This window comes from Pecten maximus, chromosome 5 (assembly GCF_902652985.1).
Source record: "Pecten maximus chromosome 5, xPecMax1.1, whole genome shotgun sequence".
Classification (NCBI taxonomy): domain Eukaryota; kingdom Metazoa; phylum Mollusca; class Bivalvia; order Pectinida; family Pectinidae; genus Pecten; species Pecten maximus.
Genome location: NC_047019.1, coordinates 8,055,245 through 8,199,423, shown reverse-complemented (window position 1 = coordinate 8,199,423; position 144,179 = coordinate 8,055,245). Strand labels below are relative to the sequence as shown.

The window sequence follows — 144,179 nt, the reverse complement described above, 5'->3', positions numbered from 1 at the left end:
CGTATGTGTGTTTTGGGAGGCTGTGGTATGTTCGTGTTAAGTCTCCTTGTGATAGGCCGGAACTTTTGCCGATTTATAGTGCTACCTCACTGAAGCATACTGCCGAAGACGTCTAGCAGGACACCCCACTCGGTCACATTATACTAACAATGGGCCAAACAGTCGTCCAAAATACGTCTAAAATACGGTGTGTGTATTTTAGGTGGCTGCGGTACGTTTATCTCATTTGAGCGCGAAAATAATGCCGACTTTATAGTGCCACCTCCCTGAAGCATACTACCGAAGTCCACAAGTAGGACATGCCACCTGGTCATATTATACTGACAATGAACGAACCAGTCGTCCCACTCCCATAAGACTGATCGCTTATCAAGAGTAGAAACTGCCATTATTATAGACTCTTGCACATGTATGTCTCGGCCAGGGGTGAGGATCCGAACCCTTCCTCACAGGGGGAAACGTTCAACTTAAGCCCAAAAGTGAGGCAATGTCAATGCGATAGGGATAGTAGGTACAATTCTTACGCCGCATATGCAGGGCAGACATATGAAAAACAGTCTACGAGTGCAGATTCTGCTCTTTTTCATTTACATATGGAACATTTTAACATACACTGCCAGCTTAAGGATGTATAAAAGTCTGAGGTCAAAATTTTCGAAAATTTAACTTTTGTTCTACCATAGTTATTTTGAAAGAACAGTATGTCGCTGTGCTTGTTTAAGCACTAAAGCTCTTTGTAAATGACAAGTGATGCAACACCATTTTCAAAACTGTATCCCATGAAAAATACATGTTTAATTTAAATGTCATTACAAAATAAAATACAGCGCAATTTTTGTTCAAATTTTGATTTATTCTCATTATCCATTTCAAGAATATAAACAAAAATTTTCAGCATTTTGAATATTTCTTTTTCAAAACTTTAAAATGTAGATTAAAATATAAAATAAAAATATTTCTAAAATTTAACTTTTTCTTAAACGTTGTCACATGATAGAACCAACCCTAACTTATGAAAATTTAAAAAGAAAATGATAGGTTGGGGATTTGGTTTATTTTGTTTAACGTCCTATTAACAGCTAAGGTTGGTGATGAATATTTTGAGATATTGCAATTTTGCTTACACACCCCTTCCCCTTTAATAGTTTAATTTGTCTTTGTTAACTATGATATTGGAAAAATATAAAATGAAAAAAATGACAGCTTAAACCAAAACAGTTTTATTTGACTTGAGTTAATCCAAACAAATGCCCACATACAAATGGATATTTCAATATTTCAGAAACATTTATTTTAATTATAATTTTATACTTTAAAAAAGGGACAATATTAAAAGGAAACTATATATATACTTAATCTACTGTAATGCTTTATTTACAAGACTGTTGACAGATTACCATGGAATTGATAAGGGCTTAGAATTCAACTGAAAAAAATGTGTCCTATATGATTTTTATATGGCTAAAGTGTAAATTACCTAATATTTTGATAATACATGTGACATATGTTGTATCTATTTTGCTGTTTTGCTACAATTATGATGTTTCCAGCATAAAGAAAGTACATGTATTGATATTGACACAAAGTTATTTAAAAGACATAATACAACATATTCGTCACTTGTCAACAGTGTATATTTGGCATGCATAGAGGGTAGTCTATCTTTTCAAAGTATGTACATGTGGGGTACATAATATAACTACGTCATGGAATTCAAAGCTAGTCTACACATGGTAGATGTTGGATCCAATGATAGGATTTCGAGCCCATGATTCATCTTTAATTAAGATCAGCATTTCAAGTTATCGAATTTGAAGTTGAAATATGTATTAGTTTCTCTCAAGGACTGGTTCCAACAGGAAATGTGTTGTAATTCTATTCACTCTGTAAAATACAAGGAAATGAAATGCTTGAGTTATGTTGTATTTAAATAATACACATGTATTTAAAACAACTAAACAAAATATAGTAATACAAAAAAAATATTATACAAACTTAGCTTAATACAGCTAAAATCCCGTTCAGGTCCACTCGATCCCATTCAGGTCTGCCGTGTTTGTCGGTTCGAATACCTACTCATTTATCGAGCTTTAAAAAGCATCATTCAATTTTTGTTCAAGTGGAATTGGTGTTTTGACATGTAATAACATCCCTTCTTGCATAAAACACTGAGAAATAACACATTTATAAGCAACAAAACACCTTTAAAACCCATTCAGGGCCAGAATTAGGTCCTTTCAGGTCCATTCCTGACTTTAGGAGGACCCATCAGTAATGTATACAATGAGTACATGTAACAGTATACTATCTATAGCAGCTGGCTATATATTGGACACACGGGAGGCCGTCCTTAAATGACCTTAGATGTTAATAGGACGTTAAACTAAATAAACCAAACCAAACTATATATTGGACAAGGGTGTGTGTGTGTTTTTTTTTTGTTTGGGGGGGGGGGGGGGGGGGAGATAAAAGCAGGATATAAATGAATATATGAATTATAAATGTAAATTCAGTAAACTGTTTAATACTGAATTCGTCTAAGGTTATTATTACCTTAATGATCGCTGACAGTCCTAAGGTCCCAATATAGATCAGCATATGTCGTTGTGATGGAATTTGAAGAGACAATGAACCATGATCAGCTAATTTTATATATAAACAAGTCAGTTCAGCAATTCACTTGCTCTGCAGCCACTCCTTGTTAATGTATATCCACTTATGTTGTTAACGTTGTTGCATGTCGTCTGCTGCTACCTACACAGTAGCTCTGAACGACGGACCGCGGACGGTTCATGGTACGTCGTTCGCAGAGATTGTCGACAGGGTAAATGTGATAAGATTTAACACCGCTGTTGATATTTTTCAGTCTTCTAAGATGCTTCGGACTCTTGAATCCATATTCGTAGGATGGGAGTTTTTTTCCGTGTTTAATACAAATAATGGCAGTGAGAAGCTTAAAAAAGTATCGATGTTCACAAAACACTGCAGATCCTTGTTTACGTTTGACAACGACGCCGATTTGCGGCATGTCGTAAATAATGACGGAAAAAGATAATAAACAACAAAAATCTTTTATTTTTCATTAGTTATCTAAGCTGAGATAAAAGTTTTGCTGTTATTAATATAAAATAGTGCTCGTTACGCTACTTTTTTTTATTACGACGGCATCTTTTGACTAACGCCAAATATTGACTTTCATACATCCTTAAAGCATAATAGCCTTACATTTCTATAGTTTGATTGGTACACATTGCCTTTTATTTTGAATTTTGTGAAACTTTATTTGTAGAGCGAATCATATTGCCGACTCTGGACTATGGAATGGTATGATCAGTCCTTTACTGAGGAACACCATATATGGAACTATTTGGTACCAAGGTTTGTCCATTTGGTGTTTTATGACTTAACCCTGAAGTCAGGTATGGTGAATGCATGTTTCCTGCTTTTACTCATGTCACAGAAGGTAACACATGTAAAATCTAAAACCTTTTATTTGGCCTCATTAAGTAGGCATTGCCTTAATAATATCAAGGTTTTAGGACATTCACTCGTCGCAAGCATCCGCCTTTGTCTAGGGGACAGAACAACAAGCCTTCGTCACAGGAGCGAACGCTCAACTAAAGGTCAAAAGTGAGGCATTTTCAGGGGATATATTAGGAAGAAGAAAGTTGGTAAGCGAGAAGAGAATAGATAAGATCCCAAATTTAGTCGCCTCCTACGATATCATGCAATCGGGGCAGCAGGTTCAATTCTTACGCCCTACCTGATTGGCTGTCTGTGGACACATACCATCCCTAACGAGGTGGACACAGTATACCTAACGTTAAATCCAAATAAATGTCACTAAACACATGTGTATCACTGTCAGCACCAATGGAGGCCCTAAAATGAGCGGCCAACGATGATGTTGGGTTCGCCAAAATCCACAATATGTCACTCACAGCTGAATTGATAAGACTAAAGCATTTTGTTTCTCCCTTGACACCGTCTTCATTTGACCATAGCGAGTTCGATGGCGGGAAACCATGATACAAATAGAATTACCATAACGCTTATATAAGCTAGAGGGCGTTAACATTTTTTAACAGTTAAAGATTATTTTTCTTATTCTTGTTTTTACATGTATGGATTCCACGATGTCTTCTTTTAAATAGACATAGGATAACACAAGATTATGATCTGATGTATCCAACTGCATTATAAACTTTGAATGGAAGCGACTAATGTTTTATTCTAATTTACACATAATATCCGCCACTGAAACTGAAAGGAAATTATAAACCTGTCTGATGTGAAAATTTCTCAATAAATTTCGTGTTGTCATAGTAACATTTACTATCGATATAATTTCCGGTATATATTTGTCTACAGGCGAGTCTAATACTCCAAACCCGGGTAAATACGCTTGTCAATTCCCCGCCATGATCAGTGACTGGAGGCAGAAGTTTAGCGCCGCATCTCTCCAAACGACCTCTCCACACTTCCCGTTCGGATTCGTACAGGTATATATGCCAAGCACAATTTAAACAAATATAACTGTAGATTTCATACTCGATAAACTGTGCTTTCTTTATTGTGAAACTGATTTGGGATAAAGCAATGCACGAGCTTATACCATCAACATGTTCTAAAGATAAATGTTTACGGGTTTTACAAACTTTTTACCTCGATTGATGTTTACTGACAATTCTTAACGGAGAATGTCGATTGGAGTCACGCGGCAATCTCTCCCAGAGTGCATTGCGGTTCCCTTTATAACATGTTAAAAAGGGAACCGCAATGCATACTTGGAGAGATTGGTCACGTGGCTGTAAGTGAGTGCTGAAGCGTTCTACTTGCGAGCGTTAACTATGCATTGTTGAAGGACCTACCGAAGCTACAAACAAACCATGATTGCGGACACTTTTAATTCTCGAAATAAATGTCTTATGATACTACACTTAAACATAATGTTTTCCAACTAATTTGTTTACAGTTATGATAACTTTTAAAACTTGAAGAGGAGGGGGGGGTAATGTTTTTTAATTTGCATTACAGTATATTCACTTCACTATGAAATGTGGTAAATGTATATTCATGGTAGGCATTTTAGCTGATGCCTTTTTATTGTACATTCCTTTTTGAGGCGACTGAATTCCGAATATTTTTCTCATATTTCCCCGAGCACATTTCACTGTTAATGACTCCTTTGACACTGACTCACGTAAGGTCATTAACTACGTGGCTGCCCCTATGGGAACGGTTAATGGTTCCTTTCAAGGCCGTGACACACTTCAGTCCTGAAAATGGTACTTGATTTCCCCAGCTAAACATTCAATGGTACTTTATTTCCCAAGCTTAGCATTTAGCACTATTAGGAATGAGAATATGTACAGAGAAATATGATTAAAATCAATAGACCTTTACTGATTTAATGTACAGACGTTAAAACTTCATTAAAACCCGTTCCATACAGCTTCGCTGTCATTAATAATTGAAAAATAAATACAAAACGCCTATCCGTATTTTTCAATCGATCGTAATTACTCTTTTTCGGCGATATAGCATCTTTTACTTACTTTTCCATGTTTCTGAGTAAATCACCATCGCAATTTCAGCTTGCAGGAAATCACAACGGTACCAACGGTACGTATTTTGCATGGATGAGATGGACTCAGACTGCTGCGTACGGTAAAGTTCCAAACGCCAAGATGCCAAACACATTTATGGCAGTAGCTATGGATTTGCCGGACTTTGAATCCCCTTACGGAACGTAAGGATTTTAGACACTACATCATTTGTTGTGAATTTATGCTCATATTTTGATTCAGATGATACAACATTTGAGTTCATCACTCTTTATATGGTAATGACGATTTTAAATGAAGAAACAATTTATGGATGGTTTGGTTTGGTTTTATTTTGTTTAACGTCCTATTAACATCTAAGGTCATTTAAGGACGGCCTCCCGTGCGTGCGACATGCATGCGTGTGGTGAGTGCGTATGTGTGTTTTGGGAGGCTGCGGTGTGTTCGTGTTAAGTCTCCTTGTGATAGGCCGGAACTTTTTCCGATTTATAGTGCTACCTTACTGAAGCATACTGCCGAAGACACCCAGCATCACACCCCACCCGGTCACATTATACTGATAACGGGCGAACCAGTCGTCACACTCCTTGTATGCTGAGCACTAAGCAGAAGCAGCAACTACCATTTTTAAAGACTCTGGTATGTCTCGGCCAGGGGACAGAACCCAAAGCCTTCCTCACAGGGGCGAACGCTAAACTAAAGGCCAAAAGTGAGGCAGTGTCAAGGGAGACGTTAGGAAGAAGAAAGTTGTTAAGAAAGAGAAACGATCAGATCCCAAATTTAGTCGCCTCTTACGATCATGCAATGGGGGCAGCAGGTACAATTCTTACGCCCTACCTGCAGGGCAGATTTTATGGAATTATTCTTAACATGACTCAAATTGTCTATGGGCCGTAAAACAATATAATACGATACAGTACAACGCAATGCAATATAAAACAATAAAACATAAAACAAAACAATAAAATAAAACAATATAATAAAACAACACAATACTATTGACCTTAGCTGTAAATAAGACGTAAAACAAAATAAACCAAACCAAACCAACACAATATAAATACAATAAAATACAACAAAAACATAACAATACAACACAGTATGATAAGCCAACAAAATACAATTTAATACAACATAATACAATGTAATGGAAATATTTATTCAACACAATCCAATGTAATAAAACAATGCAATACAACACAATGAAATACAATAAAACACAACACACTTTAATAAAATGCCATACCTGTAGGTGTACAAATGCGAACCTGAAGGAATATTGGAAATGTAACCTTTCAATATCTGTAAGTTAAAACTAAGTATTTTCTTTCAAAACATACCACAAGTTTTATATTGGCGGCACACTCGTTGACCCCGACATACTTAAATTGAACACATATGAAGTAACATGTATGGTGACAAACGCTCATCGACACGTATATTTGTTAATAAAGACTCATACTCATGCCAATTCACATTCATTTGTACGTCAAGAACAAATAAATATTTATGCATATATCCCAGCATGATTGAAATAAACCATCCACTGTTATCGTGTACTGCTGCAAAAAGACTTTCCCCGATACAAATACTAATATTGTGTCCGATGGGTATAGATTTTCTATATAATTCAGCGTTTATATATTCCAGGATACATCCGAGGTACAAACATGACGTGGCTTCCCGTCTGGCCCTTTCTGCTCTCGGCGTGGCATACCACAAATCAGGACTGGAGTACCAGGGGCCGTATCCATCTAATTATCACGTGACTGGTCATTCCCTTAATATAGAATATGACAATGGAAGAACGCCTATCAGAGTGAATATTAACGCAAGTAACTTCGAGGTAAAGTTTTTTTTTATCAGACTTAATCTTTTAAAATGAATGTAAATCCAATTTAAACACTAAATCTGTATTTTGATTCATTTCATATGATCACTATCGAGATTATGCGTATTGGTTCTATTGTAAACATCTCAGGGGTCAGTAAAATTCAATCAGCTGAGTTGACATGTGAACGTGTTAAGGTCGAAGTAGAGGATTTTACTATAATGGCGTCCGTCACTGGTCTCGCAATACAATCGATGTACTTTAGTGTTACTTTGACGTGAAAAATGTCAATTATTCAGGAGAGGCTCATCCTTTTAGAACACATTGTCCTGCTATATATGGCGTGTTTGCACCTAGATTCGTCTAAACACATACGTAAGTGTGTACGTGTAACAAGGAAAAACATTCCCAAAATACATACTGATATATGTATATTGAACATAATCTACAGGCGGTTAATGGCGGTTTGAAATTGATATATACTGTACTTACATTCAAAGCGCTGTAAGTGTACATTTCTCCCCCGATTAACGGTTCAATCGGAATATAGAAATGTTGATTCATCACCTTCCATAGTTTGCCCTCTCTATCAATATCAAGGTAGAATTATCATTTTCGTTTACCTGTAGAAAACCCTACGCATTCCGTTATTTTGGACGCTATAACATGCAGCTTTAATGAGTTAATTCACATTTCAAAATGCAATTCACTGGTCAGGACCAGAAATATTCTGCTTGAAATTAAAATCCTTACCTATTTCCGTGAATATATATATTCCTTCACCAATCCAATAACAAGTGATCTCCTATATACTGTAAACGTGCATGTTTTAGCGAACTCAAAAATAAGCGGATAACCGAATTTAAAAACATTGGCGCAATGCTGAATTAAGGCACTAATAGTGATTGCCATAGAAAACAGTGTTCAGAAATTTCAATCATCGCAGTAATTCAGCGGAAGGTTTTCAACGCGAAAATCGCTTAAATAAGATAACCACTAATATATGTACTTTTACAATAGACCATTCTTGTAAATTCCCTGTATCTCTTTAATTACGACTTCTTTACATTACAGGTATGCTGTTCGTATCGTGAATGCAATGTGAATTACGGTGTATGGTTACCAGCTCCTGTTACGTCACATGACATATCGTCCGTCACGCTTGGTACAACTCCATGTGGTCCCGTGCCATTGTCCGCCGTACGATACGCATGGAGGGAGAGTCCATGTCCTTTTAAGGAATGTGCCGTCTATGGTAGGGACACCGACCTTCCGGGACCACCGTTCTACCACAGTTTTCATTAATTGTTTGATAAAATAAATACTGTATATTCCCACCTATTTAGTCTACTAAAATCGTTCGCTTTATCTTCTCTGAATTCTACAAATCGATCCCTATTTCTTCTCTGACTTCTACCTATTTTTCTTATTGATGCTACAAATAAATCGCTATTTCTCCTTTGACTTCTCCTTAACTCGTTCCATATTTTTTTTCCTGATTTATGCTACAAATTTTTAGTTATTTCTTCTCAGACGAATCGTTCGCGTTTTTCCTCTTATTTATACTACAAATCGTTCGCTGTTTTCCCTTTAATTTATACTATAAATCGTTCGTTATTTCTCCACTGAATAAGCCATAATTATCATAGCGCATTTATAAGCTTGCACTGATAACCCGTCTCTGCCATTGGATTGCCATGGTTATAACCTTAGCTGTTGTTAGAACTTCATCCTGAAACAAAAGCCTTTCTTCCAAGTCGACGCATACAAGTCGACGCTGCTGTTATACACTATTTAAATCACATATTTTAAATTAGTTTATATTCCAATACTTTTTCATTATCGCGCATAAGCTTTAAGAGGTGTAACTTGCGATATCCTTTCGGGAGACATTTGTAAGCCGCTCCAGCATATCTGTCAGTGATACACATTTTCAATAGCAAGGAAATAAAATTCAGTTCTCCACACATTTGAATTGACAAAACTTGCCCTATATTCTTTTAAATTGTGAACGTATTCATCAACATGCATATTCTGTCACCTCCTGTACGGGTGATTTACAAATTGACGCTGGTGACCAGTCGAAGTCTAGAATTTTTTGTTTTTGTTTATTGAATTCTGTCTGTAAACACGAACTAGTCTGACACTCATTGATCTTCTAATTTGCACTATATTCGAACGATCGCGTACTCAGTTTTTGGTGCGTTGTGCGATCAGGCAGCTCTAACCCGCATCGTAAATGAGTTTTCCCGTGATGTCCATTGTTTGAACCATTTTACTACATGTCAACCACAAGGCATTTGTCGCAAATAAAAGGAAGCAGGCTTAGCGTGGGGTCTGCTGCTGGGTGTCTTCGGCAGTATGCTTCAGTGAGGTAGCACTACAAATCGGCAAAAGTTCCGGCCTATCACAAGGAAACTTAACACGAACATACCACAGCCTCCCACAACACACATACGCACTCACCACAGGCATGCATGTCGCACGCACGGAAGGCCGTCTTTAAATGACCTTAGCTGTTAATAGGAAGTTAAACAAAATAAACCAAACAATCCCAAGCATTGTGTGTGCCTGTATTATGGAGGAATATGTAATGAGGGTGAGAAAACGTGGGAAAATATGAAGACCGCTTTGTACTTGAAAAGGCTAATTGGTTTAACACAAGCTACACACAGATCTCGTGATTGCATTTGCAATTTGTATTGTCTAAAAAAAAATAGTAATAAATAAAAACAACTTCAAAATGCATCTGGTGGTTCAGACGAGTGTTATATTTCGGAACCACCGTTACTTTTATTAGTGGCGCCATGTATACATGTACGTACCAATAGGTGGGTCATCTGCATTTGACGTGGAGTCTCTTAGTGGACATGAACATATCAGTTTATCGAAGTCGGCATGGTCAACTAAGGTATCAATGACCCACGGATGTATGTTTAACATGGCATATTGTCCAGCCAGGGTAAGGTGAGTTTAAATGTGGTCGTATATTTCCTCAGCGTATGCATGCACGATGAAAGGTTCATCTGCATTGCACATTCGAAATTTGCCTCGTCCTCATCTTTCCCCAGAAAAGAAGTTTAAATATGATCTGGGATTTTCCCAAAAATCTTCTTGGGATGATGGATCTCAGTGGGCCACAAGGGGAACTTATCACATTGTGGTGTACGTAGTCGGCATAGACAAGGTCTGTAATAACAAAACTTGTATTCCACATTTCGGATTTTGTGTGTGTTCGACCTTTTAAAGTTCAAAATAAGTATTTGGCATGCGCTAATCCGACAAGTCGTTGTGTGTAAATTATTATATAATTCACAGATAATATCGTCGTAGAAACTGCAAAACCTCGTAAGTTGTTTCAGCTAAGTTTTCAGGAGACACAAAAAACTGTTTTATTATAGTTGTGTAAAGCGAATGTTCATCTTTTTTTGTAACAAAGTATATCCTTGTGTACTTAAAGGAATTGTTAACTTCACTCTAACTAAAGGATTACCTGTTGACCTATATTCGACTTACGAGGATTTGTTTCAGTTTTCATGAAAAATATAGGGAAAAACGAGATTTTGTGAGAATATTCCATTCTTTAATAGTAAACTTAACTTAAAAAAACATTAGGTATTGTTCAAGTAAATTGTTTGCTGCCATTGCAACCATAAAACGTAGGTGAGTATTTACCAAATTGACTAGAAAATTAACCATGTACATGTATAATTGGCAAATAGTAAAAATAATACCAAAAAATATATCTTGCTGATATTTGAAAACAAAATGTTTTGAAGTCTTTTGTGTGAAACATGCAAAACCTTTCAAATTTCATTTTGTACCAGTCACTCGCTCTAAAAGTTATATATGTCCACAAGATGTTATTATTTAATTTATCTGGCATCCATATGATGGTACAAAACAATCACTAAGTCAAGCAATCATTTGTCTGAATGAGGTAAATTGTCATAGAAGCCATGATAATCGGACGGGATCACTTGCTTCAGCTCCTGTAGATGCTGGAATTTCCTCTTTGGAATGTTGACTTTGGATGTATACAGAGGTTGTATGTCCTGATCCGTGTAATTGTGACAATCACTTCTCCTTGCTTTCCGGGGAAGGTCCTGCAGATCTTCCATCATACAGAAGCTTGTACTGAATCTTACCATCCGGCGTGTAATTGATTAACCTTAAATCAGTTACACAGTTGTCGCCAATCTTTGTTGCGGGGCGTATGGAGTTGTAGTAGGACAAAGTGGAAAACTTTCTGAAGAAAGTGTGCGACAAATATTTCACTTTGTATGGTTTTTTAACTCTGGCGCCTTCGATGTATTGTACGTAATTGGCTGGACAGTAAACGGGTCTGTTTCGCAGAGCTCGCTCAATCGTGCTGTGAATGCTGTCGCACTCCATCTGTGTGTGCCCTTTCTCGAGGATTTTTTGGGTAATTGTCATGTGTTTTGTAATTGACAGATGGAGTAAGGTATTGGCCAAGGTACTGTTTCGATTTTGATAAGTACACCCATCGCTGAATATTGTGAGTTTGTCAGTATCCTCCATTTCATTGGTTACATAGTCATACACACATGACGCGAAGCTATTTGCACCCAATTCGCCTTCCCCTTCATGCCAAAAATAACAAATTACCTCAGTTGTAGCAAGGTCAAATATAGTAAAATTATGGCACGCTAGCTTTGTTTTATAGTACATGGCACTCGCTTTTAAACACGGGGCTAGTAGTACTGCCTGTAGGTCAAGAGTGATCACCTTTCCATCCCCTGAAAGCGCATTCTGTTTGTCTTTCGTTTTTTCGGCCCTTGCCTGGTTTTTCTTCTGAATATGTAAACGGTAAACCTCCTCATCAAGATTGCCATTTTCAAATGCACAACATAGGTCACACTGGTCCTTTTTTGGTTGGAATATTGAAATGTTATTTTCATCAACTACTTCCCGGAAGAGCGTTATCGAGACATGTTTACTTGAGTCGGTGCTAGCCACCTGCTCCTCATAGATCTTGTACAGTTGTGTTACTGATTGGATACCAGGCTCCAGATACAACTTGGAGGTTGAAGCTCTATAATAATGCGATGGTAATTTTGCCAGCGATTGAAGAAAATCTGAAACTGCATCCTTTTTCATTGTGTTTGATGGTTTTGGTGGAGTAACTGATGCTGACGAGCTAGGACCCATACCAGCAGATGAACAAGTCCTCATCCAACCCAGAACTGTCCACTCTCCCAATCCTAAGGTTGAAAGAAACATGGTCTTGCATACGCGCACACGACATACCATCTTTTTTAAGTGATACTTAAGGCTTTGCTTCCTTCGAGAAGAGTTTGTGTTCTGTGACCTTTTTTTTTTTTTGGCTCTGTAGAATCGATCATACTTCTAACGTAGACTTTCTTCTGATCCCAGTCCATATCCCAAAAATCTTTGAATATTGTTCGTCTCTCTTCTTCGCTAAAATCTTTACACTTACATACTGAAAGCGCCTTGGAACATTTTTTGCCACTGCACCTTTCTCGCGGAGGTTTAGCAACCTCTTGTACATATTTTCCATCTAAATTTTTCTTCACACCTTGATACCTTTTACCTAACATTCTCAAAGTTTTGGATTTATTTCTCTTCCATTTAGTTGGGTCTGATTTTTTCTTTCTTTTATTCACCCGTGTACTCTCTATATCAGATTCAGAATCTGTTCTTTCCGACTTGTCCTCACCTCTAGTTAGATCCCCCTCCACATCTGTTCTTTCCTCAAAACTACTGTCCATCGGTTCATTGTCTGTTTTCTTTTTTGTAGGAATCCAATCTGGATCTTTCACGTCACCATCAAGATCCTCCACATATTGATCTTCTGAATCATAACCTTTACTTTTTGAGCTTGTTTCATTTTCGCTGTCTAAGTCATGGTCTAGTTCGCGACATGAAAGATCAATGTTGTTAAGTGAATGCTCAGATTCCTTGGAATTACCGTTACAAGGGGATTCTGCAATGTTAGATACAGGTAACTGTTCTGAAAGTTCTTTACTTTTTGACAGCGAAAGATTTAGGCAAATTTGTCCCCTTGATAAGGTGTATTGTGTGAATATTTTAGCATCCATTCTGGCAGTTCGGATACAATTTGAATTCAGCTGTTTTGTACACACCGTTTTTATTTTCAATAACTATATACCTAGGAGTTGTTTGGGGATACAAACTGAGATAAACATCTTTTATAAAATTGTAACATTTCCCTTTTTGTGTATATTCACCAAGTTGTCTTTTTTTAAGCAAATTAACAATACTGTCCTGTGGGGACTCACACCTTGCCATGTCCTTGACCCACTGATGAGACATCCCTGCTACTTAAAAACCATCCACAGATAGAACAATAATAGTAGTCATTCTCCATCTCTAGATCTGTTGCTTCGGCTGGAATATTATCCACGCATGCTAAATGGTAATGGCGATCACAAGCATAACATCTCACCCATTCTGTACCATCAGAATCATAGAGAATGGTGCGCTCATTCAATATTGCCTGACCTTCTAATGATATTGGGTCGTTTGCCTGTTTTTCACAGGTAAAGCATGTCCAGCATTCTTCAATACTGGGGTCAGGTCCCTCTGAGCCAGATTCAGACATGTAGACTGAAAAAAATAATAATAATTTGTGACTGCAAAGCAAACACTATGCTGATACAAAAATTGAATATACACTTGTTAGAAACTCTCTTTTTACATTGGCACAACAAGACATACTGCAGATGTGAAGGTTTACAGATATTGGGTGACAATTTTGAGTAAATAGTTTGGAATACAAAATAAAAAAGGAATAATCAGTAATAACAAAAACTCGTATATCAGATATTGCCCCCAAACTGATAATTTAGTTTTTGTCAAAACCTCGTATTTCGCAAAAATGACTTCAATCAACTACTATAAACATGGGAAACAATACCTGAACATTTTGTTAGCGTTAAGACTATGGTTGTGTAATATTACTTATTAAAACTTATGGCTGCAATGGATTTTTACACAATATAGCATCATGAAAATTGAAACCATCTAACTACAGCAAATAAAACTTGCATCGCAACAATTGTAAGGGTCAGTATTCTTAAAATAAGCTAACACATATCATAAATACAGTTTTTACTAAACAGAAATACTCACAGTGTGCAGATTTCAGCAGTAAACAGCGAAGCCCTTCAGTCAACAATGGGGATGATCTGAGTTACGAGATTTTGCAATTCCAAACACAGCTCCAATCAGATACGAGATAACAATCATGTGATGAAAACGCATTTTCTGATTGGAGCAGATCTACGTGCTTTTGACACAAGATGTAATAGAGCGGAAATCTTGTACCAATAAATAATCAAATATCTGCCAAAATTCGAGTTACGAGGTTTTGCAGTTTCTCCGACGATATGGTCTTCACAATTTACTTTTATCGGTAACATATACATTTATTTCATACGTTAGTCATTCAAGGTGACAGACATTCAATAGAATGTCACTGAAATATGTAGCTTCACAAAATGACAAGAAAAAATATGATAACCTATTAATTTACTTTGAAGTCATAAAAACATTGAATTGTCAATATCATCGAATTGTAATAACATACCTTCCCTCACCCTCTGGTATTCTGCTGAGGTAAGGCGCACTTTGTTTTCACTATTTCCTTCCCCGTGCAGCTCGTACTCAATTTCCTGGCTTTTAGTCGCCGCAGAATTCAAATCAAGTTTGTATTTTCCGTCTGAAATTATGTTTACATTTAGGCTATAATACGGTGTGTGTAATATTAAACTAAATATACATGGTAGGCATTATGTATATGTAGCAGTTGGTTATTTTGTTTTACTGTAATAAATGTATTATTGTATATATATATTTATATATATTAATTGCCAAAGTGGCATATATATTTGAAAAGATGGTGTGAGTGTTGTAGTTGTGAATTTTAATTGTGTTTGTCATATTAGGTACACTTACCTAATCGGCATCAGGTCTGGTTTGTAAAAGTTTTGTATTCCCGCGTCCTGTGCATACATTTACGTAATGTTCAGATTCCCGCGTCTTGTACATGTACCTTGTGTTGTCCGTGTATGTCATGTATATGTTGTCACGTGACTGAGTGTACCCGACCTGTAGGACCGCGCCACCCGTGGACTATCACATCAGCGACACACGGGTGAGGACGTATATACGGCTCGACTATTGACTATATGCCAGCTTATTGTTAAAGGATAAAGTAAGTTTAAAGTATAAATTTCTAATTATAATAGAGAAGTTGTATAACTGTATTTCTATTTTCTATTATTGTTGAATATAAATATATATCTAGTGGGGTCCTCCGTTGTGCTTTTTACAATGAGAGGCCGTATTCTATCTTTAAAGTTAAGTAAGTTCTGGTAATTTTAAATGGTTTTATTTAGTATACTTAGTAAAATGGATAACGTTAACTTGAAGCGGGTTAAATATTTTTGGCTTTCTTTTTCTTAACAGAACGCATGTGTGCTCGTAATTTATCATACTTTGTGTCTACAAGTCCCGTAATACTATCGGGAGAGGAACCCCTGTCCAAGGGATAGGGTATGTATGTTATTTCTAGTGTAGGGTAATTGTAATGTAATATGTATAATATAGCCGTTATGGACTATTATGTAGTTTAATCGTCTAGAATTGTATATCCTCTGAAAATATGTATAAATTGTAAAAAGGGTTGTAAATGTATCGTAATGTAAAGCGCATTAGGTATTGTGAATTGTAGTTTTGAAATTGTCTATTTGTATGTTTTTACAGGGTTTTTCCTGGAGAATAAAGTATTAACCAAACTATGGCTTTTGGATTATCTATAACCTGTGACAGGCATGAGCACCCTGTTACATATATGTATCACATAACTGGCCTGTTCTGCCATGTAATACGGCCTTGTCATAAATATCGTATTACACATGTGTAATAACACTATTGTCTGATTATAATATACAAACATATCATGGGTGTCTGTGCAATAGTTCAGAATATTTGACACGAGGTACTGGTAATTGACCGATCTTCTATTGTACGAAGCCGCAGGCCGAGTGCAATAGAAGATCGGTAAAAAAAGATTACCAGTACCGAGGGTTAAATATTCTGAACTATTGCACAAACACCCATGATATACTTGTTTTATAACATACTTTTAATCACTGATTCTTTTTATTTATCTTACATTTTTTGTTAATGATAGATCAAATTTATCACGTGAATTCCGTGAATTAAAAAAAATACTTAAAGGGTGCAAATCTGATAATTAAAAAGCTAAACAACATTAACAAATCCTAACCTGCTTCGATCTACTTTAAAAGTAAAAGTCGCGCCATACCTGACGTCACGGGTGTTCAATAGTCCGCACGTGACCGTTCAAAAGTCATTTTAGCCGTGCATTAGTTCATTTCACCAGTAAATGATTCAAAATATAGCTTATGCGTATAGTTAAGGAAAATCAAACGCATTTTGGTATAATAAGGCCTATTTGAGAGTCGGTTATGCCTCAGACGACGATAGGCCTATCATATGAGGCCTTACATATTATGCGACATCATTGTCTAGACGGCCCGTCAATCACATAGGCTTATTTATAACAAATAACGAATGGATGATTTGTATATTGAGTTGGTGTGAGAGCTTGATACTCGGTTGAGGGACGGGGGAATATTGTACAGTTACAGTGACTTCCCAAACAGCGAGAATATATCACTGCTTAGCTCCGCCCCTCGGGAAGCTAGCTCGCCAACATCGTTAGCAGACCGTGTGTATCTTGTGACCTTACAGACGAGGTGAGTAATTATATAGTATTACATCATGTAATGGTATGGGTCAACTTAATTATGTCGTGATTTCTTTACTTCTCACCTTCATTTGCCATCTTGGCATCATTTGCATTGAGGTAAACTATAAAAGTTCCTCGATCACCCCCTAGTTCCATCTCAACCATTTTTTGCATGTCCGCCATTTTACAGAAAAAAAAGCCGTTTGTTTATATATCCGCGCGAAAGAACTTTATTTCCGGTCGACTTTCATTGCTTAACCAAGGTATTTTTGTGGTTAAAGATTTCCTCAGCCAATAACCACATTTTCTTAACCATAAAATAAAAAGTGGTTGAGACCTCAAACATGTTTGAGAATAAAAAACGCGCCCCTAGTAGGGAGTAAGAATAGCAGGGTTCCGAGTTCTTCCTGAAACCGTATTATTTTCGAATTCTAGTCACTCCTGTCACGTGATTTAGCAAAAATTTAGGCCCCAGGTACTTCCGTTTGGCATTGTTTGGTTACGCGGAAATTTTAAATGTCATGTAGGCCAAACAAACGCGGTATTATTGTGCCGCAGAGGGATGTTTCAGTGATAATAAGAAGCTAGGAACATATGGATATATGCGGGACATTCAGTTCTTTCCTTTTCCGACCAAAAAAAAAAGACCCAAAAGGTAGGAGACGGTGGCTGGAGCTACTCCGTCGCCAGGATTATGATCCACCAGCTTACCAGCGCCTTTAAATTTGTTCTAGGCATTTCATCGATGGCCAACCCACAGAAAGTAACCCCTATCCATCACTGTTTCATTATAACAATTTTAAACAGCCTGTTCACGAAAGATCTACCAGTGCCGCCGATAAAAGACGAATATAAAGCGAGGCTAGCAGTGATGCTGACGATAACCGATAGGGAACAGAAACGGCGACGTCATGGTCATCCGTTCTTACTCCACATACGGCAAGTCATATGTAAACAAAATATACAATATAAACAAAAACGGAAAACATTTTGCAATGAAATTATCCACTGGACCAACGAATTATTTTATATGTGGTACCGTATACAGTATCCACCTACACCTTTGTTTTGTACATATATAATGTCTACCTGTGTTCACACCTGGATCTGATGTACTAAACTCCATTGGTAGTAGACTCATATATGTATTACAGTCATGTATTGTATTTAAAATATCAGTTAATTTGAACATTAGTTCCTCCATTTGTTTACTATATCTACAGATATACTTGACAAGTCATCACCAACACTAAAGTACTGGTCTATTCAAGATTCTGCAGCAGAGACAACATACCAGAGAGATCCTTACTTGATGAAACCTGGCCCAAAAAGAAAACTATCCCGCTTAGGGCGCTATGAGGAAATTATATTAACTTTAGTGCGGTTACGATTAGCAATATTAACATTTTTGTGGCAGATATCTTTGGAGTGTCAAATAGTAGAGTTATGAGGTGGTAATGTTTCTGAGAGATACATCAATTCATCAAGGATAGTGGTTTTCTGGACCATATCAGACCAGGAGATGAGGTTGTGGCAGACTGCCGCTTCCTGATTCGTGACTTGTTACTGGAAAGAGGTGCTAAACTTGTTATCCCCCTTTTACTAGGAAATGTAAGTGGGGGAAATGAAAAGGATTAAATAATAATGACATAATTAAGACTTAACAAATTGCTCACCTTCGTATACATGTAGAGCAAGCTATTGAAAGGTTGAAGACTTTTCATTTGCTGTCGAATACAATGCCACTCAGTTTAAAAACAGTAGCAAATCAAATTGCGATAAAGTGTGTGTTATCTTGCGCAATTTACGGTAACCACTTATTAATTGATAACCAGACTTTTCTCCATTATAGTGTTGGTATATTTGACATCATGGCATTAAGAATATGTATGTCAGAATTTTACTTAAATTACATGATGTATAACTGTCACCGATATAAAATACTCAGTCAGTTTAATGTCTACACTACTGTATTGTTCTTCAACATTTCTTTCACGAAATAGATACAAACAAAGAAATCAATTTCATAGTTTAATGTTTTTCTTAGTTCTCTGTTTGATCACATGTAAACTAAGTCTGATTAATAACGTATATATTCAATACATTAACTAGCATTTACAAAGACAGTTTCACATAATTGTAATCATGTGTCTTGTTGAAAAAATGTATGGCCTGTGTGTCTTAATAACGTGGCGCAATTAAGAATCATATTAAACACTGTAGCAATCCTATCGATGAATTGTTATCATTCATTCTGTAAAGCAAAAAGACAATGATTTATATCATATTATATCTTACTGCTTAAACTTAAAGTACATGTACAAAGTACTGTACATACACATTTTACTACACCTGTCTGTGTCACATAGTACATACCATATGTACTTTACTTTTGTTAATGTACTTTAACATAGCAATACTCCAATAGGCAAACCATGTCCTAAGTGTCCTTCATAACAGTCCACGCGAAATGTATTTTTTTACAGGACATTCGGTCTGGTAAAAGCTGAAGTATTACCAGACCAAACCAATCTTTACCAGACATTTTGGTCGGGTAAAATAAAAATATTACCAGACCAAATTATTTCACTTGATAAGCTATATTTTTACACTAAAATGAATAAAATGAAGACATGATATGCCATAGAATCAATTTTACTCAAGTTAACAAGCTCTCGAAATCATCATGATCTTGTTCCAGTTATCATCTTCTGTTTGAAAATCTTCGCAAAAATCATCAAGGTCCCTGTCATCATCTTTGCCAAAAACACCATTTAACTGGGCAATTAAGTCCTCATCAATGTCACCAATTTCCTCCAAACTATCACCGACAGTCTGCTCCAAAACACCACCGACAGTCTCCTCCAAAACACCACTGACAGTCTCCTCCAAAACGAAGATAAATCATCCGGTGCCTAGTTGCCTGTTTCAATGATAACAACACTTTAACAGCCGGAACATTCACAGGGGGTTCCGGTGCTCGGATATTTTCATTTGCCTTTGATACATCCATTGCCCTTTTGTGAGCAGAACTGAACTCGTGGTCTGTTACGGCGGACACACGGGCATTAAAACAGCCAGAAATAAAAGTATTTGTTCCTCTCCCGGGAGCTTTCCCTGTCCCGTATACACTCGCACACACAGAACACAACATAGTGTTTTCATCAATATTGAAGTCTAACCACTTCCTACCTTCTTTCCAATAAAACTTCTCATCAAAATGTATCCTGTCCACTGCATAGCCCTTCTCGGTGAAGAAAATGAAATCACACCATTTCCTACCACATACTCTTAACTGTCCCTGAATTTGAGCATACCAAGGTGAAGAAGGCTTTAGGCATACATCACAATTTTCATCTAAGTATACATGATAGTGTGCATCTGAGCAAACCTCCTTTGGGATGTAGAAAAGAGCATTTAATTTCAAAAAGTCCCTTTCCACATCACTTACAACTGATAAGTCCATCTGATGATGCTCCTAAAAATGGATAGTCCTCATCAATGAACAGACCTGAGACCACAGAGATCAAGGGTTGTTTTTGAATGTTTCTTCTGGTATTGATCAAAATACTCGCTCAACACATTCATTTTCTCTTCCGAAAGAAATGGCAGGAAGATGAGAGTTGTCTGGTGTCCTCCCCATGGTATTCTTGGAAATGTAGTTTGCATCACTGTCAGTGTTCTTACAGTGCAGAACAGAGAAGAAATTAGAAGCTGTCACTCTACCTTTCCTATGAACAAACCATTCAGGATTCAAATTCTGCCTTCAGTTTTATGAATAGTATCAAAATCAAACACCTTCAGTAATTCACTTCATCTTCATCACCTGATGACTTAATGGTATCGGTAAGTGTAGGTTAAACTTCAATATCAACACCATCTCCTTCAGAATACAATGTTTGAAGAATGAGTGCACTTGTATCTTTACACAGAGATTTAAACTCATTTTCAATGTTCCCTTGGCCCTGAACAACACTTACAGATGGAGTATATGATACATGAGTTGGAGTGGTGGGAGCGGGTTGTGATGGAGCCACATGGTGTCAAGATCAGCATAGGTGCTGTCTCTCTCCTTGGCTTGTCCCAAGCACAAGCAACATCTGTACCTCGATTCTTGTGTCGCTCACAAAAGCTTGCAAGGGCAAACAGCAGAGCCACACAGTGTTTACAAGTTCCGTTGTCACTGAAAGATAAAAAAATAAATATAAATTTGTTTTACTTATGTATAATAAGATTTAATAAAGCTCTCGTCCTAATGATCATCAATGTATATGAAGAAGATATCATAATTAGCAGTAGAGTATTGGTGATGATTAAATTTACTGAATTACAATATAAGTATTGCGATATATATAACCATGACATTTTATCGGATGGACAATAAGTAAAGCAGGACATTATGATTTCTATTAAAAAATCTCTATGTTCTACCATACATATCTACTTACACAACACATGTGCAGCCTCCGGAATAGATATCTCCTGCATCAATAAGGATAAGCCATACTTCGTAGGGTTGTACTGTCTAGCTGCCCTGCAGGTAGGGCGTTAGAATTTGTACCTGCTGCCCCCATTGCATGATCGTAAGAGGCGACTAAATTTGGGATCTTATCTTTTCTCTTCTTTCTTGACAACTTTCTTCTTCCTAATGTCTCCCTTGACAAGGCCTCATTTTTGGCCTTTAGTTGAGCGTTCGCCCCTGTGAGGAAGGCTTTGTTATCTGTCCCCTGGCCGAGACATACCAGAGTCTTTAAAAATGGTAGTTGCTGCTTCTGCTTGGCGCTCAGCATATTAGGAGTGGGACGACTGGTTCGCCCGTTGTCAGTATAATGTGACCGGGTGGGGTGTGCTGCTGGGTGTCTTCGGTAGTATGCTTCAGTGAGGTAGCACTTTAAATCGGCAAAAGTTCCGGCCTATCACAAGGAGACTTAACACGAACATACCGCAGCCTCCCAAAACACACATACGCACTCACCACACGCATGCATGTCGCACACATGGGAGGCCGTCCTTAAATTACCTTAACTGTTAATAGGACGTTAAACAAAATAAACCAAACCAAACCAAATATAGCTGTCTTGTCTTTTGCAAACATGTCCCTTTGACATACCGATACATATTCATCTTATTAGAAATGATAGCATTGTCTTTCTGGTTGGCGAGATGTAGTCTGAAGCCATTGTCCTGTTTGTAGTCACGCAGTCTCTCTCCGTTCCGTTACACAAATCCGTCTTTACCTGAGGTAAAACTAACGTCTCATCAGTGGATATCCCTCTGTTCGTAATCATTCGTAGTCGAGATACCAAGTTCACTTGCGAGACCACACAACCTAAGTGTTCTTTTCTTGAAAAAAGAGCAAACAAGAGGCCCATGGGCCTTAACGGTCATCTGACAAACACTTACACTTACAGCAGGGACACACCCCTCAATCCAGCATTATTACCATAAATCATTTATCGCAGCCAGTTATGTTTTAGATCAAATTTGGTTTTTATCCATTTAGCTTGTCCAGGAAGAGCAGCATCATAAAGCAAAATTTTAGCCAAGTTCCCATTTTTGGGGCATGCCCCTCTGTGTCCCAATGGGTCAGACAAGACTCATTTATATCAATTAGGATTGCCTTTCCCCAATGATGTTTCATGCTAAATATAGTTGTAATCAATTAAGGCATTAAGGAGGAATTGCATTTTAAAGAAATGTTTAACCTAAGCGCTCCTTTTGCCCCATCTTTTTTTCCCCAGGGGTCAAACCTGTCTCATTAAAAAATATGATTGCCGTCACCTTATATTTCACATCAAATTAGGTTGTAATCCACCAAAAAGGTTAGGGAGGATTAGGATTTAACAGAAAATATTCACCAAAGTTCCCCTTTTGGGGCCCTGCCCCTAAGGCCCCAGGGGTCTCACTAGCCTCGTTTATATAAAATATGACCACCCTTCCCAAAGGATGTTTCACACCATATTTCGTATTAATCCACCAAAGGGTTAGAGAGAAGTAGGATTTATAGCAAAAATTCACCAAAGTTCCCCTTTTGGGGCCCCGCCCCTCTGGCCCTAGGGGTCAAACCAGCCTCATTTATATAAAATATGATTGTCCTCCTCCAATGATGTTTCACACCAAATTTGGTAATAATTCACTATGGGGGTTAGGAGGAGTAGTATTGTAAAGCAAAATTTCATCAAAGTTCCCCTTTTGGGGCCCTGCCCTTCTGGCCCCAGTGGCCACACCAGCCTAATTTATATAAAATATGACCACCCTCCCCCAATGATGTTTCACACAATATCTGGTTGAAATCCACCAAAGGGTTGAGGAGGAGTAGGATTTTATAGCAAAATTTCATAAAAGTTCCCCATTTGGGGCCCCGCCCCTCAGGCCCCAGGGGCCACACCAGCCTCATTTATATAAAATATGACCACCCTCCCCCAATGATGTTTCACACAATATCTGGTTGAAATCCACCAAAGGGTTAAGGAGGAGTAGGATTTTATAGCAAAATTTCATCAAAGTTCCCCATTTGGGGCCCCGCCCCTCAGGCCCCAGGGGTCACACTAGCCTCATTTATATAAAATATGACCGCCCTCCCCAAATGATGTTTCACAACATATCTGGTTGAAATCCACTAAAGGGTTAAGGAGGAGTAGGATTTTATAGCAAAATTTCATCAAAGTTCCCCATTTGGGGCCCCGCCCCTCAGGCCCTAGGGGTCACACCAGCCTCATTTATATAAAATATGATCACCCTCCCCAAATGATGTTTCACACAATATCTGGTTGAAATCCACCAAAGGGTTAAGGAGGAGTAGGATTTTATAGCAAAATTTCATCAAAGTTCCCCTTTTGGGGCCCCGCCCCTCAGGCCCCAGGGGTCACACCAACTTCATTTATATAAAATATGACCGCCCTCCCCCAATGATGTTTCCAACCAAATTTAGTTGTATTCCACCCAAGGGTAAAGGAGGAGTAGGATTTTATAGCAATATTCACCTAAGTTCCCTTTTCGGCGCCCCGCCCTTCTGGCCCCAGGGGTCAGACCAGCCTCATTTATATAAAATATGATTGCCCTCCCCCAATGATGCTTCAAACCAAATTTGGAAGTAATCCACCCAAGCGTTAAGGAGGAGTAGCGTTTTGAAAGAAAAAGTTTACGGACGGCGCACGGCGCACGGCGGACGACGACGGACGAAGCACGATGACTATAGGTCATCCTGACCCTTTGGGTCAGATGACCTAAAAACGCGTCTGTCCTGTAGAAACTGCTTCAAATCAGGTACCAACCAATGTTGAAAATCCAGTTGATCAGCCATAGTGAAGGCAGTTGAGACGAAAATGTAGATAATCAGATAAAACGTACGAATGAGTGTTCTTGGCAATGTAAACATTGAAAACCGAGCTCTGTTCCGGTGGAACTCGGAACTCTGCTATTGTACCTGCTGCCCCCATTGCATAATCGTAAGAGGCGACTAAATTTGGGATCTTATATTTTCTCTTCTTTCTTAACAACTTTCTTCTTTCTAATGTCTCCCTTGACAATGTTCCGGAAAGTTCCGGCCTATCACAAGGAGATTTAACATGAACATACCGCAGCCTCGCAAAACGCACATACGCACTCACCACACGCATGCATGTCGCACGCACGGGAGGCCGTCCTTAAATGACCTTAGCTGTTGATAGGACGTTAAACAAAATAAACCAAACCAAACCAAACGTTCACCACGCGCATTCATCTCGCATTCAGGGGAGCTCGAGGTCATCCTTATTTTACCTTAGCTGTAAATGCAAAGTTAAACATTGCAAAATAATACAATCCTAATGTATATTCTGGAATGCTAGTTTTTGCAACCGATTACCATTGTTGAAAGATCTAATGTAAAGGTCCGTCAGTTCACACATACAAATGTAAAGCCAGTGGCGTTATATATATTATAGTCATCTAGGCATTTAATTATTAATTTCGTTATCTATCAGATCAAATAATAAAACGAGATTATTTGCCGTCATTACTTACATTGATGATAAGCATGTCATTTCTCATCACTTTGTATAGACTGTTTTATTTTAAAGTGTCCTTATATTGATATAGCTGTTGATAGGACGGTTATTTCCCTTTATTATTTTCCCTAAAAAATGCTTGAATTGGCTAGTGAATGATGAATTCGTTATGTTTGTAATAAAAACAAAAAGAAAAGTACAAAAAAACGGAGATTCGATTTGTATGACATTTACTGTTATCGATTAGAAGACAACTCAAACAAATAACATAAAAAAATAAACATTTTATGTTGGGTTTATTATTTTGCTTACTGTTATGATTATGTGGCAAATGACTTCAACCACGCGAGCTAATAAAGGCAAAGTTCATAAAACATGTAGCAGTAATCTCAAGAGAGACTCTGCCACCTCATGGTCTGTGGTCGAAGCCTTGACGTTTCCATAGTGAACCCTGCACACATACAATGGAAAAAACCACAGCAGACCCAGATTTCCATCTAAATTGGGAGGATGGAAGGGCATTTGTTTCTCACAGGCTAAAAATGGCTACCAATATCAGGAACTGCAAAGGGCGATAACTCTAACTGCAAATATGAAAAGACTACCAAACAAAGGAAAGTAATCGTACAGGATCAATTAACTATGTTGCTACCTAACATAAACTTACTAATACAAAAAATAACAAGTTGTCTTCATTATGATCAATTTAATTATATTCTAGGAATAATATTTAATATTTCAGTAAAACTGTCTTTAAAAATGGTAGTTGCTGCTCCTGCTTACCTTTCAGCTTATAAGTAGTTGGACGACTGGTTCGCCCGTTGTCAGTATAATGTGACCGGGTAGGTTGTCCTGTTGGGTGTCTTCGGCAGTATGCTACAGTGAGATAGCACTATAAATCGGCAAAAATTCCGGCCTATCACAAGGAGATTTAACACAAACATAACACAGCCTCCCAAAACACACATACCCACTTCACACACACGCATACATACCGCACGCACAGGAGGCCGTCCTAAAATGATCTTAGCTGTTGATAGGACGTTAAACAAATTAAAACAAACTAAACCAAAATCATGTTTGTTTGAGTTCTCAGAGGTCTAAATTATTAAGTGTGTACCAGTTGCAAGCAGAATATCTGCAATCATTAGGAGACGAGTAACCATGACCTTTTTTGACAGGATCAGAGGTTCTCGAAATGAAGCTGGGCAACCGTGGAGACAACGTCGTTATTTGACCTTGAATTATATATAACACGTTCCAAGCATTTGATTACCGGTTAGCCTCTGAACAAACGAGGATTCTCAACCCTGTTTCAGTTTTTTTTTTCTTTTTTCTTCTTTTCTTTGTTTCAATTGATTCTACTGATGACTCCCTGGAAACCTGTTATTACATGGCCTTGGCTGTTTCAAGGACATAGAACTCCATATAGTTACTAAAAAAAAATCAAAATTGATTTGTAATTAGAAGAATTCTTTGGATAGTTTTAAAACCCAAATATCTACTACCGGCGTTTGTAGAAATATATTGACTGACATTTTAGTGCAACAGATTCTAAAAAGTGCAAAACACTTATGTCATAAATTAGTAGTATGCGGAGTCTCATTAAAGTTCGGTACTTAAGTACAGACATGATGAATTGCATCTGACTCGAGAGCAACATAACGAAGCAAGCCGTAATTAAATTTTCCCAACAATAATTAAATTAAACTTGAATGAACGTGAACATAGCAGAATAAAACCCTTGCATACCAATTAATACATCCCAAACGTACTTCAAAACTGAGTCTCAGGTCTAAGTGCATGAAATGTAATGTACATTAGCTCATGCGATCTGTAATGATGTTACAACATACGCCACGGGACCTCCCCTACTTTATTGTTAACGAATTTGACCGAATGCATTGTCACGTCGTTGGTTACTCGCACATTTAACAATTACATCATTTATTTGGTGTGTTCTTGCCCCGTTCACTAGATCCTTCGTTCGTAAAATCTCCCTTGGCCTATCACAAGGAGACTTAACACGAACATACCACAGCCTCCAAAAACACACATACGCACTTACCACACGCATGCATATCGCAAACACGGGATTTGGTTTGTTTGGTTTGTTTTTGTTTAACGTCCTATTAACAGCCAGGGTCATTTAAGGACGTGCCAGATTTTGGAGGTGGAGGAAAGCCGGAGTACCCGGAGAAAAACCACCGGCCTACAGTCAGTACCTGGAAACTGCCCCACGTAGGTTTCGAACTCGAAACCCACAGGTGGAGGGCTAGTGTTAAAGTGTCGGGACACCTTAACCACTCGGCCACCGCGGCCCCTGAGCAAGGTCATTTAAGGACGGCCTCCCGTGCGTGCGACATGCATGCGTGTGGCGAGTGCGTATATGTGTTTTGGGAGTCTTCGATATGTTCGTGTTAAATCTCCTTGTGATAGGCCTAAACTTTTGCCGATTTATAGTGCTACCTCACTGAAGCATACTGCCGAAGACATCCAGCAGCACACCCCATCCGGTCACATTATACTGGCAACGGGCGAACCAGTCGTCCCACTCCTAATATGCTGAGTGCTAAGCAGGAGCAGCAAATACCATTTTTAAAGACTCTGGTATGTCTCGGCTAGGGGACAGAACCCAAAACCTTCCTCACAGCGGCGAACGCTCAACTAAAGGCCGAAAGTGAGGCATTGTCAATGGAGACATTAGGAAGAAGGTTGTGCAGAAAGAAGAGAAAAGATAAGATCCCGAATTTAGTCGCCTCTTACGATCATGCAATGGGGACAGCAGGTACAATTCTTACGACCTACCTGCAGGGCAGGTACGCAGGCGTTCCTCCACCTCAAAAACCTGGCACATCGTTGCCAGTTAATTGGACATTAAACAAAATAAACCAACCAAAGTCTAAAATTGACGTACCGGTTAAGTTTATACATATATTTTTTACTTCGTTATCCAAATCGCAAGGCAAGATACTGAAGTTTATCAAATGGATCACCTGATCTAGTGGCGAACATTAATAAGAATGTCAAACATTGACGAAATAATTGTAATGTACATTTATATAGTTTTTAGCTCACATGCTTCAAACGACCAAGATAAATGTAGCCCACGTGCGTCGTCCGTCCGTTCGTTTATATATATATATATATATATATATAAATCCCCACTACTCATAAACCGATAAGCGGATTTTGACTAAATCTTGTCTGAAGCGTCCGTGGGTGTAGGGGGAGGGGGGGTTAATCAATTGATGATTTACCTCAATCTCCTGGGGCCGCAGGGGTGGGGTTCGATAGGGTAAATTGAGCTAATTCCTTTGAAGTATCCTGAACGAATGAAATTTTTGAGGAAATCTAGTCTGTAGAATAATATGGCAAAGGAGGGCTTCAGGGGTGGGACCGCAAAACGGTACTGTAGCAATAAATAAAGATAAAAAAAAAACTAAAATTAAAATCCTTCTTCATTTAGTATGCATTTGCAGAAAGCAGCTCAAAAATTAGAGAAATTCTTGTAATATTTTATGGCCTCTATTCTTTTTGCGTGCTGTAAGCAAAAATTAAAACTTTGTTGCGCGTTTCATAAAATTGTATATTAAATGATAACCGATGTAAGATCTTTCCATGAAATGACTTTTAAAACTTACAACAGAAAATGTGAAGGACTTAATCACAAGAAGACCCTTTTATTAAGCCATTACGTCATTGTCTTATTATGACGTCTCAATCGATTTCTGACTGTCGCAGTCGATAGGAACGCCCCAGGTTAAATGGCATTAGTGGAATAAAATTCAATATTTTACATTTACGGTGTCTGTTAAAAAATCCTATGTAAAGGTATCATCAGATATGATATTTTAGCTACCATGAGAACCAGTATAACCATCCGAAGTTATCGCATGTAGCAGGAATAAAATCTTTTTAAAAGCCGTCTATAACAAATAAACTGTACTTTTGCTTTTGTAAAGGGGTATTCATGGGTCTGAATCAAAGGTCAAGGCGATTAGTCTGTAAGTATGTGTGTAGAGATAAGAGAGGGAAATTCATACCTGTACATCGACACTTCATAACCTCGTCATAACATATTAAAGGCATGGATGGGAACCACTGGGTGCTGTTTTGTCTGGCATTTTATTATGTGGCTGGCTGTAAGTACAGTTGATCATTGGGTGTTTATAAAGTGCTAAAGTAATTACATTTTAAAGTTCAGACGGAAAAGTAACTGACAATATTCTAAGAAACCATTTCAGTAACACTACATAAAAAACCATTTGGAGATGTTGAGAACAATGCAAATGTAGAATTGTACCTGCTGCCCCCATTGCATGATCGTAAGAGGCGACTAAATTTGGGATCTTATCTTTTCTCTTCTTTCTTTACAACGTTTTTCTTCCTAACGTCTCCCTTGACACTGCCTCACTTTTGGTCTTTAGTTGAGCGTTCGCCCCTGTGAGGAAGGCTTTGGGTTCTGTCCCCTAGCCGATACATACCAGAGTCTTTAAAAATGGTAGTTGCTGCTCCTGCTTAGCGCTCAGCATACAAGGAGTGGGACGACTGGTTCGCCCGTTGTCAGTATAATGTGACCGGGTGGGGTGTGCTGCTGGGTGTATTCGGCAGTATGCTTCAGTGAGGTAGCACTATAAATCGGCAAAAGTTCCGGCCTATCACAAGGAGACTTAACACGAACATACCGCAGCCTCCCAAAACACACATACGCACTCAACACACGCATGCATGTCGCACGCACGGGATGCCGTCCTTAAATGACCTTACCTGTTAATAGGACGTTAAACAAAATAAACCAAACTAAACCAAAAATCATCGTTTCCAAGTTTGCTTGAATACCTTTTAGTTAATTGTACAATACTTAATCTGAGCCATTGTATTGTTGTATATATATATATCAAATATATATAGTGTATATTATGACAAATCAAACATTCAAGTCTGTTTTCAGCGACTTATATATAGTGTATATTATGACAAATCAAACATTCATGTCTGTTTTCAGCGACTTAGAGCATTTTATACATTTTATTTATGACATACGCAAGTATGGTTGGAAACAGTTAAATTATCTGTATATCGTATGCTTTTACTTTTACCAGTGGGCAGCTCAACATTTAAATTTGCCTCCTACTATAGTGACCATATGGTATTGCAGCAAGGTGCACAGGGAGCTGTCGTGTGGGGAACAGCCTCGCACCTCAAGAGAAAAAAAAGTCCAGTTATACTTGAACGGCCATACGGTTGGTGATGCAACTCATACATACAATTCCTCTGGGTTTATAACATGGATAGCAAAAGTAACTGTCATTGGTTCCACCTACGGGCCGTATACCATTTCAGCGAAGTCAAGTAAAGAGACAATAACTCCACATGACGTCATGTTTGGTGACGTGTGGGTGTGCTCCGGACAGAGTAACATGGAATTCAACATGGGTGAGGTAAGAATCAGTGAATTGTTTTCATACTGCACATGTGTAACGTCAATTTTAAAGTTTTCTTATCGTTCATCATTCATGAGTGGTGGTCGTACTCACATATTGTCAGAAACTACAAAGAGTCTTCAACAAACAATGTTAAGTCCTACTTTTGAATACCATATTGTGGTATTTAAAAGCCTGCAAGATCATATATGTTTTATAAATCCTAACTTTAAATTGTTATTTCTGTTGGCTTGTGAGAAGGATCTTTAACAATATATATATTTTAGGTGTGTGCTATGAATGCCTCATGACGAATGAAAACGACAAATAGTCAGAAAAGGATTAATGAAATGATAACGCCATATTGAAATGCGACAGCACGCCAATAAAATCAGCGAAAGACGACGGCATTATATGTATTTTTTTTTTTTTGGAAAAATGACGATTAAGATCATAGATGCTCCAATGGGTAGTAGCGTAGAGCATTGTTTCTTGTTTTCCCAATGTTACCTGAACAGACGGCGAAACAATAGTTACTGGAATATTTTTCGGTTCAATAGCTCGTGAACTCTTCCGCGGAGTACGTAGAGGCGTCCAATATCCGTATATTCAAGTTCAAGTTTTGAACTGCACGACTTCTCCGTGGTCTGTTCCAACTGGAGGTAAAATACATAATGTGGTATGTATGTTGTATTACCTATAGTATTTTTATATAGTGATATCATGCGGACATTATAATGAAGTTTCAAAACAGAATATAAGTAACTCAGATTAAAACAGAACAAATTTTAGATGTCTGTTTCAAAACTCCCGATATTGTCTCAAATTGTCCTCTTTCTCATATCGATATCGTCGTGCATGTATTGAGTGTAATACTGCCCATCCAGGCCAAACTCCCCTCAATGCTTCATAGGACATTAACGGAGAATGGCAAACTACACTCACATTATGAACTTTTTGACAGGGAGAAACATACTTTTCACTTCCCTGTCAAAAGTAGCAGACAGTTTATTTCCGAATAGGTCGCTTTTTAAGGCATGAAGAATTAAACAGCAGTGAAATTATTTTTTTTAGCATAGAATGGTATGCTAGAGTATGTTTTAATGTTAGTGAAAAGCGAGTCAGCTTTGAGATGTTAAATACAGAAAAATGTATATCAAAGTAATGCTCCATACATCTTTTTCAGCAAACTTCGGCCGATTTTCGGCTGTATGTTGGTTATTTGGGAAACGATTATCGTCACAATTCAAATATCCGATCGGATAGTTGAGTCAAACTGGGGTGGAACGAAAATTGAATGGTGGTCTTCGACGTCTGCACTTAGTAAATGTCCTACTCACGGGAAAAGGTAAATGTCCTACTCACGGGAAAAGGTAAGTTACAATCTGTTATGTGATGTATCAGGTTTGGTTAGATTGACGTTATTCTTCGTCGTTTCAACACGGTAAAATAATTGTATCGGTCATAATTGACTAATGTCACTAACTAACGCTTTGATTGTGCCGTAACTGTATGCTGTGTGTTGTTTTTAATATCGTACTTTGTTTTTAAATCTGTCTTGTCTAGTTATAAATAAAAATGAAAACTGATATTGTATTTTGTGACATCGAAAGCTTTCGATAGAGTATGGCATAAGGGTTTTATGGCTAAGTTAAAATCTTATGGTATTTCAGGTGAATTGTATATCTGGTTAGAAAATTATCTGTCCCAAAGATACCAACAGGTTTTTTGGAACAGTTTTTTTCTCCTTTAAGTCTAATTGAAGCAGGTGTTCCTCAAGGTTCTATTCTCGGTCCACTACTTTTTCTTATATTCATAAATGACATTGCAGATATTTTTTAATCGTCATGTCAACACATTCAAGAAACTTTAAATAGAGTTGAGTTTGGTTTGGTTTATTTTGTTTAACGTCCTATTAACATCTAAGGTCATTTAAGGACGGCCTCCCGTGTGTGCGACATGTATGCGTGTGGTGATTGCGTATGTGTGTTTTGGGAGGCTGCGGTATGTTCGTGTTATGTCTCCTTGTGATAGGCCGGAACTTTTGCCGATTTATAGTGTTACCTCACTAAAGCATACTACCGAAGACACCCAGCAGCACACCCCACCCGGTCACATTATACTGACAACGGGCGAACCAGTCGTCCCACTCCTAATATGCTGATTGCTAAGCAGGAGCAGCAACTACCATTTTTAAAGACTCTGGTATGTCTCGGCTAGGGGACAGAACCCAAAATAGAGATCTAGAGATTCTCAATAACTGGTCTAAAGCATGGTTAGTTGATTTTAATCCTCAAACAAAACAGATGTATTATTTATTTCGCAATCTATAGATTATCTATTGATGAAAACTTAGACCTTGAGTTTGATGGAAAAGTTTTGAATTTTACAGACTGCCATAAGCATTTAGGTGTTGTTTTTAATTCAAGTGCAAAATGGGGGAACCATATAAATATTATTAACACTTGCGTTATGAAAAAAATCAATGTCTTAAGGAAACTGAAATATCTATTAACCAGGGATTCTCTTTTGTCAATATACAGGACTTTTATTTTACCAATTTTAGAATATGCATGTGAGTAATGGAACGGTTGTACTGCATTTGATTCGGAAAAGTTAGAAAAAACACAACGTGAAGCTGCTCGCATTATATTAGGACTGCCTTCTTATACACCGATTGATATTTTGTATAGCGAAACAGGACTTGAAACATTAGCTAACCGTAGAAAAAAGAGGAAACTACAGTTGTTGTATAGGATGCATAATAACTTAACTCCTGATTATCTAAATACCCTTTTACCACCTTTAATTTGGAGAAAAAATCAACTATGCTCTACGTAACAAGAATGACTATAGAATTCCGCGATTCAGGCTCTCTCTTAATAACTCGTCTTTTATACCGTCTACCCTTCATTGTTGGAATAATTTAGATAATTCAGTTCGTTCCTTGCCGTCCTTGCAGTTATTTAAATTATCATTATGGAAAAATGTCCTGTCACGTCCTCCAGTGTATTTTAAATTTGGAAATCGTAAACTTAATGTATTGCATACCAAACTAAGACACCAATGTAGTTCCCTTAATTATGATCTTTTTAAAGTAAAAATCGCAGCTTGTATTTGTGGTCATCCTCGTGAGAATGCCTTTCACTTTTTTATGGAATGTCACCGTTTTACTAACGAAACGCATATTTTGTTGCAAAACTTAAATAAATAATCTGAATGTTACAATTAGTTTAGAAGTTATGTTAAATGGAAACTCACAACTTTCCGTTGACCTTAATAGAAATACTTTAGATATGTGCAATATTTTATTAAATCCAGTAATAGGTTTTTAATTTTGTAATTGGATAATTTTATTTGGTAAACCGTATATTTTATCATTTGTGTCATCATCCATGTAAATGTAACTATGCCTTGTAATACACTGTATATATGTTGGGAGAAGGCGTTGATAAGTTATTTTGACAATAAATATGTTTAAACTAACTGAAATTGTAAAACAAATAGGAATAATCAACACGCAATCGGGTGCCGAGGGTATTTAGTCACCGTTTAACTGGGCTGAAGGAGTGCCCGTCGGCGATGATAACCAGGATTAGTACTGGCTTATTATGAAGGGACTTTGAAGGGGTGAACTGTATTCAGTCTACACGAGGACACAGATCAAGAGTTATCTCCTACATATTTACCGGAAAAATACTTAAAATAAATTCCAACGCCGTACTTTACTTTAAACATCTGAAACACAATTACTATACAAATGTTTAGAATACTCTAAACCGTTTATGATCAAATTTGTTAAATATGAAATGGTTGTAGTGATACATAAATCTGTGTAGAAAATAAGATAGGTATAATGTGGTAGGTTTTTGCAAGTAAGATTGCGTTTTTATCTACAATCACAGGTGCGAATATGTACCATCGTGTAATCAAAGGTTCCTTAAGCCGAAAATGGCCTTCCCGTATGATTGCCCTTTGCAAATGCTACTTTTAAAGTTTGGTTTGGTTTGGTTTATTTAGTTTAACGTCCTATTAACATCTAAGGTCATTTAAGGACGGCCTCCCGTGCGTGCGACATGCATGTGTGTGGTGAGTGCGTATGTGTGTTTTGGGAGGCTGCGGTATGTTCGGGTTAAGTCTGCTTGTGATAGGCCGGAACTTTTGCGTTTAAATAGCACTATTGCTGTAGCAATTGTATCATCGGAGGTCCATACTTTAGTAGGTATGCACCCTCTGGTAGGATATTCGTTGCTGATAGCAGTGATGTTTTTCATTTTATGGGAGATGCCCCCGTTATTTGAGAAGAAGGGGGGTGAGTAAGTGAGGGAGAGAAAGGCTATGAGGAAGTGAGGGGGGCTGAGAGAGTGAATGAAAGGGAGAGAAGTGAGAGAGGGGGTGCTGAGAGAGTGAGTGAGAGGGATGCTGACAGTGAGTGTTAGGGTGAGAGAGAATGAGAGTGTGTAAGTGTGGGAGAGAGAGGGGGTGGGGTTGAGAGGGTATGTACCTTGAGAGGGTGAGTGAGGGAAAGGGTAAAACTAAAAAACAAATACCTACATAGGATTCCATGTGATGATAGTTAGTCTTAAAAACAAATATAAACTAATTGATCACTACTTTGTTAATTAATTCGCTTATATATTTTATATACAGGGCCATCCAAAACTCGGACTTGTAGAATGCTATGATGAATCCTCTTACTAGAAATACTATATACGGAGCGATTTGGTATCAAGGTAATTATAATATTTAAATATTCAATATCTTTGTAAGATTTCGATGATGGTTGCCTGCAAAAGCAATGTCGTCTATTTTTGTTTAACGTCCTATTGCAGCTATGTTCATTTGAGAAGGGTCTCTAAAGTTTGCGAGATGAATGGGATTCTGGAGACTACGGTATTGTTCGTTTTGCCTCTGTAATAGCGACTTCATAGTGCCTGCTGCGAACGATACCGAGCAAGTCATCTCATTCGGTCATAATAACTATACTGACAATAGGCGAACCAGTCGTCCAATTCCCATGATAATCAATTTTAAGTAGGAGTATCAGCTACCCATTGATTAAACACTGGTATGTCTCGGCAGAGGGACAGAACCAAAAACCTTTCCTCACGAATAGTTCCAAAGTTAATCATTAAATATAGATACACTACACATATTGTTAAGGTACTTTGTGGTTGTAGACTGGTCTACAATGCAGACAGGTTACTGAAGTCATTTATTTAATCTCTGATACCAAGGACTTGGTTGTTTTGACCCATTTTAAGATGTTGGTACGCAAGTTTTACTTCGTGTCAGCCGGTGCACACACAGTGCAGAGCCGGCAAGCAATGTGCCACCATCTGATGTGGAAGTAAAACAATGTTTATTATACACTAATGGGCTATAGAATGGAAGGCAGCATTAATCAACATGCGCAAAAAGGCATTGGCAAGGGAGATATGCATGTTAGAAATGGTAAAATCTCTTGAAATAAGAACAAAATGGTGAAAACGTATTTACTTTTTGAGTTTGGTACATTCATTTTTTTTTTTTTTTTTCGTTTTAGATGCAACCAATATATTTTTTTTAATTCGCTGATAGTGATTCTGTGATAAAGAACAAACTTTTATTCGTTCTTGTGTAGTGGAAGTTTTTAAACTATTTTAAGATAATACATTATATTGTATACTGATCAAAACATTTATATAAATATATGCAGCTAGCGCCATACAGGAATGGATCGGAAGTTAAAAGTGTCCCATCCCTACGGCCCAAACAGCCGGTTATGGAACTGTACCAAATGCGAAGATGCCAAATACATTGATGTCTGTGACTTTGGACCTTCCAGACTTCAATTCGCCGTATGGCAGGTAAAGATAACCTTTCACTACTTTTTTTCTGTTTTCATTAAATCAACTTTCTTAAAATCAAACAAATATTCGAAAATAAGTTTTCGCGCCGCACAAGCGAACAGGATTGAACATGTATTATGGCTCTGTTTGAATAATCAACTAGAATATGACGCTATAGTCAGCATCTTCCTGTCACCATTATCTGCCGAGCCATTTACTGATTTTAAATAAAGTGCATTGAGTCACATTCAACGGAATGTTCCATTTGGATTAAAATTAGGTAACATTGAGCTACGAGGTAAGATTCAACAGATGGCATTATGGTATATTATGTTGATAAACAAAATATACAGTATTATGGTTATAAATCCAGGCGAAAAGCACAAATGATATTTAGTCAGTTACCACCATAAAAATACATATTGTACATACAATGTATACACATAATAACCTGTCATGAAAGAAACATAAGTGCTTCCTTTAATCATACTTTGTCTATCAAACGGTCTATGAGTGATATTCCCTTCATATTTATAATGTCAGCTATATAATTATTTTAAACAGGACGATTTGTATATGATTTTTCAGCATACATCCACGTTTCAAGCATGACGTTGCGGCCCGACTGGCGCTATCGGCTCTCGGCGTGGCCTACCACAAGTCCGGATTGGAGTTCCAGGGTCCGTTCCCATCGGAGTACCGTTTGACCGGACACTCCCTCAACATAGATTACAACCAGGGAAGGGCGCCTATCAAGGTGTTTGCTAACACCGGTAACTTTGAGGTAAAACCATCAATTTTATACTAGAATTTGTTAAAACAATCTAGGATGTAAAAGACCAACCACAAATGAAAATAGCCTATTACAATGTAAAGTATACTTATTTAATGGGAAAGTGTCATCATAGATAGGAAAGTAGCAGTATCTTTATCTAACGCTTTAACCCTTGTGGTGCTGAATTGTCTTCCATATTAGGATGGCATTGAGTGCTGATTTGTTTCCAAAAACAATTTTTTACAAACCGTTTTTTTTTTCTGTCCTGCTAAAATATCACGAATGATCCAAATGATGTATTCCAGACATTCAATGGCGGTTTGAATGTCAATTTTATGAAAAATTTAGCACTTTACCTGCTAAGCGTGAAAAAGTGCAAACTTCACATGAAAAAACAACAAAAGTCCAATAAACACAATTAAAAATATTATTTAATTCTTTAAGATATCTTTTATCTATATGAGTACACAATATATATCTTTTATTTTATCAATAACAATAATTATAACTGAAATGATTAATGGAATCTGAAATTTTATCACTCAAGGGAGATAATTTGAAATTATTTTACTCAAGGGAGATAATCTTAAATTTTGTTACTAAAGAGAAATGACCAATGTCCTATCCAGGAAGTTGCATTTCACAGCATTTTCAGCTACAAGAGCTATTACTCCTCCTCCTGTCTCCTCTGACGCTTGTAGGCAAGCACCAATTCTGCAGTTGTATGATATAGCTCAAAGCAGGGTTCAACACACGGAGCTACCTGACACTGCTTGCACTGAAAACATGTCATCCTCCCACAAGATTTCGGCACTGTCTGACCAGGATGCTGGGACCTGAACAAATCAGTCTCTGCTGGACCGCAGACAATACATTTCCTGCTGGCATGGGCTTTCCTTCCTGTGGATGGAGAGTAGCCAATGAAATACCGCTCTGTCAACCTCTGAAGCACTTCAGCAGATTGCCTCCTCCGCCCCTTTTGCTGTGGGCCTATGGATTAGAAACATATATATGATTATATTATGATCAATAAGTTTAGACTGAGTCTATCGATGTTCTTCGTGATTTTATTTACGTTTTAATTCGATCTTATTGTCGTTGTTTACAGACAAGTAAAAAAGATCGAGGCTAATAGTCGTCCTGAAGTAATGTCATGCGCAGTCAATGACTTCTTTGTCAATCGGTTAATTAAATTCGATGTCCTGTTGTCTTCGGCGGCATACGTGGATATTAAATCACTGAAATATGATATTTGTATTGGTGTTGTCATTTACCATCACTGGCGTTTGAAATAAAGCATAAGAATCATGCTAAAACCAGACGAATTTATTTCGTCTTTCACTTTGACCAAACACCGGAAGTGCTCGTCGCAGATGTAAACAACATGGCAGGCAACTTTACGATCGGTCAAGTCTTACCAGAGTTTCAAGAGTTATTTGACGAAATATTTGATGATGAAGATAGCGATGAGTTTGACGGGTTCGATATTGATGATGAGAATAACGACGGCGATTTATTGGGGTCATTTGCTGAAGATACCTGGATAGAAGGCGGTAAAACTCCCATGGGGTTTACATTCACGGGGAATGCTGGACCTAAGAACTTGCCTGAGCCAGAGACTGGATCATTATCCATTCTTGACTACTTTGAAGCGGTTTTCACAGACGGTATGCTGGACACACATACGCACTGAACACACGCATGCATGTCGCACGCACGGGAGGCCGTCCTTAAATGACCTTAGCTGTTAATAGGACGTTAAACAAATTAAACCAAACCAAACCAATACAATTGTCACTGAAACCAACAGGTATGCCAACATTTATATCCAAGGACATCCAGAGCGTACTCAGCACTCCCGCTTCAAGAAATGGACTCCAGTGACCCATGGTGAGATGAAAGTTTTTATAGCAGTGGCAATTGCAATGGGAATTATAAAGCAGATCAACATGCAGGACTATTGGTGCACTGACCCTGTAGTAAGTACGCCATTTTTTTCTTCTGTGATGCCCCGTGATAGGTTCCTGTCGATCATGAGTTTCTTGCACTTGTCCAACAACACTTTGGCTGTTCCCCGTGGCGAGGAAGGTTATACTCATCTTCAAAAAGTTGGTTCTCTCTACCAAGAGCTTCTTCAGAGATTCCAGGAAGTCTACAATCCTAGTCAGTGTGTAGCAGTAGATGAGGGAATGATTGCTTGGAGGGGAAATTTGAAGTTTAGGGTGTATAGTCCGGACAAACCAATCAAGTACGGAAATAAAGCTTTACATGCTCTGTGACTCTAAGAATGGATATTGTTCGCGAGTGGAGCTGTATACTGGTCGTCCATCAGAAGTCAGCGAGTACGGGGCGACTTATGATCTGGTTATGCGGCTGGCCGAACCATACCTTTTGAAAGGATTTACATGGACAATTACTTCAGCAGTCCAGCACTATTTTATAACCTGTGGCTGAATGGTACCCTTGCTTGTGGAATGTGACGCAGCAATCGGAGAGGAGTTCCAGGCAAGATGAAAAATGCTCATCCATGCAAAGGCCAGATGATGGCATTCAACAATGGAACTTTGGAGGCAGTGAAGTTTTCTGATAAAAAAGAAGTCCGTCTCCTAACAACAATCCATGAAGGTAGGTACTTATTCAGAAATTGCTTATGAATTTATATCGTGAATACACTCTTGTGCAATACTGTTTTTGACTTAATATCCATCATGCTTTTGCAGTTTTTGACTTAATATCCATCATGCTTTTGGCCTATGATCTGCAGTTCTTTTTGGATTACATTGTTGATGTCTGCAAACCTTTATCAATGGTATACTATTGATTTGTCAGTTTTCAAATATATTTTCTATCGTTTTTGACACCGTTTCACGTCAAAATGATTATTTTTTTATGACCATTTTGATGGCTGTTGCAGAATAAATATAATACATGATCAGTGTCTTAAAATATAAGCTGTATTTTTGGCTCGCCAAAATACAGCTTATATTTTAAGACACTGTCCATGTATTCTCTATATGTATATGTACTGTTACTGAAATCATTTTTCCTGAATAACGTCATTTTTTCATCTGTACTCTAGAAGATAACAGTTTTACCTCTTATAAACACCAATGTATCAACTCTACTTACAGCCAGCAGCATTGTGTAAGGCCAGACACAACAACACCCAGTGGTTCCCAGCCATGGCTTACCTAAGTTATGACAATTGGTTTGGTTTGGTTTATTTTGTTTAACGTCCTATTAACAGCTGAGGTCATTTAAGGACGGCCTCCCGTGTGTGCGACATGTATGCATGTGATGAGTGCGTAGGTGTGTTCGTGTTAAGTCTCCTTGTGATAGGCCGGAACTTTTGCCGATTTAAAGTGCCGGAACTTTTGCCGATTTAAAGTGCTATCTCACTGAAGCATACTGCCGAAGACACCTAGCAGCACACCCCACCCGGTCACATTATACTGACAACGGGCCAACCAGTCGTCCCACTCCAAATATGCTGAGCGCTAAGCAGGAGTAGCAACTACCATTTTTAAAGACTCTGATATGTCTCGGCTAGGGGACAGAACCCAAAACCTTCCTCACAGTGGCGAATGCTCAACTAAAGGCCAATTGTGAGGCATTGTCAAGGGAGACATTAGGAAGAAAAAAGTTATCAAGAAAGAAGAGAAAAGATAAGATCCCAAGTTTAGTCGCCTCTTACGATCATGCAATGGGGGCAGCAGGTACAATTCTTACGTTATGACAAGGTTATTAACGGTGTCGCTGTACATGTATGAATCTCTTTCCCTTATCTCTACACATTTACAGACTTATCGTCTTGACTTTCTATCCAGGTGATTTAATACCTATCTGCATGGAACTAGTGAAATTGTCTCCTAAAAAATAACAAGTGAGCAGTTTATATTTAATAAACGGTTTCTTTTAAATATATCTTCGAGTGGTCATTGGTCTTTGATAATTAACGGTTCTTATGGTAGCTAAAATGTCGGACGCGTAGCCAGACCTGAATGAAATTGGAAGCCCGGTCGGACCAAAGGTATGACGGAAGGCCTTCATACCGGCCGCCAAATGCACGACCACCAAGAGAGCACAAGAGGGTGGCTTGAGCCCCCCTCGCGGAACATATCTTTGGCGAGAAATTTTAAAGAAGTATTCTCAAAACATATCGTTCAAATCAAGCCTAATGTTCTGTGATATGTTGCAAATCATAGGATGATATATATCGTGTATACTAAAGAGATATTCCGATACAAATTCAGATGAGAAATCATACCAATATATGCATACTTTTGGAAACGCAGGCATATATTTTAATAGACGACGGATTAAAAGTGTCTTCAATAACTACAGACCCGTGTACGTTCGCTGTTCCGTCTTAAACGCAAACGTTACGGAAATGCTACGGAAATGCTACGGAAATGGTACGGTAATACTACGGAAATGGTACGGAAATGGTACGGGATTGCTACGGAAGTGCTACGGTAATGCTACGGAAATGCTACGGTTGACGCTCACAAATAATCGACCGTTTCTGAATAAATTATCTGGTTCTTATAAAAAGCGGATCCTAGACGAAGTGAACTCGTAGAAACGACAGTGAAAGGTGTCTGATGGAGTGAATGTTGTATCGGGAAGTGGAAGAACGTTTTATCAAACTGTACTACTATAGAAAACCTCAGTTTGCGAGAATTTGTACAACTTTTAGAAACCGGAAATATTAAGGTCATAATTTATTATTCTCGGCAACAAAAGACGATAGTATTTAATTTTAAAATAAAATCACTCTCTACACTAGCGCTGCGGTCGCGTATGTGTTGTCTCTGTGTGTCCGAACTTTATCGTTTTGTTTTTACGTATTTATCTATATTTTCACTGCATTTATTCACCGCATTTGTACTGATAAACCCTAAGGTTTCAGTAATAAACTAATTGAATTGTAAAACTTGTATCAAAGTGTTAATTTAGGTACAGGTAAACAGATCAAGAATTCTGAACACAGATTGACCAGGCTATGAATAGACCCGCCTAGGGCTAATTGTAAAAAGGAGAAACTGACCAGGTGTGGTTATGACTTACACACCTGAGCCCGGTGACTCCTAATCAAGTGTATATCCATGGCCATCAGGTGAAGTTGATGGTGGTGAGGAGGGGGGATTAGTACCCATGGCAACAAGTAAGGGGGACAATTAAGTCAAGTACATGTACATGCCTGGCAAGTCTATATATAACAATCACTGGTAATATTAATGGTGTGTAAGCATTGACGATTTGTTTAAAAGTCTGATGTCGGATCAGAGGAAATTCTGGCTGCATGGGGAGGGATAAAAACTAAAAACAAAACATCAATAATTATATACTTAAGACTATACAATGTACATGTGCAATCAGATACGTGTATATCACCAGAGACATATATATGTCTCTGATATCACACGTCTGCAATGGAGCAGACTCTGTATGTTTACGTGATAATGGATAACACTCTGAAAATATTTATTAATGGACTACAACTACAGTTGAGTGACAATCAGTTAACCTTTGCACCCTAGGAGAAGTGAGGAGTGCACGAGATTTAAGGTACTGAAGTAAACGTATAATTAGTGCACAATAGGTTTTTTTTAAACTTATTATCACAAAGGACATAACCCGGTAATACTTTGATTAAATAGATAAAGAATTCAACAGTGTAGAGTGAAGAATCTACTTTTGAAATTAATTTTGATGCTGTTTGCGATCATTTTAATCATTTACATGCTTCTATTACAATACATCAGTTTGTGTCAGAGGCCTAATAATGGCTGACTCAGGTGTACATATACTTCATGTAAATATTTTGTCAGACAAAATATTAATATTTTAAATTTTAATTGAATGTTAATTTACTAAAGTTTCTTTTACATTGTAATTCTCAACTTGAAAGGCTTTTTACAGTACAAGTCATCTATATGATATTATACATTGTATGTTCTGTCGACAGATCTTGAGACATGTACATGTCCAGACCACATGTACATTACATTGAAGCCAAACATCTATGAAAGGCCTGTTGCCAATGGCCAACTGGGCGCAATATGCAACCCCACAGCCTTGAGGACATGCATCCTATCACACTTTACCTGTAAGATGCCGATCAGTCTAGCTCTTTTATGTCTGGCACGTGGTATACCTGGCCAGGTGACCTGTCCCCAATTAACCCCCCGGGGTCCAATTATGGCTTATTCTCACTTAGCCAACATACCGAAATTTACCTGTATTACCTGGCCAACATGTCAAATTTTACACCTGAGTGAGTTTAAACTATAGCAGTAGCCTGTTCTTACTTTCATGAAAGAAAATATGAAAATGTCAAGTTGAATATGACTTATACAATAATGATTGAAATTAATTTATAGAGGCTACTTATAACAAATCTTAGATATTCACAGTAAAAATCGAAATTTATTAAGTTTACATATATCATGAAACCATCACCATCTCAAGAGTTTAAATTACAAATGTATGCTTTTTATAATAGAAGTATTAACAAGTGTCTTGTATGACTGTTATTTAAATCTGTGTATATGTGTGAGGGTGTGTGTGTTATTATTATAAAAAAATTTTTTTTTTTTTTTTTACAAAATAACAATTTAAGAAAAGACACCAAAGCAAATATTTTTTGTGCATACCAATAATTATAAAATTCTATCAAACTAGCAGCGGATGTGTTTCTTAATGAAGTAAAGCAACGTTGCCACGAAGAAAAGTTTTTGCTATTCCAACTTTGACGATGATGTTAGTGTGATGATACAAAAACTATCTGTATAATATCAGTCCTTAAACTACGCGATTCAAATGATTCACCCTCTCTTTTACATCTTTTACGTGTTTTAAATCAAAATTAAACGATCATAGTCTATATTACATGTTTTGTACACAATTCAACTTACCTAGTCTGGTATGTAGGCATTAATACATATATTTTTATTCAAATCTTTACATAGCCTGCTTGATCGAACTTGTACAGGATAATTTAACTTTTTAGTTCCACATCTTTTTTTGACTAGGTCGAGTAGCTCAACCCTGCTTTATCCCTGTAAATTCTGGATTATTGTAAGAAATTGTAATGTTCTTAAAAGAGTCCTAATTGATTAAAACTACGTTTGTCATATTCCTGACAGTTTTTTAACGTCTCACTTGAGAGATTTATGTCGGACGAAGATTTGTTTTCAGAATTAAGTCTCTTTTTTACTGTTCATAACAAGACTAACTTGATTATCTGAATGATTTCTATTTAGGACATCAGTTCTATTTCACATGTGTATGCACTTTATATACCGTATTTGCTCTTACTTTGTAATTGATTTACTCTTGTTATACTTTATCAGATACATACATATATATCACATATGATCCGAAGATATAGATTTGAATTTCCTGTCGTAGTTTTACCAAGAGAAATATATATCACATTTATACGGTCTCTGATTTTATCATGTGTTATCAATTTTGTGATTAGACCTTTTGGTTTTAAAACTGAAATAAATAATGAATAACTCCGTAGAACACGATGACATTCTCATTAATGTTGGAAGCCAAGTTGTATGAAGCAGTCTATAGCCTTACCTGTAGGTCATAATTATCTCTTATTGTTCTACCTTTCACACCTAGTATCACTTGGTCCACAGAATACCGTACCTTTAGTTGACCAGTGTACAACATGCTGTGTTGTTTGTATCATCGCTGACAATTAAGTCTAACTACCCTAGTTTACCTTTGTGATACTGTCTGGACCATTTGTACCCTATACATGTAGCCTGACCAGTGCATATTACATGGAACTGTTTTAAAGGTTTGACTATAGCACAGTAAAGGCAATATTGTTTATTTGAAACGATCTTCATCTTCGTTTCCATCGTAATGCGTCGACTACTATACTAGGATCCGCCATTTTTTTATCACACTAAGATCGATGGACCATGTGACTTGACTTGTTTTTTGTGAGAGTGTTATTTTTTCTAAACAAAGATACAGAAAGATGTATAACCATATATATTTAATTCTCACCTCCTTATTAAATTATTTGCTGTCGCTACTATGCTTTAGTGAAGTTCGGTAAGTATATTTATCTAAATTTCGTTTCGATAAAAAATACACTCCGCAAAATTTTCTACCGAACGGTTATGAGACGGTCAGCGAGTGAAAATAGGTAAACGCAAATGCTACGGTAATGCTACGGTAAGTGGACGCAAACGCTACGGAAATGGTACGGAAATGGTACGGTAATGCTACGGAAGTGCTACGGAAATGGTACGGTAATGCTACGGTAGTGATACGGAAATGGTACGGAAGTGATACGGTAATGCTACGGAAGTGCTACGGAAACGCTACGCTTAAATCGGAACTGCGAACGTACACGGGTCTGTATCACGGCAATCCTGTAATGTTCTGATACAAATGTCAATTGCCGATGTTGAACATTTCTTGACACCTGGAGACGTTCGGATACAGTTTAGGTTTCTTAGTTGCGACTAGTGTGGTTGCCGGCGCATTTGTTCGGTGCTTCTGTATCAAAGTTCTTTCGGGACAGAATGAAGTATGCCTTACTGTCCTGCCAAATCCACAGTCTTATCATATATTGTCATCTTCACGTTTGTTTGACAAGGTTTGGATTGATGTATGACACTCTTTGGGCACTTCCAGAAGGTCAAAGGATCTCTCTTGTAAGACGGCAGACAACTTTAATATATTGTAGTTATATAATCTAGACGCCGATGAATAGGCTTACATTACAGGTTAACGTAGGGTTTGATAAGAAACCATCCACATGAATATCAATATTTTCATATGATATTATAATTAACCGAAAAAATGTTTTCGTGACAAAATTGTTTTATCTATATAGGACTACCTTTAATGTGCTTGCCAATAGATGTGGAATTCATTGAAGATAATGGGTGATTTTGAAACAACAGTACAACAGTACCTTATACCAAAGCAATATGTACAGTGTATATTCTTAAGTATTGCATTGACATAATTTTGCTTTGCATTTGTGTAAACAGGCAAAATTTTACTGAAAAAAAAGATTGACCTGAAATTGATTTTAATTGACATGAAAATGAGGTGAAATATTGTAACAGTTTCATGTCAATTTGAGGTTTTCAGATTGATTTTACCTGGAAATGTTCACATGAAATTGACCTGAATTGAACCTGAAGACATTTTGGAAGTCCAAATATTGAAGATGAGCAAATGTATAGAGGCAAAGGGACTTGCTGTACATGTACGGATATTTAAAATCATAGAAGTACATTCAATGATTGCGCCTTTGTGAATTGACATGCTTCGTCCTTTAATGGCGGCGTCTCTGTGAATTAACCTCTTACGTCATTCAGCGAGAGCACCTCTATGAATATACCGTGTCTCGTCAGGCAATGACGGTGCCTCTATGAATTGACCGGTGATATTACATGTAGGACACAAAATGAAGCTCTTTATTAAAATACAAGCACATTTGTACGACATCAATTAATTACACAAACACCGAATATGAAACTATGGAAAGATAGGCAATGTACCGGAAATAACAATCGACGTATAAAATCCAATATGGCCAATGTTTGTATGTATAATGGGTATTGAAAAAATATTTAATATGTCCTCACTTCACAGTTTGCATGGTAACCTGTGTCGAAAAAAACGCTCGATATATCTGTCATTAAATAAGGATTGCGAAATAAGGAACCTTATACGATTTCTTCACGAAACAAATCGTTATTGCACTTAATACTCTGCCATGCACAAGTTTCGAATCAAAAGGTCCCTACAACTATAGTGCAAATAAAGGAAAACGATATGTTGAAACTTCCAGTTTTATTTTGCAGTTTTTACATATTTAATGAAAGCTGTGGTAGAACGGTGGTCCCGGAAGCTCGGTATCCCGTCCGTAAACTTCACACTGCTTTAAAAGACACGGACTTTCCCGCCACGCATATCGGACGGCGGACACTGCTACCTGTCCACACTGACTTGTGTTCAGTGTAACGGACGATATATGATGTGACGCCATTGGTCCAGGTTTCCAATTTCCAGTGTTTTTATCACACTGCGTTGCAGAACAGCAAATCGTTAATGAGCGAAAGATTGAACGTTATTTCTCAATGAAACTTCGTTTCGTAACTATTATTATTTCGTAAAATCAACTAATCAATGTGTTAATCATTAGAAGGGGAGGTAAATTGCATTCCTTGCGAAGCTGAAACGTTTTCATAGACGAGCAATCATGTTGTCTTATGTTTAACCCTAGAGGTGCTGAACGGGTATATATCTGATCCATCGGTTGGATGCTGAACGGGTATATATACCCGCCAGAGAAAAATGGGAAAACCCCCGGATATCGGTGGCTAAAAATACAACTTTGAGTCTGAAATAAAAAAAAAAATGACTCACGTGTGCCTTAAAGCTAAGAATCTTAACAACTTAGTTACTGAAGATCAAAGCCCAATACTGGGACTCGTCTATGAAAACGTTTCAGCACCGCAAGGAATGCTGATACAGCTGTTTTCCGTTACTGCCGTATGAAGCAAAAATATATATGGTGAGTGTATTCCGACAACGCGGTGGCAGTTGCCGGATAAAAATATAAAGTTGGAGTTGTTGAGAAAATTTCAGGCAAGAATTTACTTACAGGATACATGTAGATATTTGTCACCGCTAATGCAAATATTAGACTGCTACTCATCGTTTCCAATTTTGCTTTAATGTTTGTTAGTTAATGGCGCAATAGCTATTTCTGAGCCATTGAATTGTTGTATATGTATCAAGTAAAGACAAGTGTACAGTGGACCCTCGATAATCCGAACACCTTCGTTCCCAGTCAAAACCGTCCGGATTACGAGTTTTCCGGACTGCCGAATTTCGTTTACCAGGTCAAAAAAATTGTCGTGTAAGAGTTATCTCCCTTGATTATATACGATCCGGGACGTTTCATAAACACGTCTAATTGTCAGACTTTTTAACAATAAATATACTTATGTTTCTTATATGATTCTTGTTTTGTTTGGTAGAAAGTAAAAAATAAACTATGTTTTTAAAAGAACATGTAAAGTGAAAGTTGTTTTATTTATAGCGGGCATATGTGACCTACAAACAACACACATGTGTCACGTCCCGGAGGTTCACAAACAAGTAGAAATTACAAACGTTAAATACCTTAAATAAAATACCCAGATTTTACAACTTACCGTCAGTCCATGTTTTTTTTCAATGATTTTTACGTACCAGAAACCTCAAGCTATCTATTTAAAAGTACGCGAGAACTACCCAAGATGTCCGATACTTATTAAACCCGTATTCACTTAACAATGTGACGCTTAGTTAAGTATCAGACGACTATTGACTAATTTGTGTGTAATCAACCCAGTTCTTGTGATCACTGCTTAATACGTAAATGTGTATGTAATTAATAACATGCATCTTTCAATGAGTCGTCGTTTCACGTAACGGTGTTACAAGCCGATATCCGTGTTTACCCAATACAAGTGTTAATGATGTTAATTACCGATCATAAATTTATTACATGTATTTGAGATTGATTAATTATCGTATCACGTACTGTATGTTTGTGCATAAATTCTGTAACATTTAGGTCGTAGAGAAAAAGCAATGTACCGTTATGAAAACAAAAGCTACACATTGTAACACAGGTAAACACCCGGGGCTATGACCTGGCAGCGGTCGCTATGACTACGCACAGTGTCAAGCGATAGTGTATATTATGACAAATCAAACATAATACATATAAGTTTTGAGCGAATTAGAGTATGTCATAAATGTCCTGCATTTGTTCTCTTCGATTGGCTTATGAAAGTATGGTTGGAAACATTAAAATGATCTGTATATCTTATGATTTTTACTTTTACCAGTGGGCCGCTCAACATTTAAATGTGCCTCCTACTACAGCGACCATATGGTATTACAGCAAGGTGCACAGGGAGCTGTCGTGTGGGGAACAGCCTCACACCTCAGAGAAAAGGTGCAGTTATACTTGAACGGCCATACGGTTGGTGATGGAATTCACACATTCAATATTTGGACTTTCAAGGTAAACAGGTAAATGTCCTCAGGTTAAATTCAGGTCAGTTTCATATTGGCATTTTCCATGTAAAATTGACCCGAAAACCACAAATTGACATGAAACTGTGACCTGATTTCACCTCATTTTCATGTCAACTGAAGTCCATTTCAGGTCAATCTTTCTTTCGGTCAAATTTTCCTAATGAAATTTGACCTGTTGACACAATTGCAAAGCAAAATTATGACAATGCATTAGTTAAGCATATACACTGTACATATTGCTTTGGTATAAGGTACTGTATTGCTTCAAAATCACCCATTATCTTCAATGAATTCCACCTCTATTGGCAAGCACATTAAAGGTAGTACTATATAGACAAAACCATTGCTTGGAACATTTTATTCATTAACGTGCATTTGGTGTATCTATTATATAACTCAAAGGTATAGATACTATCAGATCTGACATTCAGGCGCTTAGCCAGGCGTACGTTATTACGCCCGGGCTTCTTCATCATTTTGTCACGAAAACATTATTTCGGTTAATTATTTTCAAGAAGTTATGCTTTTATTAATATTAAATGAAAATATTGATGTTCCTGTGAATGGTTTTCTATCAAACCCTACGTTAACCTGTCGATGCTTTGATACAGAAGCATCGACCAAATGCGCCGGCAACTACACTAGTCGCAACCAAGGAATTAACCTAAACTGTATCCGAACGTCTCCAAGTGTCAAGAGATTTCCTTATGTGCGTCTGAGAATACGGTACATTCCTTCAGCATCATGCATCGATTAAATAACATACCTGTGCTCAACCTTTGACGGAGAACGAATGTCCTCTCTGGCAATTCGTAAACGCATCGCGACTACTCCGTAGAATTGGAGACAGTGGTGGCCAAGTAAAGTTTGTTGAAGCCAAAACACTTTTAATCCGTCGTCTATTTAAACATATGCCTGAGTTTCAAAAAGCATGCATATGATATTGGTATGATTTTTCAGCTGAATTTGTATCGGAATATCTCTTTAGTACACACGATATTTTCATCCTATGATTTGCAACATATCACAGAACGTTAGGCTTGATTTGAACGATATGTTTTGTGAATACTTCTTTAAATTTCTCGTCAAATATATGTTCCGAGAGGGGGGCTCAAGCCACCCTCTCGTGCTCTCTACCTGCTCGTGCCTTTGGCACCAGGCATGAAGGCTTTCTGTCATACCTTTGATTAGACCGGGCTTCCCATTTCATTCAGGTCTGGCTCCGCGCCCGACATATTAGCTACTACACGAACCGTTAGATATCAAAGACAAATGACCACCCGAAGAAACCGTTTATAACATATGAACTGCTCACGTGTTATTTCATAGGAGACAATTTCACTTGTTCCATGCAGATAGATATAAACTCACCTGGATAGAAAGTCAAGGCGATAAGTCAGTAAATGTGTAGAGATAAGGGAGAGGGATTCTTACATGTACCGCGACACCGTTAATAACCTTGTCATAACTTAGGTAAGCCATGGCTCGGAACCACTGGGTGCTGTTGTGTTTGGCCCTATGCAATGCTGCTGGCTGTAAGTAGAGTTGATACATTGTGGTTAAAAAGAGGGTAAAACAGTTATCTTTAAGAGTACAGACGGAAAAAATGACGTTATTTTGGAAAAATGATTTCAGTAACAGTACATATATATCAATAAATATTTGGAGATGTTGAGAAAATTTCAGACAAAAATTACTTATAGGAGACATGTACGTATTTGTCACTGCTAATGCTAATATTAGACTGCTACTCATCGTTTCCAATTTGGCTTTAATATTTTTTAGTTAATGGCGCAATAACTATTTCTGAGCCATTGAATTGTATATATATCAAGTAAAGACAAGTGTATATTATGACAAATCATCAAACATAATACATATATTTTGAGCGAATTAAAGAATATCATAAAAGCTCTACCCTTTGTTCCCTTCGATTGACATTTGCAAGTATTGTTTGAAACAGTCATATGATCCATATATCGTATGTTTTTTTTTTTTTTTACTTTTACCAGTGGGCAGCTCAACATTTAAATTTGCCTCCTACTATAGTGACCATATGGTATTGCAGCAAGGTGCACAGGGGGCTATCGTGTGGGGAACAGCCTCGCACCTCAGAGAAAAGGTACAGTTATACTTGAATGGCCATACGGTCGGTGATGGAACTCACACATTCAATTCCTCGGGGGTTATAACATGGATGGCAAAAGTAAGTGTCACTGGTTCCGACTACGGGCCGTATACCATTGCGGCGAAGTCAAGTGAAGGGACAATCACGCTACATGACGTCATGTTTGGTGATGTGTGGGTGTGCTCCGGACAGAGTAACATGGAATTCACCATGGGTGGAGTAAGTAAAATTAATTCTTTTCACGTATTTGTATGCGAGATATTCAAATTGCTTTCCTTTTATATGTTGTGGCTCTTGTGTATCTCGCGGCCCTCCAGGTAGGGCGTAAGAATTATACCTGCTGCCCCATTGCATGATCGTAAGAGGCGACTACTTTCTTAAAAATCTTTCTTCTTCCTAACGTCCCCCTCACCTTCGAGGGTTCGCCCCTGTGAGGAAGGCTTTGGGTTATGTCCCCTGGCCGAGACATACCAGAGTCATTAAAAATGGTATTTGCTACTCCTGCTTAGCGCTCAGCATATTAGGAGTGGGACGACTGGTTCGTCCGTTGTCAGTATAATGTGACCGGGTGGAGTGTCCTGCTAGCACAATAAATCGGAAAAAGTTTCGGCCTATCACAAGGAGATTTAACACGAACATACCGCAGCCTCCAAAACACGCATACGCACTCACCACATGCATGCATGTCGCACGCACGGGAGGCCGTCCTTAAATGACCTTAGCTGTTAAACAAAATAAACCGAACCAAGTGTCCCTCGCTCACATTTTACCAGGAACTACTGATAGGATCATCTAAAACCTTTTGGTACATACTAACCATACGTCCTTGTTGTGCATACATTTCATAACAGTCTGTGGGCCTGTTAAATTATTTATTAAACCTGCTAGTTGCAATGTATTTTATAGATAAAATATGCCATTGTTATCCCTGTTCAATTGCTAGAAGGATATTCTTAAATCATTAGCAAGTAGTTTATCTAAGGAGTGTGTTGTGAATGCCACGTTTTGAATATAACGGGTTTATAGACGGTGGTATATTAAGGGCATGTACAATATCATATTTGATATTGATAATCTAAATCGCCCGGCCTAACTTCTAGAGCGCTCGACTTCCTGTCTCGAGCTTTGAACTTAACTTCTCGTTGATATGACACCTCCATTGCGAAAAGAGGTCGATAAGAGTGAGGTTTCGTAACAGGGGGTTTTAACTAAATTATCAAGGACTTACTTATTCCAAATGGTAATACCATATTGTTTCCTGTTGCCAGAAGACGCAATAGTGAACATCCTTAGATATAGTATTAAGTTGCATATGTTTCGGTTCAATAGCTCGTGAACTCTTCTGCGGAGTACGTAGAGGCGTCCAACTACAGCAATATCCGTATATTCAAGTCCCAGCATGCGCAATCAAGTGTTGAACTGCACGACTTCTCCGTGGCACTCGTCACTCCGTGGTCTGTTCCAACTAGGGGTAAGCCTAGAAAAGTCAAAGCATTAAAATATGACATCATGTGCTATTTTTGTTTTGTTACTTGAAGTAATTTTATATAGTGATATCATAGTATTTGAACCTTATAATGAAGTTTCAAAACAGAATATAAGTATTACATTTGATTAAAACAAAGTTTTGATGTCTGTTTCAAAAGTCTCAGATTTTCCTCCTTCTGTTATCGATATTGTCGTGTCTGTATTGAGTGTAATACTGCCTATCCAGGCACAACCCACTTCAATGCTTCATTTGAACATTAACGGAGAATGACAAACGACATTCAGAATATGAACTGGGTTATTCTTTTAAACTACTATTTGTGTTTTTGACAGTTTATTTCAGAATAGGTCGCTTTTTAAGGCATGAAGAGTTAAACATATGTACATGTCTGTTATGTTAGAGTGCTAATGAAAAGCGAGTCAGCTTTGAGATGTTCAGTACAGATAAATGTATATCAAACCAAAGCTCCATATATCTTTTTCAGCAAACTTAGGTCGATTTTCGGCTGTATGTTGGTTATTTGGGAAACGATTATCGTCACAATTCAAATATCCGATCGGATTAGTTGAGTCAAACTGGGGTGGAACGAAAATTGAATGGTGGTCTTCGACCTCTGCACTTAGTAAATGTCCTACTCACGGGAAAAGGTAAGTTACAATCTGTTATGTGATGCATCAGGTTTGGTTAGATTGACGTTATTCTTCGTTGTTTCAACAGAGTACAATAATTGTATTAGTCACAAATGATTGTGTCACTAACGGACGCTTTGATTGTGCCGTAACAGACAGTGTTTTTAGGAAGTAGGGTATGTGCAAGATAATAATTATATACTGTCAATTTATTGTTTTTGATATCGTACAAAGAGTTTTTTCCCTAAATCTCTCTAGTTGTAGATAAAATTTAAGTCTCTCGCCACTTAGCATCTAATAAACAACACGAACGCAAATATCCAATTTGCCGTAAGAACGCCGAAAGGACAGAGAAAGCAACCCTTGGTCTTGTTTAGTTGTAGATAACATTGAAAACTCTTGTTGATATAAGAATTGTAAAACGAACATGAATAATGAACACGCCACCGGGTGCCAAGGGTACTCAAGTCAAAGTTTACCAGCGTGGTATGAGTGTCCGGCGGCGATGATTGCTTGGATTATTGCTGGCTTATTAGGAAGGGTCTAGGGAGGGGTGAACCGTATTCAGTTTAAACACAAGTCAAAAGGTACCTCCTACATACTAACCGGAGAAATAATCAAAATGAAATTCAACCCCGTATTTTATTTAAACATGTGAAACACTACTACTATAAAAATGTTTAGAATACTTTAAAACGTTTATGATCAAATTAGTTAAACATGAAATGGTTGAAGTGATATATAAATCAATGTAGAAAAAAGTAAAGGTAGGTATAAAGTGGTAGGTTTTTACAAGGAGGAATGCGTTTTTATCTTCAAACATAGGGGCGAATATGTACCATCGTGCAATAAAATGTCCCTTAAGCCCTAATTGGCCTTCCCGTATGTTTGCCCCAGTGCCAACGTACATGTAGGTTGATAAAGTGTACTTACACTACACTTTCATATACATTTGCAACTGCTACTTTTAAAAGAAAACTTTTGCTGTAGCAATTGTATCCATCATCGGAAGTCCATACTTTAGTATGATTTCATCCTCTGGTTGGATATTCTTTGCTGATAGCGGATGTGCTTTCGTTGTATTTGAGATGTCCGACGAGCTGTTAGGGAGAGTGTAGGGTGAGTGAGAGAGTGCATGGGTGATAGGGAGATGGTTAGTGGGAGAGAGTACCAGGGTGAGTTAGTGCTTAAGAGAGAAGGAAGGTGTGTAACTTATATGTGTTGCTGTAGCAATTGTATCCATCATCGGAAGTCCCTACTTTAGTAGGATAGCACCTTCTGGTTGGATATTCTTTACTGATAGCAGTTAAGCTTTAATTTTATTAGGGTTGCCCCACGAGCTGTGAGAGGGAGGCTGAGAAAGAGATTAAGAGGGGTGAGAGGGATGATGAGAAAGTGAGTGAGAGTGTGTAACTTAGAGGGTTGTGAGGTAAATGGTAAAACTATAAAAACAAAAACCTACCTTACCTGCTCACCTTCATAGCATTCCATATGATGATAGTTTATCTTAAAAAACAAATATAAACTAATTGAGCACTACTTTGTTAATTATTCGCTAATATTTTCCATATACAGGGCCATCCAAAACTCGGATTTGTGGAATGCTATGATGAGTCCTCTAACAAGAAATACTATATACGGAGCGATTTGGTATCAAGGTAATTATAATTAGATTTAAATATCCAATATCTGTAAGATTTCGATGATAGTTGCCTGCAAAAGCAATGACGTCTACTTGTGTTTATCGTCCTATTACAGCTATGGTCATTTGAGAAGGGTCTGCAAAGTTTGCGAGATGAATTGGTTTCAGGAGACTTACGGTATTGTTCGTTTTGCCTCTGTAATAGCGAGGAAATGATAGCGACCTCATAGTGCCTGCTGCGAACGATACCGAGCAAGTCACCTCATTCGGTCATAATAATTATACTTACAATAGGCGAACCAGTCGTCCAATTCCCATGCTAATCAATTTTAAGCAGGCCTATCGGTTACCAATTGTTTAATCACTGGTATATCTCGGCAGTGGGACAGAACCCAAAAACATTCCTCACGAATAGTTCCAAACAAGAAACAAGAATGGATAGTATTGCAACAGCAATACAAAGTCCCCTGCCTTAGCTAGGACTGCACCTATGTATTTCCCATTTTTATACCTGCATGTTATACTGATCATGTATACAAAGTTTCGTTTAAATCGGAGTAGTACTTTAGAAGGGTTGTCCGGACAACTGTTGCGTGACAGACGGACGGACGGACGGAGGGTAAACCTAAAGTTAAACGACAGGGGCGCTAAAAATGTGGGATGCACAACTACATGTTATATGTATACCAAGTTTCGTTAAAATCGGAGTAGTACTTAAGGAGGCGTTGTCTGGACAATCATCAACCGATGAGAAGCCGGCGGCCATTTTGAAAAAAAATGTTTTTTCGAGAAAAAAATTGGGATGCACAACTACATATCATACTGATCATGTATACGAATATTCGTTAAAATCGGAGTTGTACTCTAGAAGGAGTTGTCCGTACAACTGTTGCGTGACAGGCGGACGGACGGACAGACAGACAGACAGATGGAGGGTAAACCTAAAGTCCCCCCGTTTTTCAAACGGCAGGGGACTAATAACCAACTATAGATACACTACACATATTGTTAAGGTTCTGTGGTTGTAGACTGGTCTACAATGCAGAGAGGTTACTGAAGTCTTTTATTTAATCTCTGATACCGTGGACTTGGTTGTTCTGACCCATTTTAAGATGCTGGTACGCAACTTTTACTTCGTGTCGGCAGGTACACATACAGTGCAGAGCCGTCAGAGCAGTGTGGAAGTAATAATGTCAAACAATGGTTATTATACACTAATGGACTATAGAATTGAAGGCAGCATTAATCAACATGCGCAAAACGGCATTGGCAAGGGAGATATACATGTTAGAAATGGGAACATTTCTTGAAATAGGAAAAAACAATGGTGAAAAACGTATTCATTTTTTGAGTTTGGTATAGTCATTTTCCCCTCGTTTTAGGGGAGTCTAATGCCGGAGCTTATGAGTTGTACAGCTGTCAATTTCCAGCAATGATCAAGGATTGGCGACAGAAATTTAGCGTCAACTCTCTACACACGACATCAATGGAGTTTCCATTCGGATTTGTACAGGTGTAATTATCCATCATATTCAAATTGTACAAACATGTAGTCATTATATATTTCCTATTGATTTTACCTTCATACAAGTTTATCTACAGAAGGATATGTACCTTCAGACAATTTTGTCCAATGCTAGACTTAATTTAATGTCACGTTGGCATTTTTTTTTTTTTTTTTGTGAATATTTGAAAAACAAAACCTACATAATAAGAGTAGTGTAAATGTCATTCAAATTGCATGTAGATACAACCAATGTCATTTTTCTTTTTAAATGCGATAATAGTGTTTCTGTGATGAAGTACAAACTAATACTCGTTTTATTGTAGTGGAAGGTGTAGTGGAAGTTTTTAAACAGTTTTAAGATAATACATTATATTGGATACTGATGTAAACATATTTGTATAAACATATGCAGTTAGCACCCCACAGGAATGGATCGGAAGTTAAAAGTATCCCATCCCTGCGATGGGCCCAAACAGCCGGTTATGGAACTGTACCAAACGCGAAAATGCCAAATACATTTATGTCTGTGACTTTGGACCTTCCAGACTTCAATTCGCCGTATGGCAGGTAAAGATTACCTTTCACGCATCAACATGATTTTTCTGTTTTCATTAATTATATTTTGTTAAAATTCAACAAATATTCGATATAACTTTTCTCACCGCACAAGCGAACATGATTGAACATGTATTATGACTGTTTGTATAATCAACTTGAAAAGGACGCCATAGTCAGCATCTTAGTGTCGCCTGTCTACATCGAGCCATTTACTGATTGTAAATAAAGTGCATTGAGTCACATTCAGGGGAATGTCCCATGTGGATTAAAATTAGGTAACATTGAGCTACGAGGTAAGATTCAACAGATGACATTATGGTATCTTATGTTGATAAACAAAATATACAGTATTATGGTTATAAATCCAGGCCAAAAGCACAAATGATATTTAGTCAGTTACCATCATAAAAATACATATTGTACATACAATGTATACACATATAATAACCTGTCAGGAAAGAAACTTAAGTGTTTCCTTTAATCATACTTTGTCTATCAAACGGTCTATGAGTGGCATTCCCTTCATATTTAAATCTCCAACTGTATTCCTTATTTTCAACAGGGCAATATTTTCATATGATATTTCAGCATACATCCACGTTTCAAGCATGACGTTGCAGCCCGACTGGCGCTATCGGCTCTCGGCGTGGCCTACCACCGGTCCGGATTGGAATTTCAGGGTCCGTTCCCATCGGAGTACCGTTTAACCGGACACTCCCTAAATATAGAGTATAACCAGGGAAGGGCGCCTATCACGGTGTTTGCTAACGCCAGTAACTTTGAGGTAAAACCATCAATTTTATACTAGAATTGGTTTAAACAATCAAGGATGTAAAAGACTAACCACAAATAAAAATAGCCTATTACAATGTAAAGTATACTTATATATAATAGGAAAGTGTCATCATAGATAGGAAAGTACATGTAGCAGTATCTTTATCTAACGCTTTAAAAATAGGACAATATGATTGCTCGTCTATGGAAACGTTTCAGCACCGCAATGAGTGCAATTTACCTCCCCTTCTAATGATCAACACATTGATCAGTTGATTTTATGAACTAATAATAGTGACGAAACGAAGTTTCATTGAGAAATAACGTTCAATCTTTCGCTAATTATAGGTTTGCTGCTCTGCAACGAAGTGTGATAAAAACTTTGGAAATTGGAAGCCTGCACCAATGACGTCACATCATATATCGTCCGTTACACTGAACACAAGTCAGTGTGGACAGGTAGCGGTGTCCGCCGTCCGATATGCGTGGAGGGAAAGTCCTTGTCTTTTAAAGCGGTGTGAGGTTTACGGACGGGATACCGAGCTTCCGGGACCACCGTTCTACCACAGCTTTCATTAAATATGTAAAAATAGCAAAATAAAACTGGAAGTTTCAACATATTGTTTTCCTTTATTTGCACTATAGTGGTAGGGACCATTTGATTCGAAACTTGTGCATGGCAGAGTATTAAGTGCAATAACGATTTGGTTCGTGAAGAAATCGTATAAGGTTCCTCATTTAAGGACAGATATATCGAGGCTTTTTTCGACACAGGCTACCATGCAAATTGTGAAGTGAGGACATATTAAATATTTTTTAATACCTATTATACATACACACATTGCCGATCTTGGATTTTATATGTCGATTGTTATTTCCGGTACATTGCCGATCTTCCATAGTTTCATTTTCGGTGTTTGTGTAATTGATTGATGTCATACAAATGTGTTTGTATCTTAATGAATCATTTTGTGTCCTACATGTAATATCACCCGTCAATTCATAAAGGCACCGTCATTGAATGACGAGGCAGGTCAATTCACAGAGGCGCCGTAATTGAATGACGAGGCATGTCAATTCACAAAGGCGCCATCATTGAATGTACTTATATAATGTTAAATCATCCTATATGTACTTCAAATCCCATTGTGGCTATACATTTGTGCATCTTCAATATTTTGACTTTCAAGGTAAACAGGTAAAATGTCCTCAGGTAAAATTCAGGTCAATTTCATGGGGAAATTTCCAGGTAAAATTGACCCGAACACCACAAATTGACATGAAATTGTGACCTGATTTAACCTCATTTCACACTGTACATATTGCTTTGGTATAAGGTACTGTATTGCTTCAAAATCACCCATTATCTTCAATGAAAGCCACATCTATTGATAAGCACATTAAAGGTAGTCCTATATAGACAAAACCATTGCTTGGAACTTTTTATTCATTAACGTACATTTGGTGTATCTATTACAGAACTCAAAGGTATAGATATTATCAGATATGACATTCAGGCGCTTCGCCATGCGTACGTTATTACGCCCGGGCTTCTTCATTTTGTCACGAAAACATTTTTCGGTTAATTATTTTCAAGAATTTATTTTATTTTGATAATATTATAAAAATATTGATGTTCCTGTGGATGGTTTCCTATCAAACCCTTCGTTAACCTGTAATGTAAGCCTATGCATCGACGACTAGATTATATAACTACAATATATTAGTTGTCTGTCCTCTTACAAGAGAGATCCTTTGACCTTCTGGAAGTGCCCAAGAGTGGCATACGTCAATCAAAACCTTGTCAAACAAACGTGAAGATGACAATACATGATAAGACTGCCGATTTGGCAGGAAAGGAATGCATACGTCCTTCTGTCCCGGGAAGAACTTTGATACAGAAGCATCGACCAAATGCACCGGCAACCACACTAGTCGCACCAAGGAACCTAAATTGTATGCGAACGTCTCCAGGTGTCAAGAGATTTTCTTATGTACGTCTGCGAATACGGTACATTTCTTCAGCATCATGCGTCGGCTAAATAACATAGCTGTGATCAACCTTTGACGGAGAACGAATGTCCTCTCTGGCAATCTGTAAACGTATCGCTACTACTCCGTAGAATTGGAGACAGTGATTGCTAAGTTTGTTGAAGCAAAAACACTTTTAATCCGTCGTCTATTATAACATATGCCTGAGTTTCAAAAAGCAGAAATATAATATTGGTATGATTTTTCAGCTGAATATGTATCGGAATATCTCTTTAATATACACGATATATATCATCCTATGATTTGCAACATATCACAGAACGTTAGGCTTGATTTGAACGATATGTTTTGTGAATACTTCTTTAAATTTCTCGTCAAATATATGTTCCGAGAGGGGGGCTCAAGCCACCCTCTCGTGCTCTCTCCCTGCTCGTGCCTTTGGCACCAGGCATGAAGGCTTTCTGTCATACCTTTGATTAGACCGGGCTTCCCATTTCATTCAGGTTTGGCTACGCGCCCGACATTTTAGCTACCACACGAACCGTAAGATATCAAAGACAAATGACCACCCGAAGAAACCGTTTATAACATATGAACTGCTCACGTGTTCTTTCATAGGAGACTATTTAACTTATTCCATGCAGATAGGTATAAACTCACCTGGATAGAAAGTCAAGGCGATAAGTCAGTAAATGTGTAGAGATAAGGGAGAGGGATTCTTACATGTACCGCGACACCGTTAATAACCTTGTCATAACTTAGGTAAGCCATGGCTCGGAACCACTGGGTGCTGTTGTGTTTGGCCCTATGCAATGCTGCTGGCTGTAAGTAGAGTTGATACATTGGTGTTAAAAAGAGGTAAAACAGTTATCTTTTAGAGTACAGACGGGAAAAAATGACGTTATTTTGGAAAAATGATTTCAGTAACAGTACATATATATCAATAAATATTTGGAGATGTTGAGAAAATTTCAGACAAAAAATTACTTATAGGAGACATGTACGTATTTGTCACTGCTAATGCCAATATTAGACTGCTACACATCGTTTCCAATTTTGCTTTAATGTTTTTTAATTAATGGCGCAATAACTATTTCTGAGTCATTAAATTGTTGTATATATATCAAGTAAAGACAAGTGTATATTATGACAAATCAAACATAATACATATGTTTTGAGCGAATTAAAGAATGTCATGAAAGCTCTACCCTGTGTTCCCTTCGATTGACATTTGCAAGTATTGTTTTGAAACAGTCATATGATCCATATATCGTATGTTTTTTTTTTTACTTTTACCAGTGGGCAGCTCAACATTTAAATTTGCCTCCTACTATAGTGACCATATGGTATTGCAGCAAGGTGCACAGGGGGCTATCGTGTGGGGAACAGCCTCGCACCTCAGAGAAAAGGTGCAGTTATACTTGAATGGCCATACGGTCGGTGATGGAACTCACACATTCAATTCCTCGGGGGTTATAACATGGATGGCAAAAGTAAGTATCACTGGTTCCAACTACGGGCCGTATACCATTGCTGCGAAGTCAAGTGAAGGGACAATAACTCTACATGACGTCATGTTTGGTGACGTGTGGGTGTGCTCCGGACAGAGTAACATGGAATTCAACATGGGTGGAGTAAGTAAAATGAATTCTTTTCACGTTTTTGTATGTCAGATTTTCAAATTGCTTTCCTTTTATATATTGTGTCTCTTGTGTCCCTCGCGGCCCTGCAGGTAGGTCGTAAGAATTGTACCTGCTGCCTCCATTGCATGATCGTAAGAGGCGACTAAATTTGGAATCTTGTCTTTACTCTTCTTTCTTAAAAAAACTTTCTTCTTCCTAACGTCTCCCTTGACACTGCATCACTTTCGGCCATTAGTTGAGCGTTCGCCCCTGTGAGGAAGGCTTTGAGTTGTCTCCTTGCCGAGACATACCAGAGTCTATATAAATGGCAGTTGCTGCTCCTGCTTAGCGCTCAGCATATTATGAGTGGGACGACTGGTTCGCCCGTTGTCAGTATAATGTGACCGGTTGGGGTGTCCTGCTGGGTGTCTTCAGCAGTATGTTTCAGTGAGATAGCACTATAAATCGGCAAAAGTTCCGGCCTATCACAAGGAGACTTAACACGAACATACCGCAGCCTCCCAAAACACACATACGCACTCACCACATGCATGCATGTCGCACGCACGGGAGGCCGTCCTTAAATGACCTTAGCTGTAAATAGTTAATAGGACGTTAAACAAAATAAACCAAACCAATTGTCCCTCGCTCTTGCCGTAGTCACATTTTACCAGGAACTACTGATAGGATCATCTAAAAAAAATTTGTTACATACTAACCATACGTCCTTGTTGTGCATACATTTCATAACAGTCTGTGGGCCTGTTAAATTATTTATAAAACCTGCTAGTTGCAATGTATTTTATAGATAAAGTATGCCATTGTTAACCCTGTTCAATTGCTAGAGGGATCGTGAAGGAGTGTGTTGTGAATGCCACGTTTTGAATATAACGGGTTTATAGACGGTGGTATATTAAGGGCGTGCACAGTATCATTTTTAATATTGATAATCGAAATCGCTCGGCATAACTTCTAGAGCGCTCGACTTCATGTCTCGAGCGCTGAACTTAACTTCTCGTTTATATGACGACTCCATTGCGAAAACAGGTCGATAAGAGCAAGGTTACGTTACAGGGGGTTTTAACTGAATTGTCAAGGTCTTACTTATTCCAAAGGGTATTAACATATTGTTTGCTGGTTTTCAAACGCTATCAGAACAGAAGATGCGATAGGGAAGATCCTAGGATATAGTAGTAAGTTGAATATTTTTCGGTTCAATAGCTCGTGAACTCTTCCGCGGAGTACGTGGAGGCGTCCAACTACAGCAATATCCGTATATTCAAGTCCCAGCATGCGCAGTCAAGTGTTGAACTGCACGACTTCTCCGTGGCACCCGCAACTCCGTGGTCTGTTCCCACAGGAGGTAAGATTGGAAATGTCAAAGCGTGTTAAGATTACATATTGCGATATTTTTGTTTCATTATCTGGAGTAACGTAATGTTATCATAGTATATGAACATCACCATGAAGTTTCAAAACGGAATGTTTCAATTTCTACTCAAGTTTGACTCAATGAAACTACCAAACTTAGTCTGTTTCATTTGCTCATGAATTTGACCAGATTAACACTGATCGGTGCGTATGAATACATAGTTCCGCGGAACGATTACACTTTTTCTACATTGTTGTTATAAACATGGACTAATTATTAAAATTATCAAATTGATAAAGTATTCTTGTATTTTATGAAAGACCAGATATGCTAGGTACTTCAATTTTGACAAACTAATGCTGTATTTAATCCTCAAATGGCGGTTTAATTTACTAGACATGCACAATCCGAAACTCCTCGAGCTTTTCCGCATTTGGGCTAGCACAAGCTTCGAGACGTTAATATCTAGACCGACTTATTCGAAAAAAAATGAAATATAAGGATTTAGTCGATTTCATCGAGTCATGAATTGAGTTCCTCTTGAGACAAATTCAACATGAACTGCTTCGCAGTTCATTAAATTTGTCTCGAGAACAACTCAATTCATGACCCCATGAAATCGACCACATCAAGATTCAATCCTTAAATAGAAGTTCCTTATTCCGTTAAAAATATGATAAATTTAGAAATTTGTTTTATCACACTACGAAAATGAAATTTTATCTTTGTTAGAACTAAAACTGACAGTTAAAATCGAGTGTGTTAAGATGTTTGGTACAAAACATGTGTATTAAAATAATGATCCATTCAACTTTTTCAGGAAGCCTGGGAGGGTTTTCGGCTGTATGTTGGTTATTTGGGAAACGGTTATCGTCACAATTCAAATATCCGATCGGATTAGTTGAGTCAAACTGGGGTGGAACGAAAATTGAATGGTGGTCTTCGACGTCTGCACTTAGTAAATGTCCTACTCACGGGAAAAGGTAGGTTGGTTATGTGATGTATCAGGTTGCTTTGGTTGGCAGTATAATTCATTATTCAACTCAGTAAAGTCATTTAAGTGATCATAAATGATTATGCCACTGACGGACGCTTTGCTACTGACACTGATGGCCAGGCAAACAAGCTGTCAGAACCCTTGAGAGCTCTTGGTTTGTCTCTGCCAGCGGAAAGATATTTTAATCTCCCATTCAAGAACGAATATTAAACGATAGAGAGAAAATGAGGCAGTAACAAGAGAGAATTTTTGTTTCTTTGTTGTTGTTGGGGATTTTTTGTTTGTTTTTTTGTGTGTTTTTGGTTGTTTTTTGTTTGTTAGTTTTTTTTTTTGCCGTGTTTTTTCTGTGCTCATAAATAGGCTCTTAATTGTTGAATATTGTTTCTTTAAATCTACTCCTTGACATAACAAGAAACATCAAACACAGCTAGTGTCCATTTTAGCATCAAATACATTACATACACATATACGATTCAAGGGACAAAGGTATTGAAAACGCAATTCAGAAAAAATAACGAAAAATATATATGATCCCAAAATCAAAACATCTCACGAGTCAAGCAATAGGGGCAACATGTACGGTTCTTTCTCCACACCGAGTGGACAGTGATACTTAATAGAATAGTATCACATGTGAACAAGTTCGTCTTATTAAAATATCAAACAAATGTAAACCAATTGATTATGCCAATATTTCCGATATACAGGGCCATTCGGAACTCGGATTTGTGGAATGCTATGATGAGTCCCCTTACTAGAAATACTATTTACGGAGCAATTTGGTATCAAGGTAATCACTCACTCAACTTTAATATTGAATGTCTTTATAGACATGTAAGATGATGGTTGGCTATAAAGATACTGCAGTTTAGTTTTATATAACGTCATTTCACGACCATCGTCATTCAAGGACGGCCTATAAGATGTGAAATATCTTAGTATTTTGAAGGCTACGGTTTGGTTCTTGCCACTCTATGTTATCACGTTGACGTTATAGTGCTTGCTCGCTGAAGTATACTGACTTTATAGTACTAGCTGACTGAAGTATACTGACTTTATAGTACTAGCTCACTGAAGTATACTGACTTTATATTGTTAGCTCACTGAAGTATACTGACTTTATAGTGTTAGCTGACTGAAGTATACTGACGGTATAGTGTTAGCTCACTGAAGTATTCTGACTTTATATTGTTAGCTCACTGAAGTATACAGCTTTATAGTGTTAGCTGACTGAAGTATACTGACGTTATAGTGTTAGCTGACTGAAGTATGCTAACTTTATAGTGCTAGCTCACTGAAGTATGCTGACTTTATAGTGCTAGCTCACTGAAGTATACTGACGTTATAGTGTTAGCTGACTGAAGTATACTGACTTTATAGTGTTAGCTGACTGAAGTATACTGACGTTATAGTGTTAGCTTACTGAAGTATTCTGACTTTATCGTGTTAGCTCACTGAAGTATTCTGACTTTAAAGTACTAGCTGACTGAAGTATGCTGACTTTATAGTGCTAGCTCACTGAAGTATGCTGACTTTATAGTGTAGTAGCTGACTGAAGTGTATTGCTGAAGGCCTACAGAATACAATGTTCTGTCTTATTTAACAAACAACGGGCGAAACGGTCGTCCCACTTCCAAAATGGTATACATTTTATAATATTGCATATGGTAATATTTGTCAATCTTGAAATTGGTGTCGAACCTTTGGTAAATCTATTGAAATTGGAACCATCTAGAAAACATACTCATTGTAATTATTGCGTTACAATTTCTACAAAACATATGTTTTTAAAAGTTTGGTTCATAATATATATGTGTGTGTGTGTGTGTGTGTGTGTGTGTGTGTGTGTGTGTGTGTGTGTTTCGTTGTAAGACCGATACATCAAGTCTTTTCAGAATATTGGTATGTGTTTGTTCCATTATAGGGGAGGCTAATGCGGGAGCTTCTGATTTGTACAGCTGTCAGTTCCCAACCATGATTAGGGATTGGAGACAGAGGTTTAGCATCAACTCTCTACATACGACGTCCCTAGAGTTTCCATTTGGATTTGTACAGGTATAGATTTCATTTCATTTCAACAAATTTTATTGAAAACAAAAACAATTTCAGAGAAGCAAATGACAACCGGTTGAGTCAGTAGAAGCCTTCTCCTAAATGTGTTATTTTTTATCGTGTAAATAAATAGCATAAATGCAATTCAGCAGTTTCATGATTACTTGCAAACAAAATATACAAACATTACCAGAAAGTGTTGATTTAAGTCCAATAGTATTGTATACTTATGTTATGCGTATTTATGCAGCTAGCACCCTTCAGAGCTGGACAAGATAACAAAAATTTCCCATCCCTACGGTGGGCCCAAACAGCCGACTATGGAACTGTACCAAACGCGAAGATGCCAAATACATTTATGTCTGTGACTTTGGACCTTCCAGACTTTGATTCTCCGTATGGCAGGTAATGGTCACCTTTCATGCATCAGCCATTGTTTTTTTGTTTTGTTTTGTCTTTAACACCCAACAAATATATTAAAAAATAACGTTCAACGCCAATAAAGTTAAAGTTAATGACTAAACAAGAGATGGCCCCTTCTCTTGGCACCTTTATATACTACGACATAACCGACTACAGCGACTATAACTGTAGATTTTATTCTCATTAAAGCGACTATAAATGTAGATTTCATACTCATTAAAGCGACTATATCTGTAGATTTCAAATTCTTAAAGTGACTTTATCTGTACATTTTTACTCATTTTATGTGTATGGATATGAGCGAAATAACACTTTTCGCCTCGGGAAAAAGTTAATGTCAATGGGGACAATAAAAGGTGTGGGTTTTTTCAGAAATACCCATACTATAACTGTTTTATTATACCAGCATTTAAATAATTTCATTTTTTTCACAAACAAACGTTTCTTATGCTTTTCCACAAAGATAGTTTTCCAGCATGCTAACTAAAAAAATATATATATATATTAGGCCTGATGTTATTTTCGAACAGTCATTTTTACAGTTATAGTCGCTTTAGAATACTCCAATCTGACACTATTTCGTACTTAAATGTTTTACGTGGATTAGATTCTCGTAATATTGAGATTTGATTGAACATTGATTCGCTTCTTCAGGAAACGGTATCTCATGTCGATAAAACAGATATACATCATTGTTGTTATAAGTACAAAATGTTGTTTGCAACCATCATAAATACATAGAAAGTAATGTGAAATGTAACATTCATTTCATATCGAATCCGGATATGAAATCATTTTAATCCTGCTTTTAGTATTACCCCGTCCATCAGTTACCTACCATCGACACTTAAAACTTTTCCATATATGCATGTAACATACATTACTGTTACATATACATATATTCATTACAGTACAGCTACGACAGGCACGAGACATAAAGTTGTCTCCCTTCGTCAGTTGTGTTACTATGATATATATTTATACATTCATTGCTTAATATGGACGTACATGTAGCGATGGGTTCTGTTTTTGCATGATCTCAGCATACATCCACGTTTCAAACATGACGTTGCTGCCCGACTGGCGCTCTCGGCGTGGCCTACCACCAGTCCGGATTGGAGTTTCAGGGTCCGTTCCCATCGGAGTACCATTTCACCGGACACTCCCTCAACATAGAGTACAACCAGGGAAGAGCGCCTATCAAGGTGTTTGCTAACGCCAGTAACTTTGAGGTAAAATGCAAACCACAATGTTATGCTGTCTATTAACACAAAAGATAATTGAATCTGAAGAAATGCTTAAAACGGACATATACTAAAATTGGTCTTTAAGAACTAAGAGTTAAAAGATCAACCACACATTAAGACAGTATATGTTACTTAAATGTTGCAATAGTTAAATGCATATGATCTAAAATACTTCCTTGTGAAAATACTGTCCATTTAATAGAAAAAGTCTATACAATGTAAATTGGAAAAAAGGAAAAGAGTACCGAAGTTAATTCTACCTTGATTATTACGCGAGAAATCCATTTTTATATGTTGAAAATCGGTATGTACAAATGTAAGTATTATCAGTAAGATAATGACAAGTTAGTGAAAATAATCGTCAATATCACCTTATGATTATCAGAGCGAAAACAAAACAATGAAAGCCATTTATATATTTATTAAACTGACGGGTCGTTTACCTGAAAACTGGAAATAAAGTATTCAAGTGAAAATATAATATCTTTACAAACATGATATCAAGAAATCAAATCTATAAAGGCTCGGTTTCGGGATTTTAAATAATGTATGATATCAATTAATCGCCTGTAATTATCCAGTATTTATAGCGATTCTGAAACCTTATTAAAAATTCACTCGAGTTACTCCGCTTTCCCCACTCCTTGCCTCATAGCTATTCTGCTCTACTCTACTCCACAAAATATCAATGCATCTTCTCATAAAAATATTTGAAACGAACATTAATTTAAGCGAAAGACACCTATATGTAACTTAAATGTCATAGAATGAGCACAGCATGTAGTGGAAACACGATTTACACTGATAAAATAACTATAGACAATGCCCAGTCCGTCAGATAGGACAGACCTACGGACGGACGCAGAGTTTTGGGGTACGGTCTTTCTTTTGTCGACCCCACAAGTCCCCTCAAGTCCATCCACATTTCAAAGTCTGTTTTTATTTCCGTTCACTTTGTCGCTAAAAAAGCGCAGTGAGATTTCATACTGAATTATGGGTAAAAAAGAAAATTGCTTTAAAATGCACCCGATAACTACCTCTGAGTGCGAAATTTTGCACGAAATACAATCCCTATGTAGTGATTTTGTCAAGTGCAGATGAAGGTTAATTAGAGGGATATCTCTTAGCATTTTCTGAAAACTGGAATTCCGTTGTATTTCTTTAAATTTGAAAATTAGAATTGTATATTTTCATTGTCATCTTTAAGGATGTTTTGACAGAAGAAATAACAAAAAAAAACAACATAGGTCTGCTAGAACAAATTATTTCTAGCAAATGGAATGCATATTTCACTTTCAAAAGTTTGTACTCGATATGTGGTTTTTCACTGTGATCAAGTCAACTTTGGCTACTTACAGGTTTGCTGTTCTGCAACGAAGTGTGATAAAAACACTGGAAATTGGAAACCTGCACCAATGACGTCACATCATATATCGTCGGTTACACTGAACACAAGTCAGTGTGGACAGGAAGAAGTGTCCGCCGTCCGATATGCGTGGCGGGAAAGTCCGTGTCCGTTAAAGCAGTGTGAAGTGTACGGACGGGATACCGAACTTCCTGGACCACCGTTCTACCACAGCTTTCATTAAATACATGTATGCAACAATATAAATTCCTAAAGTTTGTTTTCTTTGATTCAAACATTTTCATTGTTAAACTTCTAAAAAAGGGTTAGACACAAGTTATTTCAACTTATCTACTCCTTCTCCCAAAACGATGACTAGTAACAAAGTGGGGGAAAAAATTCTACTCATTTACTCATCTTGCAAACCTAATTTTTAGATAACAATATCGAGCCTTTCTCCACAGATTTTACCATGTAAATTGAGAACTTATGGATCCACTTCCGTTTGATCATCCGGACGAACATTCTATAACTCTGTATTACACTGTGACGTGGGAATATGCAGTATGGAGTCATGAAGTTCATAATGTCAATGTCCCTGTTACTTTACAAATGGAACCGAGAATACATCATCAAGATTAATAGAGGATAAAAGATGCACTTTGAAATTCAGATGAGCGGTAGGGGTTTTAAAGTTCTTATGGTCAGGGTAAATCTGATTGTTACTAAAACAGAAATGGCAATATGGTACGTGTATACTCTCAAAATACAGCACTTCCGTTTCCGGAAATTATCTCGGAATCAAAAAGCTCTCACTTTCTGAATCTTTTAGCTGTTACAGTGAACTGGAATATGAGGTTCCTAATGTCAATTTCGATGTCACTGTTACTAAAAATAGAACCAAGAATAAACAGGCAAAAATTCGTCCACGACTCTTACAGTCACCAAAGAGTCTGAAAATCCACATGATGATAAATTGTACATACGTTTTGAATGTAAATGCACAATTGCCAATCAGTGGATTATAATCAAAAGTTCATAGGTCAATGTAGCTGTTACTAAAAATAGAATTGGGAATCAATTTCCATGTGTTTTTAGTAGCACGTGCTTTGAGCTAATTGGGAGGAAAACTCGACGCGGAACGCTGTTTTAACATTTATATGAGTTCACCGACCTGTTTATCATCAATGTTGGAAGGGAGACAACTCCATCGTGCCTATGTAAGACACGATCTACGACTGTAATCAGGTGAATCTCTCGTTATAAAACGTAATACATTTCAATTAATGGTACTGAATTTAGTTGTTTCAATGAGTCATTTTAATATTTTATAAAGTGGTCAGTTTATACAAGCTATTGAATCATGAATTAGATAAAAAAAAATGTTAAGGTGATTAACTTTCAACCTTAATTAAATTTGTTTTTTTAAAGTTGACATCATCAGGTACAATGTAATATCAGCGTTTACACTGTTCACAAGTTGCAATTCAATACAAATGGTTCACAACTTAAAATTCCACACCATTGGTTCACAACTTAACATTCCAAACAATTGGTTCACAACTTACAATTTCACACAATTGGTTCACAACTTAAAATTCCACAAAATTGGTTCACAACTTACAAATCCACACAAATGGTACACAACTTACAATTCCTCACAATTGGTTCACAACTTACAATTCCACACAATTGGTTCACAACTTACAATTCCACACAATTGGTTCACAAGTTACAATTCCACACAATTGGTTCACAAATTACAATTTCATACAACTGTTTCACAATTCTTCATTCAACACAATTGGTTCACAGCTCACAATTCGTCACAATTGGTTACAAACTCTATATTCAACACCATTGGTTCAACAACTCAAATCAACACAATTTGTTCACAACTCACAACTCAACACAGTTGGTTAAACAAATCACAATCCAACACAAGTGGTTCACAACTCACAATTCAATACAAATGTTCACAACCTACAATTCAATATAATTGGTTCCCATTTCAGTATTCCTCACAACTGATTTACAATATACAACTCATCACCATTTGTTTACAATTCACAATACATATACACTAATTGGTTTACACCCAATAATTCCACAAAATTGGTTCACACCCCATAATTCCACACAATTGGTTCACACCCCATAATTCCCCACAACTGGTTCACACCCCATAATTCCACACAATTGGTTTACAATATCTTATCAGTAATAATAGAACAGACAGAAGGCCACCCTCTCACGGCTTCGTTTAGGTTATACACAGTTCCTCCTTACGTACTTTGGAGAGGTCAGTCGGTGTTCAGTTCACGTACGGAACATGTGATCCTCACATATCGGACTAATGTACATTATTTTTAACTGGATTTGGGGCTGTTAGCGTCATATGCCCTATCATCGTCCTTCTTTTTATTCTATACTTAAAACCTAAACCACCTATAAGATAAGAAATACTGAAATAGTAACACATCTATATATAGTTTACTCACTGGTATGACTCAAATTGTTGGTGAGCTGTAAACGTTACTGGGGATAAATATCCTTGCAGCAACTTATGTCATAATAATTGTTCCATTAATAATACACAAAAGGATTGGACGCAAGTTATCACAGCTTGTCAATGTGTTCTCCATAATACAATTGTACATATTCGAAACTTAGCAATGGCCTAATGATAAACAGCATATAATAATTCTATCATAGTATCTTAAACAGAGCAGAAAAAAAAGAAAATGAAAAGGGAAGGAAGAGAGAAAGAAGGATATTTGTAGTTGAAATGAAATGCCAACATGTATATTGAGTTGTATACGTACCTATATAACTGTACCTGTATAACTGCCCCACTTAGGTTTCGAACTCGCAACCAAGAGGTGGAGGGCTAGTGATAAATTGTCGGGACACCTTCACCACCTGTCATCGCGGCCCCCTATAGTTGTTCTTGATGGAATGCGACTGCCCTCCTGTATGATATTCAGTGAGGTATTCACCAACTACTACAAGAAGATCCCGCCTTAAAATGACCCTGGCTGTTCACGGGGCGATCAACACAGAAAACAAACAAACTCCATATTACTACAAATATTGCCTTATATAGCTTGGTATATTATCGTAACTTTGACATAATTTTCAGGACACACACCTAATCACATTTAAAATTTTACCCCACTGGTGAACCGTACAGATAAGAACTTAGTGACATGACATACCTGTCACATTTACCGATAAATGTATCTATGAAAAGGGACATTCCTTCATTTGAATAAAGTTTGGATCGTCAAAATTAAACTTACTGGAAAATATGTATTTTTCCTGTGTAGTAAAAGTTAAAATCTTTACTTAAATACATCAGTTTTACTCTCAAAATAAACTTTAGTTCTTCGAGTATTAAGTCATGAAAATTCTCGATTCGACCCGAAGTATTACTAGTTACCACAAAGACATACGATATTTGTCTACAATATGAGTTTTTCTGTGCACTTCGGCGTTATATTTTATTACTGGTACTTGTTGGCACAAACACTCATATAATCATCTTTCGAACATAGATTTCATCAATAGAAAGTGTTCATGTTTCTGATGTCTGAACGAACGAATGCCCCTTTAACTGCTGAGAATGCAACTGCTATAAACTTTAGACGTTATTTTTGTGTTTCGAAATTGAAACATTAACGGTGTTCAACACGTTTATAGGTTCAATCAGGACATAAATTCCCGAAGAAAAAACCCAGACAGATTGCTCAATACAACAGGTGTTATCTTCTGATTATATATAGGGATATCTAAAGGCATTTTCTGAAAGCCGGAATTTCGTTGTGTTTCTTTAAATTTGAATATTAGAATTATATATTTTCATTTGCATTTTTAAGAATGTTTTGACAAAAACAAAAGACAAAAACAATGGGTCTACTGGGAAAAAATGTTTCTAGCAAATGCAATGCATGTGGTATATTTTTCACTGTGCTCAAGTCGACTTTGGCTACTTTCAGGTTTGCTGTTCAGCAGCGAAGTGTGATAAAAACACTGGAAATTGGAAGCCTGCACCAATGACGTCACATCATATATCGTCGGTAACACTGAACACAAGTCAGTGTGGACAGGAGGCGGTGTCCGCCGTCCGATATGCGTGGCGGGAAAGTCCGTGTCCGTTAAAGCAGTGTGAAGTTTACGGACGGGATACCGAACTTCCGGGACCACAGCTTTCATTAAATATGCAACAATGTAAATTCCTAAAGTTTGTTTTCTTTGATTTAAACATATTCATTGTTAAACTTCTAAAAAAGGATTAGACACAAGTTATTCCAACTTATCTACTCCTTCTCCCAAAAAGATGACTAGTAACAAAATGAAAAAAATTTAAAATATGATAATCAAATTTATACTCATTTACTCATCTTGCAAACCTGATTTTTAGATAACAATATCGAGCCTTGCTCCACAGATTTTACAATGTAAATTGAGAACTTATGGATCTATTTCCGTCTGATCATCCGGATGAACTTTCTATAACTCTGAATTGCACTGTAACGTGAGGTTATGCAGTATGGAGTTATAAAGTTCATAATGTCAATGTCCCTGTGACTTTAAAAGAACAGAAAACATAGATTAATAGAGGACCAAAGATGCACTCTAAAATTCAGATGAGCGGTAGGGGTTTTAAAGTTCTTATGGTCAGGGTAAATCTGATTGTTTCTAAAGCAGAACTTGCAATATGGTACGTACGTTTCCGGAAATAATCTCTGAATCGAAAACGTCAAAATTTCTGAAACTTTTAGCTGTTACAATGAACTGGAATGTGAGGTTCCTAATGTCAATTTCGATGTCACTGTTACTAAAAATAGAACCAAGAATAAACTGTCAGAAATTCGTCGAAGACTCCTACAGTCACCAAAGAGTCTGAAAATCCACATGATGATACATTGTACATATACATACGTTTTGAATGTAAATGCACAATTGCCAATCAGTGGTTTATAATCAAAAGTTCATAGGTCGATGTAGCTGTTACTAAAAATAGAATTGGGAATCAATTTCCATGTGTTTTAGTATCACGTGCTTTGAGCTAATTGGGAGGAAAACTCGACGCGGAACGCTATTTTAACATGTATGCATCATTTTGAATCATTACAATGTATGAGTTCCCGACCTGTTTATCATCAATGTTGGAAGGGAGACAACTCCATCGTGCCTATGTAAGACACGATCTACGACTGTAATCAGGTGAATCTCTCGCTATAAAACGTAATACATTTAAATTAATGGTACTGAATTTAGTTGTTTCAACGAGTCAATTTAAATATTTTATAAAGTGGCCAGTTTATACAAGCTATTGAATCATGAATTAGATAAAAAAAAATGTTAAGGTGATTAACTTTGAAATTTAATTAAATTTGTTTTTTAAAGTCGATATCATCAGGTACAATGTAATATCAGCGTTAACACTGTTCGCAAGTTACAATTCAATACAAATGGTTCACAACTTACAATTCAAAACAATTGATTCACAATTCTACATTCAGCGCAATTTGTTCACGACTCACAACTCAACACAATTTGTTCACAACTCACAATACATCACAATTGGTTCTCAACTCAAAATACCACGGTTTACAACTCACAATTCAACCCAACTGGTTCACAACCAACAATTCGATACAATTGCTTCACAACTCAATATTTAACACTCAACTCAAAATAACACAATTGGTTCACAACTTAAAATTCCAATTATTGATTATCAATTCTACATTCAACTCCACACAATTCGTTCATACCCCATAATCCCACACAATTAGTTAACACCCAATAATTTCACACAATCGGTTCACACCCCATAATTTCACACAATTGGTTTACATCCCATAATTCCACACAATTGGTTCCCACCCCTTATTCAACAAAATTGGTTCACACACTATAATTCCACACAATTGGTTCACAAGCCATGATTCCACAATCAGTTCACACTCCATGATTCCACACAATCAGTTCACATCCTATAATTCCACACAATTGGTTCACATTCCATAATTCCACACAATCAGTTCACAGCCGATAATTCCACACAACTGGTTCACAACCCATAATTCCACACAATCAATTTACACTCCATAATTAAACAAAATTGGTTCACACCCCATAATTCCACACAATTTGTTCACATCCCATAATTCCACAAAATCGGTGCACACCCCATAATTCCACACAATTGGTTCACATCCAATACTTCCACACAATTGGTTCACACCCCATTATTTCACAAAATTGGTTCACACCCCATAATTCCACACAATTTGTTCACATCCCATAATTCCACAAAATCGGTGCACACCCCATAATTCCACACAATTGGTTCACATCCAATACTTCCACACAATTGGTTCACACCCCATTATTTCACAAAATTGGTTCACACCCCATAATTCCACACAATTTGTTCACATCCCATAATTCCACAAAATCGGTGCACACCCCATAATTCTACACCATTGGTTCATAACCCATTATTCCACACGATTGGTTTACACTCTATAATTCCACACAATTGGTTCACATCCAATAATTCAACAAAATTGGTTCACACCCCATAATTCCACACAATTGGTTCACACCCCAAAATTCCACACAATTGGTTCCCACCCCTTATTCAATACAATTGGTTCACACTCTATGATTCCACACAATTGGTTCACATCCAATACTTCCACACAATTGGTTCACACCCCATTATTTCACAAAAATGGTTCACATCCCAATATTTCACAAAAATTTTCATACCCAATTTTTCCGTACAATTTCTTCACAAACCGTAATTCCACACAATTGGTTCACACCCCATAATTTCACACCATTGGTTCACACTTCACACCCCATAATTCCACACAACTGGTTCACACCCCATAATTCCACACAATTTGTTCATACCCCATTATTCCATACAATTTCTTCTCAAACCGTAATTCCACACAATTGGTTCACACTCCATAATTCCACACAATCAGTTCACACCCCTTAATTCCACACAATTGTTTCACAACCCACAATTCCAAAAAAATTGGTTCACACCCGATAATTCCACACAACGGGTTCACACCTCATCATTCCACACAATCGGTTCACACTCCATAATTAAACAAAATTGGTTCACACCCCATAATTCCAAACAATCGGTTCACATCCCATAATTCAACAAAATTGGTTCACACCCTAAAATTCCACACAATTGGTTCCCACCCCGTATTCAACACAATTGGTTCATACTCTATAGTTCCACACAATTGGTTCACATCCAATACTTCCACACAATTGGTTCACACCCCATTATTTCACAAAAATGGTTCACATCCAAATATTTCACACAATTTGTTCATACCCCATTTTTCCAAACCATTGCTTCACAAACCGTAATTCCACATAATTGGTTCACACCCCATAATTCCACACAATTGGTTCACACTCCATAATTTCACACCATTGGTTCACACCCCGTTATTCCACACAACTGGTTCACATCCCATAATTACACACTATTTGTTCATACCCCATTATTTCATACAATTGCTTCTCAAACCGTAATTCACCACAATTGGTTCATACCCAATAATTTTACACAATTTGTTCACATCCCATAATTCCACAAAATCGATGCACACCCCATAATTCTACACCATTGGTTCACAACCCATTATTCCACACGATTGGTTTACACTCTATAATTCCACACAATCGATTCACACTCCATAATTAAACAAAATTGGTTCACACCCCATAATTCCACACAATTGGTTCACATCCCATAATTCAACAAAATTGGTTCACACCCCATGATTCCACACAATTGGTTCACACCCCAAAATTCCACACAATTGGTTCCCACCCCTTATTCAACACAATTGGTTCACACTCTATGATTCCACACAATTTGTTCACATCCAATACTTCCACACAATTGGTTCACACCCAGTTATTTCACAAAAATGGTTCACATATTTCACACAATTTTTTTCATACCCAATTTTTCCGTACAATTGCTTCACAAACCGTAATTCCACACAATTGGTTCACACCCCATAATTCCACACAATTGCTTCACACCCCATAATTCCACAAAATTAGTTCACAACCCATAATTCCACCCAAATAGTTAACACACAATAATTTCACACAATCGGTTCACACCCCATAATTTCACACAATTGGTTTACACACCATAATTACACACAATTGGTTCCCACCCCTTATTCAACACAATTGGTTCACACTCTATAATTCCACACAATTGGTTCACACCCCATTTGTCCGCACGATTGGTTCACACTCTATAATTCCACACAATTGGTTCACAAGCCATGATTCCACAATCAGTTCACACCCCATTATTCCAAACAATCAGTTCACATCCTATAATTCCAAAAAATCAGTTCACACGCCATAATTCCACACAATTAGTTCACAACCCATAATTCAACAAATTTGATTCACACCCGATAATTCCACACAATCGGTTCACACTCCATAATTCCACACAATTGGTTCATACCCAATAATTTTACACAATTGGTTTACATCCCATAATTCCACAAAATTGGTTCACACCCCATAATTCCACACAATTGGTTCACACCCCATACTTCTACACCATTGGTTCACAACCCATTATTCCACACGATTGGTTTACACTCTATAATTCCACACAATCGGTTCACACTCAATAATTCCACAAAACTGGTTGACACTCCATAATTCCAAATAATCCGTTTACAGCCCATAATTTCAAACAATTAGTTCACACCCCATAATTTCACAAAATTGGTTCACACCCGGTGATTTCACACAAATAGTTCACAACCCATAATTCCACACAATTAGCTAACATACATTAATTCCACACAATTGGTTCCCACCCCTTATTCAACACAATTGGTTCACACTCTATAATTCCACACCATTGATTCACACCCCATTTGTCCACACGATTGGTTCACACTCTTTAATTTCACATAATTGGTTCACAAGCCATGATTCCACAATCAGTTCACACCCTATGATTCCACACAATCAGTTCACATCCTATAATTCCAAAAAATCAATTCACACGCCATAATTCCACACAATTAGTTCACAACCCATAATTCCACAAATTTGGTTCACACCCGATAATTCCACTCAACTGGTTTACACCCCATAATTCCACACAATCGGTTCACACTCCATAATTCCACAAAATTGGTTCATACCCCATAATTTTACACAATTGGTTCACATCCCATAATTCCACAAAATTGGTTCACACCCCATAATTCAACACAATTGGTTCACACCCCATAATTATACACCATTGTTTCACAACTCATTATTCCACAAAACTGGTTGACACTCCATAATTCCAAATAATCCGTTCACACCCCATAATTTCACACAATTAGTTCTTACCCCATAATCCACGCAACTGGTCCACACCCCATCAATCAACACAATTAGTCCACAACCCATAATTCCACAAAATTGGTTCACACCCGGTAATTTTACACAAATACTTCACAACCCATAATTCCACACAATTAGTTAACACCCAATAATTTCACACAATCGGTTCACACCCCATAATTTCACACAATTGGTTTACACCCCATAATTCCACACAATTGGTTCACACCCATTTATTCCACACAATTGGTTCACACTCTATAATTCCACACAATTGGTTCATAAGCCATGATTCCACAATCAGCTCACACCCCATGATTCCACACAATCAGTTCCCATCCTATAATTCCACACAATAAGTTCACCCCCCATAATTCCACACAATTGGTTCACAACCCATAATTCCACAAAATTGTTTCACACCCGATTATTCCACACAACTGATTCCCAGCCCATAATTCCACACAATCGGTTCACACTCCATAATTAAACAAAATTGGTTCACACCCCATAATTCCACACAATTGGTTCACATCCCATCAATCAAAAAAATTGGTTCACACCCCATAATTCCACACAATTGGTTCACAACCCAAAATTTTACACAATTGGTTCCCACCCCTTATTCAACATAATTGGTTCACACTCTATAATTCCACACAATTGGTTCACATCAAATAATTCCACACAATTGGTTCACACCCCATTATTTCACACAAATGATTCACATCCCAATATTTCACACAATGTGTTCATACCCCATTTTTCCATACAATTGCTTCACAAACCGTAATTCCACACAATTGGTTTACACCCCATAATTCCACACAATTGGTTCACACCCCATAATTCCACACAATCGGTTCACACTCCATAATTTCACACCATTGGTTCACACCCCATAATTCCACACAACTGGTTCACACCCCATAATTCCACACAATTATATACCCCATAATTTTACACAATTGGTTCACATCCCATAATTCCACAAAATTGGTTCACATCCCATAATGCCACAAAATTGGTTCACACCCCGTAAATCTACACCGTTGGTTCACAACCCATTATTCCACACGATTGGTTCACACTCTATAATTCCACACAATCGGTTCACACTCCATAATTCCACAAAACTGGTTCACACTCCATAATTCCAAATAATCCGTTCACACCCCATAATCTCACACAATTAGTTCACACCCCATAATTACACACAACTGGTTCACACCCCATAATTCCACACAATTGGTTTACAATATCCTAGCAGTAATAATAGAACAGACAGAAGGCCACCCTCTCACGGCTTCGTTTAGGTTATACACAGTTCCTCCTTACGTACTTTGGAGAGGTCAGTCGGTGTTCAGTTCACGTACGGAACATGTGATCCTCACATATCGGACAAATGTACATTATTTTTAACTGGATTTGGAGCTGTTAGCGTCTTATGCCCTATAATCGTCCTTCTTTTTATTCTAAACTTATAACCTAAACCATCTATAAGATAAGAAATTCTGAAATAGTAACACATCTATATATAGTTTACTCACTGGTATGACTCCAATTGTTGGTGAGCTGTAATTGTTACTGGGGATAAATATCCTTGCAGCAACAAATGTCATATTAATTAAAAAGGAATTTGAATTTAAATCAATTTTGTTCCATGAACAATACACAATAGGATTGGACGCAATTTATCACAGCTTGCTAATGTCCTCTCCGTAATACAATTGTACATATTCAAAACTTAGCAATGGCCTAATGATAAACAGCATATAATAATTATAATATAGTATCCTAAACAGAGTAGGAAAAAAAGAGAAAAAGAAAAGGGAAGGACGAGGAAGTGAGTAAGAGAGAAAGAAAGATATTTGTAGGTGAAATGAAATGCCAACATGTAAATTGAGTTATAAAAGACTTATATACACTTTGTATCTGTCCCTATATAACTGCCCCACTTAGGTTTCGAACTCGTAACCAAGAGGTGGAGGGCTAGTGATAAATTGTCAGGACATCTTAACCACCTGTCATCGCGGCCCCCTATAGTTGTTCTGGATTGAACGCGACTGCCCTCCTGTATGATATTCAGTGAGTTATTCACCAACTACTACAATGAGATCCCGCCTTAAAATGGCCCTGGCTGTTTGTAGGTGAAATGAAATGCCAACATGCATATTGAGTTGTACACGTACCTATATAACTGTACCTGTATAACCGCCCCACTTAGGTTTCGAACTCGCAACCAAGAGGTGGAGGGCTAGTGATAAATTGTCGGGACACCTTCACCACCTATCATCGCGGCCCACCTATAGTTGTTCTGGATTGAATGCGACTGCCCTCCTGTATGATATTCAGTGAGGTATTCACCAACTACTACAATGAAGATCCTGCCTTAAAATGACCCTGGCTGTTCACGGGGCGATCAACACAGAAAACAAACAAACTCCAAAATACTACAAATATTGCCTTAAATAGCTTGGTATATTATCGTAACTTTGTCATAATTTCAGGACACACACCTAATCACATATAAAATTTTACCGCACTGGTGAACCGTACAGATAAGAACTTAGTGACATGACATAACTGTCACATTTACCGATAAATGTATCTATTAAACGGCCATTCCTTCATTTGGATAAAGTTTGGATCGTCAAAATTAAACTATGTATTTTTTCTAAGTTGTAAAAGTTGAAATCTTTACTTAATACATCAGTTTTACTCTCAAAATAAACCTTAATTAGTAATAAGTCCTGAAAATTCTCAATTCGACCCGAAGTATTACTAATTACCACAAAGACATACGGCATTTCCCTACAATATGCGTTTTTCCTGTGCACTTCGGCGTTACATTTCATTACCGGTACTTGTTGGCACAAACACTCATATAATCATCTTTCGAACATAGATTTCATCAATAGAAAGTGTTCATGTTTCTGATGTCTGAACGAACGAATGCCCCTTTAACTGCTGAGAATGCAACTGCTTTAAACTTTAGACGTTATTTTTGTGTTTCGGAATTGAAACATTAACGGTGTTCAAAACTTATATAGGTTCAATGAGGACATAAATTCTCGAAGAAAAAAACCCAGACAGATTGCTCAATACAAGAGGTGTTATCTTCTGATTGTGCAGTATATATACAGTCTTATCTACATGTTCGGCCTTCTAAGGGACACGTACTTCATATTGTTGTGATTGTCAATATGGTGAAGCTTTGTTCTGTGCTTCTGGTATTAATATTTGCTACAGAATGCTATCAAACAAAAGGTAAGAAGCGTTTCTGATGGGATAAAACAAATTCAGATTCTATTAATTTGTTTATCTATCTATTGTTGGTATTTCTGTCTCTAACACAATTTTATTAATGCATCACTGCTATTGTTCGTGTAACAGGAGAGAGAGTGTGTCTTCACCGGGATCGAACCAGCGACCCTCGGCTTACTGGTCCGCCGCTCTTCCGACTGATTCCCCCTAGTGCGAAGCTAAAAGGCGAACATATCATTATGTACAATTAAAACCTGCCACACTAATCCCCTCTTTCAAATGTGTTCGCCCCCAAATACAACAACCCAGACTACTCCCCCTTTTCAAATGTGTTCACCCACGAATACACATCCCATGTTCTATATCCAACGAAGTCTCTCAATTTTCTATAGCTTACACTTGGAGTGGTCAACGACACCAAATGAAACAGGAAAGAGAGTAGTGTGCCTCCACCGGTAATTCGAACCAGCGACCCTCAGCTTACTGGTCCGCCGCTCTGCCGACTGAGCGAAAGGGAAATTCCCCCTAGCGCTGAGCTAGAGGGCGACAATATCACATTTTACAATTTAAACCTGGCACATTTTGTTTGGCATTGTTATACGTCACTTCCGATTTTTGGGGTCAATGAGGACGAATTAACAGTACAAGACACTTCGTAATAGGAATTTATCAATCTGTCTGAACAATGTACATTTTTGCAGGAGGTTATATTAGACAACACTTAAAGGGTTAAACAATTCAATTAATTGATTGCCAAAAGTTTAGACACTCTCATTCGTTCTTTGCTCTATGTTTTCTACTGCTGGGTTTTCATGAAAAGTGACGTCATATGACTCTGCGTGTTACGAGGACGTTTAATATGTACGAATAAACTACATGTAAATAGGGATTGGATTTCACTTTTATGTTAACCATGCTTTTATGGAGCAATTCCTCTAAGAATATATTCTATGGGGCGCGCTAGCGCCCCATTTAGAATATAGTCTTAGAGGAATTGCTCCATAAAAGTATGGTTAACATAAAAGTGAAATCCAATCCCTATATTTACACTTATGGATGTTGTTTCTATAAGTCTTTGTAAATAAAAAAAATCATATAAAAGTCGGACACAGTGGGAGGAGTCAATTATTAGAACAGCCAATGGTAACGCTTCACAACAAATTGAGACTTTTTTTCCGCGGTAAAAAATAGTTCTGTTTTTTATTATGATATTAACATAAATAACAAAAACATTTTGATAGATTATCATATTTAATATTGTCAAACATGTTATTTTTATACATTTAACAATGGTAAACAAACTTAAATTGTAAATGTAAACAAAGCCATGTGCTTGGCGAAAGTAGTTCCCGTACCCTGTCATATTTTCATACGCAAGTTCAAAGGTCAATGTTTCCATGCAAGAATGGTAAACAAATCGGTCTGGTATTGTTATATAGTGACAAAACTTTGCAAGTGTAAATATTGGAAATCAATGCAAAACATATTATTGGTGAAGTCATTTTTTCTGTAAATCATTTCCTTGTACTGAAAGTGTTGTTTCTGTTCGGACAGTATGGTGTAGGTAACGTATACTAGTCAACTGAAAAATATTTCGTAATGAAAAAAAAATGAATGTAAAGTAATAATCTAAACTAGGCCAATACATTTTTTGTAAATGTTATATTGTTTCATAATATTAACCTTTATGAAGGTTCGCCTTTGTTGGGATCTACGGGGAAATAGCGTCAATTGGTATCTACACCTTAACACACTCCACGTCCGTCCCCAAAGAACTCATGAGTTTCTTAAGCTCGTTGAATGGCACTGTGTAACGTCCATTACAACATTCAAGAAGATCCAGGGGCGCTTCAAATGACAAACACATTTATCATCACCCAAATATTAGATTTATCAAAGTTTAAATAATTTCGGGATGGATTTTTTTTAAACTATTACACTCGTATGTGTAACGTCCATTCCAACCATTGAGATCATGAAGTGCCTTTGCCTCAACTGGTAGCCGTTTCATCTGTCCCATTCTAATGATACCGGAACAGGCTATGGCAATTTCGATGGTTAGGTTAAGTATTGTGCAAAGGCCTATTAACAGCCATGTTCCTTCAAAAACGGTTGCTGCGAGGAATTTGATCTTAAGTAAAGCAAAAACATATTTTTCTAATTTGCTATTATTATTATTATTTTTACGAACGGGGCGCATTATCATGCATGTCGATAACAATTTTTGATATAATGGTACATATATATTGTATACCCATTCAATTACAGCTACGTCTACTGCAAAGTGCCTTGACGGTTGGACGCAACATCACCAAATGTGTTACAACTTCGTCAGTAAACAAGAAACATGGATTGAACATATGGTAAGCCACATGGTTAAGGAGGCACAAGACATTGTCAGTTCAGCTCCCATAAAATAATTATTTATACCAAAATGATTTGTTGGAGTAGCAGATGTACGATGCTTGCTATTGCACCAACACGTAACTTGTGTTGTGCATGTAATTTGAATAGGTCCATGTTTGCGTATTGAAAACACAACATATCTGTACTGTAGGCTTATAATAACTACATTTAAATAAAGCCAGAATATGTTATATTTGGCGTTTGTTGCTGTTTTCGTGTTCGGAAGATAACCTTGCATATTGAGCCAATGGCAAATATAGCATACGGGGCATTTCAATACATGTACTAATCAAGGCGCAGAGTCACGTTGTGAGTAATCGTATGTTTTAAACTTTGGAAATAACAATGATTGCACAAGATGAATAACTGACAATGTGGGTGTCATCTGTCGTTAAAACAAACTGTCAACACTGTCCGTAATCAATTTAAATAGGTCATTAACAATACGACCTACTAATAATATACAATGATTTGCAAACAGAAAGACAGAGTTTCTAGATTTCTAACGCTTGGAAGACTTCATGTTTGGGGATAGTTATGTTGTGTAATCAAAGTGTGTTTTCCCTTATGTCAGAGCACAAGGTTGATATTTGTTTTTGTTTTGTTTTGTTTTGTTTTTTACTTCCAATTGATCTGTGAATTGAAATGAATATCCCTTTGCACCCTAGCATGTCGATGTTTACAATACAATAGTTTATTAATGATTTCACCTTATACATTCGAGGTTTCAGAGCTTATGCCTGGATTAAAAGCACCAAGGCGGCTACATATTCTTCTTTGGTATATAAAACGAAACTCATTAAAGGCATGTGTCACCATGTTGGGCAAATTTATTGCAGTTGACATATGCACTGCCCTCGAAAAGTCCTGTTACAAATATTAGGTAAAATACAGCGAAGTTAATCTCGAAGTCTTTATTACAATTTGTTAGAGTAATAATTTTTAAGGATGTTTTTGTTCTTTTCAACAGTGTATATGTTTTTTTTTTGCAATGGAAATCCTAAAAATGCAACATTCTGGAAATTTCCCTCTTTGTTTAATATAAATTTCAAAAATGCATTTCTTACATTTTTTACTGTTAATCAGTTAAACAATAACTTTTATTTGTGTCAGTAAAAAAAACCCATCTTTTATTCATTTTTGAACATTATGGAAAATAGGACCTTCCATTTCCTCTCCCTTCAACTTCAAAGAAGTGAGGTACATTTTGTATCTTTTAAATAATTTGCAATCGTCACGTATAAATGGACTATCTTAGGGGTATTACAACACTTTTTTTTCAAATTTTATTGGCTAGCCATTTTATTAAAACGTTTCAAGTGTAAGAGAACTTTTGGAGGGCAGTGTATATACATGTACAACCACAAAACAAACGAACGATTATTTGTCCTTAATCAATCTGGTTTGTTCATTATGTATCCAACCTTTGGTCACAGATGAAATCAATCACGCTGTTTTCTTACCCTTTCGCATCGTCTTAGACGATTATCTTTCCTTTGTTGCCTTCTTGACAATACCTCCTAAGGCACATCTTTGACCTCCTGCGAATTCATTTCTGGGATCAGGTGCCTTGCTACTGTGATTTGTTAAAAATATAATCTGAAGTCCTATGATGTGTTGATATTATTAATAGATATGGCAATCCAAGTTCATAAGCAAACAAAATTTAGCAAGCATAAGTGTTTGTAGTTTGTAAAAGTGTCTGTACAAATGCGTATTTCTCCTTTCAGCAAAACTGTGTCGCCATTGGTGGACATTTGGCTACTATCAACGATATTACAGAGAATAGATATCTGGAGGCAGAGGCGCGGAAACGACGTATGTTTAACAAAACGCAACCTAGTTTGTACTTGTTTGATACGAATTGGAGCAGGCATAATGGTGTGTGCTGTCGGTTATATTGTGTTTGATATGACACACACAACATTTTCGTGTTTATATGTGTCGCCTATCCCGCTTTGCCAATATCACAAAGCATTTTACATGGGTACTCTAGGATATATTTGCAGAGACCAATGCAATTCATTGCTTTCCTTCTAAATCCAGAAATTTGGGTTTTTTACAAAGAAAAAAAAATACAAATATTTAAGAAATGATAGTAAAGACAGTAATGGTTTCTGCTATACATCCCACGATACACCTTTACCAGAAGTCTAGTTGCTCTTACTTTTATAATTTGTCCGAAACAGCCTAATATGCAAGTGCTAAACGCAAAATATTAACATTGTTGACGCCGCCATCACCGTCGCTACAACCACCGTCGGAAAATCAACGTCTATGTGCCGCCTTGACGACATCTAACATAGGCGACACAAAATATCAATCATTCTGCCTGATCTCATTTGGTAAACAGATATATATATATTCTTTATCAGGGCATAGGAAACGAACCTTTCTTCACTTTTATATATAACACTAGTACATTTTTTTTGTACAGCCAAATATAAAGTTGGTGGATCATAACCTAAAGATGATCATATATTAGCAAACCAGATTTGTATTTTGTCCCTAAATTTATAGATCGCTGTAGATAGGTACAGATATGTCTTAATTATGTTGTGCATCAATCAATCACACATTTTAATTTTTTTTATATAAGAACAGGTCAAATATGTAGAAAATAATTAACTGTAAGCCTACTTATTTGACGAAATCAAATTTTCGCGATAAAAAAAATCAAACAAAACAAGTGATTAACAGAAAAAGAATCGACGGTCAATATACATTTATTAAAATGTAAGTAAGAAAAAAGAGGAATACAATACTTTCTCTCGTTTCGCAGATGCCACGTTTTGGGTAGGTGGTACTAATATGAACAACAATAACACGTGGATTTGGATAGAAGACAATTCATTTGTTCCAATGGGACCGTGCGGGAGAGGTCATGGCTTTTGTGAGTGGAGCAGGGATGAACCAGATAATTCCCATGGTAACGAACATTGTCTTGAACTGAACATACACACGCAATGGAACGACAATTACTGTATGGTTCTACAAGGCGCCATATGCGAAGCCCAACCAGTGTGAGTATATAGGTTTTGATATATTCTGAATATAGTACATTATTGATATAATCTTTATAGCCCATAAATAAGGTAGCTAGGTCTAATTAGTGGTGTTATTGGAAGGACAACAAAGAATATTTAAGGATCAACATCAATTATTTTTTCTGTTATACAGTCATAACAGAAAAAAACTGGAGTGTACTCTAAATAAACCGCGAAGCGGTTTATGAAGAGAGTACACTCCAGTTTTTTTATGTTATGACTGTATAACAGAAAAAATAATTAATTTAATTCTTATAATTTAATTTCGTCGTATACACACCCAAGATATTTCACTTTCTTTGGCGAACTCTTTTCTGTGATAAATTATTACGCAACGTCATCAGCCAATCAAAAATGCCGTTACATTTCGCAACGTCAAAAATTTTGTTATGGATGTATAACAAAATTATTTCAGCCAATGAAAATGCGTGTTTCATACAAAATTAAATTATTGACATACATTGTAAATAACAAAACCATATGTAAAACAAAAAATTAAAATTAAAATAATAATAATATGGATTTGCATGAAGACCTTTCAAAAAGTCCTAGGAGAATAAGACATTGTGCTTAAATGGCTTAAAAGTTTAACTTTGGGAAAAGCAAGGGGTCAAAGAAAAACATTAACACAATCGTATTCCTTATTTGATTATTGAAAATGAATCTATTATGAACCGTTGTATATTTTTGTATGAAAATGTTACTTTCTCATAGTATTAATCTTTGTAAATGATTTGTAAATGTCTACCTTTATTGTCATCCGTACGTTCCTATAAACTTTGCAGAAAATGTCTCAGTAAATATAATTAAGATATTGTGTATTTTATTTTTGTCTGTTAACTTCTTACCGTAATTCTTTTGTTGCCTCATTAGTCGATACGGTTATTGATGATCAGCATTTTTTTTTCTTCAAATATTATGTCATTTTAGAAACTTAAATTTAGAGCATAATTTCACAGAAAAAAACATCAATTTTAAAGGTTAATTCATAGAGTGCAATGTTATAGTACATCTTGATGTTTTTTTTTTAAATATCTTGGAAAATAGATCCCTCACTTGAACTTCCTGAAATTTCATCAGGAAGGGTTATTTTCATGATAATTGCCATTGTCCCTGACAAATCGATAATTTTCACGAAATTTGCGAACTATTCACAAAAAAAAAAATTTAAAAAAAGAGAGTGTGTATTGCTTTGTAGATGGCAATCTATTTAGTCTTAGTTTTAGTCTTGTTTTATAGATGCTAAAGTTATGTCGTGTTGTTTTAAAAACAACAGAGTCTGTACAAAATGATGAGAAATACCATGACAATCATCAATGTAAATAATGACAGCTTTATTATCAAATCTGGTAGATAATGAAATTGATTATCAAATGTATAGACGATTTTCATATAAATAACGCCACTGGTTTAATAAGTAGTCCTTCATTAAAGCAGTTACTGGCCTAACATCAGTTCCAAGAGTGAACATTATGTTGCTGTTTTTGTCGTTGTTGTCGTTGTTGTTGTTGTTGTTTTCGTTATCCCACCGAGGTCGAGATAACGAGATTCGGGAGTATTACAATAATCTACCATCTTTACTTACAGACCAGAAGGCCATTGGATAACTTTGGGATAACTCTCCAATTTTTTTGTAAACTATGTAATAAACTGTATGACCCAGTGCGATGTTCTTTGTTGTGTTACCTGATGGGATATCAATATTCAACAAACGCTTACTTATGCATATTTGTGCTGATTGTATCTGTCAATCGTGATTGAGTGAAGAACAAATCAGCGCATCAGCGTCATATGTATCTGTATGTAGATTGCCCTATTCTCCAGAGGATCGCCGTCTCTGACTGTAGAAAAAAGCCCAGATGGTGGTCACACATCCAAATCAGGTCGATGACGATCACTCCATTACATTCAGCAAATGAAAGCCTTATCTTCTATTTACAGACGTATAGTTTTTCCTGCCCTTTCTCATAATTACGATCCGTTTTGATACCGAAGACATCAAAACAGCTACGGACAATGCCTTACCACATCTAAACAAGGACCAGCATTTTTGATGTCGGTCGATTGACATACTTTATTATTCTCTAAGTAGGTCAGGAAATTTTAAAAGGAAATTTTACTTCCATTATGTGCACACCTCTCGACATGTAACAATTTACCCCTGCCTTATTGCCTTCATATTTATCGTCTTCTAACTATATTTTGCCTTATTGCCTTTATTTCCGTCTCATTCTATTTCTTATTTGGACTTATTGCCTTCTTTTCACCTCATTCTAAGTATAATTTTGACTTATTGCATTTATTTCCGTCTCATTCTAAGTATAGTTCTTACTTTTAATATTGCAATTTATCATCGCCTAGTTCTAAGTATAATTTTGAGTTAATGCCTTTATTTCCGCCTCATTCTAAGTATAATTTTGACTTATTGCCTTTATCTTTAGCTATGATTAACACTGTTGATAATTATATGCATTAGATATACTGATTTTAAAGTGAAATTGCAGTTGTTACCGTTCTTAAAATCAAGTTTCACCAATATTCAATGTAAAACCATCCTTTTGGATTTGTTCTCTGACAATATATAGTATATTAAAATTGACATTAGATGATAAGTTATAGATTATCACAGCGAAGTACACAATTATACATAATCCTCTTTAATGACAAAATATTCTAGTAGAATCTAGGCGCCTTATATCGATGGTTTCACTGTGAATTGGTGTCCTTCATGTTTGTAAATTAAGTTTAAAAAAAATTTTTTTTTACTTTTTGTTACGTATTATCTACCTAGATAAGATTTCCGGATATGGTAAGTTGGTTTATGTATTAGACCCGCCCTGCGTATGAATTCATCGCACTATAAAATGAAAGTAGTACGACAATATGGACTCCACGTATTTGTGATGTTATGTAGAGCTGAGTAGTTTCTATCCTGGATATACCATGTATTCTTACTGGGAACACAACACAAGTAGGCGGCAAGCTACGAATGGACCTGCGGCAAACAAAGGATAAAAGAGGCGTTGGGGAGGTCGACTGTTTTTTTTTTGCCGAATACCTTGGAAGTTTGGTATGGTACAACGAACGGATGGACATGGATTTCATAGGAAAAGGCGTCAAGCCAGAAAGTTGCCTCATTTCCAAGTCTGATTGGTCATTAAATGTAACATTTACTGAAAAACCTACTGGCCCCTAGCTAGACCAGCAAACATTGGAGCTGTACCATATATACATTTAAAACCCGAACCATCGGAGCCAGCTGAAATGTTCCGCTTTCATAAGGAGAAAGACGCCACGGTGAAGATGGTATGGCTTAGTTTACAGCGGTACCTAGTCTCTCAATTCATTGTTACTTTGTAGATATTCTTTAAAACACTATTAGAGATCGCTTGGTGTGTGTTTTATGACAAGAGGCCATTCCACGTAAAATGCCCGTGGAAACTACCCTCACGTGAGATATCGCTATCAAGGCGGCGACGGCAATGGAAACAGCTGGTAAGGACGCTGTTGAACTCCAACGCTCTCATTGTGACAGGGCCACACCTGTAAACGAAATAAAGGCGCATTACAGTGGTAAGAAAATGGGGGCAATCAGAAATCGAAGAAATTTCTTAAGAAAGGTATTGGCGTCAACCTTGACCCAGATGGGGAGCCACTGTACTTTATCGACCCAAAGGAAAATGGACATCAAGATCTAACATCTGTATTTACACCACGCCTAAGATTGATGGAATAACGTTTGACATGTAACTCCATACGGGAAGTGCAGTAATATTGATTTCACAGGACATTTACAAGGTACATTGCTGTCATATTCCCCTGCATGAGACCAATATAAGATTAAAGACCTACTCTATAGAAAATATCGAACCCCTTGGTGAGGTACGCTTTTCGGTCAACCTGTATGATCAAGAAGCATTGAAGGATCTCTATTAGTAGTACCACAATAAGACCCTGTATTGTTTGGTAGAAATTGGCTTAAGACATTCTAAATTGACTGGCGCGAAACCAAGGTGTTGAGATTTTCATCCGCATTGACTGAACTTCAGAACATTCTCGTCAAACACAAGGCTGTATTTATCAAGATAAGCATTGCTATCGAGGAGAATGCTCAACCCAGATTCCACAAAGTACGCCTGGTACCACACACGCTCAAACCAAAGAACAGCAGAGAACTATAAAACCTATTAAACACAGTAAACAGGCGGCGCCTACATAGTACATGTTGTGTGGGGTTCATAAAGTTTCCCTGAATCCGGCCATGAAGGTCGAATAGATAGATGACTTATTCCCATCTCTGGCGAGAGGATAGCGATATTCGAAAATAGACTTTAGGCATACCTTCTTATTGAGATAGTTGATTTGTCAAAATATACGTTAATAACTTTGTAATCTAGTCAGGATTTCCCGAGTAGTATTAAACATTTGTATTACAAACTGTTATAGTATAACAAATGGAGAGGGGTGTTGTGTTTTTACCCAGATGATCTTTTCCGGATATTTTGTGTTTGCTTATGTTGGACCCGCCCTGCGTATGAATACATTGTACCATAAAATAAATGTTGTTGAACAATACGGATTCCATGTGTTTTTGATGATATGTAAATATTGGCTGTTTCCATTCTGTATTAACCCGGGGCATACGACACCTTTTAATCGAAATCATTATTTAATTTATTGACCACAGTGTAAATAACAAATTTGGCATACATTGTTTATAAAAGTATAAAACAACAAAGCAAAAATACGTACTGAATATATCTCTAAGGAAAAGTAGTTAATAACAAATTCAAATATCATAATTATTGATGTCTACTAGAAGCTATCATGAGTATCCGTTAACTTTTGATCAAATTTTTTAATGTTACATATAAAGAATCCTACTTTAACATGTCCATCACGTGTCAGGTTGACCCCATTCCTGATATAAGCGGAAATAATCCTCAGTTTTTACATAGGAATATGGCGGCCATGTTGAAATTCTAATAAAGTTGAAAATTAAATGTAGACACTAAAATGCAAAATACCATACTGAACCTCTCCATTAAGTTTCAAGAGGGTATCATTGGTAGCTTTAAGATATAGGTGCAAAAAAACATTTACTAGATGGTCACTGGATTTGAATGCATTACAGTCTGATGACAGAAGAATTCAAAATAAGTAATTGTTTCAGACGAGTTACTATACTTTCATTACCATATCTACTGTACAAATCCCCAATTTGTATTAGCAACAACCACCTGTCTTACAGACACCATAAAGACACGGTACGTGTATATACCGCGGTATTTATGAATACACGCAATCACTGTGGCGTTACTGTTACCGATCATTCGTGATTTTAACGGTATTGACAGATCTCCATTCGTTGCTCTCTATCCCCAACCTCCCATAACATGCCTCATTAAATCCCTGGTACACTAATAACCTCATCACAGGTCTCAATCAAACTCGCGGCAGATCTGATATGCCCACTCCCAAAGGGATCGGTGTCAATGGCTATCTATCATGGCCAACACAGACGCGTTACAATCAAAACCAGGGTTAATGTCGATGATACATTTAGCATAGCAGGGCGTCAGTGTAAGTTTAATGGTTATTGTTGTGAAAATCAGTGCGCTTTGTGCCAACGCCATATAAATTAAGTTCCAATTATCAGACCAGGTTTTTTTGTTGCATTTGTTAAATTCCAATCTAATCCATCAAGATCTAATTGCTAATTACTTTGTATGAAAAAAAACATTCCTAGAAAGTAATTAACAAAACATAAAGAAAACTAGAGGTTCCGAAAAAAGGATAAATGTCCGCTTTCCTGTTTTATTTCGATAGAGACATCACCATTATTTTCGAATGTTTTTTTATTTTGTGCGAACCTAAGCTGGAGATACCAAGACTTCATATATCGCACTACAAGCTATAACGTAGGACGCAATACAGGTGGGATTTCATATATATTGTCTAGTTTTTTTCTGTACCGTCTGCATTTAATAATGTGTATACCATATTTGATCGACTGCTCATTTTTAATCTATATTTGTTTATCTTTTCCCCCTGTTCATTCTGGCTTTTGCGATGCAGGTTAAACGCAACATTGTCAATGATATATCGGGTAATAATACTTTTTACAATTAACATATTTGATGCAGGTAAATCATTTGAGCAGAGGCCTGTTACATATGTTATGTGTTAGAGCGAACATCGCCACCTAAGGTCATACGTGGACAGTATCCACGGACAGGGCCATCTAAGGTAATATGAGAACAGTATCCATGGGCAGGGCCACCTAAGGTCATACGTGGACAGTATCCACAGACAGAGTCACCTAAGGTCATACGTGGACAGTATCCACAGACAGGGCCACCTAAGGTTATATGAGAACGGTATCCATGGGCAGGGCCGCCTAAGGTCATACGTGGACGGTATCCACGGACAGGGCCAACTAAGGTCATACGTGAACAGTATCCACGGACAGGGCCACCTAAGGTAATATGAGAACAGTATCCACGGACAGGGCCACCTAAGGTCATACGTGGACGGTATATCCACTCAAGGTCGAATTGGGAAGGTAAATATAAATGACAGGGATATTATGGTCATACGGGACAGTAGCCATGGAGGACAGTGCCACTTAAAGAACATCCTTATTGCCATTTTAAATATCATACGAGAACACGATATCCTAGAATAATTAAGTTATTATATCAAAGAAATGTTATACTTATTGAACATTATATCGTATTACAAAGGCCCGTTGGATTATTCCAGGGTATAATTGAGATAGACATTTTGAATTATTATATCTTATGACAGCATTGCCCTTAAATAAAAGGTTGCCGGAACATCAATCCATCATTTCCTGTCTGTCAAGTAGATGGCCGTGCTATGGTAAGTAGGTTTTGACATTCTAAAATCATCTCTGGGGATGAGGTTTTTCAAGAACGCTTTATGGACATTCTAATAATGAAATAATTATAGACAATACAACAATTCTAATCCATGTTTAATATAGTAAGCTGTATGTTATTGCAGCATAAAAAAGGGAATGACCATTGTCAGACTGATATAAATACATTTGGCTGTGCAAGAACATGAGGTTTGTTAATAGCCAGCGTCTTACCGAACAAATACATTATGTAATTGTGGTATTAGCATTGTCTTGTACAAGGATGTCTAGCAAATGCCATTGACCACAAATAGACGGGTGAAGATTTGGGGCTTTATACGAATATCTACTTGACTTATACAAAGGACTTTATGCTCATGTCAAGAGCTTAATGTATAATGCAGCAAAGCCTGTGACACTATGACGACAGAAGAAAAATATTATATTTGACTCAATGGATCAGAGGGAATCCCAGAATGCTGTATTTTATTACTTGTATTTAGCGTTATGTTTTTTTTTATGATATTTTGTTTAATATCAAGACGATATACATGTAAATTATCGGTTGTGTGATTGGATAGCGAGGGAAATGCCTGGAGCAATGTCAAGAAGTCAACTTCGTCATAATGGATGGAATGGCCATAACAGACTGACAGGGAGGACTCCAGACATATTGATTTACCCCACGAATGATACTAAGTAGCACTTATATGTAGTTAGTATTAATCAATTCAGTAATTATACATCAATTGTTACCAAAAATAATTGTTATTTCTTGCGTCCCGTTAAGAAAGACTTTTTATTGTTTGGGTTGGTTTAAGGAGGCTTTATTATAAGATCGGTATTGTTATCATTTGTTCTTTACGAACGTTACATCGACATATTTTGTTTACTTAGGAGATTTATCTATTTATCTCTATCGATATGTCTAAGTATCTCTATATAGTCACAGTGTTGCATGTTCACGCAACCAGCGAAGGCTTCAATTCACGAAGTCCCTGGTGGTAGGGCTAATGATTTGCTAGATGTATGTAAGACTTGATTTATAATCTTCATCTTTTCTCTTATTTAGAAAAGCACATTTCCTAATATCTGCATTGACAATGTTTAAGTTTGATGTTTCAAATCGTAGTCTTTAACCAAATCGCTGCCACGACAATTTCGAAGATAAAAAAAACATCTACCTGACAGTGACCAATACCTGTCGATAAGAATTTCAGACAAATGTCCCACTGAAGGGTGTTTTCATTAATAATCGTCACCGTATGTGTAATAAAAAAGGTATATTTTAAAACTTACATTTTGAAAATATTAATAAAAAATTATTTTCAATAAATGTTTTCCTATACTATATGTATAACGCAAATATACCAATGTCAATTACTACAATAAATTAGAAAACTAAAAAACACCATCAACATAATATTAATGTCTCTATTTTGAAAAGAAACATAATGCGGCAACACATGTATTTAAATTATATTATCCTTCCCACATATAAAACCAGGCACGTCCTTAAATGACTCTGGCTGTTAATATGACGTTAAATAAAATATAACTAAATATGAGTATAAATGTATACCTTAAAGTAAGCTTTATTTTACGAAACTAGCCTAGATGTTAACCACTTATGCTGTTAACACCATCATAATATAATCTATACTTGTCGCTGATGGTAGTAGATGAATTCGTTCCTATGCGGGACTATTGACAATTAACTTAAATGGACAATACTGTCAAGGCGGCAACGGATGTTTGTGATTGATTGGCCCCGAGCTGAGATGAAAGTTGCCCAAGTCGTGATGAAAGCGAGAGTCACCAATGGTTCAGTAACACACGTCTTGGACGGCGGTTCACAATCGTTCCGTGACGGTAAGCCGCTGACGATGGATTTAGGCTATAGATTGTACTAATGGGGTGTGCGAGAGATGGAAGTCCATTGTCATTGGGAAGAGAATTAGTGCATGCATTGACTTAACGCTTACTGTAATACGCGTCACAAGGACACTGCAAAACCGAATTCACACAGAGGATATATTGGATATATTGCGCTGTACAAATGTATATATTTTTGCTACAGATGTAGGGTTATTAATACAAGTGTGTTTTTCCTGCAGCTGTTTGAAGTCATTATATTGATAGATATACCAGACCGTAATTGGCAGTTCTGATTACAGCCAAATGGTCACCACGGGAACGTAATGCTGTGCGTTTCGGGACATTGGCTTTAATTGATCTCTCTAGACATTGACAACTTTTCCTCACTAGCGTTGCCTAATAGGTGATAAGCGTGTCATTCTTAGACCAGCAGTCATCACCGCTATATGAAGTCACTAGATCATGGTCCAACGGAATGTACTTTAAACTTAGAATCGGGGGAATCGATGTCCATTGGCGCTTGAAATTATGCCGTTAATTGTCATCGAACTTGTTTGAGTACGATAAAGGAAGCACCATGATAACATCATTTCTATTTGACTCGGAGCAGGGATTGTTATTATTTTGAGATTATTTGGATAAAGATACATATGTAAAGCCGTAAGCAAAATTTATTCAGAGAACAGTCGGTATAAGTATGCTCTGAAACGTGCGAGGAAGGGACAGGGTATATTAAGTGAAACCGCTGTCACTCCAAATTGACCCATCAATGCAGCGATGTTTGCTAGCTGTGAGGTGTCGTGTTTAGCAGTGATTACCACTGCAAAAGCCGAGTCAAGAATCTGGATGATTATTCATACATGAAAGATTGGAAAATATTTTAAACTTTCTGCGAGATCAAAACATCAACAGCAGCTGGTTGTTATTTCATATTCGCATGCAACCATTCATGCTATATGTAGTAAGGTCTGAAGTAAAAATTGATTCCATTCCATGTAAGATAATTTGAAGAGAGAATGTGAATTTTTAAATTTATGATCTTCTTTTCATAGGATAATGTACACAAGAGAGTGATATTTTCCTTTTTATTTCGGAGAAATGTGCGGAAATAGTAAAAACAGTTTGATTCTTACTACGTGTGTGGAATCAAACTATGATTAAATATGATTAGTAGAACTTGTACATATTATTGAACAAACATACGCCTAGAGACTCCATCAATTTGTATTATTTTCGATTCCGGTGGTGACAATGGATGTTAATGGTACTACCCTGAGTACGCTGGCGGAAACAGATCTGTTATTGCAGTTACTAGGGGATAAGAGGAAGGGGCTACCTTCCGTTGTCACTCTTACTATCGTCTACTGCATCATCTTCATCACTGGTGTCATCGGAAATGTGAGCACGTGTCTCGTTATCGCGAGAAATACCTACATGCACACTGTGACCAACTACTACTTATTTAGCTTGGCTGTATCCGATACTCTTACACTAGTGCTTGGTAAGTATGCTAACATTTAGTTTTTTCTTAATCAGTGTCTATTTCTGTTAAAAGCATAGGATATGTGATATTTTCTAGCACAAACATCGCCTGCTTTCCTTGTATGCTGGAAATCAGTAGATAGTTACCATCGGTGCAGTCATAATAAATTGGCGGAAAACAGTCATCAATATCTCGTTAGATACGAAAATGACAGGGAAGTCAAAACAATGTAAGACATTTTCAAAATTCACTCATTCAACTAGTTAGTCATTTCCAAGAAAACTGAACATGCATTTTCACGTGAATATTGCAGATCATATGACTTTATTGTAATCATTGTTTCCAAAAGAGCAAAATAGCATATCTGTGTTAAGTATCGACTGGTTCGTATCTATGATGAGTTCCGTTAAATACCGTTTTCCTTTAGTATATTATATATATATATAATAAAAATTTGGTAATTCAATTTGATAGTTTTCTCTGACGTCATCGTTCTCTAGTGGTATGTGAAAATTATTAAAGAAGCAAAAACGCCTTTAATAAGTTTAGTACTTTAACGTCTCAAATAAGTATTGGTGTTAAATACGATATGACATGTAGCTAATGATATTAAACTACATCTCCCCTCATATTTCCCTTTGACACGTAATATTAAGCTGTTTGAAATATCCTCTTGAAAATAATAACGCTACCTCCGCTAAATAGACAAGTCGAGTGTCTGTATGTAAGTCATCATTAAAAACTACCAAACAAGAACTGCTAAACCAAAATCAGGTGTGGTTGATGTATTGAATAGACGGATGATGTCCATAATAACACATAATGGCTGTTTAAGAAAGGCGCCTGCATGATCATTCCCCGCGCCTGCATGATCATTCCCCGATTCAACATCATCACGCAATTGTTTTCAACTGTATTCTTTTATTGTATGTGTGTAATTGCATGCCCTAGGTCCATAAGTGATAAATGGTTGTCTGTATCAGCATGTACTGTTTCGAATGTCAACATTTACTCTCCTCCAGAAAAATGAAAAACAAAATCATCCAACCATTGATACTAGGAGTATACAAACATGACTTAACTTATTATTTTAATTGGGCTTAAAGATACAGTTATCCCCAGTACGCTCATATTTTGACGTACTATGTCAATGAAAAAAAAAACCCAAGAAGATCATGTAAGGAATAAATAGCATTATTCATTCTAAGGAAGTCATTACTCAAGTCATGCATGTTTGATTTTAATTGATTGGCATAAAGTGGTATATCTGTGTTTATCTATCTATTTATTTATCTATCTATTTATTTATGTATCTATGTATGTGCATACGGCAATATTAAAACTCATGTACGAAATATTTAAACATATGTTTTCAATAATTCATCATATAGAGACAAACCTCTTAGAAGCTTATTGTAAGCCATTCAATTTGTGCGGCAATGCATTTTCACGAGGTTTCTTGCGTATACTTCTTCGTGTCGAGATGTTTTCGAAAAAATAACAAGAATTTCAAGAAATGTCTTCCTTCAATAATTAGTTATGACGTTAAAAAATTGCCAGACACCTGTTGTCCTCGCCTGACTTGAAAGCCGACTGTCGATTGATATATAGTGTTGACTGCGTGACTGAAGCACTGGAAGGGAATTGAGGCTTTTGTTGACTTTGGTTGTATGGAATGGTACAAAATAAGTGCAAAGATGTAGGCGTATTAAAAACAATCTTGTCCAAACCTTAAAATGATAGCGCCCTATATGACGTTTTTCTGGAACAAACAAGTTCATGACAAATTATTTTCGAAATTGTTTTCATACGCGATCACCGCAAAAATGAATCACTTGTGAAATGTTTTTGGTCTACACTTAAACCGAAACTGTGAATACGTAATACCATTACCGTTGCCATGACAGCCGATTAAGGCCGCAACTACAGATGTACAAGGGAAATGAAGGTCGGTCCGATATATCTACTTTGGAAGTTTTGCAATTGAGAAGTATGGTAGGACCCAAACTGGGAAAAAAACGTCTTTGACGTTAGTTGTTTCACTGTGGTACACCCTTCTCTGGTGGAAGGAAGAATTCTGTCTTGGAAAATCAAACTTAGATTGTATCCTCCCGTGGGTATTTGCGACAAAATAGAAGACCATGAGAAAAGACAAGAAAGGAAAACTCACGGGGAAAGGCTGTTTAACCAATGTCGGTAGCAATGGTCATATAAAGATGGTAACGTGAGTGAGGGGGCCACTTCGGGACAGTTTTATAGTGTCATCTGCCTGAAATATCATACCACTATACTCTTTTTTACAATACCATTGTTTTTTTTCTATCAACATTATTAATTGGGGTTATTGAAATCTGTGCAATATCGATATATCCAGTGCACAATGTAGCATCAACTTATGGCGAAACAATGAACACAGGAGTCTAATTAGCACAATGATTCCATTTTTCATTAGCCGATATGAATATAGCATCAACACGGACGACCGCACACGTATTCAGCCATAACGGTTATTACCTATATGTGGATAGTGATATAGTGGTGTGGGAATTAAGTAAAGGGAACAGCGTCTCAGCAGTCCGTGTGATGTGTCCATTAATCAAACTATAATGACATATGACTGCATTACGTCCGTACAGTGGTAGAGTGATGAAGTATATTGATAGCGCGGATGTCTCCAAGACGTACAATACATGTAAAAGGACGCGTCTAACGTCCAAGATAGCACCAACATTTGCTCAACATAAGCAACGCCATCTTTGATATGAATACGTACTTCACAATAAGTCACGTTCTACAAAAGAGCATTGCCGAATCCTGATTCAGGGTACTAAGTATCAGATACGATGCGCATCCTCCCTGACATAACATTTTTAAGCCACTAGCTTCATTGAAAAAATAATTGCTTTCGACCACTAGCGTCATTAAAGAAACAACTGTTACCCCCCCCCCCCCCCCCCCCCCCCCCCCCCCCCCCGCCCTAGTGCTAGCTTCATCAATGGAACAAGCGTTAGATGTAGTTTCATTTTCATATTATGCTCTACCAATTGTTCAATTAATATGTTAATCTTTTGTATATTTTGCAAAAAAAATATGATGTTTACGTTAAAAATCTGTTGTTGCTGCCCACACGCAAGCATTTATACACATTACCTTTTTTTATCCTACCAATACTTTCATGTCGGCATTGTTTCCCCAGGTACCTGTCCTAGATGTAAAGACATCATCTGAGGACGTCACAATATGAACAAATCAAATGTTAATGAGTGGTGAACATTGATTTGATGACTTTTATGACAAGTCATTAGAGAGTACATTGAAGAGAGAATATTGACTAAATCACGTTTGATCATATACCGTTATCAATGGTATATTTGTACTCTGTTGCACTTCATAATGAACAAATAATTTTTATATAGTCTTATCAGTACGATGTGACTGGGCGAAGTGTCCTGTATTCAGGTCATGGCTTCCTGTGTGGTGACACATTTCAACAACCAATGACTTTCTACATATCCAATATCCAATATATATTTTTATGTATATGAAATATGAAAAACAAACAAAAACTGCCAAGTTTGTGTTTCCGTGATTACTAAAGAGGCTCAGATTACATTGCTGGAATCTAGTGGGTTAAGCTTGAGGCGAGGTTGGGGTATACTTGCAAATAAAGCTGCAAAAGTTCGTGTGCGTAAAAATCATTACCCTATATACATCTCCTGTCAATGACCTTGCATTTTAAGTAAGAACACGCGACACGCTCAATTATATCAACTGGAGAAATCATTTAGTAATTCTGTTTACACGGAGATCAAATGCACCCCGAACATACAGCGTCATTAACGACATGAATATCAATGACTACCGATGCTATCTGTAAATAACATTTCTACAGGGGGTATTGATGTTATTCGATTTTGATGACACAACGTTAACCTTGGATTAACCCTGAATGATATTTAAATATAGATCCCATCTCTGGTAAACCACACGCAATTAGTTGAAATTGCAAACTGATTATAGAACAGACAACAATATGTCCTCATGTACATTTATAAATATTGCTATTTTGTTTATACCGTTATATTTGTATTGGATGTTGGCTTATATAGCCTTCTTTTTATCGTCCTGTATAGTTGGACATATTTGCCAAGTTTATGTGATGATTTTTGATCAACTTTTCTTTTTTCATGATCAGAGTTCAAAATAAACAATAGGTATTCATTTGATGTTAAATTCATTGAGAATTTTAATATCATTTCATTATCTACTTTCATTTGATTCACACCTAAAACCAATTAATATATTTTAGATGTTTGATGTATTTATTTTGTGAGTATTGTCTAGTGCTTTTTGCATATTTTGTTTGTAAGATCGTGGTACATTAAACTTACATTTTGCAGACATATGACTGTGATCAGACAACAAAGTAATGTTGGGGCTATTCAGTGCCACAAAGTCGACCACATTTTATCAATCTGAACATTTTACTGTCGTAACGATACATAATACCGATTTGATTCAAAATACACCTTACTTAAAACAGCATTCATTCAGTTAATACAGGTCCTGCTTTTAAGAAACAAACACTCCACTTTGTCATTTGGAGATCATACATCTTAATTCCCGTGATTTAGTTCAAGGCCAAAGCGACAGATGGACAGTATTTTGGCAAATATAGGTTATAAATATTACAATTTAAATTCTAAAACACTACATCTAAGTAAAAATAAACTGCAATCAGATAATAGAGATCGACTTTTAAAGATAAACTCCATCTTTGTGATATGAAGATCAAAATGTAGGTAATTACATGTTTGAAAAAAACTTGGGTTATTACATACATCATATTTCCAGCGAATTCATTCCATGTGACAGATGAACTGTCTCTTGTCAGATTTTTCTTTAGTAACTATGTTAGGTTGATTTGCAAATTGTTTTTTATTTATTCAGATCAATATCGTACAGTAGAAAATATGACGCGTTTATAAGCGCTTGGCTTCATACGCCAGAGTTGTTCGGTTCTAATTTGGCATGCTTTGGAGATGTTAGTTTTCAAGACGTTGCCTACCGATAATGCCATATTATATATATAGTTCGTCAATTCGTACAAATTGTCACGCTTTTGTGCTCGTTCTCATCGACTTCCTAACATGGCATTGACCTTCAACTTAAAAACCAAGTCAGTACGTGTCAAGAAAGCATTATGAAGAAAGCGCAATAGGAAGAATAAATAAAGATCCTCAGTTAATCGACTTCAACGTTCACGCACAGGCTATGCCAGGTCCCATTCCTAAACTCTAACGGGACCTACAAAGTAATGAAATACTCAACGGGTCTTCACATCAAGCACGTTGCTATGACAATCTTAACATGGCGTTATTATTAGGAAATGGTAGTTCATCACAGGCCATGATAAGTTCTTGTGTAGTTTGGTATTGCCAACATGTAAACGTGGCTGAACATTTGAGTGGCCCAGATTGACAGATTTCAACTCATATCGACTGTCACGTTTCTGACAATTGTGTATAGCAGTAGTGAATTGTTTTGCCGAGATGTAATTAGTATACGGTCATCACAGGGCCCACGCTGGCACAACACAGCAAACCAATAATTTCATAAGTGTGTACACCACTTTATATATTTCATCAGGGAAAGTGAGACTGAAAAAAAAATTAATTGCTATTGGATCAATCTGACCATTGTGCACTAAGACAAGTATGGATTTACATTTATCATCAAAACCAGAGGCTACTTAAATTTTATAAATCTGACCAGCAGACAATTAAAAACTTGTTGTTTTTTTTTAATATTCTGCCTCTCCGAAATTATTATATAACTGAGTAAATGGGCACAGAGTGATGGCTTTTCTATCGTAGCCAATTGATAGTGGTACATCACTTGAGCATACTATCCGGGACACCAAACAGCAATTAACAGGAGTAGCAACTACCATTTGTATAGACTCTGTTATGTCTCGGTAAGTGGTCGAAACCCAAATCCGTCCTCACAGGGGCGAACGCTCCGTTAAAGTTGGTTTTTCTTTTTATTAACGTCCTATTACCAGCTATGGTCATTTTAGGACGTGCAAGGTTGTGGAGGTGAAGGAAAGCCGGAGTACCCGGAGAAAAACCACCAGCCTACGGTCAGTACCTGGCAACTGCCCCACGTAGGTTTCGAACTCGCAACGCAAGGTTGAAGGGGTAGTGATTAAGTGTCGGGACACCTTAATCACTCGGCCAACTCCCCCCCCCCCCCCCCCCCTCATTTAAAGAACAAAAGTGAGGAAGTATCAAGGGACCTAACAGAAAGAAGAAAGTTCTTAATAAAGAAATGAACAGACAATGTAGCATGTAAAATTCGTACGTCCAACCGGTAGCGCAGCAATTAAGTTCCAACAAAAATCCAAAACATTTCTTATTTTCATTTGACATCATTATAACTGGTATACATGTACAAGTGCTCATTATAATAGGGTCCATTACGTAGGTCCCTATTTACGCATTATAGTTATAGCTTGGAGTAGAATATAATTACTCATTAAGAAGTTTTGATTATCAGACATCAGATGTAAACATAGGGTATTAGTTTCCTATCTCCAAACTAACCCAAAATAGGACAATAACTAAATTAAGACCAATCAGAAGTCGCTATATGGTGGACATCTTGTAACCAATATCAACATTTACCAATGATTTAAACAAAGTTTCATTTTGATGTGCGAAATAGAGCAAACATGGCTGTATTGTGCATATCTAGGGGTTGTATCAAATGCCCAAGTTTCATTAGCACACATTGTAGTTTCTGAGGAAACATAGCGGAAAAGGTTTAGTTGGAGAAAGGAGAGAACAACAGTAATCGATTAATCTAGGTAAGTCCCTCATTTTAAGCTTGGATTGTACATGTATGTATGTATGTCTCCAGCGTTCAATCATCTGTCTATTAAACGTAAAATCCATAAAGTGGTCCCATCCTAATTGTGTGTACCGTTTTGGCTGTGCTAGAGATAGCATGTACAATCAGACCAAGTACACTCCCATAATGGTAGTACTTTTCACCTTCCGCTCATTTTATGGATATCATTGAATCTCAGTTGCTTGTTTCTGAGCATATTTCACTGATATATTGACAACGTGTCATTGTTATCTGAAATTGCCGTTTCGTGTTTGGTCGTAAACTTATTTTTAAGATTTGGTTTTTATCGGAAAACTCAATGATGTTATCCCTGTCAAAATGCAAACTGTTTCAATTTTAAATGTAAATGATACTTTAACGAGAAATATAGCATTTCAAACATTACTGAAATTGTAAAACATTCCCAAATTATATGTATTTATCGATACAGAAAGTAACTTCTTATGAAACCTGTTCCAATTTGTTTGTGGTTTTTTTGGTAATATCAAAACGGTTGCGCCCGAAAATCTTCGATTTTGTTTCTTAAATCTTCTGAATGTGTTACTGAGGTATGGCACAGAAGCAGCACATTGCCTTTCGCTTTGGCGGCCGGGGTTCGGCTCCTCGACCTGGCGTGTAAACGTATCGGGTTACTTGTTTGACCACCTTGGTTTTCCCCGGGTACTCCGGTTTCCTCCAACAGTAACACCAATCGTGCGCTTTCGTCCGGGCCAACAAGAGTGATTAATATAAGTTGATAGAACTTGTTTCGCAATTTTTTACAATAAATAAAGTTAACGTTTACTGAGGATGAGGGTTCAATGCATTTATCAATTTTGTTTCGATTTCATTTAATATGGCTCGAGGGAAATTGATATTTTTGAATGTCATTGTCAAGAAATACTCAAAGATTAAAAGGGAAAAAATATCATTTCTTGATCGTTTAGGACGTTTCATTCATTGTGCAGCATGATCTCTATAGACTATGATATTTACCTCGAGCCATTTAATATTCATATCAATGATAATGTAAATTGAGAGTTACTGCCTAACATATGCACTTGGAATTGTCATTATCATCATCTATCAAAACAGCAATTCGTTTGAAGTCATGCGACCTTTTGTAATGTGTTTCACGATAATTGAAAAATAAATGCATTTTCATCCAATACTACTCTTCATTAGATAGTCCCACATTTTCTCGCAGCAATTTTCATACCTCATTTTCATTTATGCATTTGTCAATATCTATGTAAAAATCCGAGACATCATTTTTCAAACAATAATTCATGTCGCAGGCACCTCATCTCCCAAGGTCCATTATATTGACATAACCACGGGCCAGATATGCTTCATATTCAATTTACATCTAGTGCTGAGCGTGTTTCGATACTGATTTTGCAGACTTTTGTCTCGACCAAAACTGAGAAGCTATAGCCTTCCCCTAGAGTGCTCAACTTAAGACAAAACTTGATACAATGCCAAGGAAAACATAAAAAACAAAAAAATGGCAAAAAGTGATAAGATGATCATGTCTTAAGAATCACGCAATTGGGGACGACAGGTAAAATACATATGCCCTTCTTCCTTCTTTACAACGGGAAGCTTGGTCATGGCGTTTGGCTATGGCTGTCGCGATTGATCATCGGAGCAACCTAATTAGACAAAATAATGGCGGTGTCTTACGTAAAGACACAAGCGATATTCGTGTATTTCAATATAAAATGGAACTTCAAACAGTAGCGCCAAATTGGATCAATTGCACCATACAGTTTAGTACTTTTAGGACTCGTCAGTAAACCTAACGATCTTAAGTGTTTGTACAACGGAGGCAAAGGAAAAACTCGAAATTAAACCAAATAAAATGACAAAAAAAAAAGACGAGAAAGTGCAAAAGTCCTATAATTCAATCAATTTCATGTTTTTCATTTTGTTTTTGTTTTGTATTTCAAAGAAACGTTAAGTACAAACTGTATTGAATTATTCATATCCTAAGGGTGCTACTCTACAGAAATATCAGGCATTTTATGGCATCACTTTCGATTCTTTATACTCTTCCCTTATTCCCTCCCACGCAGACACACGCACTTCAATGCTTAGCATCAAACGAAGAGATCGATCCCAAAGCCATACTCTGGGACAGCAGTTTTTGTTTGTTTGCATTCTTTTTGCAACATCCATTAATTACATTAATTTCAGCGCACACTTAACAATGATTGCAACATGCTTGTTGAATACAGATGCATATTTAGCACAGTATTGCAAAATTACTCAATAGTGCTGCATGGCTGTATTGTTGTATTTAAAATAAGATCAAATAATTGTGTTTTAAGTGTTGCAATTAACAATGTAAAATACTTTGACTTTTTTCGTTTGATCTCGGATGCATAAGATATGCCTAGAATACGAAGCATTGTGAATGAGTAGTGTTGGGATTCCGATAATTGAAACGCTTGTGAAATTTGGTTGTTTCGCATTAAACATTAACGACACAAAATAAACAACGCGATTTTAACAAAAGAATACGTGCAATCATATGTGTCACCAGTCCCGCTTTGTCAATAACATAAACATTATTTACTACCTATGATACATTTATGACAGATATTTGATTGTTCTCGCTCTTATAATTGGTCAGATACAGACGTTATCTCAAAACTTTAACTATGAATTTCTTATGAGTTCGGATATTTGAGGTGTTTTCTGACAAAATATAAACATGTTACAAATACTGGTAAAGAGAGTGTAATGTATTCATCCTAACATCACACGATAAACCTATAACCAAAGATTTTGTTTTACTCTAGCTTATGTTTTGTTAGAAACAGACTAATATGCAAGAGCTTAACGCAAAACCTTAACGTTGACTTTCCCAGAAATTGGTGACTTTTTAAACGAAAAGTGCAGAAATTCATCATATGTTTTAATGCAGTATGCTCTACTACCAATGCTACATTGATAGTTGAGATGAAGGTGCTAGGCACTTTTGAAATGCCAGTACACACTGCAGTGAAACGTTACAACTTCGACACCGAAACATGACATCCAGCCATATGCTGTCAATTAGCTAATCAGAATGATGTAAAAGGAAGGATGTCATGTCCTACTGTGCGTACGTCATGACATTCCAGTACAATGACATTGCTTGATAGCCCCTTTACAATAAAAAACATGCTTTAATGATCGTCATATGTTGATGGATCGTTACGCCGCTACGACCAACCCTCCTTGGACGAAGACTCCTATTGAGTCCCCTAGTTTACCATTCAAAAGACTAGAAGGACCTGAAGACATAATATTAAACGATTATGTTTAAGAGAAAAAAATAGCATAATGATCATTAAGTTTCATTTCTGAAATATGCTATAATTAAATATTGGTTTCTATCTCTAATAACCAAATCTCGAAATAGCATTCATACATTATTGGTATGATTTAATTTTTCAGTAAATTTAATAAATATCCATTTTTGCAATTCTCTAGATGCCAATAGATGTATCTCGGTTAATGAGAAATTGTACACTAGAAAACTCATCTTGTCATTAAAAAAATATTACACGACTATTATATCTGCAGTAGGAAACAAAACAGGAAGTGAACGGCGTTTCAGAAGAACCTGTCGACCGTACACTCGGTAAACAAACTATCCTAAAGGCTGATGTTACAAATCGATACCTGTTTTGATATGAACTTTCGGTAACTAGTGAATCTGGTTAACGAGCATATAAAGGCAGCTAAAGAATTTTAATAAAGTTTATAGATCAATGAAGAGACATGGCAATTACTGGGTAAGAACTATCTTTCTTCCTGGACAAGTTTTATGCATCAAAGAGTTTTTGCAGTTAGTTATCTTGTTAGCAATGTGCAACAATATAATGTATGTCTTAACTACATCATTAAATGATCTTGATGGTGCTATTCATCGCATAATGATATATGCAAGTCTGTACTTTTATGGTCTTTCCTCTAATTTGCACCCACAAACATAGGATATAGATATATAAGGAAATACCATTACCATCATATAACACTGTCAATTTTGTTTGCGGTTGATGCAATCTCTGTATCGTTGTTGTTTGCTTATCTACAATTCAGGCCTTTATTATAATACAGTCGAACCGCGTTATCTGTTAAATCAGTTGGGTCATCAATTATCTTCGAGATATTCAAAATATTCTAGGTAACCTTGTACATTTTAAACAACTTTTTCTCGGAATTGAATTTTAGCTTTCGAGTAAAGCAGAACCTTCCAGTTCTAGTTCGTTACAACGATGTTTGATTTTATAAAATGTTTTACACCGAGTTTGTTTGCTACCAGTGAATTTTAAAATTTTACCTTTTAACCTTTTTTTAGATTGGATTTAACGTATTTCTTTTTATGAACGTCTTTTGTTCTAATGTTATTCAGTCCTAAATAAGTCTTAATTGTCGATGGAAGGCAATATAAACAAATCCCATAAAATCATATAGTGTTTCCTTTAAGACATGTTATTGCCGTCTCCACTTAATCTTAATCCTATTGTGCTAGGTAACCTTCACACAGATAGCTGGGAAAATCAAATTTCATAATAATACAAAAATGAAATGTTGCTATAGTCAGCATAAATCTGATCTTCTAAATGTAGCAACCATCCCCTATATTCAATTAAATTTTACATTGACAAATGATTGGATTATTTACCTTGTGGAAATATCGTTCTTTTTTGTCTAGGTTGTTTTAATTAATATAGCCATGCGCATTACCATTTCCTGAAAATCACATCTTTCAAATTTAAATATCTCAATCATAAAAATTTGGAATTGGATTGAAGAACAAAATAAGGAACCGATAAAGACGACTAATGCTGCTTTTGATTATTATTTCGAATGGATCGTACATTCATATTTTACCAAGATTAGAATTAAACGAAATCTTAATACAGGATACGAATGATTGATTCCTGATTTGTTAATTGCTTATTAACTAAGCAACAATCAAGTATTATCCCGGAGAACAATTTCCAACATTCGAATTATTGTAAATCTCGAAAAACTTTCAACCCATCTTTGAGGAACCATAATAGAAGCACTGTGCGAGTTCGAAACCTACGTGGGGCAGTTGCCAGGTACTGACCGTAGGCCGGTGGTTTTTCTCCGTGTACTCCGGCTTTCCTCCACCTCCAAAACCTGGCACGTCCTTAAATGACCCTGGCTGTTAATAGGACGTTAAACAAAAACAAACCAAACAAACCAAACTGTGCAAATATAATGGTATAAACCTATAGGTTAAAGGGCCTTTTGGACCGGGGTATATTTCATTTTTCAACATGTAAAAAAAAAAAAAAAAAATTCTTAAATGCAATAAAACAATTTCCCACATGCTCAAGACCATATGGAAAGTTTCATTGATATCATGTTTTGATTTGAATTGTTTATTGTCCTGTCAACAACTATAGTAATTTAAGGACGGCTTACCTTTTGTACGAGGTGAAGACGTTTAGTCAATGTGTGTGTTTTGCAGACTGCGGTATATTCGTATTTGCCTGCTTTTATAGCGCAAAACTGTTGTCGACTATCACACTGAAATATACTGCCAACGATGTCCAGCAGGACACTTCACCGGTCCCATTAAACTGACAATGGGTGAACCAGTCATCCTTTTACAAAGTGCTGATCGTTAAATGAGGGTAGCATGTCTCGGCCAGGGCACGGAACCCAAAACCTTCCGTACAAGGGCGAACGCTCAACTGATGGCCAATCAGCAAGCAATGCCAAGGGAGACATTTGGAAGACGAAAGTTGCTTAAAAAGTAAGAGAAAATATCCCAAATTAAGTCCCCTCTTACGATCATGCAAAGGGGACGGCAGATTCTATTCTTACGCCCTACCTGCAAGTCAGCGACTACCGAAATTTGCAATTTTCCAGCAAAGGCAATGCTGATTCCATTTTTGTTTTGTCGACATACGAATATATGAATCATGGAACAGTGGTGTTATGCATATGATTATCGCGTCCAAACGTCAATGTTAAGTCAATGCAAGTTTATGCAGGTAGATATCTTTCGACGAACATGTGATTAATTATTTTGTTTGACTTATCCATTTTACGTCTTATCGAAAATATGTCAAGTAACTGGTATAATATGGTCGCCTGATTTTTGAAACCCTGATTGTGTGTTGTTGTTGTTTTTTTTTTTTTTTTTTTCCCCCTACCAATCGCATATCCTATCTATTTTAACTGATAGCTATTGTTTCTGTGTAAAGATATTGCAATAGGTAAATTATTCTTGTCTTCTCGTAGGACATACTGTAAACGTACTTATTTTAGCGCAATCAAATTTTAGCGCATTTGCAGATTTTAGCCAGTTAGCGCAATGATGAATTAGCGCATCCACAGAACTTTCTATAGAAATAGAACGTACAAAAAGTAATTAGCGCAATCATAATTTAGCGCAAGGCTTCCAGCGCGAAAAACGCTAAAATAAAACTACCGCTAAAATATGTACGTTTACAGTATACGTGTTATAGTAAAGTCAGAAAGTAAATAATACCAGCAGGAGGAAGAGGGACACTAAACCACATCAACTGTATTAAAACTATGTCACAGAAGGCATATCCATCATGTTAAACATATTACGATGTGCGTCCCAAATCACATACTTGTCATAAAACATGGATTACGTATTCCCTGCAGGATCTAAATGAAATTGGCCTATGGCCGATGTACTTGTGTAATAGTATTAGTTGACTAATAGTTATTCCAGAATGGGTTACCTTATATCATCTTCTATTACTAAGGATATAAAAGAGATAAAAAAATCCGTTCAGTGAACTTTCCCTTGATATCTGATAGCCCGACTACACAGTACATATACCGCCCTGGGTTCAACTTCACATTGATTGGCCAGTTTCATGTCACTTCATACGTAGCTGTGGTGAAGTTAGAAAATACGATGGACATTTTATGACTTCAGTTAAAACAAAACTGTTTCAAAGATGTACGTTTTGGCGAATTTATTATCTTTTAACAAAGTTAACTTGATAGTCCCACTGTTGAATCGGGGGGTTTCGTCAACGTCCCATACTTTCCGGTCTTGGAGAAGACTGAGGTAGGATTATTTTCCTTGTCTGCTCTTCTTTATCTGCTTTTCTTAGTCCCCTTCCGGCGAAACCGGGGAACTATGCCTATTTATGTCTTCTCCGTCCGTCTTGTATGTACGTACGAAGCGCCAAAGCTTGTCAGCTCTCTAGCGGCTTCAATCATTGAGGGATTTTGATCAATATTTATGCAAGTACAAAGGATCATACTACCTCGGTCAAGGTCGAATATCAGGTGTTGGGGTCAAGGTCACTGTTACTATATTTAATAGAGACCGGTAGGGGCTTATATTGATTTAGCAATATTAAGTGTTTTTGTTCTGTATGAAAAAAAAAACAACGCTTCATTTTGGCACCGCTAGTTTCATGTACTGATGTGAAAGCATTGTCTTTGTTTCGGTGGTAGGAATTAAGGTTTCTTACTTAATGACGAGAAAGGAAAACTAGAAATTGATCAAGAAACCTGAGAGCACATCCAATAATCTGTTGGCTATAAACAACAGGCTTTATCCGGAGCTTCATCAGTAACACAATCTATTGCTTTTAGTCTTATCGTATCAATGGCAGGCCTACGTTTGGGAAGACATTTAAACAAAATACATACCATTCATTACTATTGATTCACATATAAACTGATCGAAGGTCAAGTGTCGTTTTAGAAAAGGCCGTTCTCAAGTTAATGCAATGATGTATAAGCTTTCGGTCTTGTTCCTCCTCACATGATATGTTGATTCTCGGGATATAAATAGGATAATTCCCTATGTATTGAGATTCGCTAACATATCCGAGATGTTTTGAAGAACACTCTTACCTAATGCTTTAAGTGTATATAGGCCAAAGTACGACATTCTCGATTTTTCTGCTACATTTGTATATTCGTCGATGCTTCTGATATAAGTTAATGAAAGATATCCCCTTTCGAGGTACTGTTTAATATTACGTTATGAGCAGTTATACTTTTTTATTCGGTATAATTATATAAATGAATCTATATTTGCATTGTTTTATTAACATGGGTGATAAAATTGCCAGGCAACAAAATAGAGTTTGCTAACAAACTAAATCAGAACGTTTCAGGAAAAAAATATTGTCTTATGTTGAAAGGCATACTTAAGATTTCAAGTGGGTTTTTTTTTTTATATTTTTGGTGAAAGATGCCAGTATGGAAGATATATCCGTTAGTTCGCTTATCATTAAATCTAGCAGGAACCGAGATTAGGCCCCATGCAGGACTATTGGTGGTCAGTTTATCGATTATTATACTGCATTAATATTGATATATTGACAATCAATGCAAATACTGACAACTTTTAAATGGATATATATATATACATATTCTATATACCAAATAAACAACTGTCAGTTGTCAATGAATCCATTCATTTACCAAGTTTTACGCCATAGGCGTTTGTACTTTACCATTTAACATTGTGGACATAGATCGCGCCATTGTGATATAGTTATATCCAATAGTGTTGTCTGCAATAGGTGAAGCAATGTCACTATCCCTCTGCTGTAAGGTACAATGCACGGTCGACCAAGTACCCGCCGTATTTGTCTCGGAACTGATGACAACATCACGTGACTGACATAGAAGACGAAAACGTTTTCGCCGTACATGAATCATTATTATTATTATGCAACAATAGTTTTTTCATCTAAATGTAGCTCCGCTAGTGCAATCATTCGATTTATTGCATGTCATTGAAACATACGACAAAATAACAAGCCCGGAATCAACAGACTGCATTGAAACGGTATGGGCAATAAATTAAACATGTATCATGCTTGAATTATATTGCACATTAAGATAACAGAAATTTCACAAAGATGTCAGGAATTATGGTTTTAAATTATATGCTTCAAAGAAAACTCAGAGCCTCTTAGTCATAACGACCTTGATGTCTTCTAAGTATGGAAAGAGATAACTGTTGTAAGCAGATTTGTGGACAAAACAATTTGTGCTGCAATTTCTCCTCCAACTCCGTGAAGTCGTAACAGTATCGGAGGCCTGGCAATATATCATGACTATAAATAGAAGTTATCGCTCATCAAACGAACATTTCCTTTCGATTGAATTCCATCGTCAATGTTTCATCCAAAGGAAATGTAAGATATATTAAAAATTATGGAATTTAATGTCTGTGATTTTTTATGAAGAAGGTTATCAGAAATCTCTCGAAGGAAGACAATATACCAAATCATTATAACATATAGATGATGCTCCATTGAAAAGGCATCATTGTTTGACTGTCCTGCAGGTAGGGCGTAAGAATTGTACCTGCTGCTTCAATTGCATGATCGTAAGAGGCTACGAAATTTGGGATCTTATCCTCTCTCTGAACAACTTTCTTCTTCCTAATTTCTCGCTTGACAATGCCTCACTTTTGACCATCAGCTGGGCGTTCGCCCCTGTGAGGAAGGCTTTGGGTTCTGTTTCAAAGCCGTGATATATAAGAGTCTTTAAATATGGTAGTTGCTGCTCCTGCTTAGCGTTCAGCATTTTGGGAGTGGGACGACTGGTTTGCCCAATGTCAGTATAATGTGACCGGGTGGGGTGTCCTGCTGGGTGTACTCGGCAGTATGCCTTAGTGAGGTAGCACTATAAATCGGCAATACCATGCGATTCCATACGGATCTAACGACCGCTCGAAAGAATTTTAAGATTACAATGATATTTTTCAGCATTTGTTTTGACCTGCAAAAGCGCAAAATTCTCTATACACAAATATAACTTTTTGTAACAGGGATATCATTGGATCCTAAAACCATTTGATACATTGTGTTCAGATGTACAGTGTAGCAATCTTAGAGACTGCCTTACTTATATGTATTATTAGTCTTTATAGGCTGAACACACTCGACTTTGTCCGCAAGGTCTATCAAAAAATGAATATTTCTGGGTACAATATGGCAAGGAGTTTTTTTTTTTTTATATTCTATGATAAACCCTCGCAGAAAGATTTTACCTGCTGTACATCACTGCATGTCATAAATTGAGACTGATTTAGGGCGCTCCCTCCCTCTGCAGGGTCAAGGATGTGTTAGCACTTAAAAAGGGGGCCATCGGATTTTTTTTAATATATTGGAACTTCAAATGGTGCCATTTTGTCGTATTTGGACTATTCAAATACCAGGTACGAAAACTTATCTAGATAAATCAATGTTTGTGCATACACGTAAAGCTTGAAATGTACTGGTCATCATGTTAGATAATTCAAAAGGTTTGGAAAAATTCAGAACAGACGTCAAGTGTTAGCATTCTTGACTTAAACACACCAGTTATGGAAAATGATGTGCAGGCGCGGGCTTGTGTACTTACAGGGTAGCTACACGTTTGTCTTCTGTTCAGGAGACATTGGATAGCCGAAGAAAAGGCCCGCTGTATATCCACTGAATGTCGATCATAGAAGGCGACTAATGTGGGCCCTCTGAAGAATCCGGGATTTGCTTCCGAGTTTTCTGTCTAGAGGACATTAAAGAGACAAAAATAGATCGTCTGTCCAACACTTTTGATTTTGAATCTTTCCTTTTCCTCCCTGTTCTGTCTTTTTGTACTTTGTTTTCTTACTATAGTGTCTCCCGCCATCCTGTCCTCATTAGACCCTGGCTTTTACGAGGACGTTAACTCCCTTAAAAACATATACTCCTAAATATAAACATGACAGCTAGCACGCTGCCATGTGTTTAGGTCTGCGATGCATGTCAATGGATTCTATAATTTTATGAATCACAAAATAAATTTCATCATCACTGTCTGCGTCTATAATTACAAACAAAAACATCTATATTATTTTTGTCTGATTGGATAATCAAAATGCAACAATATTGCTAATGTTCTTGTCTGATTGGAAAAATACAATATTCCCCTGTGCATACATCTACATTGTATATCCTACAGTATCCGATAGGTTTCATAGCCATATTAACAACGTGTGGCCTAGTGTATGTTTTTATGAGGCGAACGATGACTACTGGCGCTGTCGGTAGAACAAAAATGGTTGTGAATGCACTTCTTAATTTTAATTTATTTTACAACAATAACGAAACAAATTATAACAAAACTAATCAAACCTGTTGACCTGGATTGAAACTTGCGAGGGGCCTTACTGTGGGAGGAAACCGGAGTGCCTGGGCGGACACCCACGTGGTCGGGCAGGTGACCCCATACCTTTGCACTCCATCGGGTAATCGAGTCCCGGCCGCCTTGGTGAAAGGCAAGTTTGTTATCACTTTGCAAACCGACCACCCATTTAACTAGTTCGAGGAGGTCATATCATTTCGTCAAAATTTATAGAGATATACTTTTAGATTGTAACATTTTGGCTATATACAGCTAACTTTGTATATAATCTTCATAAGTTAAAGCTTCTTAAAACCCTGTCTTTTGTAAAACCGTCATGAAACTAAAACCTGCCACTCCTGAGTTACAATAAACGTTATTCAATTAACAAGATTTAATCACGTGATCCAATCAATTTGTGATCACCATTTAGGGTTTCATCGGAATAGATAATTATTATAAGTTAATTATCAATTGATAATTCCGTATTGTATCTGTTGGTGACATCCGTCCCCGAGAGAACCTCCTATATATGACCCATGCTGCTGGTGTCTCTGGTATACATTCGTCCCTATATATGTATGACCCTGGCCATCGGTATCCCCCTAATGATAATTATCCTGACAGTTCATATAACCCAAGATACTGTCCTGATATGACCCTGGCCGTTGGTATCCCCTAGACAACGTCCTCAAATCACCCTGACTGTTATTGTCCCTTAGAAACCCGTCCTTATCTAACTCTGTTTGTTGGTGTTAGACACCCATCCTCATATGACCCTGGCTAGTTGTTGTCCCCCTAGACACCCGTCCTCATATGACCCTGGCTATTTGTTGTCCCCCTAGATACCCGTCCTCATATGACCCTGGCTGGCTGTTGTCCCCTAGACACCCGTCCTCATATGACTCCGGCTATTTGTTGTCCCCCTAGATACCCGTCCTCATATGACCCTGGCTAGCTGTTGTCCCCCGAGACGCCCGTCCTCAGTTGACCCTGGCTGGTTGATGTCCCTCAAGACACCCGTCCTAATTCGACCCTAGCTGGTTGTTGTCCCTCTAGACACCCGTCCTCATTTGACCCTAGCTGGTTGTTGTCCCCCCCAGACACCCGTCCTCATTTGACCCTGGATAGTTGTTGTCCCCCTAGGCACCCGTCCTCATTTGACCTTGGCTAGTTGCTGTCCCTGTCCCTCAAGACACCCGTCCTAATTTGACCCTGGCTGGTTGTTGTCCCTCTAGACACCCGTCCTCATTTGACCCTAGCTGGTTGTTGTCCCCCTAGACACCCGTCCTCATTTGACCCTGGATAGTTGTTGTCCCCCTAGGCACCCGTCCTCATTTGACCCTGGCTAGTTGCTGTCCCCTAGACAACGTCCTCATATGACCCTGGCTAGTTGTTGTCCCCCTAGACACCCGTCCTCATATGACCATTGCTAGTTGTTGTCCCCCTAGACACCCGTCCTTATTTGACCCTGGTCAGTTGTTGTCCCCCTAGACACCCGTCCTCATTTAACCCCGGCTAGTTGCTGTTCCCTAGATACCCGTCCTCATATGACCCTGGCTAGTTGATGTCCCCCTAGACACCCGTCCTCATATGACCCTGGCTAGTTGCTGTCCCCCTAGACACCCGTCCTTATATGACCCTGGCTAGTTGTTGTCCCCCTAGACACCCTTCCTCATTTGACTCCGGTTAGTTGTTGTCCCCCTAGACACCCGTCCACATATGACCATTGCTAGTTGTTGTCCCCCTTGACACCCGTCCTCATTTGACCCTGGTCAGTTGTTGTCCCCCTAGACACCCGTCCTCATTTGACTCCGGCTAGTTGTTGTCCCCCTAGATACCCGTCCTCATATGACCCTGGCTAGTTGTTGTCCCTCAAGACACCCGTCCTAATTTGACCCTGGCTGGTTGTTGTCCCTCTAGACACCCGTCCTCATTTGACCCTAGCTGGTTGTTGTCCCCCTAGACACCCGTCCTCATTTGACCCTGGATAGTTGTTGTCCTTGTCCCTCAAGACACCCGTGCTAATTTGACCCTGGCTGGTTGTTGTCCCCCTAGACACCCGTCCTTATTTGACCCTGGTCAGTTGTTGTCCCCCTAGACACCCGTCCTCATTTGACCCCGGCTAGTTGTTGTCCCCCTAGATACCCGTCCACATATGACCATTGCTAGTTGTTGTCCCCTAGACACCCGTCCTCATTTGACCCTGGTCAGTTGTTGTCCCCCTAGACACCCGTCCTTATTTGACCCTGGTCAGTTGTTGTCCCCCTAGACACCCGTCCTCATTTGACTCCGGCTAGTTGTTGTCCCCCTAGTTACCCGTCCTCATATGACCCTGGCTAGTTGTTGTCCCTCAAGACACCCGTCCTAATTTGACCCTGGCTGGTTGTTGTCCCTCTAGACACCCGTCCTCATTTGACCCTAGCTGGTTGTTGTCCCCCTAGACACCCGTCCTCATTTGACCCTGGATAATTGTTGTCCCTGTCCCTCAAGACACCCGTGCTAATTTGACCCTGGCTGGTTGTTGTCCCGCTAGACACCCGTCCTCATTGGACCCTAGCTGGTTGTTGTCCCCCTAGACACCCGTCCTCATTTGACCCTGGATAGTTGTTGTCCCCCTAGGCACCCGTCCTCATTTGACCCTGGCTAGTTGCTGTCCCCTAGATACCCGTCCTCATATGACCTTGGCTGGTCGGTGTCCCCAAGGACACCGTTGCTTTTCTAATTTGACCCCGGCTATGTTGTGTCCCCCTAGACACCCGTCCTTATTTGCCCATGGTCAGTTGTTGTCCCCCTAGACACCCGTCCTCATTTGACCCCGGCTAGTTGTTTGTCCCCCTAGATACACGTCCACTATGACCATTGCTAGTTGTTGTCCCCTAGGACCCCGTCCTCATTTGACCCTGCGTCAGTTGTTGTCCCCCTAGACACCCGTCCTTAGTTGACCCTGGTCAGTTGTTTGTCCCCTAGACACCCGTCCTCATTTGACTCCGGCTTATTTGTTGGTCCCCTAGTTTACCCGTCCTCCTATATGCCCTGGGCTAGTTGTTGTCCCTCAAGAACCCGTCCTAATTTGACCCTGGCTGGTTGTTGTCCCTCTAGACACCCGTCCTCATTTGACCCTAGCTGGTTGTTGTCCCCCTAGACACCCGTCCTCATATGACCTGGTATGTTTTTCCCGTCCCTCCTCAAGACACCCGGCTGTTTGTCCCTGACCCTGGCTGTGTTGTCCCGCTAGACACCGTTCCACTGACCCCTGCTGGTTGTTGTCCCCCTAGACACCCGTCCCCATATGACCCCGGCTAGTTGTTGTCCCCTAGGACACCCGTCCTCATTGACACCTGGCTAGTTGTGTCCCCTAGAACCCGTCCTCATATGTTTGTGAACCTGGCTTGGTGTCCCCTGACCCGTCTATGCCCTGGACCCGTGCTTTTGCCCTAGACACCCGTCCCATAGACATGCTTTGTTGCCCCTCTAGACCCCGTCCTATATGACCTGAGCTGTTTGTCCCCCTAGACACGCGTCCTTATTTGACCCTGGTCAGTTGTTGTCCCCCTTGACACCCGTCCTCATTTGACCCCGGCTAGCTGCTGTTCCCTAGATACCCGTCCTCATTTGACCCTGGCTAGTTGCTGTCCCCCTAGACACCCGTCCTTATTTGACCCTGGTCAGTTGTTGTCCCCCTAGACACCCGTCCTCATTTGACCCCGGCTAGTTGTTGTCCCCCTAGACACCCGTCCTCATTTGACCCTGACTGGCTGTTGTCCCCCTAGACACCCGTCCTCATATGACCATTGCTAGTTGTATGACCCTGGCTAGTTGTTGTCCGCCTAGACACCCGTCCTCATATGACCATTGCTAGTTGTTGTCCCCCTAGACACCCGTCCTGATATGACACTGGCTAGTTGTTGTCCCTCTAGATAGCCGTCCTCATATGACCCTGGCTAGTTGTTGTCCCCCTAGACACCCGTCCTCATATGACCCTGGCTAGTTGTTGTCCCCCTAGACACCCGTCCTCATATGACCATTGCTAGTTGTTGTCCCCCTAGACACCCGTCCTCATATGACCATTGCTAGTTGTTGTCCCCCTAGACACCCGTCCTCATATGACCCTGGCTAGTTGTTGTCCCCTAGACACCCGTCCTCATATGACCCTGGCTAGTTGCTGTCCCCTAGATACCCGTCCTCATTTGACCCTGGCTTGTAGTTGTCCCCCTAGACACCCGTCCTTATTTGACCCTGGTCAGTTGTTGTCCCCCTAGACACCCGTCCTCATATGACCCTGGCTAGTTGCTGTCCCCTAGATACCCGTCCTCATTTGACCCTGGCTTGTAGTTGTCCCCCTAGACACCCGTCCTTATTTGACCCTGGTCAGTTGTTGTCCCCCTAGACACCCGTCCTCATATGACCCTGGCTAGTTGCTGTCCCCTAGATACCCGTCCTCATTTGACCCTGGCTAGTTGCTGTCCCTGTCCCTCAAGACACCCGTCCTAATTTGAGCCTGGCTAGTTGTTGTCCCCCCCCCCCCCCCCCCCCCCCCCTAGACACCCGTCCTCATATGACCCAGGCTAGTTGTTGTCCCCTAGACACCCGTCCTCATATGACCCTGGCTAGTTGTTGTCCCCCTAGACACCCGTTCTCATATGACCCTGGCTAGTTGTTGTCCCCCTAGACACCTGTCCTCATATGACCATTGCTAGTTGTTGTCCCCCTAGACACTCGTCCTTATATGACCCTGGCTAGTTGTTGTCCCCCTAGACACCTGTCCTCATATGACCTTGGCTGGTCGGTGTCCCCTAGATGTCCATATATGACCCTGGCTAGTTGTTGTCCCCCTAGACACCTGTCCTCATATGACCCTGGCTAGTTGTTGTCCCCTAGACACCTGTCCTCATATGACCCTGGCTAGTTGTTGTCACCCTAGACACCTGTCCTCATATGACCCTGGCTGGTTGTTGTCCCCTAGATATCCATACATTTTTTGTATATGACCCTGGCTGGAGCGATGACTTGTAATCAATCATTATGAAGTAAAATGGTAAAATAAATATTATAGTAAGGCCTAATGCAATCAAAAATATTCACACTATCCCACCTACAAACAATAATGAAATGGGTTTTCCATTTAGTCTTCGATCCTACACATACTCAGATAAGTAAAACCATAGACCAGAGTTCCATCACAATGTAATACACAAGAGCGTTAGCTATAGCAACGTAATCTTACCTTAGGTATTGTAAGGAAATAAATGACGAATTGTCAATAATTTCAGTCACTGGAAATATGGCGAAATCACTTATTTTTATCAACGACAGTATGAGAGAAGAAATTATTTTTAGAAAAATACGTTGATGGTTCTTAATATGTAATACCTGGTATTTATTGGTGACTATTGTCAATCAAGAGCTACATGTATTTCTATGAGGACCAGAACATCTGTGTATATACCAAGTCTTCCTATAGCAGTGATCAATAATGTTAAACTAACCTTGAATTCTTCATCACGTATAACTATCTATTTAGTTGCTCTGTGTGACCGATCATTTTACTGGAAGTCGCGTGCACGTTTAGTCTTTGTCACAGCGACGTTTGGTATGGATCGATGGCACGCTTGACTTCATTTGTAATTAAGAATTAATGTAAAAAATATTGGCACAGATAATAAATGGTGGTCAGTAGATCGTGAGAGGCTGTGACATGTCCACAGATTACTTGTTCTCCATAGTTATTGTCCTGGGAAAGGCTGTCAGGAATGAATACCTCATGAAACCTGATGACCATCAACTCATTATCCTCCTAATTCAATGATAGTAAACGTCCGTTTCAATTAATAACAATTTTATTCCGGCTTTGCATTACAAATGTGCTACTGAATCAATGTCGTTCCAAGTCTTTTCAGTACGTGTATGTACATGTATTTGACGCGATTTTTAACTATATATGCAGTATCTTTATATGAAATAAAAATGTTTCCCGACATAAAAAGGTCAAATCAATTTACATCAGGAATAGGTGGTAACGGCGAGTAGATTACTATTTATTCATTATTTAACAAAAACAAAAACAAAAATATCAGAAAAATCAAAAAAAATCTTTGATATCGGAAAAACTCCTCATTGCTATTTTTATATATTTAAGATAGCTACAAAGGATATCAAAAATAAAAACATGAAACAAGTTTACATTTTTGAGCAGGGAATATTATAAATACATATATGCGAGGCATTCATTTAGTGAGGGGCCGCGGTGGCCGAGTGGTTAAGGTGTACCGACACTTTAACACTAGCCCTCCACCTCTGGATTGCGAGTTCGAAACCTACATGTACGTGGGGCAGTTGCCAGGTACTGACCGTAGGCCGGTGGTTTTTCTCCGGGTACTCCGGCTTTCCTCCACCTCCAAAAAAAACAAAAAAAACCCCATTCATTTTGTATCGAATTATAAGCAATGATTTATCCTTTAAATCAAATGGTTTCGGAGATGTAGAATAAATTTAAACATGTGATAGGTTAATGACAAATATCGAATAAATACTATTTTAACTCAATAATACATAAAGCTTGGGGTAGCTATCCGGATAACAAAAGATATTAATCCTGATAGAGATTATATTGTTATCTGAAAATCGAGCGAAGGTTATCCGGAAAACGGATGACTGCTATCCGGATAGCGAAGGATAATATTCTTGATAGAGAAGGATAGCGAAGATAACGTATCCAGATAGCGAAGGGTAGAAATCCGGTTTGCGAAGTATAGATTTCCGGCTAGCTAAAGAAAGTAATCCAGTTAGCGAGAGATAGTGATCAGGATGAAAAAATGCAGCTATCCGAATACCGAAGTATGGTTATCCGGATAGCGAATGATAGTTATCCAAATTGCAAACTAACGAAGAACAGCAATCTACCAATCCGGATAGCAAAGGATTGGCTCCATAGTAGAAAATTTAAGTGTCATCATACTGAAGTGTCGTAACCTTGACAACAGTAACAGGACAAACCACCTTGTCGTATTATACTGTACAGGAAACTTTAAAGAGCGTTCTCAACAAAATAACATTTCACGGAAGAACACAGCACAGTAATAAAATTGTCACTCCAAGAAAACCAGTCAACTGATTCCATGCATGCTATGTTGTAGTCGCAAGCATTTAATGTGAACTAAAAACCCATTCAAAGACAATTTGTATCCGTGACTCGCTACCAAAGGAAGAACTTAATCGGAAACTTAAACATTAAATACAAAGACACAGTTTTAATGAATGTTTACTATCTCTCAGCATCACTCAAGTGCATTTCAATGATGAATTGGGTTAGAACAAACACTAGAACTCCACACAAAGGTGTATTTAATCATAAAATGCAACTTAGTTATTTTATCTTCATGGCGATAAAATGTGTATGTCAAGTTTCTGTAATGACAAATAGAATGTCAACATACTCGTTATGTCCAATTTGATTATTTTGTTGTTTTAACGTTATAGAGTTAATTGATAACGTCACGTTTATGCTAGATATTTATGGTTATTTTGACCGCAGGTAAACTATACCAATGAACATGTGATTTAACAAGAGGCCCAGAGGGCCTGTATTGTCCACCTGGTTGGATTTGACAAAACGTCAAAATAATGTTCATGTTCAATTTGTCAATATCTATATTTGTTGATGTCAAACAATGCAATATATGGTTATTGGGTTGGGATCTCAGCGTTTTCAAAATTATAACCAAGAAACTAAGACCCTAAGGGTGGGAAAGACCCCATGGCCTATTTTAAATAATGATTGTATTTATATCTTTATGCCCAACAATGCTATACATAGTTTAAGGGGGGGGGGGGGGGGTGTCTCTACGGTTGCATAGGTTTATCTAAGAAACTAAGTCCCTAGGGATAGGGATAGACCCCAGAGCCTATTTTATATCATGATTGTGTCTATCTCTTGATGTGCAACAATGCTATACATGGTTCTCGGAGTGGGATCTCAAGGGTTTTAACGAGAAGCAATTTAAAGGATTTAGCTATCCGCTATTGGGCCCTGCCCGTAATCCCCCAGGGAGCCACACCCTCCGTTTACACAACCTTAGATTGCATTTGCCTATTGGTGCTCTAGACCAAGTTTCATCAAAATCCATTTAGGCGTTTAAGACTAGTAGTGGTTTAAATGACTTACCTCAATTTTCCCTATTGGGCCCAAACCTCCAGTCCGAAGGGAGCCACACCCTCCGTTATACAACGTTTGATTTCCTTTGCCCAATAATGCTCGAGATTAAATTTCATTAAAATCAATTGAGGCGTTCAGGACTAGTAGCGTTTTATAAAAAAAAGTTGACAGACGGACGACGGAGCCGCACCACGACATAAGCTCACAATTTTAAAAGTATACTGTAATGTACTATATCCTGGAGAAGAAACAAAGCCGTCGTGATTTATAATTTCCAGATTTTGTTCATCAGTTTGGTTTTTGTGTTTACATTATATCTCCCTCCGACTTTGCTAAACATTTGTTGGTTTGTTTGATGGGTTCATCGCCCGTGAACAGCCATGGTCATTTTGAAGGGGGGGGGGGGGGGGGGGGGGGGGGGGGGGTTTCTTGGTGTATTTTTTGATAACTTCATTTAACAACATACAGGTGATCCGTCGCATGTCGTCAAGGGCAATAAGGGTAATGTTCCGTGCCAAAGGACACAACCACAACAGAACAGACGGGTCCGTTTCTCAGCTTCCCGAGAAACACAAACTGACACGGGTAGGGAGCGTCGAACCGCGCACCTCGGATCTTCACCTGAGGTTACTTGGCCGGCGCTCTGACCGACTGAGCTATCGTGGCGCCTTTCTCGAACATATAATGATCAATTCACTTTTTTGTATGATACAACGTCATACAAAAAAGTGCCGTAATCTATGAAAAACCAATAACATATGGTGTTCCCTTCAATATTCCATGCCGACGACAGGCAATACATTGTTATCAAACCACACGACAAATGTGACACAATCACAGCAAGTCTAGAATTCCTAATTACACTAGTACGTACCTGGGTGAACTCCAATATGCCCAAGCTTTATCAGGGAAGGACAGAGCTGATCGTCTTTTTTCCATAAGTGTCAGCACACTCAAAGTCTCCCGCTAATGGTTGGTACCCGAATTATTCAGACAAGCCAAGCTGTGAGAAACATCACTTCAATAGCTGTCTGGAGAAGCATGAAACTATTATGTATACAAGCTCCTGTCATCACCAAATGAGAAACATTAGGTGCATCTGGCAGTTCATCACTACACAAGGGGAGGGGAGGGAGGACAGAGGGTACTATAATTTCGCTTCCCGTACGCGTATCTGTCCGTCTGTCTGTCAGTCCGTTCACTCAGTTTTCCGAACTTTTCACAGCCATGCTTCGAGGTATATTGATGAAAGTTAGTATGTAGCTTTAGTATGAGTCGCTACAGATCTGTTTCGTGTTTCAGGATTTTTTTATTAGGTCACTATTACTTTTTTAGCAGGGGCCAATAGGGGACATGTGCTGCTTTAGCAACACCATACATGCTTGTTACCTGTCGGTTAGACTATTGCGGTGCTTTATACGGATAAACCAAAGATATCTGTATAGGGTTCATATCACGCCAGCAAGCCTGATTCAACGTGCTAGAAAGTGGGTAAACATTACATCAGTGCTTTATTCATTGCTTTGGCTACCTGTGCGGTTTTAGTCAAAGTTCCATGGAACAGCAAACTTTTTACATGAATATTTCATATTCTACCAGGGGCCAAGGTCACTAAGATCTGAGACAGAACCATTGTTATTCGTTCCAAACTCTTATAATATGGCTGACATTGTAGCAGCCACTTTTTGAAATAACTAAACATCTACAAGATTTTTCTGCATGATTTTGCCATAACATCACTGAATATTTAAACCAAATTAGAAGGGTGTGATGTGTATAATTTTGGACTAAAAGCTTTCTAAAAGCTTTCCCCAAAAACTTTTAAGTGAGTTTTAGTGCCAAAAAAGTTCAGTGCACAAAATGTTAAAATGCGAAAAAATCACGGTTTTTTCTGCATGATTTTGCCATAACATCACTCCTAGACCTCTAATGAATGTATAAACCAAATAAGAAGGGTGTGAGGTGTATACATTTTGACCTAGAAACTTTCCAAAAACTGATCCCTAAAACTTTAAAGTGAGGTGGGACGCCGACGCCGACGCCGACGCCGGGGGTATAGCATTAGCTCACGGTTACTCGTTACTCGTACCATTGGAAATACTATGATATCGTGTAATGTGAAGCGCATTAGATTTTTTTTCAAATTATATAATTGGCTATATAAATGTTTTATCATTTTATTTTTATAATTTCACCAACATCACGCGTTACATCTTGACATTCAACTCTAATGTAATTATCTGAATGATATTATGCTTCTTTTTACCATTTTTTAATGATTTATGGAGAAAAAGGACAGATCTTTTCATTTTAAACTTCATATATGTAGAGTTTAACTAGGACAGGTACAATATATGGTCTCTTGAACTCTTTGTTTTCAGGTTTTGGTTGGTACAATGTACATCATACAGTGATAAGAGCAGCTGCATGTAAAAAAAGTCTGAATTCCTTATATTTGTGGTGTATTTTCTATGATGAAATATTAAAATTAACATTACAGGCATCATGATAAAAAATTCTGAAATCAAACTTTTATCTGAAATTCTCATGCCTGATCAAAGATGGTGTCCCTAGGTACATATACCCCCTGTCTTTAACCTGTACATATACGTATACATGTACGTATAGAAAACGTAAAACATATACTGTAAAACAAACAAACAACCGTTCCACATGGATGCGCATTTGGTATAAGTGAAAGTACAAGTAGAGGTGAAAATGTTCATAGTGCTACAAAGAAAGGCGATTTGATTTTATTCTGCAGACTGTCCAATTTTATAAGTGAAATTGGTGTTTTTCTCGGTATTTAGTGCTTGACCCGTCAACGACATTTCAGATTTTTTACCTTTTCTGTATCCGTTTGGTTTTGTATTATTTTAAGTCCTCTCAACAACTAAGGTTTTGGTTTGGTTTGGTTTTGGTTTGGTTTGGTTTGGTTTATTTTGTTTAACGTCCTATTAACAACTAAGGTTTTGGTTTGGTTTATTTTGTCAAACGTCCTATTAACAGCTAAGGTCATTTAAGGACGGCCTCCCCTGTGTTGAAGTTGCATGTCTGTCATGAATGTGTGTACGTTTTGGGAGGTTGAGATATGTTTATGTTTGTGTCCTTGTGATAGCGCAGAACTGATGCTGACTTTGTAGTGCTACCTCACTGAAGCATACTGCCGTAGACATCCAGCAGGACACCTCACTCGGTCACATTACACTACTGCCCCCTGCTCATATTTCGTTTTACAACAATATCAGTTGATCGATATTTTGTTTGACAGTACGCGTCAAATTAAAATCATCGAACAGAAATACATTTGATTTATGTTTTTATGGGACGCCCGTATTCAGATGTCCCTAATATTGTTGATAACATTCAGCTGGGCTGCGTGATTCCGTCTGTGTTGATACCTATGGGACCGGATTATGTATCTAGCAGTACTCATCATGTCGACTTGCCAGCCTATGTTTCCTTTTATCTGTTTGTTAGTCCCTTTCGACATGTCCCATAAACGCCTTCGATATCAAGGGAATCCTGTCTGGGTTAAGCCGACAGAAAACTCCTCAAATGTCACTGCACGAGCTCGCTATCTGCGAAAGTGTCGCGGTTCACGGTAACAGTGTAATGATGAGTGTCACTATGGTATTTCTGAAGATCCGGATTGAAATGTCTGCTCATCGTCTATTCATTGGTATTCTGAGAAATCCGTGCTTAAAATATGTTATTATTTTTTTTAGTTTGTTCACTCGTGTCAATAAAGCTCACAGATTAGCAGCAGCGCGGTGTAACGTGTAAGATTAATTATATTCATTAATGTGCATTTTGCGCAAAAACTGCAATTTAATATGGCATTCGGACAGATTAATTCGAGATATCGGGAAATCTGGAATTAACAAAATCTCAGGAATAAAATGCATCCGTTGAATCAGGCTGATGTTGATGTAACATTTAGAATCTTTTGAGGTTTATGTGCTAACGTAATTTATAGAGTAAATATTATCACTGCACATTTATGATATAAACGTCAGCATATAATTACAAACATTGAATTTGATTTACCGTTTAATATATAGTTATTCGTTAGAAAACGAAAACCAATTAATCCAACAACTTCATATGCAATTTTCGTTTTTGGTACAGAGGCTGTAAACACGAGCGGTGATGGTGTGTTTGTCGGGGATGTTTAATGAGATAGGAGAATTGAATGTCTGACAACAACAGTTAGAGTTGTTTGTTGGTAGGCCACTACATTAACTTGATCTGATATACTCAATTGCAGAAAATAAAACAAGATTTATGGAACAGTTATCAACCGCCCCACAATTAATCGTGCTCTTTTTAAACAAAACAAATCATGATAAATACTTCTCTGAAAGACATAAAATCAGTTTCATGATTATTTCTGCTGCTGCATTCCTGTTGTACTGTGTGGAATTAATATTGCGCATGAGTCATTTCACATCCATTGGTAAAGATACAACGCCTTATATTTTGCACGATTTACGGCCAATGGACACTTTAACTTATTAAGAGCCAATCTTTATACAAGCAATTAATACCAATTATTATCTTTTGCAGGTTTGCCGCCAGAATTATATTGCATTTGGGAAGCATATCCATGGAGATTTGGAGAACCGTTTTGTATATTTAAGGCTTTTCTAACGGAAATGACGTCATATTCGTCAGTACTGACGATAACTGCATTTACAATAGAACGTTACATTGCAATTTGTCATCCAATCAAATCACAGACGCTATCCAACCTTTCTCGTGCAGTCAAGATCATAATCTGTATTTGGCTAGTGGCTGCTGCCTTCGCTGTTCCATACCCGATATATACTCGCGTGTATCACTACATCCGGGTTAACAACACAGTGGTGGACGACTCGCTCATCTGCAGTATAGCGCCGCCCTGGCGGGATTTAATGATCCATGTGTTCCAGATGTCCACCTTTGTATTTTTCGTCCTTCCGATGACCATGATCACAATTATGTATATATTGATCGGACGGACACTGAGTACCTCTGATTTTGGGACGCCGGTCTACGCTAATTCGTCATCCACCAAGTCCAAGGCCAGAAAAGCTGTCATAAAGATGCTAGGTGAGTACCAACGTTGTACATTAATGCCAAATTCGGACTCGCGTCCGTATGGCAGGCTTTGGGCACATCGTCTATGTGTTATTGTCTCCGGCTCTTCCTCAGTGGCGGAACAATTACATTAAGTGGGAGGATTTACGATCAAATTGAAAGGAAGATTCAAATAAATACCTTATCTGGTCTGCAACACGAGCAAGGCAATCATGCGATCTTGAAGGCATTAAATGCAATTATCTGACATCCAGAAAGAGACCCCGGCTTCAATGAAATGATGTGCGGATATTCAAAATATGTCCGCAAAGTGCCATTGATTCTTAGAACTTCCGACACGGAAAACCTTTCAGAGCTATAGCCATTCCGATACAGGGGTATGCCTCAAGAAAAGAAAAGAACATATCTAAAAACAATATGTTACTTAACTTTAAATAGCCATTCGAGGTCTTGCATGATACGCATCGCTGAGTTCCCCTTCAATAATTTGAGAAAATCCGTTAATCTTAAGAGTTGCGCAAGGAGCGCTTAATGGAACGATAATCTTTAGCAATGATGTATATAAGCACTCCCTATAAACATGTACTGTCTTCACTACTCAAAGAAAGAAAATGATATATAAATAGAACCTATTCATGAAAGCACAGTGCTCAAAGTGTTGATACCAACAAGTATCACTGCTGATATAGTAGGTCTGTCTATCTTGGCATCGCCGTCAAATATGTGTAATCACCCCTCCCATCGCTCAAGAGTATCTGCGATATATACTTTAAAGATCTATTTGTTTGATGGATTTATCGCTACGTTAACAGCCAATGTCAATTTTGGGCGGTGTATCATTGTAGTAGTTGGTGAATACCTCCCTAAACATCATATCGAAGCCCGTCTCACGCCATTCAGAGAAATAAGGTAGATTTCTTTCCAAACCACAACCAAGACAGCATAGATCGACCCGTTTTTCAGCTAACCGAGGACTACAAACCGACACGGGTAGGGAGCGTTGAACTATGCACCTTGGGTCACTATGACGAAGTCGCGTGTCTCGTTTTTAGGAGATATCGGACACACCAATATACATTGATACGTCCAGGCCGCAAATGTGGAATATGGGTCCCTTACATAACATTTTCCATAGCAAAATATATCATGCTTCCGTATGGAATATCATAAATTCCTTGACATAAGGAACGTTGATGAAAATGGGTCCATCCTACATGTATGTGTAGTGCATTGAAAGATGCGTCAATTGTATTTCCTACAAAAATGTTGTTTCTTCTTCTGTCTGCGATGTACGGGGTGTTACACTCATAAACATTAGGCTGATGCATTTCTTTCGTGTGATCAGATTTGCCCCCCCCCCCCCCCCCCCCCCTCTCCCCCGTCCTCCACTCTCCCTTCACTCCAACCCCAATCCCACTTCCCCAAACACAATTCACAAAATGGCTTTAACTGAGAACGTTCCTCCGAAGAAAAAAAATCACGCAATCATTTTAAAACAAGAACAACACATGTCTATTGTTTCAGACCAAACTGATTTATCATGCTCTTGAATTCCGGAATCTGTCCGCACCGTTTGCTGCGCGGGTGACATTTATTACAGTTCAAATGCATTTAATTTAATTGTTACTTGTCAATAAATTTGTAACACAAAAACGTGTTCAGGCGTACTGTTAAATCGGAGTAATCAATACAACAATGGCGGTATATATATATATCAATTTTGTTTATTGCAGTATGTAAGTGTGAATGGATAGGGCATTGTCTTCAGTTTCACCAATGAAATTAATGGAAAAGTACAGTGATTTAGTAATCACAATTTTCTTTACTAATATTCAAGGTCAATGTTTATAGTCTTAGATATATTTGTTTCTGCGAAATACATCAACCCCAGAACATCAATTAAGGAAGTAATCAACGAGTTTCGGTGTTACGTTTTGCTGAAATCAACACGTATAATATATTGCATACCGTTGAAACGTGTCGCAATGGCTTCTCAGCGGACATCGACATCAATATAATCGAATGGCCGTCTAAAGGGAAACACAGCAACGCTAATGAAAAATGTCGACGTTTTTCAAAGGGAAAGTTGTCGTGATAAAGCATCGGTCACAAGAATCACAGCTGTTACGTAATGTTTTGCCGCCGCGGCAATTGGCCAGACGCACCGGAAGCATCGCTAACGGCTCGCAAACGCGTCCGTGTCTAAATACTGACGCTGTCTGGTAACGGTCTATGGAAACAAATACACGATAGCGAGCTTGGATGTCTAGTGATGACTTGCTGCACACGATAACGCAAGCTATTGATCTATATCTGTGGAGATGATCCGACAAGTTTATCATTGATAGTGGAAAAACTTGTACAAACACCGAGGTGTCTGTAGGTGATATTTCTGATTTATATTCAATGGAATGTTTCTCGGTGTAGTATCCACTTTGATATAAATGATGTTTTCTCGCAAATGATAAGCGCCTATGGCTGTTTTATTAGGTGCTGATGTTGTCTGAAGACTCGCAAAACATCCAGATCATATTTGAGAAATAGGAAAACAGTTACGTTAATTCGTTTGTTTTGGACCCAACAGCTATACAACAACAATATCAGAAAGCAAACAAAAGTAATAATAGTAGACAAGAAAGGAACGTGAACATAGATAAAGGGGACAGCCCAATGATTTTTCAACATTGGAAAATCTCGGTTTTTTTTACAGCACATTGACACGGTCGCTTGACACTTAAAGGGGCATTTCTTCGTTTGGGTAACGCTTAGGTAGTCAAAATTAGACTTACTGGAAACTCTATCTTTTCCAAGTAGTAAAAGTTGTAATCTTTGCATTAAAACAGTAGCTTTACTCTCCAGATAAACCAAAGCTCTTCGAGTATGAAGTCCTGAATATTCTTAGTTCGACCCGAAGTATCACTAATTACCGCAAAGGCATACGATATTTCTATACGATACGCCTTTTTCCCTGTACATTCTGACGTTTATTTCATTACATGTAGGCACAACTACTCATATAATCATCGTTCGGACATATATTTCATCAATAGAAATTGTGGATGTTTCTGATGTCCGAACGAAGGAATGTCCCTTTAACGGTTACACTATGTATCTTTGTATTTATAAGCCTGGAGCATGTTCAGAAACAAACTGAAGCTCGTCTGTTGCAACAGGTTGACTCCCAAAGGCAAATAAAAAGTAATATATTTGTTAAAAGGTCATTTATTGAATGACTGATAAACTGTGGAGAGTCCACAATATATCATTAATCAAAATGAATAATTTTGATGCCGTGGGAAAACACAGTATATTTAGTCAATATAATGTTTAGCAACACAGTTTGGGTACAGTATATTTATTTAAATGTCACACGGAAAACCTGTTAGCATCTATGTGAGCAGTATTGTTGTGGGTAGTAATATGCGTCCTAAAAATCTTAGATAAGACCGAAAACTATATACCAAATATTCGTAATGACTTGACTTAATAACTCACTTTGAATTAAAAAGATATAAAAGAAAATACTTATATATTGAAGGGTGATAATAGCATAAGAATATAGCGTTTTAGTACGATAGAAAACAGCGTCGTTTTGTTTTTTAATGGGTCATAATTACTCTTTGTCGCCGATGCATCACATTAGATACTTTTTTTCCATTTCTTTTCATTTTTGGCTACGAAAGCATTGGCCTGCGGTACCAATCAATCCTCGTGTACGTCAAAATGATACAATACTTGTAAGACAACGGTTGCAGGCTACCAATTCAACCACAGGGGTCAGGTTATAAATCGTGTCGAGGTCAGACTGAGTTCGGTAAGTTTGGAGATTATAGATTAGAACAAATGTCTTTATAGACGTGTTCATTCTGGTGAAGGCGCAAAGGGCAACTGGCGAGGGAACCCTCACGAGAGACTTCTGAACGTCCAGCAGAAATATCATTAATCAATTATTTGCAGACAGATTTGAGAGGTGATGGACGGCTTGATCATGTTATATATCCTGCTCTTGGACACTGGACACAGGCCGAGTAGTCGGTGACAATAGCGTGAACTGGCCCTTGTCATTGACCGATGGTCATTCTCTAGCTTTGTCCGGGTTCTGCTGGTCAGTTTCCTTTCACCAAATGATATTAATGTGTCCGATTGTCGAATGAATTATTACATTGCTGTAGTGGGCGAGATCAACGATTGCTAATATTGAAATTGACGCAAACAAATTAATTTCAATTATAACTGCTATTTTTTTCTTCTTTATTTACATTTTTCTAGCATCTTGCAATTCATACTTGCAACACGACAAAGAAAGAATATTTAGTCTCCCTTTGCTCATCATGAATGCATTGGGGTCATGAGGTCAATTTTGACGCCTAAACAACATATGTATTAGCTGTTTTGGGACATCAAAATCCTAACGATCATTCAACAATCCTCCACGAGATCACTGTAGCTCCATTTGCTCGAAGTCCATGCGACATGAAAATCAAATCTGATTCCGAGTATCATTTGCGGACAGGTTTACATCAATGTGTTAGTATGAAATCAAATTAAACACAAACACCCGTTTTGATTAATAAATGAATATTAAAACAGTGATTGACATTTTTCATTATTATATAACATACCGGAAGTGGTTTATTTCAAAAGTAAAGAAGTAATCGCTATTCAACCGGAAGTGCTCGAATTAAGTACGTAATTAACAACATACAAAGTATTTTATGTTCCGTAATTACAAAATTATATTGTTAAAATATGACTAAGTTATTCATGTTTTTGATGTAATAAGACAGTGCTACCAGGAGTTTATGGGCTCCTGAATGTCACCAACGTTGAATAAATGAGATTGTTTGGCTCCTGAATGTCACCAAAGTTGAAGGCAAAGGAAAACCCCTGATTCTGTAATAATGTGCTCCACATTTAGAGAGCGCAAAATTCGGGAGGGGGTGGGGGTGGGGGTGGGGGTGGGGATTACATGTGTTATTGTCACGGACATCAAAGAAACCAGACCACAGGTGTCACAATAAAATGCCTTACCATTGTAAGAAAGATGATACGACAAAAAAGGCGATAGGGCAGTTTAACGTACAACAAGACTAAACACAGATTCCATAAAGCAAATGTTGCATCCCTCTTTACCGATCTTTGGCTTATTTGCACCCACCGTGAAAGTCTGAAATAAAAATTTACTCCCTGTTTAAAGTTATTTGAAGTCGAATGGCGTCACGTTGGTATGATAGACGAGTCAACACAGTGTTCTGCTTACGAGCGGTAACATGCATTCTTGTAGGACCTACCGAATTGTAATGTTATTGTTTTGCACTGATTGAGATATTTACAAAACACGGCGGATACTTTAAAGTTTTGTTATAAAGGGAAAGTGTTAGATTATGAAAAAATATCTTTTTTTTTTATTATTATGCATAATTTTATTTTCCGAAAGTGATTTTTATAGTTTATGTTTACATTTCTAAAGTTAATGGAATTTTATTCGTAAAATCAATTCCTGTATGGTTTACGAAATAAAAGTTCTGTTGAACATATATATCAATTTAATGCAAACATCTGATCATTTTTGTCAGTTTTAGGAGAAATATTATGATTCTATTTGAAAATATAAATGTGTACACGATTCTAGATGTTTATTGCTGTAAAAGAAAAAAAAATCATTTTCCGACCATTTATTTGTCCTGAATACTTTCCTTCTGCTTAATGTCCTTCAGAAAACATATTAATGGCAGATATTATCCAACCTTTCTCGTGCAGCCAAGATTATAATCTGTATTTGGCTGGTAGCTGCTGCCTACGCTGTTCCATACCCGATATATACTCGCGTCTATCACTACATCCGGGTTAACAATACAGTGGTGGACGACTCGCTCATCTGCAGTATAGCGCGCCCTGGCGGTATTTAATGGTCATTGTGTTTCAGATGTCCACATTAGTATTTTAATTGAGACGACTAGACTAACCGAAATAAGATATAAGTCAAAATATTCATTCAGCTTTTAAATCTTTTCTCCAAAGAGGAAAATAATATACACTGTATATATAATTTCCTTATGATGTATCGTCAGATCGTTGGATAACCGACTTTCTGTTTTGTGTTAACGAAATATGAAACGTGAACATATAAATAAAAAAAATGGGAAATGGACTGCAATTATGAAATTGAATTCGTGATGCAGACAAATAAAAAACCTAAAATATCGCAAAATCTAGCAGTTCAAAACCTGTTTTATTCCATATAAACGCAAATGCAGATCATTTCGTCTTCTGTACAAGTTTAAGCAACCCGTCCATTTTCTATAAATTATATTAAGTATGACAGCTTAACAGATTACATTTAACTCCTGGTGCTTTCAGTATCGTTTCCTATATATATTATTAGTTAAAAGGTCCATGGAATACTGGTTTCCTTCAAACACCTCTCGTTACCGTGACTTGGGAATATTTCCTGGTATTTATTGAGACGACTAGACTAGCTCAAATAAGATATAAGCCCAAATGTTCATCCAGCTTTTAAATCTGGTCTCACAAGAGGAAAAACAACACAAAATTAATATATAGTTTTCGAATGATGCATCGTCATACCGTAGGATAACTGTCTTCCGTGGTTTTTTTTATAGACACTATCCATGAAAGATCGAAAAAAATATCACATTAGTTTCCCTTTGGATAGTTGATATTTCACGAAAACAGCTATAGTTCCCGTTGCATTCATTGTTTTCCTTTTATTAATTTCTTTTCTTTTTTAATCAAAATACAGCGTTTTCATTTCAATTAACAGTTGCTGTCGTCGTAGCCTTTTTCTGCTGCTGGGCGCCATTTAATGCACAAAGGTTGATGACGTCATACATACCACCGGAGAGCTGGACTCCTTCATTGATTGAGGCCCAAGCGAAACTATTTTATATATCAGGTAAGGGAAAATCTGCTGTTGCATATTCCTCTGCGTCAGCGTGCAGGTGTATATTTTATCTATTTTTTTTGGAAATGAAAATTAACCCCCGTCTTTAAGTGGTGATATGAATCATATTGATTATCAATAAGAAAAGTATATAGAAGTCATTTTAGGATACTGCAATTTGGAGCTTCAGATACGTTCTATAATTTATCACCATGAATGCATACAGCTGGAACTACCAGTTCAGTGTAAACAGCTTGCACACGACATTTCTTGCACCGCCCTTCCACGTAGTTATTTTCAGTTGAATTGACTGGAAGACAATGGAGTAAAGTATCGAGTTCAAGGATACAACACAGAGCACGTGCCAGGACACAAACTAGTGAACCTTTGTTAATACAGCCCTGTGTTCTACCACTTGACCACTGTGAAATCCGCAAGCGTTCATAAAACGTTTATTTAGAACGTTTTTTATAATCTATATCGACGTTTCATTTGCTCATCTTTATGATAAATTATGACACTATGTAAAACCAAATGTTGCTATGAGTGCACTAGATCTCTTTTGATCGCTATCCTCTATCACAAAGATAACTCTTTTTGGTGGTTTACCTTGCTTGTAACAAGCTTTTTGATTGGCTTAAATGTTATGTTATCAGCACTTAACGAAAAGTATGACGTCGCTCTTTGTAACGTCGCTTTTGTTTCTCTTATACAGCGGCGTAATAATTTCTCAGAGGAAATAGTCCAGCAATAAAAGTTTATTTTCACATAAAAAAAAAAAAAAAAAAAAAGTCTTCTCTCAGCAACCACTCTCGGTTTTTTTCCCTGCTATTGTTGACTCCATAACATAAAAAGGAATATATTCATTGTATCCCTAAATAAAATAGTAGTTCTTTTAAAATGTCTTTTTTATGTTTCAGGTGTTCTGTTTTTCGTCGGATCCACAGTTAATCCTATATTATATAATTTAATGTCAAAGAAATTCCGCATGGCTTTCCGGCGTTCACTGTGTAGGTGTTGCTACAATCCGGACGAACTTATCGAGTTGAGTGCTCGTTCAAAATCAGTGTTATACTCTGATCGGTCTCCGAATATGAACCAGAACAGGTGTATGTCAAGTATGAACCTGTACCCCATCTCGCCACAACTGAACAAGTCAAGATCCGGAAGTTCTCTGGTTTTGATGAAGAACGGTAACTCTCATATTCTTTCAAACCGTCTGACGGTGTCGAGTACACAACAATGGCCAAGCCCACAAACAGAAAGACATTGGTCGTCCACCTCGATGGACAGACTTAAAGACCGATCTGTTGGACGTACAGAGAGACAGACACTTAGTCCATGTAAACGCCGGCTCAATATAAAATCTAACTCAATCATCAAAGTCTGTTCCGTGACGAGTATGCTAAGCTTTAGTGAGTACGAACAGGAGATATTCGTAGAGGTAGGCAGTTTTGATAGCCACACACAGCTTTATAACAAAGACCAGAATGACTCTCCGGACACTGGAGATACTACTACCTTTCTATAGCGACCAGTGACTTATACAGGAGGAACCTTTCTAAAGCGACAAGTAACTTCTATATGATGAACCTTTCTATAGCGACCAGTAACTTCTATATGGGGAACATTTCTATAACGACCAGTAACTTCTACATGATGAACCTTTCTATAGCGACCAGTAACTTCTATATGAGGAACCTTTCTATAGCGACCAGTGACTTCTACATGACGAACCTTTCTAAAGCGACCAGTAACTTCTATATGAGGAACCTTTCTATAGCGACCAGTGACTTATATATGATAAACCTTTCTATAGCGACCAGTGACTTCTGTATGAGGAACCTTTCTAAAGCGACTAGTAACTTCTATATGAGGAACCTTTCTATAGCGACCAGTAACTTATATATGAGGAACCTTTCTATAGCGACCAGTGACTTCTACATGACGAACCTTTCTATAGCGACCAGTAACTTCTATATGAGGAATCTTTCTATAGCGACCAGTAACTTATATATGGGGAACCTTTCTAAAGCGACCAGTAACTTCTATATGATGAACCTTTCTAAAGCGAACATTAAATTTTATATGAGGAACCTTTCTCTAGCGACCAGTAACTTCTATATGAGGAACATTTCTGTAGCGACCAGTAACTTCTATATGAGGAACCTTTCTATAGCGACCAGTAACTTCTATATGAGGAACCTTTCTATAACGACCAGTAACTTCTACATGATGAACCTTTCTATAGCGACCAGTAACTTCTATATGAGGAACCTTTCTATAGCGACCAGTGACTTATACATGAGGAACCTTTCTAAAGCGACCAGTAACTTCTATATGAGGAACCTTTCTATAGCGACCAGTGACTTATACATGAGGAACCTTTCTAAAGCGACCAGTAACTTCTATATGAGGAACCTTTCCATAACGACCAGTAACTTCTACATGAGGAACCTTTCTATAGCGACCAGTATCTTTTATTTGAGGAACCTTTCTCTAGCGACCAGTAATTTACCTTTTATATCTGGAACCTTTCTATAGCGACCAGTAACTTCTATATGAGGAACCTTTCTTATGCGATCAGTAACTTCTTTATGAGGGACCTCTATATAGCGACCAGTAACTTTTATATGAGGAACCTTTCTATAGCGACCAGTAACTTATATATGAGGAACCTTTCTATAACGACCAGTGACTTCTACATGACGAACCTTTCTATAGCGACCAGTAACTTATATATGAGGAACCTTTCTATAGCGACCAGTGACTTCTATATGAGGAACCTTTCTATAACGACCAGTAACTTCTACATGACGAACCTTTCTATAGCGACCAGTAACTTCTATATGAGGAATCTTTCTATAACGACCAGTGACTTCTACATGACGAACCTTTCTATAGCGACCAGTAACTTATATATGAGGAACCTTTCTATAGCGACCAGTGACTTCTATATGAGGAACCTTTCTATAACGACCAGTAACTTCTACATGACGAACCTTTCTATAGCGACCAGTAACTTATATATGAGGAACCTTTCTATAACGACCAGTAACTTCTACATGACGAACCTTTCTATAGCGACCAGTAACTTCTATATGAGGAATCTTTCTATAGCGACCAGTAACTTCTATATGAGGAACATTTCTATAGCGACCAGTAACTTATATATGAGGAACCTTTCTATATCGACCAGTAACTTCTATATGAGGAACCTTTCTATAACGACCAGTAACTTCTACATGATGAACCTTTCTATATCGACCAGTAACTTCTATATGAGGAACCTTTCTATAACGACCAGTAACTTCTACATGACGAACCTTTCTATAGCGACCAGTAACTTCTATATGAGGAATCTTTCTATAGCGACCAGTAACTTCTATATGAGGAACCTTTCTACTGCGACCAGTTACTTATATGAGGATTCGGTAACGTAAAAACAATCAGTACTGAACAAGTCAATTTCAAATCAAGGATGGCATGCAGTAATGTATAATCACTTTGAATATCAATCCCATAAAAAAATTTGAGATTTCACCAAACCGGATTCTCTATCTTCAACATTCGTTGGAAAAAGTGTGATCAGTACTGTAACTGTAATTTTGTGAACGCGGAATTCCAGTGTTGACATTGTTACCACTCAAAGCTTTTTGACCTTTACAGCAAACTTTCAAACCAATATTTGATAACAGTATATGACAGATAGGCAAAGTCCGAGAAAGTCCTGCCACAAAAAGAAATATTAATTGAAAATTTTGCGATTGAAGCTGAAAAAAATCGTCATACTAAGAACAAACAATCCTATTTGTATTAGATATACAGGATCTATGCATGAGAAGAAAATTATTTTCTGACATACTGAACAGGGTGATCCGGCGATAACTAGGGCTGGGGTAAATCGATCGCAGACAGGATAGGGAAAGAAAGTTGACACGCGCTATGACGCTGCTCACAATAGTGTTACGTCATCATTTTATGTAACGTTACCACATCGCAAATTGATAAAGTCATAATTTTATGTAACGTTACCACTTCGCAAATTGATAACGTCATCATTTTATGTAACGTAACCACGTCTCAAACTGATAACGTCATCATTTTATGTAACGTAACCACGTCGCAAATTGATAACGTCATCAGTTTATGTAACGTACTGTAACAACGTCGCAAATTGATAACGTCATCATTCTCGGCGCATATTTCATGGGATATTGATGAATACGCGATGAAAACATTAAGCAACACATCACAACTTTTGTATGTGAGAAAAATAATTAAATATTGGCCTGTTCCATGATATCGAAACCCACGTTAAAGAGTTTGACTGGACAGCACTCGGCATGCTGGCCAAACTCTGAAACGAAGGCGGAGATATCTTTGCCAATGTTATATGCCCATATAAAATTCTATTAATAAATACCAATCCGGTCAAGTAATTTCAAATCTCATATATTTGTGCACAATTCTCTTTGAAATCTAGGTACAGTACGACATTTATTCTAAGTGATAAATGGTCATGCTAGGGTCTCGTAGATATACACATATAACCAACGATTATCAATCTACCGAAAATTCGCTACGGATTCTTGTGAATATTAAATCCTTTTGATAGAAATTCCTACCGACATTATCATCGATCAACATATTATTTTGTCGAATTGAATGTCTGTCAAATTGTGTCTGTAGACATACGTTTTTGACCCCTGGGATAGCAATGGTCCTCAATTTAACAAGTAATTTCAGGAACCAGACACGAATTACTGATGTGTTTCAGCCTGTACCAATGTAAATACTATATTTATATAGATATATATTTATCACCTAATCGGCCTGCTATCCAATAAATTCACCCGTCTGATAGTTTTTGCATATATGACAATGGTGTGATATACCATGGAGCGCTTTTTATTGGCCGTGCCAGTCAGAAATAGATTGTGACGTCATAATGACGGCAATGATATGACATCGTGAATGACGCAACAGAATGGCTGTCTCCGTTTGATCAAATCCTCCGGGCTTTTGTGATAAAAGGATCTTATAATTGTTTTTATTTCATTTGAGATGTTATGAAACTTGTCTCGAAGTTTTGTGTTGCTTGCCAACACTTGCGAATATAAAATTTTCTATGTCTCTTTCATAAAACTTCCTGTGAAATGAAAAAAAAAAGATCCTATATATATTACTATTGAGCAAATGAAAATCTTCAACTAACAGCACTAAGTATCTATAACTTTGTTGTGATTGTGCATTTATTTAAATTCGAACTTAAAGTTCCTTGAATGTATAGTTTGGAAGCATTGCAGTAACCGTCAACTTTTACATATACATGTTCATGTATATATAATATCATATCTTTCCCCAATGATAATGAAATGAAAGTTCAAATATTTTCAAAAAGTCGTGGATATTTTCTCATAAAGGCATGAGTGTAAATACTACAGAGAAATAAATTGGTATTGCCTTATAAATTGTTCTTTTTATTTTATTTTTCATGTGTCATACAGCTCACGGTAAAAACAAAACTAGTAGCACGCCATGTTATGCGGTAAAAAAACCTACATGCTCACTAAAATAAGTGAAGCTATACAATTTCTGATGTTTGAAATTCTTACAGAAAAACTTTGAATCGATTGTAATCTAAGGTGTTTATCCGAAGTTCTGAAGGAAACCTAACGAGACGTGCCAAGATCAAAGACCCCAGGAGCTGTTGTCACGTGGTGATGATTAGGAGTTCTTCACAAAGTGATTCGCCGGCAGCAATGAGACTGGAAGCTGTCGGAATCTACCAATCAGATAGTAATCGAATTGTACAATACTTCAATGTGCATCTGTTATTCGTAGTAAGCGACAGTGAGATGTGTAGTAGGTACTAGATCAAATTTATTAATACGCATTAAAAGATCATCATACAGTCTAGCTGTATGGCACTGTGTGTCTGAAAACAACGGTATGAATCAATTTAAGTACATTATGAGACGAAGAAAAAAATGATCTTGAAAATGAGTCTGGACCGGTAAAACTTCTTTCTGCGTATCGGGAATTAAAATCAATGTTAAAAGGGGTAAGCTTCCTTTTTCAGTTTGACTCATGGTCTCAGATACTGTAAACGTGGTTATTTTCGCGGGGGGTTAATTTCGTGATTTCGATATGTAAACTATACGCATTGGGGTACTTTTCGCGATCGATCCACCTTCGTTTGTAGTTCGAGATTTCGCAAATTGATATCAAAATAATACGCGTGGGGGAAAGTTTTCGCGATCAAAAGGACCCCGTGTAATTAGCTTAAAGTCCTCCCCTCGCGTAAATGTCCATGTTTAAAGTACAAATAATTCCCGTACTGAATAAAACGGGCATCATCATTATCATATTAATAATTCCAATGAATGGATGGATGTTCGGATGAATCATAACTCCAGGGTAAACGAGAATATAGTTTATTTGGTCGATTTTAGATAAAGCCCTGACCAATATTTTAAGCAATATCTATAAATAAGATACCGCTGCTGGCTGTAAAACGGATACTACAAATGGATTATACAAGTTGACTAAGCACAGGATATTCTTGGTATATTGCGCATTTCTTCTGGGTTCAAGAAGTTGAAATCGGTAACGCAAGTAAAAAGGCCGATACAAATGTTGACAAAAGGCTATACATCACAGGATTATTAGTATGTTGAAGTTGTTACTTTGCAAATGCAGACGGACAAAATACATCCATTTATAAACGTAGCTCTTTCTGTGTCTGTGTATAATGGTTTTTATAGCAGCCCTCGAGGATCGTTACTGCATGTCCTGTGCACTTTTGTAAACACTGTTTGCTTTCAAGCATCGACAAAATAAAGTAAAAAAAGCCGCTTTATTTCTTCCTTTCAAGTCTCCCGACAAAACCAGGATTATATGTTACTTGCAGCATGAACGGGAATGTAAAGTACGCCTTTTTGGCAAATATTTTAGAATGGAACACACGTTGCGACATTTGCGAAACAATAAAAAGAAGCAAAATGTTTTATCAACAAACATATAAAGTCTTGCTGAAGCAATATATTCCCCATAGAGTTCCCACGCTATTACACCTTGAGCATTTAGTTTGAAGGTATATTCCTGAGATCGATTTGTCTGTCCATGTCGGAGATAGAAATATAATAGAATGTACAATTAATACATATAATTGAAATTTAGAGACACGGATTAATGTGGTGACAGGAAGGGTAATTTAGAGACACGGATTAACGTGGTGACAGGAAGGGTAATTTAGAGACACGGATTAACGTGGTGACATGAAGGGTAATTTAGAGAGACGGATTAACGTGGTGACATGAAGGGTAATTTAGAGAGACGGATTAACGTGGTGACAGGAAGGGTAATTTAGAGAGACGGATTAACGTGGTGACAGGAAGGATAATTTAGAGACACGGATTAACGTGGTGACAGGAAGGGTAATTTAGAGACATGGATTAACCTGGTGACAGGAAGGGTTATTTAGAGAGACGGATTAACTTGGTGACAGAAAGGGTATTAGAGACATGGATTAACGTGGTGACAGGAAGGGTAGTTTAGAGAGACGGATTAACGTGGTGTCTGGAAGGATAATGTAGAGACACGGATTAACATGGGGTCAGTTTGGGTAATTTGGAGAGACGGATTAACGTGGTGACAGGAAGGGTAGTTTAGAGAGACGGATTAACGTGGTGACAGGAAGGGTAATTTAGAGACACGGATTAACGTGGTGACAGGAAGGGTAATTTAGAGAAACGGATTAACATGGGGTCAGTTTGGGTAATTTAGAGACACGGATTAACGTGGTGTCTGGAAGGATAATGTAGAGACACGGATTAACATGGGGTCAGTTTGGGTAATTTGGAGACGCGAATTAACGTGGTGTCATGAAGGGTAATTTAGAGACACGGATTAACGTGGTGTCATGAAGGGTAATTTAGAGACACGGATTAACGTGGTGACAGGAAGGGTAATTTAGAGACACGGATTAACGTGGGGTCAGGAAGGGTAATTTAGAGACACGGATTAACGTGGTGTCTGGAAGGGTAATTTAGAGACACGGATTAACATGGGGTCAGTTTGGGTAATTTAGAGACACGGATTAACGTGGTGACAGGAAGGGTAATTTAAAGAGACGGATTAACGTGGTGGCAGGAAGGGTAATTTAGAGACACGGATTAACGTGGTGACAGAAGGGTAATTTAGAGACACGGATTAACGTGGTGACGGGAAGGGTAATTTAGAGACACGGATTAACGCGGTGTCTGGAAGGATAATGTAGAGACACGGATTAACATGGGGTCAGTTTGGGTAATTTAGAGAGACGGATTAACGTGGTGACAGGAAGGGTAATTTAGAGAGACGGATTAACGTGGTGACAGGAAGGGTAATTTAGAGACACGGATTAACGTGGTGACGGAAAGGGTAATTTAGAGACACGGATTAACGTGGTGACAGGAAGGGTAATTTAGAGACACGGATTAACATGGGGTCAGTTTGGGTAATTTAGAGACACGGATTAACGTGGTGACATGAAG

At 37.6% G+C, this 144,179-nt stretch overlaps 6 protein-coding genes across 6 annotated transcripts in view; all 6 read left to right on the top strand.

Moving 5' to 3' along the window:
- The window catches only part of LOC117327043 (sialate O-acetylesterase-like), a 14,427-nt gene extending 5,692 nt beyond the window's left edge, over positions 1 to 8,735 (top strand). Inside the window, exons 5-9 of the mRNA XM_033883867.1 lie at positions 3,290 to 3,378; positions 4,372 to 4,502; positions 5,598 to 5,752; positions 7,218 to 7,413; positions 8,473 to 8,735. Coding sequence (XP_033739758.1) covers positions 3,290 to 3,378; positions 4,372 to 4,502; positions 5,598 to 5,752; positions 7,218 to 7,413; positions 8,473 to 8,703 — 802 coding nt within the window. The 3' untranslated portion in view covers positions 8,704 to 8,735. The remainder of the gene's footprint in view (positions 1 to 3,289; positions 3,379 to 4,371; positions 4,503 to 5,597; positions 5,753 to 7,217; positions 7,414 to 8,472) is intronic.
- A 29,851-nt stretch (positions 8,736 to 38,586) lies between these two features.
- LOC117326740 (piggyBac transposable element-derived protein 4-like) lies at positions 38,587 to 39,481 on the top strand. Its single transcript, XM_033883462.1, has 2 exons — positions 38,587 to 38,869; positions 39,036 to 39,481. Exons 1-2 carry the CDS (start codon positions 38,587 to 38,589, stop codon positions 39,479 to 39,481), a joined length of 729 nt encoding a protein of 242 aa, XP_033739353.1.
- An 11,234-nt stretch (positions 39,482 to 50,715) lies between these two features.
- LOC117327041 (sialate O-acetylesterase-like) lies at positions 50,716 to 58,639 on the top strand. The gene is made up of 9 exons (XM_033883865.1): positions 50,716 to 50,827; positions 51,305 to 51,639; positions 52,750 to 52,891; positions 53,394 to 53,556; positions 55,114 to 55,196; positions 56,563 to 56,693; positions 57,100 to 57,254; positions 57,834 to 58,029; positions 58,368 to 58,639. Exons 1-9 carry the CDS (start codon positions 50,773 to 50,775, stop codon positions 58,596 to 58,598), a joined length of 1,491 nt encoding a protein of 496 aa, XP_033739756.1. The 5' UTR covers positions 50,716 to 50,772; the 3' UTR covers positions 58,599 to 58,639.
- A 2,085-nt stretch (positions 58,640 to 60,724) lies between these two features.
- LOC117327042 (sialate O-acetylesterase-like) lies at positions 60,725 to 69,332 on the top strand. The gene is given in 10 exon segments (XM_033883866.1): positions 60,725 to 60,835; positions 61,311 to 61,645; positions 62,855 to 62,996; positions 63,826 to 63,988; positions 64,710 to 64,792; positions 65,927 to 66,057; positions 66,305 to 66,459; positions 67,521 to 67,555; positions 67,558 to 67,709; positions 69,083 to 69,332. Coding segments are annotated over 10 exon segments (1,482 nt in total). The 5' UTR covers positions 60,725 to 60,780; the 3' UTR covers positions 69,314 to 69,332.
- Positions 69,333 to 81,585: 12,253 nt separating this feature from the next.
- On the top strand, positions 81,586 to 88,887 carry LOC117327040 (lactose-binding lectin l-2-like). Its single transcript, XM_033883863.1, has 5 exons — positions 81,586 to 81,774; positions 84,040 to 84,134; positions 85,908 to 85,995; positions 86,960 to 87,200; positions 88,812 to 88,887. Exons 1-5 carry the CDS (start codon positions 81,711 to 81,713, stop codon positions 88,840 to 88,842), a joined length of 519 nt encoding a protein of 172 aa, XP_033739754.1. The 5' UTR covers positions 81,586 to 81,710; the 3' UTR covers positions 88,843 to 88,887.
- Positions 88,888 to 96,994: 8,107 nt separating this feature from the next.
- On the top strand, positions 96,995 to 137,707 carry LOC117327039 (pyrokinin-1 receptor-like). Its single transcript, XM_033883862.1, has 4 exons — positions 96,995 to 97,486; positions 128,223 to 128,747; positions 135,520 to 135,651; positions 136,560 to 137,707. The coding sequence occupies exons 1-4, from the start codon at positions 97,237 to 97,239 to the stop codon at positions 137,168 to 137,170; spliced, it is 1,518 nt and encodes a 505-aa protein (XP_033739753.1). The 5' UTR covers positions 96,995 to 97,236; the 3' UTR covers positions 137,171 to 137,707.
- The last annotated feature ends 6,472 nt before the right edge of the window (positions 137,708 to 144,179 follow it).

What these genes read in the sequence shown, in the direction of transcription:
- LOC117326740 (XM_033883462.1), top strand. Translation starts at nt 38,587, where the DNA reads ATGGCAGGCAACTTTACGATCGGTCAAGTCTTACCAGAGTTTCAAGAG. An exon ending in TGAAGCGGTTTTCACAGACG is followed by an intron (nt 38,870 to 39,035) that starts GTATGCTGGACA and finishes TTTATATCCAAG; the next exon opens with GACATCCAGAGCGTACTCAG.
- LOC117327041 (XM_033883865.1), top strand. Translation starts at nt 50,773, where the DNA reads ATGGCTCGGAACCACTGGGTGCTGTTGTGTTTGGCCCTATGCAATGCT. An exon ending in CCTATGCAATGCTGCTGGCT is followed by an intron (nt 50,828 to 51,304) that starts GTAAGTAGAGTT and finishes TACTTTTACCAG; the next exon opens with TGGGCAGCTCAACATTTAAA. An exon ending in TTCAATTCGCCGTATGGCAG is followed by an intron (nt 57,255 to 57,833) that starts GTAAAGATTACC and finishes ATGATATTTCAG; the next exon opens with CATACATCCACGTTTCAAGC.
- LOC117327040 (XM_033883863.1), top strand. Translation starts at nt 81,711, where the DNA reads ATGGTGAAGCTTTGTTCTGTGCTTCTGGTATTAATATTTGCTACAGAA. An exon ending in AGAATGCTATCAAACAAAAG is followed by an intron (nt 81,775 to 84,039) that starts GTAAGAAGCGTT and finishes ATTCAATTACAG; the next exon opens with CTACGTCTACTGCAAAGTGC. An exon ending in ATATGCGAAGCCCAACCAGT is followed by an intron (nt 87,201 to 88,811) that starts GTGAGTATATAG and finishes CTTTACTTACAG; the next exon opens with ACCAGAAGGCCATTGGATAA.
- LOC117327039 (XM_033883862.1), top strand. Translation starts at nt 97,237, where the DNA reads ATGGATGTTAATGGTACTACCCTGAGTACGCTGGCGGAAACAGATCTG. An exon ending in AGCTGTCATAAAGATGCTAG is followed by an intron (nt 128,748 to 135,519) that starts GTGAGTACCAAC and finishes TTCAATTAACAG; the next exon opens with TTGCTGTCGTCGTAGCCTTT. An exon ending in GAAACTATTTTATATATCAG is followed by an intron (nt 135,652 to 136,559) that starts GTAAGGGAAAAT and finishes TTTATGTTTCAG; the next exon opens with GTGTTCTGTTTTTCGTCGGA.